Source organism: Carettochelys insculpta, chromosome 2 (genome assembly GCF_033958435.1).
Source record: "Carettochelys insculpta isolate YL-2023 chromosome 2, ASM3395843v1, whole genome shotgun sequence".
In the NCBI taxonomy this organism is placed as follows: Eukaryota; Metazoa; Chordata; order Testudines; family Carettochelyidae; genus Carettochelys; species Carettochelys insculpta.
The window spans coordinates 8,148,693-8,289,272 of record NC_134138.1 but is presented as its reverse complement, the minus strand read 5'-3'; the positions used below and the strand labels follow the sequence as shown (position 1 = coordinate 8,289,272).

At 51.4% G+C, this 140,580-nt stretch overlaps 5 protein-coding genes and 1 long non-coding RNA gene across 10 annotated transcripts in view; 4 read left to right on the top strand and 2 right to left on the bottom strand.

Annotated features, from left to right (window-relative positions):
• Positions 1-28,685: 28,685 nt before the first annotated feature.
• PSCA (prostate stem cell antigen) lies at positions 28,686-36,010 on the top strand. Its single transcript, XM_074985600.1, has 3 exons — positions 28,686-28,737; positions 32,987-33,094; positions 35,796-36,010. The coding sequence occupies exons 1-3, from the start codon at positions 28,686-28,688 to the stop codon at positions 36,008-36,010; spliced, it is 375 nt and encodes a 124-aa protein (XP_074841701.1).
• An 18,500-nt stretch (positions 36,011-54,510) lies between these two features.
• LOC142008409 (ly6/PLAUR domain-containing protein 2-like) lies at positions 54,511-63,034 on the top strand. 2 transcript variants are annotated; one of them, XM_074985599.1, is made up of 3 exons: positions 54,511-54,562; positions 60,836-60,955; positions 62,743-63,034. In XM_074985599.1, exons 1-3 carry the CDS (start codon positions 54,511-54,513, stop codon positions 62,946-62,948), a joined length of 378 nt encoding a protein of 125 aa, XP_074841700.1. In that variant the 3' UTR covers positions 62,949-63,034. The 2 variants fall into 2 exon arrangements, 1 of the variants encoding a protein (XP_074841700.1); XR_012644132.1 differs by lacking the exons at positions 54,511-54,562; positions 60,836-60,955 and adding an exon at positions 61,937-62,040 and having other exon boundaries at positions 62,743-62,848.
• Positions 63,035-68,107: 5,073 nt separating this feature from the next.
• Positions 68,108-82,705, top strand: THEM6 (thioesterase superfamily member 6). 4 transcript variants are annotated; one of them, XR_012644129.1, is made up of 4 exons: positions 68,108-68,737; positions 75,336-75,645; positions 81,362-81,444; positions 82,681-82,705. XR_012644129.1 is itself a non-coding variant. In XM_074985598.1 (2 exons), the coding sequence occupies exons 1-2, from the start codon at positions 68,234-68,236 to the stop codon at positions 75,447-75,449; spliced, it is 618 nt and encodes a 205-aa protein (XP_074841699.1). In that variant the 5' UTR covers positions 68,108-68,233; the 3' UTR covers positions 75,450-76,419. The 4 variants fall into 4 exon arrangements, 1 of the variants encoding a protein (XP_074841699.1); XR_012644128.1 differs by lacking the exon at positions 82,681-82,705 and adding an exon at positions 81,916-82,061; XR_012644130.1 differs by lacking the exon at positions 82,681-82,705 and having other exon boundaries at positions 81,362-81,855.
• Positions 82,706-83,349: 644 nt separating this feature from the next.
• LOC142008408 (uncharacterized) lies at positions 83,350-87,414 on the top strand. The gene is made up of 3 exons (XR_012644131.1): positions 83,350-84,094; positions 84,256-84,348; positions 87,029-87,414. It is a non-coding gene; the product is annotated as an uncharacterized LOC142008408 (long non-coding RNA).
• Positions 87,415-90,151: 2,737 nt separating this feature from the next.
• Positions 90,152-92,921, bottom strand: LOC142009667 (ly6/PLAUR domain-containing protein 2-like). The gene is made up of 3 exons (XM_074988043.1): positions 92,864-92,921; positions 91,701-91,820; positions 90,152-90,363 (listed from the first exon to the last, which is right to left on the bottom strand). Exons 1-3 carry the CDS (start codon positions 92,919-92,921, stop codon positions 90,152-90,154), a joined length of 390 nt encoding a protein of 129 aa, XP_074844144.1.
• Positions 92,922-125,364: 32,443 nt separating this feature from the next.
• The window catches only part of LOC142008405 (lymphocyte antigen 6E-like), a 15,982-nt gene continuing 766 nt past the window's right edge, over positions 125,365-140,580 (bottom strand). Inside the window, exons 2-3 of the mRNA XM_074985597.1 lie at positions 127,827-127,946; positions 125,365-126,246 (exon numbers count right to left, since the gene is read on the bottom strand). Coding sequence (XP_074841698.1) covers positions 126,041-126,246; positions 127,827-127,946 — 326 coding nt within the window. The 3' untranslated portion in view covers positions 125,365-126,040. The remainder of the gene's footprint in view (positions 126,247-127,826; positions 127,947-140,580) is intronic.

Genomic DNA, 140,580 nt, shown 5'->3' with positions numbered 1-140,580 from the left:
TGTTGCCAAAAGGCAGTTTTGGGTGACAAAACCTTGTAAGGTAGACAAAGCCTTAGTTGTCTCTTTTCTAAACTGACCAGTCCCAGTTTTTTAATGTGTCCTTAAATGAAAGTCATTCCACACTTCTAATCTCTGGGTTTGTTTGTTTGTTTTTTGTTTGCCCTTCTTGTGAATGTCAAGCTCAGCAGCTCCCCAGCTCACTTTAAAGGCAACAAACAACTTTATTCTCTTGAGCTGCGTCTACACGTGCACGCTACTTCGAAGTAGCGGCACCAACTTCGAAATAGCGCCCGTCGCGTCTACACGTGTCGGGCACTATTTCGAAGTCAACTTCGACGTTAGGCGGCGAGATGTCGAAGTCGCTAACCTCATGAGGAGATAGGAATAGCGCCCTACTTCGACGTTCAACGTCGAAGTAGGGACCGTGTAGACGATCCGCGTCCCGCAACGTCGAAATTGCTGGGTCCTCCATGGCGGCCATCAGCTGGGGGGTTGAGAGATGCTCTCTCTCCAGCCCCTGCGGGGCTCTATGGTCACCGTGGGCAGCAGCCCTTAGCCCAGGGCTTCTGGCTGCTTCTGCGGCAGCTGGGGATCTATGCTGCAGGCACAGGGTCTGCAACCAGTTCTCAGCTCTGTGTATCTTGTGTTGTTTAGTGCAACTGTGTCTGGGAGGGGCCCTTTAAGGGAGCGGCTGGCTGTTGAATCCTCCCTGTGACCCTGTCTGCAGCTGTGCCTGGCATCCCTATTTCGATGTGTGCTACTTTGACGTGTAGACGTTCCCTCGCTGCGCCTATTTCGATGTTGGGCTGAGAAACGTCGAAGTTGAACATCGACGTTGCCGGCCCTGGAGGACGTGTAGACGTTATTAATCGAAATAGCCTATTTCGATGTTGCTACATCGAAATAAGCTATTTCGATGTTGGCTGCACGTGTAGACGTAGCCTTGCAGATTTGCATTGCTCTTTTCCTAGCTTGTGTTTTTCCTTGAATAAGGCTTTCCCGGAAGCCACTTCTTGCTATGGATGAAAGCTATAACTCTGAGCCAGAGCCTCAGCTTGTGTAAATCAACCCAGGTGATGAGACTGGGGGCTGATTTACACCTCTTCATGCCCCACAGGCCTCTTTCTGCTCTTGTTCACACTGGAGAAGGGATAATTTGAAAATGTCAACAGAAAGTGTCATCAGCAGGCTTAAAAATGTGTCACAGCTCCATGGTTGATTGAAAGGCAAAACCAAAACAAAATCCAGGAAGTCGTCCCTGAATTTTGAATGAAAATTGCCATAGAAAATTTGCAATTATGAAATATTTAGACTAGCTGCACCAACATCTCTCCAACATTGTTGGGGTGGCTGCAGTGAGGTGGACGCGGCTGCCATTTAGAAGTTATTATCATAAGGTGTTAATGCTGATTGCTTTAGCACCCACAAGCTCCATCCAGAATCAGCGCCACAAGTTATTTTTTACAGACTGCAACTGTAAAATTGCTGCTTCTAGAGCAACTTCAGGACATGCTACATGAATAGACCACACTGAGATGTTACAAGAAGACAGAAGGAAATCTAACACCTAAATCCCCAGAACCTGAAGCTAAGAATCCAAAAAGAGTCAAAAAGTGATTGTATATTCCTGTGGATAAAAAGAATATGCAGAGTGATCACGATTAATGCCAACAGACACTTTGGAAGGGATTTTAAATCTTTGGGCCTTAAAGCCAGACATCAAGAGGAGAGGTCATGTGAAGGACAGATTTCTCCACAACTGCTGTAAATGATCAATTCTTACACCTTAAGAACATAAGAACGGCCATTCTGGGTCAGACCAAAGGTCCACCCAGCCCAGTGTCCTGTCTTCCCACAATGGCGAATGCCAGGTGCCCCAGAGGGAATGAACAAAACAGGAAAACATGAGTAATCCCTTCCCCGTTGCCCATTCCCAGTTTCTGGAAAACAAGCTAGGGACACTTCACAGCATGGTTTTGCATCCCTGTCAAACCTGGCTAATAGTCATTGATGAACTTATTCTTCATGAACTTATCCAGCTCAGCCCAAAAACTAAACAGTCAGAACGTGAAGCTTGAAGTAGAAGTGGTCCATGTAGGTGTGACCTTAAACAGCACACTGAGTTACCATGCCCACCCGAGGAAGAGAGCTGTTACAATTAAGACACGCAACAATCATCTTAGCAAACTGCTGGGTTCATCATCAAATGTTTATGCCCCAGCCCTGTGGGCATCAGCTCTTGTCAACTGGTATTCTGTGATGAGGCACTGGGCACTGGTATTGAGTTGGCTGCCCCACATCAAACTGGTGGGTACATCATCTCTAACCCCTTGTGTCCGACTCTGTTCCCAAGGCTCCCAGTTCTGAGCAGTACCACTGTCCTTCTATCAGTGAAGAGGTTGCCACTGGCAAGTTACTAAAGAAAGTTCGTGCCAACCCAATCCAGCTGCTCCAGAATAACCTTGATAAACTGCCAGCCACGGGTTTGCCATCGTGTTGCCCATTATGGTCTCATCCACCATGCCAGGATGTTCATGTGAAAACACTCTGGAAAGAGGAATGGATCGCTCTTACAACTCCCAACCAGCACCTTGCCACCAACCACACACTCTGCCTGCCTGGTTTTGATCTGCCTCATCACCAACGGTCCCTGTTCAACAGGTTCCATGCCTGGTAAGGTCTCTGTGCAGACAACCAGTGTTGCTGGAACTGTTGTGACAGCTCTTTGTGCAGCACAGACAATGACACACACTGTTTATGAACTCCTGCTGACCAGGTTCAGCAGAGGTCAAGAATTGCATCACACCACTGACAATGCCCTAGCTTGGCTGGACGACTATGCACCTGTTACATCAATAACAATGCACGGTGCCGTGTGCTGTGACGCTTCCTTTGTAGTATCTAGTTCTGGCGGTTGTCAGAGCTGGGAAACAAGCCAGCTGGACAGATCCACTCTGGCAACCGCTCTATTCCTAACTAGAACGGTAACATACAAAAACCTGTGGCAGAACACTTCAATCTCCCAGGATTCTCAGTAACAGATTTAAAAGTAGCAGTCCTACAATAAAAAAATTTCAAAAATAAAATGGAGAGAGAAATCTGAGCTGCAATTCATTTGCAAATTTGACTCCATGAACCAAAGATTAAACAGAGACTGGGAGTGGCTGGCCCCTTACAAAAGCCATTTCTCTGCTCTGGATGTTAACACCTCCACATTAGAATCTGACAATGGGCCACATCCCCTCTGACATAAGAACATAATAACGGCCATACTGGGTCAGACCAAAGGTCCATCCAGCCCAGTATCCTGTCTGCCGACAGTGGCCAGTGCCAGGTGCCCCAGAGGAGGTGAACCGAAGACAATGATCAAGCGATTTGTCTCCTGCCATCTGTTTCCGGCCTTTGACTAAAGGCTAGGGGCACCATACTTTACCCTTGGCTAACAGCCATTTATGGACCTAACCTCCAAAAATTTATCAAGCTCTATTTTAAACTCTGTTAGAGTGCTGGCCTTCACAGCCTCCTCCAGCAAGGAGTTCCACAGGTTGACTCTGCGCTGTGTGAAGAAAAATTTTCTTTTATTAGTTTTTAACCTATTACCCATTAATTTCATTTGGTGTCCCCTAGTTCTTATATTATGGGAACAAGTAAATAACTCTTCTGTATTCACTGACTGATCTGACTTGTTTTTTTCTCCTCTCTTGATGCATACTACTGACAATGGGCAATTTCCACCCTGACTGAATAGACCTTGTCAGCTCTGGCCCTCCCTTTTCCTGGGACCCCCCTCTTTAAATACTCCTCAGAACCACCCCCAACTCATGCATCTGAGGAAGCGGTCTTTGCCCACGAAAGCTGATGCTCCAAAATAGCTGTTAGCCCATAAGATGCCACAGGACTTCTTGTTGTTCTCGCGGTACAGATGGAAATTCCCAAGTCACCACGTCGTTGTGGAGCACAGCGTTCATGCAGACACTTCAGTGTAAGCGTTGACTTCAAATGTGGGTTTCAACGGAGGCAGGTGCTTATGGCCCTGATCCAGCAAACACCTCTTGGGGCAGGGGCAGTGCCACTCCTGGGCCCCAGACGGTATGAGGCCTGCTTGCCCTTGCTGGGGTTCAGGCTTCTAGACTCTAGTCTCCTCACTCTTCTACAACCTCTTCTTCCACTCCCGCCCCACTCCCTACTGAGGGGAGGGTTTTAAAAGGCCCATGGCAGCCTCAAGTGGGGCCTCGTTGGTTTAGAGCTGCCTCTTCCCTGCTCTACCCTCTCTGCCTGTGATGGCACCTGATTAGCCAGGGCTGTTTCTGCTTTTCAGAGCTGCCTCTCTCCCCTCGTAAGCTAGGCCTCATACTATGTACACCTCACAGACAGCACATCCCACTGACTTTCAGGGAGCTGCTAATGTGGTTAAAATTAAGGATGTAAGAAGGGCCATCCTGGGGCGGGGGAGGGCCTAGGTCAAACCCTCCCCAGTGCCTCAGGCAACCCCTCGCACCACAAGCCCGGCCCCTTCCCTGCTTTGCCCCCACCTGGCCGCCTGCCCCCAGCCCCAACCAGCCTGGCTGGGGATTACCTGGGGCACGGGATGGCAACAGTGGCAGAGGACAGCAGCAGGGTGTGGGTCGCCTCCCCCAGAACACACACACACACACACACACACACACACACACACACGGGGCAAGCAGCAGCCCGCTCTGCTCTACCATGGCTTCCCAGGTTCTCCACAGCAGCGGGGAGCAGAGGCTGCTTCACGCAGCCACAGAGAAGTGGGGCTCAGTGGGCCTGGAAACCACAGTGGAGCAGAGCGGGCTGCTGCTTGCCCTGCGTGGTGAGTGTGGAGGAGAGGGCAGAGTGAAGGGGGGTGACTCCCTGCTGTTGCCTGCCCCTGCCACCCACACCCTTCGCCACGCTCCCATCCACAGGACAGCTGGAGAGGCCACTGGGAGTCCCTCAAAAGCAAGGGCCCTGCAGCGACCGCCCCACCTTGGTCTCTGGCTGGGACAGTTCTGGACGTTTGTGCATGTTTTTGGCAGCAAAGCCTAAAAACCTGACCTCCCATCACTGAACAGGAGCTGTGCCATTGACTTCAATAGACTCAAGGCCTAGGTGCTCGATAGAGGTCTGGGAACTAACCAGAAATGATATTAAATAAACCTTACAGCTCCTCAAAAAGCTTCCTGGCGACTTTGTCCACATGCACGAGTACAAGGAGATAAAATCTCTCTGGCTGTTAAAGGGCTGTTTGCTTATGATCAACATTTGCAGCTGGCTTCACGCTGAAACCTCCTCTGCGGTGGAGGAAAACAAACAAAGGGACAGATCTTAATCATGTGCTTCGACTAAAATTACAATTTCCCTTATTTGTTTCCTTTTTTTTTTCTACACAGCAGAGAGAAAGTGCCAGCTCCATGTGCTGTTACGATAAATCACAGGTCGGCAAGAGCTGGCGAAGCATTTACAAGAAGTGTTTAATAGAGAATTTTCTCAAAGACAGTGTAATCACCAACCGGCTCGGGAAATCTTAATAAAAGCCCACAGATTCCCAGTGAGATTTACAAAAACAAGTGGTGTGCGACATCTGGGCTTGTGATCCAAACCAGGGTCTCACCTGTCTGTGTGTCAAACGTCTGGGCCAGTGCACAGGCATCCCAGAGCCAGGCAGGACAGAACCAGTTTGATGACGCAGAAATAAAGAATATCAATCAATGCCAGCGCCTGGGTGAGGCTTGGTTGAAGCCCTACTTTGAGGGGCCAGCTTGAATGGAGTCAAATTTGGAGCCAACTCCTCCATTGGTATTAATTGGTGTAACTCCTCTGAAGTCATGGATTGAAGAATGAACATAAAATTGCGCACTTGCCTAAGGGTGTGTCTACACAGCAAAGTTATTTCGGAATAACAGCTGCTACTCCAAAATAACTTTGCGAACATCTACACAGCAAACCTGCTATTGTGAAATAATTTCAAAATAGCAGATGGCTTATTTCACATTCTGTAAACCTCATTCTATGATATTTCAGAATTTGGGCTGTGTAGACAGGGAAGAAGGGCTATTCTGAAATAAACTATTACAGAATAGCTTATGCCAAAACAATGCTGGTGTGTACAAATAGCCCCCGAGTGCTCCCAGGGGCAGTAACCTGAAATAGGCTCTATTGTTTGTAGACACGGTATTTTAAATAATTTTTGCTTTTTACAGGGCTTCTCTATAGTGTGGATGCATTATTTCAGAATACCTTATTTTGGAAGAATAACCCCAGAAAAAGGTGCTCTGGAGTAACTCCGTAGTGTAGACACACCCTAAGTGATTTGCAGAATAGGTAGACACCTTAAGAGTTACTAGGAAACCAATGACCCAGATTACTGCCAGGGCCACCGTTTTCTGGAAAACATCAGTCCATAAGAAGTAAAATGCCTCTGATCATTAAAAAAGAGTGTTAACCTAGTGTCCTAGTCAAGTTCATCCTCCCATCTGTCTGAAATTCCCTGATAGTTTTAATAGATACGCTGTACTTCCTTTTCTTCCATTATGTCACACCCTCATCTCCGTAGCACATGTGTGTGAGCCATTGGTCAAGTGGAACCCGAACCAAAGCCCAGTGGAACTTTTTGATTCACTTCAGTGGCTCTAGATCAGGCTGTTGGAGCATAGGTTGGCAGCAAGTGAAGTATTAGAACAGACAGAATCGGGTACATGCAAAAGAGATGGTACCAAGACACATCTATTTGAGGTTGTTATTTACTTCATGTTACAGAACCATAGGGTTAGAATGGACCAGGAGGGTCATCTAGTCTCATTCCCTGACAAAGTACAGGATTTGTTGTGTCTAGGTAGATGGTTATCCAGTGGAAGGAGCTTTCATGACTATGGAATCTTGGACTAAGCTGTCAGTTGATGGATCTCATCTTCTACGATCCTGTTGATGAGCAACTAAACCAATTCTTGATTGGCAGAGCCGATTACAAATGTCACATAAAAAGCCACCCACTGCAAGTGCTGTATGTTCTTTTTGGATGCTACACTATCCCTGCAGTGCCTGGATACGCTGACTCTCAAGGCAATTAAGAGCCTGCACAGTGGGTTGCCACCAGGACAGTCTGTCCTGAACTAGACTTTCCAGATCATTGGGAGATACATTGGCCTTTAAGGTGTCTTCAGAGCACTTATACTGACCACCGAAAGAGCACTTTCCATGAGCAAGCTGGCCATCGAAGACCACCTTTGGTACCCGTGTATCATCCATCCTCATAACACGACCAATCCAACGAAACTGTCTGTTCACAAGCGTTGCTCCCATGCTCAGGACACTCCACAGCTTAAGAACCTCCTTGTTACGAGTTTTGTCCCACCAGTTCACATGAGTGATCATCCTCAGACAGCAACGAAGGGTCCTGTGGCACCTTATAGACTAACAGAAAAGTTTTGAGCATGAGCTTTCGCAAGCACAGACTCACTTCTTCAGATGCTGGTCTGGGAAATCTGCAGGGCCAGGTATAAATAAGCCAGAGCAACGGTGAACACCAAGGGAGGGGAAGCTGCTTCTGTATTTACCCAGCCATTCGCAGTCTTTGTTTAAGCCAGAGCTGAGGGCGTCGAATTTGCAGATGAATTGTAGCTCAGAAATTTCTCTTTGGAGTCTGGTCCTGAAATTTCTTTGCAGTAGGATAGCTACTTTTAAGTCTGCTACTGTGTGGCCTGGGAGATTGAAGTGCTCTCCTATGGGTTTTTGTATATTGCCATTTCTGATATCTGATTTGTGTTCATTTATTCTTTTACATAGAGACTCTCTAGTTTGTCCGATGTATATAGCAGAGGGGCATTGCTGGCACATGATGGCATAAATTATATTGGTAGATGTGCAGCTGAATGAACCCACGATGGTGTGGCTGATCTGGTTAGGTCCTGTAATGGTGTTGCTGGTGTAGATATGTGGGCAGAGCTGGCAACGAGGTTTGTTGCATGGATGGGTCCCTGAGTTAGAGTGACTAACATCCTCAGACAGTGCACATGGAACTGATACAGTTTCAAAACATGATGGCAATATATTGTCCATGACTCTGAGCCTTGCAGAAGGATATTCAAGACAACTGCCTGATACACTGCTACCTGGGTATGGAGTTTAATACCATGGTCATTCCACAGGCGTTTGGTCAGTTTTCCAAAGGCAGCGCTGGCTTTGGCTAATCGAGCAGGTACGTCATGATCCGTGGTTATACTAGAGGACAGTACACTTCCAGGGTAGCGGAATTTGTCAACCACCTTAAGGATGGTACCAACAGCAGTGATCGCTGGAGTGCCGGGCTCTTTCCAAACGGGCTCAGACATAACTTCTGTCTTTGTGAGGCTCACTGTGAGTCCAAAGCAGTGAGCAGAAGTAACAGAGCGAACAAAAAGCTGCTGTACATCCTTCACTGAATGAGCCAGCAATGCAGAGTCATCAGCAAATAGAAGGTCATGGATAGCTGCAGTAACCACTTTAGTGTGAGCCTTAAGTATGACAAAGAGTTGATAGACCCTTACTCGTTTTCATGCCAACAATTACTCACCAGAGCTCATCATGGTATATGTGGGAACATTAATCATCCCTGATATGCTCCTCAGTCAGGCTGCAATGCATCCAGGGGTCATTGTGTAGCCAGGAAGAGTCTCTATGCTTTTGTAAAGCCATTTTAGTAGCTGTTATCTTCCCTCTGTCTCAGGTTCTCAGGTGGCCTCCCCAATTAGTTGGCTGTGGCTGACGGATCACTGCTCATTTTGTGTGAGTGATTGTAGTCTGTAACTTTCTCCAAGAGCAAACATGAGAAGGAGCAGTGTCTCCGGAGGTGAACACTTAATCTTCACGCAGCCTGGTGCTTTGGTGAACACGCTGATGCTAACGATGCTACCTTTCCTTTCCAAAATATCTGTAGGGACAGTTCTTTGGTGGGAAATCCACCTGGAGGAGATAGCTTTGATTAGACATATTTATACTCCCTGGATCTGTGGGTTTCTGCCTGGAGGAGTCAACTCAGCTTTTCATCCTTCAGAGGTAAATCCATTCTGTGCTGGGCAGGCTATTGTCAGGCACTTTTTTTAATGAGACCTTCCTCAGAAAGGCCAAACTGAAGGCAGGTCTTGCCTATGCTCTGCGGCCATTAAAGATTAAAACTGCCGCAGTGGCATGCAAGTTCCTGTTATCCAAAGCTCAAAAGTACGGCATGCGCTCTGGAAAGGTATGAAATTTGTAATTATAGTACAGAAAAAAAATACTAAATATCTGCTGTTATGGGAAGACTGCATAGATCTATCTAGCCATTTATACACACGACCACCAAACCAACCATCCAGCCGTCCCTATGGATATCCCACCACACATACAGACAGATAACTCTACTGATGTCTGTCTAGCTGTCGATCTGTCTGTCTATCCATCCATCAATCTATATATAAACAGAGACATCTATCTATCTATCTATCGTGAAAAGCTTTTTTTAATTTTTCAGCTCCCCTCAAAATGCTTGAGGTGGAGAGATTCAGTTTTTTCAGTGAAAATACCCCTAAAATCAGAAAAAAAAGAAATGTTTCATTTTCTTTGAACTGTTCCATGGAAAATAAAATCCATTTCCCAACCATCTTCCTGCTATTCGAGCACTTCCGCCAGGATAAAGCGGACACAGAATCAGATTCCTCACTTTGCGGTCAGCCAGGACTGCTCAGTATTTTCAGTGGAAGGAGCTGACTCTTTAAGGCTGTGTTGTGGTGGGAGAGCTGGATGAATAAAGCAGCTTTGCACTAACTCCAGCTGATCACGGGAAAGCAAGTTTCTAGCATTCTCAGCAGTGTCCCCCTGCGTCTCTCCCTTGTTGAAGCTTCACTATTTGGGGGCCAAATTTTGCTGTCATTATTCCTGGTGAATTATGGCTATTTGCATTGCTGCTAATGCCCAAAAGTGCCCTCAGTGGAATTGTGCTTCTAGAAAAATGTGTATTGTGTATTGTGCTTCTGGAAAAATGCAATTCGTGCCCCAAAGAGTTTGCAACCTAAACAAGCTATGGGTAGAAAGAGAGGAGACTAGCCCAGCACTGGTCACGCAGCAGGGCAGGGGAAGAGCTGGAATTAACGTCCAAGTCTCCTGATTGTCAGGCCAGGGCATTTTCCACTACAGCAGATGCCTAAAAAGGAGCTTACTACAAGTAACCCAACAGCTGTCCAGGGGGCAGTGTGGTCTAGTGGATGAGCAATGGATGGGAAGTCAGTTGACCAAGATGCTGTTCCTGGATCTCTCACAGCATTTTTCTGTGCCTCAGTTTTCCCATCAGTAAAATGGAGCTAATGCTCCTGGGCTCCTTTGTAAATCACTTTGAGCTCTACAGATGAGAAGCTCTATGCAAGTGCCATGTGGTTTTGTTTTTAAAAGATGGCAAACTCTGACCTAGATCCAGGTTTCCATCACCGTCAAGGTTCACAGGTGTTCAAAAGTGGGGTTTTCAGTCAGCCACCATCATCACAAAGAGAAAGCACTGTGCAAGAGGTTACTGCCTGCCTTTGGGCTATTATTCTGTATAGTACAGCACCACCTAGAGGCACCACCTGAACTGTGACGTATAGTCATGGCCAAGAGGTACCAGGCTATCAGAATCTGGCCGTAGTTAACAATATAAAATGAGCACTCTGAGTCAAATGTCACTGGGCAGGCAGCAGAAGGGTCTATAAATATCGATGTAATTCACCATGCAAAAGAAGTTGGAAGGTAACCTGGGATCCACCAAACCTCTGGAGTCTGCTGTCTAGATCCACCCAGAATAAGACCTATAATCCCTGACCATATCTGATTAATTTGTCCAATGAATCCTTTCATCTTCTCTCAAAGAGCAGTTTCTTTTTCCGTTGCAAAGCCTTTCCAGAGATGGTTTGGGCCGCATGGATCAGCTGATCACAGAGACCATCAGTCTCCATTTGTTAATAGGACACGCTTTGCCAACAAGAACATGGCTGGGTTGAACACAAGTTGAAATCAACCATCTCATTGATGTTGCTGTCCTTTTTCCAGTCCAGGATATTAAGACTCATCCATAATTCCTAGTACAGCAACCACCATGATATCAGAGAGTAGTAGGCATCCTTCAGTCTGCATAGACTATGGATCGTGCCCTTTAAAGTTTCAATTGAGGACTTCATTTACAGCATCTATTGTGACTATGAAGACCCACACGAGAGTGACAGTCCTTGCTGCATCTCTTGCAGATGTAGTGGGTGTCTGGCAAGTCCTTATTGTGCTTTCTGTGCGCTTGCTTCTCCTCTGCTAGCTGTCTGATCTTCATCTCGCCCTTCTGAAGGCCCTTGTGTAACCCCTGCCTCCATCTGCTGCGGTCATCTGCTAGTTCTTCCCAGTTGTGCGGCTCGATGTCTACCTCTCTGAGGTCTCTCTTGCAGACATCTTTGTAGTGCAACTGGGGGCGTCCGGGAGGTCTTTTGCCAGAGGCTAGCTCACCATACAGGATGTCTTTTGGAATCCTTCCATCATTCATCCTGTGGACGTGGCCAAGCCAGCAGAGTCGACGCTGCCTGAGGAGGGTGTGCATGAGAGACAATATAAATATATACATCAAAAACAGGGAGCATGGTGGTGAACATCTGATATTATTATTCTTACAAGAGTCAAATAATTTCCATTGAAACTTTTTTTTCCAACAGAAAATGTCATTTTGACCAGAAGAAATATTTCCACGCAAAATATTGGTGTGGGACAAAATGTTCGCTTTCTTGGAAAAAAAAATCAAAGTAATGAAAACAATTAATAAAAGAGTGTGACATTATTGGATTCTGATATGAACATGCAAAAATATTTTTGCAACCACCGTTATATGTTTTCACCAAATCTTGTGCAAAGCGGGCCAAGTGAGTTGTCTATTGAAAGCATGTGATTTGCTGATTCTGTTATATTATTCCGGTGCATGTATCTTTTTTTGTATTTGAAGCTATGAGCAGTGGCCCTGTACTTACATTTCAAATATTTGCTTCAGGGAGACGTCAACAGGAGCTTTAACCACCTATTACCAGTCTGAAGAAGTGGGTCTTATCCACAAAAGCTAGTAAATAAAATTATCAGTCTGGAAGGTGCTACAGGACTGCTTGTTTTTGGTGAAGCACTAACAGGACTACCTCTCTATTGTGAAAAGGCTGCTAGGCAAGTGCATTGGAGTATTTGCTGACAACGGGCTTTAGTAGGTGCTAATCCACACTGGAGGAACTTTGATGTGACCTTTCAGACCACCAGGTAAGCAATGAGGGAGTTAAACATGGGTAGGTGACTTGCTCATGTGACAAACTCCATTTTGGGACATGGGCAAGGTTCTAAACAAGGGCCCTAGAGGTTCTTTCATTTGTCTTCACTCCAGCTCATCGCTTCGGGAATACCTTTGCTATGAATTGAACCTAAAAGAACTGAGAGCCTATGCAAACAAAGTGGTTGCAAAACTCCAGAGACTTATAAGGCAGCAGATCAATCCATCTCTGCTACGAGCCTGCACCAAGAACTTTGCATTGCTATATGAAATGTGGTTCCTTTTACCCTCCAATTGACAATTTTACTCTCGAGTTTTTCTTGCTGTTTTATCAATAAACAAAATCTGCCAGATCAGACCCAACCCCCGCTGCTCTAGAAATGGGTGATGAAATGCACCACTAGCTCTACTTTACTAGGGACACCCTGCTGGTTAGAACACTGGCCCAAGAGCCCAAATTTCTGGAGTCTATTCTCAGGTCAGCTACTATGTGACCTTGGGCCAGTCATCTCTGACTGGCACCTTTATAAGAGGGACTTGTCACAGAGGCACATTGCCCAGGCTGCTAAATCACCTTGACACCCCAGGTACCCGGTCTGAATTCCTCCCTTCTGCTGCTTTCCCCATCATGAAAGCTCAAAAAGATTCAAAAGCTCCGTTCCTGTCTCCTCCTGCCAACAACAAGAGTCGCTCCTCTTGCAGGGATCCCCCGCACAGAATTTTTTACAACCAATCGAGCTCAGCAATTAGCAAAATGACAAAAAAATGTCAGATGCATTTGTGATGCGCTGGAGTCGCTGGGATTTTGAATAAACAATCTTGCCACTGTGGACTTCTCCTACTCAGTAAACTACCTGGGTACCAGTGGTGGGGTAACAGCGCCACCTTCTGGAGAACTTCCAGAACCTGCAGTGCTCTGAAATCAGTCTAGCTCACTGCTGGTCACCAGCCACAGATAGCATTAAATGGTGGTGATACATTGACTTCCTGTTTTCCAGCCAGAGCCATTGTGATATAGTGGAGAATTCTCCTCCCAGGCTGGTCAGTCTGGCTAGAGAAAGCATGTGCACAGAGAGCAAAGGGTTCCTGGTTGGGAATGTCCGTCTCTCCCTTGACCCTTGTAGGAACACTCAAGGTCAAACCAGTTTCTTGCTCAATGCGCCCCATCCTTCTGAGGCTGCACTCAGTACTCTATCCTTTAATTTTATCCTGCTCATTAGGGCAGACCCATCTTGTCAGATCCTGGAGGGTCTCTCTAGGTTGAGTTGACCAAAAAGTGTTTTCTAAAGCGAAACGCAGGACAGAATCCAAATTTCACAAACTGTCCTCATCTTTACAAAGATCTGAGCCTACCTCCAGCTTTGGCTCCAAATTCCAGACGCGGTTCTCAAAGTCTGAGTGAGTTCAGCCCTGCAAGCAGGAGTAGGTCCTACCAGACTCAACAGGCATTGCAGTGGTAGATGCCAGCTCTGCATTTTGTCTTCTAAGCCACAAAACAGCAATCCTGGATGTGTGGAGAGTTCCTGGAACCACTGGATGACACTGTTTATCACCCAAGGCAGCTCACGCATGCTTTCCTTCAGCCACAAGAGTGTGCTAATACTAGAAAACTCCAAAATGATTAACAAAGGAAGTTACAGAATGAAAACAAAAACGCAGTCCAGAAGCACTTTAAAGATCATAGCCAAACCAGAACAGACTCAATATTTAAGGCACAGGGAATGAAAAATAGTACTCAAGGTGACAAATCAGAAAAATATGGTCAAGGTGAGCAAATCAGAGAGCAGAGGGGCAGACGGGGAGGGGAAAGTCAAGAATTAGATAAAGCCAAGTATGCCTAAGAGCCCCTATCATGACCTAGAAAATTCCCATCCCAGTACAACCCACATGTTAATCTGTCGAATTTGAATATGAGAGAGAGTTTAGCAGCCTCTCTTTCCAAACTGTTGTGCAAATTCCTCTTCTGTTCTGTTCTGTTCTGGCTATGATCTGAAGAAGTGGGTCTGTCCCACGAAAGCTCATCACCTAATAAATTATTTTGTTAGTCTTTAAAGTGCTACTGGACTGCTTTTTTGTTTTGATAGTATATAAACTCGAACAGCTCCCTCTCTGTTACAGTTATGGAATGGCGTGCCTTCCTTTTAACTCTTTTTATACCGAACCAATCCCTGCAGGAATTGCATGCCTCCTGTGTAACCCAGCCAAAGATTTCTTGCTGGGTGGTGCGGCAGGGAAACCATTTGGTTTTAACTTTTTTTGTTCATCACAATGAATGCACTGGAGGATAAAATAATGTCATGCTTGCATGACTGTCAAGCAGGACCAATAATCCTCACTAATAATGAGAGATAGCCGGGCATGACAAGCGAACAGTTCAATAGCCAGAGCTTAGCATCTGACCTTGCTCTCCTTAAAGGAAGGTGTAAGAATAGTATAGTAACTTGCTATAGTGACAGCTAGTAATAAGACATGGACTCATGGAATGGCATAGGAATAGTGTAGTAACTTGATAGCAGAACAAGGAGCAATAGTCTGAAGTTATAAAATAGAGGTGTAGGTTGGATATTAGGAAAAACTACTTCACCAGGCGGGTGGTGAAGCACTGGAATGCGCTGCCTAGGGAGGTGGTGGATTCTCCATCCCTAGAGGTTTTTAATTCCCAGCTTGACAAAGCCCTGGCTGGGATGACTTAGATGGGGTTGATCCTGCTTGAAGCAGGGGGCTGGACTCGATGCCCTGCTGAGGTCCCTTCCAGCCTTAGGATTCTATGATTCTATGAACTTGCTATATTGACAGCTAGTAGTAAGACATGGAATCATGGAATTGTAAGACTGGAAGGGACCTCAAGACATCAGTTGATTTCATATAGCCTGTTATACAGCCTCCCACAGTGGCTTCAGCGCCAGATGTTCAGAGAAGGCTGAAGATCCCCCAGTGCACCTAGTTCATTGTGGGACATTGCACCTAGAGGCCTGAGCGGGGGAATTTTGCAAATACCCAGCGGTGGAGCTGTTTGGGAGGATTATTTCATTGACTGGGGTGTTATCATGGCTCTAAGGAAAAGGTGTAAAACCCTCAAGTAGCACTTATAATAAGGGCATGTCTACACTTACTGGGAGATTGTCCTGGTTTGCGTCAATCTTTTAGGGTTCATTTTCACTCACCTAGTGGGGACACATGAAATCGAACTATCAGGGCTCGACAGTTGACCCCTGTACTCTTCAAAATTACGAGGAGTAAGGGACGTTGATGGGAAAGTTTCTCCCATAGACCTCCTGCAGTGTTAATGTTCCGAATTTGAATATAAATGTCAGTTCATCCACTTCCCTTTCTACAAAGGAGCGATAATTTCTTTTCAGTAACACACATACCTTGAGGTCATTGACAGAATGCCCCATTCCATTAAAATGTTGACTAACTGGTTTGTGGATCTGGAGTGTTTTGATGTCTGTTTTGTGCCCGTTGACCCTTAACATTAACACATGGTTTAAATCGTGATGAGAACTTTCTGAGTCACTATAGGAGCTCGTCTGCATACTTAACTCAATCTAATTCTTGATCTTCCCCCCCACCCCTCCACTCTCTGATTTGCTCACCTTGATTATCTTTTTCTGATTTGCCCTCCTTGCTTACTGTTTTTGGTTCTCGGTGTGTTAAATATTGAATCTGTTCGGGTCTGGCTATGGTCTGAAGAAGTGGGTCTGTCCCACGAAAGCTCACCTAATAAACCATTTTGCTAGTCTTTAAAGTACTGCTTGACTGCTTTTTGTTTTGATAGTGTATAGACTAGCACGGCTTCCTCTCTGTTACTGGTAAAGATCCAGTGTGTCTTCTGGTCTAAAGAAAAAGAAATTCCCTGGGTACAGACTGCTAGGCTTGGCAGTGATGTGAGAACACCAGACATATCTGAATGTGACATGATCTGACGTGTAGGCAGCTCAAACTTCCCCTTTCCAGGTCCAGGAGCCAATCAGAACCCTGAAATTTGCATGTAGAACTTAATCCAAAATTCCCCTTAGCGATTTTTCTGCACTACAACAAAACCAGGCTGTCCCTGGAGTGAGGCATCTCTTGCTGCTGCATCTCCAGACCACCAGCCTTGGAATGTTAAGCAGGTTTCTTTCGTTGTTACAGACCCGCATTACCCCAAATTTCCTGGCACCAAGGCTCGCCCAATCCCTCCTGTGACATCTTCTGCAGTGGAATCCCATCTCATTGTAACCATTGACATCACGCCGTGAAACAAACCACCAAACTACATGTAAAGGGTCTATGGAAAATAAACCGCATCTTCAATACAAAAGAATAAGGGTATATGTCTATTAAGGTTTTGTAGTGACAACAAAAACCACAAACAGCAAAGCCTGCGTGATTTGCAGTTCTTCCTGGAGCTCCATGAGACAGAGACGGTTGTATATCATGCACAGTTAAGCAGCCTTGTGATTTTAAAATACAGGGAGGAATGAGCAATGTACACACATATTCACATGTGTATGGCTTCCTGTTAGTGCTCCCTGCCGGCATCTAAAACAGTGCATGTTTGCCATCTTCTGGAACTGAGTGGGAACTGCACATATATGCAAAGTTCCAAAAGGACCAATGTTCCCTGTAAGCTGCGCCCTTGGGTGCCCACCCAGGAGAGATGCAAGTGCCGACCAGCTGATTAGCTGAGTTCCCACAGTGGCCAGTGTGTGTTTCTATTGGTGGTGCACATCCACACATGCCTCAGTGCACATAACAAAATTTATTCTGCCCATGGCTGAAAACAATTAGAGGGAACACTGGAGAGGAATAACTCATGCCACAAAGGTGCAAAAAGACCTAGGCTTTCACAGTACCCCCAGAATGGCCACAGGAAAGCGGATAACCCATCCCACCCAGTTGCTTATAGAGCTCATAGAATCATAAAATCACAGAACACAAGAACTGGAAGGGATCTCGAGAGGTCTTTGAGTCCCAGTCCCCTGCCCTCATGGCAGGACCATCTAGACCATCCCTTAAATATCTACAATGATGAAGATTCCACAACCTCCCTAGGCAATGTATTCCAGTGTTCAACTACCCTAAGTGGTAGGAAGTTTTTCTTAATGTCCAAACTAAACTTCCCTTGCTGCAGTTTTTAAGACCATTGCTATCCTCAGCAGCCAAGAAGAACAATTTTTCTCCCTCCTCCTTGTAACCCTCTTCTAGGCACTGGAAAACTGCTATCATGTCCCCTGTAAGTCTTCTCTTGTCTAAAATAAACAAGCCCAGTTCTTTCTGTCTTCCCTCATAGCTCATGTTCTCTAGACCTTTAATCATTCTTGTTGCTCTTCTCTGGACCTTCTTCAATTTCTCCACCTCTTTCTTGACAGGTGGTGCCTAAAACCGGACACAATACGCCAGTTGAGGCCTACACAGCACAGTACAGAGTGGAAGAATGACTTCTCGTATCTTGTTTACAAGACACCTGTTAATGCATCCTAAAATCATGTTTGCTTTTTTTGCAACAGCATCACACTGTTGACCCATACTTAGTTTGTGGTCCACTTTGACTCCTACCTAGATCCCTTTCTGCAGTTCTCCTTGCTAGACAGTCGCTTCCTGTTCTATATGGCTACGTCTACACGTGCACCCTACATCGAAGTAGCTTATTTCGATGTTGCGACATCGAAATAGGCTATTTCGATGAATAACGTCTACACGTCCTCCAGGGCCGGCAACGTCGATGTTCAACTTCGACGTTGCGCAGCCCAACATCGAAATAGGCACAGCGAGGGAACGTCTACACGCCAAAGTAGCACACATCGAAATAAGGGAGCCAGGCACAGCTGCAGACAGGGTCACGGGGCGGACTCAACAGCAAGTCGCTCCCTTAAAGGGCCCCTCCCAGACACACTTTCATTAAACAGTGCAAGATACACAGAGCCAACAACTAGTTGCAGACCCTGTATATGCAGCACGGACCCCCAGCTGCAGCAGCAGCAGCCAGAAGCCCTGGGCTAAGGGCTGCTGCCCACGGTGACCACAGAGCCCCGCAAGGGCTGGAGAGAGAGTATCTCTCAACCCCCCAGCTGATGGCTGCCATGGAGGACCCCGCTATTTCGATGTTGCGGGACGCGGATCGTCTACACGTCCCTACTTCGATGTTGAACGTCGAAGTAGGGCGCTATTCCCATCCCCTCATGGGGTTAGCGACTTCGACGTCTCGCCGCCTAACGTCGATTTCAACTTCGAAATAGCGCCCAACACGTGTAGACGTGACGGGCGCTATTTTGAAGTTACTGCCGCTACTTCGAAGTAGCGTGCACGTGTAGACGCAGCCTATGAGTGAAACTAATTGTTCCTCCCTAAGTGCAGCACTTTGCATTTGTCCTTATTGAATTTCATCTTATTTACCTCAGACCATTTCTCCAGTTTGTCCAGATGATTCATGACCTTATCCTCCAAAGCAGTTACTTTGCTAAAGCCCTTCCCATTTCATCTGCCCTACTACTTTATAGCCATGCCAGGATAGTTATGCCACTGCCTGCTCCCACCATCTGCACCCTGCCCCAGGTAATCTTCTCTGCTGTCATCCAAAGGATGGTTGGGACAACTGCCACGGGGCCTCCAAAAACATTAGGCCTGGGGTGCCCCCCCCCACACCTTTCGCTATGGTTAGGAGGGCTCTGTTGTAAACCTTCCAGAAGTAGTAATAATGATGCTCTGCTCTCTGATCCCTGTGGTTGCTAGACTGGAGCCTTCAGTTGTGTGCTTCCTTCAGATTCTGCACAAATGATCCCTGGGCTGGTTCTGCCTCCGGCTGCCGCAGGGGAGGGAGGAGGAGGTGTGGGGGAGGAATGATGGGCCTTTGGTCCATGCTCAGCTCCATACGCCCCATACCAGGAGGGAGCTGCGAGACTGTGTTGGATTTTCTGTCTCCAATCCAGAGACAGTCCCGGGAATGAGAAATTCGGACACCCGCCTGAGGCCCCCACTTTGGGGTGGTGCCCACAGACCAGTGCTCTTGGCTGGTGCACTGGTCCTGGGAGCATTGTATTCATCACTTCCACTCCACAGCTCCCCAGGGATCATAGCATCATAGAATCATAGAATATTAGGAGTGGAAGGGACCTTGAGAGGTCATCGAGTCCAGCCCCCTGCCCTCATGGCAGGACCAGGTACTGTCTAGACCATCCCTGGTAGACATTTATCTAACCTGTTCTTAAATATCTCCAGAGATGGAGATTCCACAACCTCCCCAGGCAATTTATTCCAGTGTTTGACCACCCTGACAGTTAGGAACTTTTTCCTAATGTCCAACCTAAACCTCCCTTGCTGCAGGATAAGCCCATTGTTTCTTGTTCTATCTTCAGAGGCTAAGGAGAACAACTTTTCTCCCTCCTCCTTATGACACCCTTTTAGATACCTGAAAATCACTATCATGTCCCCCACTCAATCTTCTCTTTTCCAAACTAAACAAGCCCAGTTCTTTCAGCCTTTCTTCATAGGTCATGTTCTCTAGTCTTTGATCATTCTTGTTGCTCTTTTCTGGACCCTTTCCAATTTCTCCACATCTTTCTCAAAATGCGGTGCCCAGAACTGGACACAATACTCCAACTGAGACCTAACCAGCGCAGAGTAGAGCGGGAGAATGACTTCTCATGTCTTGTTCACAACACACCTGTTAATGCATCCCAGAATCATGTTTTCTTTTTTTGCAACAGCATCACACTGTTGACTCATATTTAGTTTGTGGTCCACTATAACCCCTAGATCTCTTTCTGCCATACTCCTTCCTAGGCAGTCGCTTCCCATTCTGTATGTGTGAATCTGTTTTTCCTTCCTAAGTGGAGCACTTTGCATTTGTCTTTATTAAACTTCATCCTGCTTACCTCAGACCATTTCTCCAATGCCCCTGCTCAGGTCCCTGTGCTCCCAAGAGAGATCATGGACTATGTCTACACTAGCCCCAGAACTTTGAAAGGGGCATGATAATGAACTTAAATGAAAGATGTTAATGAGGTGCCCTCATGAATATGCAGCACCTCATTAGCATAATGGCTGCCACGGCTCTTCAAAAATGCCGTTTTTGATCGTGCATGGCTCATCCACACAGGGTCCTTTTCAAAAGGACCCCGCAGGCTTCAAAATCCTCTTATTCCCCTTATTCCTATTTGGTTGTAGGGATAAGGGGATTTCGAAGAGCGCAGGGTCCTTTCAAAGAGAACCCCGTGTAGACAAGACATGCACAATTGAAAGCAATATTCATGGAGCGCCTCATTAGCATCTTTCAGTTAGGTTTGTTATCATGCACCTTTTGAAGTTCTGGGGTTAGTGTAGACGTAGCCATGGAGTCATAGTGGCTCGTTCTCTGAAAACATCCACACAACAGAGACAGCTGGTGCAGGGACTCTAAGGGGTACACCAGCCAAGTGCCCCTGTTCCACCCCTTCTCTGCCCACACCACACCCCTCCCTTGTGCATGCCCCTTACCCAACCCTTCTCTTCCTGTGGAAGCACTGTGCTACTGCTAATGGGTGCCATCATTGCCCTGCCCCCCCCCCCGCCTTTGGGTAGTACAACCTAGAAGTTGTACTTTGGGATGCACAACTGTGGAGTTAGGGGGTGAGAGTGGCCCCATACTCATCCAAAGCGGCACATCGCTCACGGTGAGTGTGGGGGGAGGGGACACAGGGGGTGCATGTGGCCTCCCGTGCACCCCCAACACATCACCCATGCTTCAGAATGTGCAGAAAAGCAAACCGAAATGCCCAGGGCAGGGCAGGCTGAAAGAGGAAGAGTGGAACAAGCAATCACACAGCCCCTTCATTTGCATTCCGCATCTCTGGCTCCCAATCAGCACCTAGATCCAGCCCAGGGTGAAGTTATTTAAACAGCTCTGCTCGCTAAACAACATGCTCTTCTAACCCCAAAGAATGAGCCACACTGACAGGTCAATATTTGGGTGGATCTTTACGCAGCGGAGCTATTTTGCAATACTGAGGTATCCCAAAATATGCACCTGGTATTTCAACTATTTTTCAAAATACCAGGTGCGCTATTTTGGCATCCCTCTACCCCTCATTGTGGGAGGAGTACAGGGTGCCTTGAAATCGGGCAGTAGTTGGTCTACACAGTGCCAAATCCCAAAATAGCCTGTTTTGAAACTGACTCAAAATAATCTATGCAATTTGTGTAGTGCAAATTGCGTATCTTATTTCAAGTTAAGGGCACAGCATCCACATAGTGTCTAAAACAAAAGGGCTGCTAGAAATTATAAAGAGAAAGAAGGAGAAAGTTAAATGATGAAGAACTCAGATACGTACAGAGAATCCAAGTCTGTGTATCAGAGCCTTAGCAACATTGGTGAGTTTGCTAACTTGAAAGTCCCTCTGGAGGACATTCACAGCTCAGAGGGGCCATTCAGTCCTCTGTTCAGAGCTTCAGTTTGTAGAACCTTTGCTCCAGGGAGAGGAAGCAGGCGTGAAGACAAAATGGAGATGATGCAGTTGTCTTTTATATTCTTCTTGCTATGGGGTTGTGCTTCCTTTCTCCCCAACACCAGCGTCACAGCACATGGCCATAGAGATTTGCTCATAGCCCTGCCCTGACATGCCTTGCTGAGTCAGAAGGTTTGCCCTCAGGCTCCTTCCCAAGAGTTCATTGAACTGCTGATGACCCTTGATGGACCAAGAAACAAGTTAGACAGTGCTAATTGGCAGCCTGTCTCAGCTTGTCACCCAGAAACACAGCACACGCTTAGAGATACAGACATACCCTGCGTGTCTTTAACTCATACTGTAAAGGTGACACACACATATTAATTAATAAGATTATCATACTCTGCAAATTACAATAAAAAGCTTGATTATCTGTTCTGGACTCCCAGAAACCCGAAGGGATGGTCTCTATTGAAAGCATCTCAACATAATGAATCTCCTATGTCTACCCACTTGTTTCATAGAATCGTAGGGCTGGAAGGGACCTCAGGAGGTCATCTAGTCCAGCCCCCTGCTTCAAGCAGAATCAACCCCAACTAAGTCATCCCAGCAAGGACCTCATCAAGCCAGGATTTAAAAATCTCAAGGGATGGAGCATTCCAGTGCTTCTCCACCCTCCTGGTGAAGTAGTTTTCCTAATACCTAACCTACACCTCTCCCTCTTCAACTTCAGACCATCGCTCCTTGTTCTGTCATCTGACACCACTGAGAACAGTTTCTCTCCATCGTCTTTAGAGCTCCCCTTCAGGAAGTTGAAGGCTGCTATTAAATCACCCCTCAGTCTTCTCTTCTGTAAACTAAACTGGCCTAAATCCCTCAGCCTCTCCTCATAGGTCTTATGCTCCAGCCCCTTAATGATTTTTGTTGCCATCCGCTGAACCTGCTCCAGTACATCCACATCCCTTTTATACTGGGGGGCCCAAAACTGGACACAGTATTCCAGATGTGGCCTCACCAGTGCCAAATAGAGGGGAACAACCACTTCTGTAGATCTGCTCGAAATGCTCCTCCTAATGCACCCTAGTATGCTGTTAGCCTTCTTGGCTACAAGGGCACACTGTTTACTCGTATCCAGCCTTTCATCCACCACAACCCCTAGGTTCCTTTCCGCTTTACTGCTGCTGATCCAGTCGGTCCCCAGCCTATAACAAAGCTTGGGATTCTTCTGCCCCAGGTGCAGGACTCTGCACTTCTCCTTGTTGAACTGCATCAGATTTCTTTTGACCCAGTTCTCCAATTTATCCAGGTCACTCTGGATTTTCTCTCGACCCCCCAGTGAAGGTGGTTCTTGGCTCTATGAGTCATGGTGGAAGGTGGTTCTGACCTCTATGGGGCATGAGGGTGACGGGGGTCACAGTGGGGTCTCCATAGGACTCAGGTGGCCGGTTCCTGCCCCTTTTGCTCCCTCACTACTGGTACAGGTTTCCAGGGAACTGGGTTCTGAACAGCTGGCCCTATCCCTGGGGACTTTTTGAACTATTGGGGTTGGAGTCTCAGATGAAACAAGGGGCTGGACATAGAACATTCATTGTATTGAGATGCTTTCAATAGAGACCATCTCTCTGGGTTTCTGGGGATCTCAGCCCACCCTCTGAAAGAGGAAAATATTATCTCTCTCTTCAGCTTTCAGTTTTATCCTGCCACACGTCACTGGTGCATCTGAGCCCCTTCCCTGCAAAATCAACAGCAAGAGAGAAGTCCCTAGATTCTCTCACATGGCTCCCTTTTCAGGGTAAAACCTCTCGGGATGTTACTTGTCATGGTGCACACATGGGAAACTGAGTCACAGAGAGCAGATGAGTGACTTGCCCAACATCACATAGAAAGTCTGGGGCAGAGCAGAGAACTGAGAGTAAGTTGTCATGTCCTGGATAACGCCCCTACCCACTGGACCATTCCCCTTGTTCTCTGAACTGTCTCCAGTAGTACCATTGGTGACGCATACAGTATAGGTCTGGTTTCCTGGACCAGCTGGGATGCGTGTGGCAGGGATCCTGCATCCCATTCAATTCTGGAATTCTGTTTTGGTCTCTCCATAGGGCAATCGCGAGCTGCTCTGTGGGGATTCTGACACCTGGCTGCGTGCCCCCAAGCAGATGGCTACTGTGGTCTCAATCTCCAAGCTTTTGCTTTACACTGCAGGTGATCAATGCTTCCACCCATGCCCATGGAAACAGCATTGTCAGAAGCTGCTTTCAGCATAGCACGTGTTCCCCTCCACCCACCTGTCACGCAGAATGCAGGAATGCTTTTCCGTTGACTTCAGTAGATCCCAACCAGTTAAAATTTTTACCACCACACACTAAATTTCTCTATGCGTTCTTATACCATTTTATTAGAAAAAGCTCTGAAAGTAAATCCCCGCTCCCAAAGGCTACCTGGTGCAAAAGAGCTGTGCTTTGAAGTTTGAGAAATGAGCACTAAAGAAGGCAGGAAACTGCAGGAAGCTGAATTTGGAAACCAGTCGGTTTCTTTTCACTCTGATCTCAATTTGAAAAAACAAAAACCACACACACAAATGGCACAAGGAATGGAAGAACTGGTTAGATCAAATCACTAAAGTGAGCGTGCAACCTGGGGGTTGGAATAACAATGAACTAAGGTTCACCAACAAAGGGGAAAGTGTGTCTTAAGAACTCTGAATTGTCCGAGGATCTCATGTGACTCCAGCTCTGAGAAGGAATCTATCCCCTGGGTGGGTACCCTCAGAGCCTAGTTCTGCTCTGAATCCATTGAGAGCGTCAAGTCTCTATGAACATGGAAGGATTCAAACAAGCAAGAGCCTCAGCTATTGTTCTGGAGGCATTTGTGTCCTTCTCCTGATGTCAGAGCGTCTCCCCAACAGACCACCCCTTTAAGTGATGAACAGAAAGCAGAGGCAGTAATATACCCAAGGCCCAACACATGAACTGTGGCAGAGCCATGAACAGAACCCAGCTGTCTCTTCAGTACCAGCCCGGACTCCTGTCTGCTACCTGTGCGCTGCCGTGGTACACCAGCCAAAAGCACAGCTCAGCTCAGGGGAGACCCAACCCGCCCTTGGAGGACCAGCGTCCCACAGCCCGGACTGCTCATTAGCTGTACCAAGCCTGGCACAACTGGGCTCAGCACGTCCAAGTGGCTTGCTCCATACATAGGTTCTGGGATCTCACTCTCTGCTTTTCCATGCGCTTATTGAAGGGCCAGGAAAATGCACTGACTGCATACTGCAGTGGGAAGTTCTGTCCGGGGGATGAGAGGGTCCTAATCTGACAACGCTGATGAATTCCCTGAAAGCACAGGCGTTCTTAATACAGCCAAGGGCCAAAGAAAACTGAGACACAGAGAGAGGCTGGGGGAGGGCCTTGGCTGTATTAAGAATGTCTGTGCTTTCAGGGAGTACCTGTACAGATTTAAACAGAAGTTCACTTCCACACCAGTCTTCTGGTATATTTAGTTCTATAGGTGGTTGCTAATTTCTAGTGTTAAATATGAGCTTTCTGTCTCTTGGCTCAGCTTTCCCCCAGTAAGCCACCATGCCACATCACAGAATCATAGAAGATTAGCGTTGGAAGAGACCTCAGGAGGTCAACAAGTTCAACCCCTGCTCAAAGCAGGACCAATCCCAACCAAATCATCCCAGCCAGGGCTTGGTGAAGGAGGGACTTAAAGGCCTCTAGGGATGGAGATTCCACCGCCTCTCTAGGTAGTGCATTCCAGTGCGTCACCAGCCTCCTCGGAAAACAGTTTTTCCTAATATCCAACCTACACCTCCCCCCCTCCGACATGAGACCTTTGTTCTTTGTCCTTGCCCTCCATGGAGACAGAAACGCCCATCAAAATCACTGGGTGGCTCAGTGTAACAAACTGAGGGCCCACGCTGCTGCGTGAACACCACTGTGATAGCACAAATTTGGACTCAGGGCAACTTCCCTGCAGGAGGTTCTGTACATGTAGGGGATGGTTAATCCCTTTCTTTGGGGCCCTTCTAAAAGGCTCCTCACAGCCCCTTCTTCCCTCTCCTGGGTTGGGGGAAGGGTTGCTGAGGATCAGTCTAGCAGCGCTGCTGGAGCTGTTCCTGTGAATGCAGAGAGCGCTTTGGTGTGATCAACAGGGATATAACTAGAGATATGCATTTCCTAGAGCTGGAAATGAAGGTCAGCTAGTCCAGTCCTCTGCCAGCAGGACCAAGTGTCATCCTGACATTTATTTGCCTCAATCCCTAAATAGCCTCCTGAGGGGTTGAACTCAACCCCTGGGTTTAGCAGGCTAATGCTCAAACCACTGAGCTATCCCCCACCTGCTAACAACTCTATTCACATTTCCTAGAGCTGGAAAGGACCTCAGGAGGTCATGAAGTCCAGTCTGATATGCCAGAATTTTTTTTCTTTTTACTCTATTTGCTCCAAAGGGCCTTGGCCTCACAACCCTGTGTTTAAGAGGCCAGTGCTCAAACCACTGAGCTATCCCTCCCACTGGCTGATTAAAGCCGATTCTGGGTACAAAGTGAGACCTGATGCTGTCCATTCCCAACAACTTGTTAGTTTGTCCCCACTGATTCTCAAATGTTGGTCACCCTCTTGGTCTCACCCCCAATGGCTATGCCCTAGTCCATCCCACCTGGCCTCAGCAGACATGACATGTGAGTGTCCTTGCCAGGGTGTCCTCCAGACACACAGGACCAAGGAATCAGACCCCAGCTTGGAGTTCGTGCATTTCTGCTCATTCAGCCTCTCCCTGATGACAATGGGGTCTTCTGTGACATGATGTCCACCCCACACAAGTACTGAGCTGGGTAATGTGGAGCAGGAGGAGCCAGTTAACCTGAGATGCTGCCCCTGGAAGGGAGCCATGGATTGACAGGGCCTAGTGGTCTTCACCCAGCCAACCTGTGGAACTCCTCACCAGAGGATGTTGTAAGGACCAAGTCTTTAACGGGGTTCAAAAAAAGAGCTAGGTAAGTTCCTGGAGGTTAGGTCCATCAGTACTTATTAGCCAAGATGGGTAGGAATAGTGTTGCAAGTCTCTGTTTGTCAGGTCTGGGAACAGATGACAGTGGAGGGATTACCTGTTCTGCCACTCCCTCTGGGGCACCTGGCATTGGCCAGTCAGAAGACAGGATCCTGGGTTAGATGGACCTGTGGCCTTATCCAGTATGGCTGTTCTTATGCTCTTGTTGCAGAGGAAGAAGTAAGCTAGGTGAGAGGAGGAAGGGGAACTGAAGGGAGAAGATCTGCAACCGCTGCTCAGAGGGAAAGAGACTTGGATTGGGAGAAGAAGGAGCACCCAATAAGAGCAGGAGGCTCTCCAGTGGTGAAAGCGAGAGGTAAGTGAGATAGAGAGGCGGGGTAGCGAGGAGCCCAGGGAAACAAGAGCAGAGTCTGAGATGAGTAGACCTGGATTGCTAGTCAGAGTCCCTGGGCTGGGCCCGGCTTCCCGTCCCTGGCTGGGAGAAAGTGGCACCGGACCTAGACTTGGAAGAGAAGACAGCCTGAGATGGCAGCCAGGCAGCTTGGTGGGATTTTGTTACCCAGGAGGAAGAGGGTTAGAGAGTGACCTGGCCAGAGGGCCGAGATGTGACAGGGCACACCCTAGAGGGGGTGGGGTCCCAGCAGGGTGCCAGGGAGGGCAAGTGCTAATTCCCAGGCCTGCCCCATGGAAGTGCCTCAAGAGGGAGTGGAGCCATCTTCACACCTCTCTCCAGCCTCTCCCCAGCTCCTGCTCCAGGTGTGCCCAGGGCCTTCTGCGTCGCCTGGCCTTCTCCAGCCTCCAATTCTGCATCAAGGGTCTCACTTCCTCCAGGCACTGATGGCTGCAAATATGCAAGTTCCCCATCCCCACCAAAGGGCCAGGAACCTGGACTCCCAGCCGTGGTCCAGTGGAGTAAGCACAGAAGGACTGTGTGCTGTGGGTCAGAGATAAATCTGCCATTGTGACTTCAGACCAGCTGTCCCTGCTTCAGGTCTTCCCTTCTCAAACTTAAACTGGGTCTGGACCAGGGTTCTGTAAGCTGAGCATTCAGGTGGCCACCCAGGAGAGAGTCAGGTGCTGTGCAGTTGATTAGCAGAGCACCCACACAGCCTGGTAGCATTTGTTTCTATGGGTGGTGCACATAACAAAATTTATTGCACCCATGGATGGAAAGGAAAAATAGAGGAAACCGCGGTCTGGACCCTCCCTTCCTCTCTTGTTCAGTAGCAGGCATTTTTTCCGTCCTCCCTGTTGGCTGCTAGTGAGGTTGGGGACTTTGTCAGCCTGTTTAATTGTCCAAGTGTCCTGAGCACTGTATCACCTTCTCAATCGAATCCCCATCCCCGCCCATTTCATAGTCAGAGGCCTAGAGGGTCTCCTGCCTTTCTTCACGACAGGAGACACCTTGCCTCATAGGTGAAGTTCACCTGTTCTCTGCGATTGGACATTGGCTGCACAGTGTTAAACCAGAGATTTGGGGAATTACTTTGCACATGTGAAATTTCATTCCCTGCTACTGTCCCCCAAAGAGCCAGGGAGGCAGCTTGGACGGTGCACATGGACACAGAGAGGGAGGCAGGAGGGGCTGGGGCAACCTGGGAGAACAGCTTAGAGAAAGAGCCTGTGATTAACTGAAAGCCGATGCTCTTGGTTAGGATGGGTGTAACCTTCAGGGAGGATCAGTCACATGCCAGCAGCAAAAACCTCACCTGCCCAGGGAAGGGGGTCACAAAAAGGTCACCCTGGTTTGCAGGTGTTTTGCTTTACGAAGGTGCCACCACTTGCCCTGGTGTGTTGGAGGAGGAGGAAATGAGCGAAGGGACAAAGGCAGGGAGGCAGAGGAGGGGCACTGATGGCAACTATTGGGATTGTGACTCAGAGAACCAGCTGGTCCTGAAATCAGCGAAACCTCCCAGCCCCTTGCAGCTGACTGATAACTGTTCCTGGCTATAAAGCACCCCCGGTGGAGGTGTTCCGTATTCCTGGGCACGGCTCAGCCTCTGAAGATGAAGGCTTTTCTGGTCATCCTGCTGGCTGCCGTCCTGTGCTCAGAGCCAGGTAAGAGAACCAGGAGATTTCCCCATCTCCCAGCCCAGACCCTGACCACAAAGATAAAGTGCTATGGGGACATCTGGAGAGAGGTTTACGGTGTGTCTGCAGTTTAAGACATCCTGAAGTCTCCAGTCCCCACTCTCACTATGGTTCATTGGCTGCTCCTGCACCACTTCAGGGCTGATCACTTAATGATCACCTGTTCTATTCCTTCCCTCTGGGCGACCTGGCATTGGTGGCTGTTGGAAGACAGGACACAGGACTAGATGGACCTTTGCTCTGACCCTGTATGAAGTTCTCCCAGGAAACAGACCTGAACATCTGAGGATAAAGGTCGTTTTCCAATTCCTTGATGGGAGTTAATCAGCTTGGGATGCAAAACGATTGCTCGTAGCCAGACGTGTTCAAACTATCTACATGAACACCCCCATTGCCATGGTCTCCGAATGGCCCGCTACTGTTCTGATCCTTCTTTTTATGCCTTTCCCTGGCCTCCTACTTCCGGGGGTTCCAGCTTTCTGGCAGGTTTTCTTTCTGCTTGGAGCGGAGTCTCTTTGGAAACCAGTGAGATGCCTCAGGGCCCTAGGGATAGGGAGTTCAGAGGAGAGCAACAGAATGAATGGGGAAGGCTTGTCTAAGTCATCAGCAGCATAAGCTGCGCCTTTGGGCAGCCAGCCGGGAGAATATCAAATGCCATCCAGCCGACTAGCAGAGCGCCCACAGCTGCAAGCAGCTGGCAGCATGTTTCTCCTAGTGGCGCACATCCACACATGCTTCGCTGCATGTAACAAAATTTATTCTGCATGTGGATGGAAAAATGGGAACATTGGTCAGAACCAAAGGGAGGGGGGAATGGCCCCCTGAGATGTGCGAGAAAAGAACAGGGTAAAGAGGGCACAAGAGGGGATGGCTAAGAGTACGGAGGTGGCAGAAGAAAGGGAACATATAGGCAGAATAGCTGGAGAAATTCCCCTGCCAGAGTGCTGGGCTGGGGAGCAGCATCCCAAGGAAATGGATGGTAAGCAAATTCCTGGGGACTTTTCTAAGCATTTGGAATAATTCAGTAGGGAAGGTTCAATAGGAACCATCCTGCCTTTCCGGGGGATGGACTGGGTGATCAATCAGAGCAATGGCTGCTACAGCTCCGCGCTATGGGCCGAGTTGTGTGGGACAGCAGGGAGGGACAAGGGCGTCTGAGAACGCAGAGGCTGTCTTTGGTTTATTCATTTGTACAGCTGCTAGAGCATTGGCACCCTCCTGCGGGAGCCGCTCTGTGCTCCAGCCACTTTGTCAGGGAATATCAGCATCGTCCCATGCACCCTGTCTGGGATGTTGCTCCAGATCTGGGATCTCTGATCCCTTTCTTATGAGCCTGGGACCATGTGGTTAGATCAGCTTCCTCCAGGTCCTCTCCTTGGTCCTGGGTATAACTGACACCCTCCGCCAAAGCCCTCACCACGCACACGCTTACAGAAAACCCATTTCTGGTTCTGAAGCTGGAGAAGGCCATTTGGCACAGGGGGTGGGGTTGGGAATTCCCACCTCCCATCCCATGGGGGAAGCTGCACCCAAGGGGGCACGGACCCTCCCTCCCAGGGAAGACTACACGAGCGATGGCTGAATCAGTGCATCTCCCCCAGCATCCAGGGTATGCCCCTGTGTCACAGAGTGTGGGAGGGGGTCCCCAGGCCCTGCACCCCATCTGCAGGCAGGGAGAACTCAGCAGGGAGAACAGAAGATTTATTAGGCAACAGGGGCACAGACGTAGAACAGACGTGCTGGCACAGAAACAGAAGCCGTGGGTACAATCTGTTTTGGGGAGAGGGGCCCAGAGGGCACCCCCAAGCCAGGGCCCTGGCCCTCCTTCCTCCATCCCCAGCCAGACAAGACTGAACAGCCCAGTTCCCATTCAAACAGGCCAGCCCCCTCCTCCTTCTTTTGCTTTGTTTCCGAGGGAAGAAAGGTGTCACCTGGCTGCCCAGGTTACAAAGAGCCTGGAGGGCCATTGAATGTGTGTGAGAGGTCATCACACCAGAACTCCCCTCACTACTGTGCACTGATGCTGGGCCTAGGGAGACTGAGGCACCCACCTCGGGTTGCTACAGGACAGTAGGAAACCCATGCAGCGTAACCAGGGGAATAAAACCCTCACGCACCCCACTTCACCACACCCTGCTAGCCAGCCTCTCACTGGGAGCAGGAAGAAATGCCCCTGTGATTCCCCTCCACTGGTGAGTGTGCTGGGCAACCAGAGCCAAGGTTGGGAGGGAAAGCTGCAGAACTGAACTGGGAAGGATGGGCTGGTGGTGAGGGTGCTGGACCTGCTCTTTTCCACATACCCTGGAGCTCATTGGGATAAAGCCCCAAGAGTCTGTGCCTATGGGCTGGATCAGGGTTGGATTTCGGTGGGGTGCCAGGCTGGGGGGGTGATGCGTTGGTTGCTGGCGACCGAAGGGAAAAGGGAGCATCTGAAGTTATTCAGGTATTCCCTGCATGCATTCACTCTTCACTAACCTCCAGAAGGTCCTGGGCCTTGGTAGAACCTTGCAGATTTGCAGAGAGCTGCAGTGTCCTGGAGCCTCCTTGAATGTGGTCACCACAACCTCACCCGGGCAGGGTGTCACCTGTCAGTCAGGGAGATGGGCCACAAACACACTGCAAATGACGTATTCGAAAGGTTGACAAATCGGGGTGCAGGGGGGCATTTAGTCTAGAGCCAACCCCGGTAAGAGGACACTCCATCCAGCTGGCACCCCAGAGAGGGTAAAGCACAAACGTTCATTGAAAGGTTCTCAGGTCAAACAAACCTGCTGTGCTGCCGGCCACTGCAGGTGCAGGAGAGCAGGACACGCATGCGGTGGTGCCAGGACAATCAGGAAACTCGTGTTTCACACCAGGATAGTGCTTTAGGCGTTCAAAAGCTCTGCACAGACATTGCTTATCTCCCAACGCTGGGGTGCAGCCGCGTGATTGCAGCCAGCACGGTGCTGAACAGCCAGGGACAATGCACCTGCCGTGCTCCCCACAATGCATGTGGGGCCGACAGCTGCCACAAGCCCGGGGGCAAGAGGGGACGAGCGCCAAGCTCCCATCCCCTCTTGAAGGGGTGGGGCCAAGGGTGGAAGGGCAGCCCCACCCCACGCTTCCTTACAGCTGTGCTGTTTCAAAGGGGCCCAGGGCAACATCCCCTGTTGGCATGCCTGGTTCTTGGGACAATGTTGGCTTGGCAATGAAAGGGTTACACACCATCCATCTCCTGCTTTCACCTATGGGGTGAGGTCACTGCAGTGCCTTAGGCTGGGTAACAAACAGACAACTGCGCCCTTTGCAGAACTGTCTCCCTTCTGTGGGTTTCTTGGGGCCCGGACTGCTGTTGGACGGATCAGAGCTTGGAATGGTGATTGTCCACGCTTGCGGCATTGCCTTTGTTCCAAGACGCATGGTGCTGTACAAGCGTATCTCATTGCATCCGACTCCCCTAGGGCTTTGACACATTCCCAGGAGTATCAATGCTTTAAGTTGGTCCCGGACCATTCTACTGCTGAGATTCCTTTCCAGAGGGAGCTGAAGTATGGAGTCTGTGCAGTTTGCCAAGGGTCACAAGTCACAGCCCTGTCGCGAACAACGGGATCAATTCCTTCCTTTTGGGCATTCCCCCATCCATCCTTGTTAAATTCATCATTGCCGTGCAGCTGCTATTGACTACCTGAGCTCCCAGGGGCACCCATCAGGCGTGGAACACCATGCTCGCGGGTGTTAGGAAGAAATGGTCCATGCTTTCATGTACCAATAATAATAATGAGCATTAATAAACTGGTCTCTGCCTGAAAGTTCTTCTTGAAAACACATTGAGGAAAAATGCCCCAATCCTGCCAAAACTTGTCCATTTCCCACCCTAGGCCTACGCCTGAATATCTAGGCTGTGTCCACCCAAGTACTCAGCCTCCCTGTAAGCTGAGTACCTGAACGGATTGAGGTACCACCTCGCCAATTAACAGAGTGCCACAGCTGCCCACAGCCGGCAGAGTGTGTTTCTATTAGTGGTGCACATCCCCACGTACCTCGGTGCACATAATAAAATTTATTCTGCGTGTGGATGGAAAAAAAATAGTGGGAACGTTGGTGTGACGGGTGGTGAAGATGAAGGAGGGGTCTTTTAAGTCTCGCTTTCCTCTGGAATCCCCCCCTCTGCTCGTGAGCGTGCCCAAGGCTCTCTGCACTGCATGAACTTCTAACCCCTCTCTCCCACTGGCAGGTGTCTCTTTGACTTGCTACACGTGCCAGGCACAGCTCAGCAACTCCAAATGTCAGACGCAGACGTCGTGCGCCAATGGCTCTCAAGCGTGCAAGACGGAAGTGATCAGTAAGGCCACGTCCCAGTTTGGTTTCGGAGGCGGAAGGGGTTAACACAGCCCCACCCCCACATGTGCAAGGCCCCACTTCCATGGTAGCCTGTCCCAGATCCCCACCTCTGGGCGTCACCGCCAGGTCTCGTAAAGGCACGGCATGCGACTGGAAGAGAAATGCTAGCGGGGAATGGGTGGGCATAACAGGCCTGTCAGTTAAATCAGACAAGGGCCAGCACAATGTTAAGAGCCAGTTTTAGGGCTGACAGTGCCTGAAACTGCCACTTGTTCCCCCACACCCGGAACGAGAGGGGCCGATATATTCATACGGCACGAGACACCCATCTCCGCCTGGCTGGAAGCCTCTAAAGCATCGGCAGCTTTAGAAATTACCTGTTGGCATATAGGTACACCCTCCCCTTCACTTCACCCTTCCCCCAAGGCCCCTCCCCACCTCTTCTCGCCCCCTCCCCAGTTCCACCCCCTCCCCTGAACACACCGGCTACGTCTACACGTGCACCCAACTTCGAAATAGCTTATTTCGATGTTGCGACATCGAAATAGGCTATTTCGATGAGTAACGTCTACACGTCCTCCAGGGCTGGCAACGTCGATGTTCAACTTCGACGTTGCTCAGCCCAACATCGAAATAGGCACAGCGAGGGAACGTCTACACAGCAAAGTAGCACACATCGAAATAAGGGAGCCAGGCACAGCTGCAGACAGGGTCACGGGGCGGACTCAAAAGCAAGCCGCTCCCTTAAAGGGCCCCTCCCAGACACACTTTCATTAAACAGTGCAAGATACACAGAGCCAACAACTAGTTGCAGACCCTGTATATGCAGCACGGACCCCCAGCTGCAGCAGCAGCAGCCAGAAGCCCTGGGCTAAGGGCTGCTGCCCACGGTGACCACAGAGCCCCGCAAGGGCTGGAGAGAGAGTATCTCTCAACCCCCCAGCTGATGGCCGCCATGGAGGACCCCGCTATTTCGATGTTGCGGGACGCGGATCGTCTACATGTCCCTACTTCGATGTTGAACGTCGAAGTAGGGCGCTATTCCCATCCGCTCATGGGGTTAGCGACTTCGACGTCTCGCCGCCTAACGTCGATTTCAACTTCGAAATAGCGCCCAACACGTGTAGACGTGACGGGCGCTATTTCGAAGTTACTGCCGCTACTTCGAAGTAGCGTGCACGTGTAGACGCAGCCACCATGTCCTGGCTTCTCTCCCCTCCCTGCAAGAACTTCCTGAACCCAGAGAACCTGATGGCGGCAGGTGGACAGTGCAGGGAGGAACAGGAGGTGATGATCTATGGGGCCCGCCAGCACCAGGGATGTGGGGTGGGGAGCTGCTAGGGGGGTTCAGCACCCACAGATTATTCTCCCTGTGGGTGCTCCAGTCCCGCAGCACCCATGGAGTTGGCGCCTGTGTGTTGGAGGAACATTAAAAGAACCTGTTACCTCTTTGTCTCATGCAGAACTTGCTGAGGTTAGCCAGGAAGGCTGCAGGGATAGGGGCTCGACCAGGGACGCAGGGAGCCAAGGCTCCTGGGAGCTGTATTACCGGCTCTTCCATGAACTCGGCAGGCCAACTTCAAAACTGAGGACTTTGAGCGAAGGAGGCTTTGGCCCCACCCACAGCTGGTCCCCCTTTTGCCCCTCGTGCCCCCACAGTTTTGTGCCACCCCACCCCCCACGCATTGCCTCTGCACAAGAGGCACTAGCAAGGCTGGTGCAGGGCACATAGGCCTGTCTAACCCCCCGCCACACACTTCGCTCACATCTTGCAGGGAGGTGGATCATTTACACCCGGGAGCAACATTCCCTGTAAGCTGAGAGCATGGGCAGCCACCTAGGAGGGACTCAGGTGCTGCCCAGCTGATTGGCTGCGCACCCACAACCGGCAGCGTGTGTCTCTCTGGGCAGTGTACATGTGCACATAACAAAATTTATCTGGCACAAAAAATTAGCGAGACCATTGTCCCCAGGGACACAAGTTAGCTCGAGTAAGTTTGAGGGAAGACGCAGGGTCAGCGTATCAGCGAGGTAGCCAAGTCAGTTTGTATCTTCAGAAACAACAAGTCGTCCTGTGGCACCTTATAGACCAACAGATGTTTTGGAGCTCCATCTTTCGTGGGCAAAGACCCCCTTTGTCAGCTGTATAAGGTGCCACAGGACTTCTGAGTGTCAGCGTAGACATTGTTCACATCGAGAGAAAGCATCTGCTGCCACTGTAGCTAACCTGCCTTCTGAGAGGTGCTGGCCGGGCTGAGGGAAGGATTAGCCCATCACTCAAGCACTGTCTACACCAGGGCAGAGGTCGGTAGAGCCCTCACAGACACCCCACAGCAGCAGCTGCTGGCTCCCTCCAGGCATTGCAATAGGGTGCCTGGGAGCTGCTGGACAAGTCTGGTTTGGCCCAGCTCCATCTCAGAGCAGAGGCGTTGCAGCCCCACGCACCAGGGTGCAGTGCCACTCACTCCAATTAGGCCCGATGCCTCGTTTGTCGTCATGGAGGGGACGGCTTGGCCAACCCCCAGTAGTGGTGCAACGTTGTACACTGGGGCACAACAGCATGCAGGGTGACCCTGGCAGGCTTGCTCCTAGGGCATACACAGGGCACAGATTGGCATGGGGGGGGTGCAGCGACAAGCTACTCACCCCGACCCTTTCTTCAACCCCCCTCCCCCACTGACCTCCTCTTGTCTCCCGTCTAGGTGCCGTGGGCTTTGTCAATGTCATCACCAAGGAGTGCACTACCTCGTGTGAGGCAAGCTTCCAGGACTTCACCGTGGGCACGCGCAACGTGTCCTGCTGCAGCACTGACTTGTGCAACCAAAGCCGGGCAGGCAGTGTGGGCAGCAGCTACGCCACCCTGGCAGCAGGACTCACAGCCAGCGTCCTCAGCCTCCTTCTGAGGGACAGGCTGTGAGGTGTGGGGAGGGACCCTTCGGCCTGACTCAGCCCTGGCACTTCTCCGCTGCAGCTGGCAGGCTCACCCTGGCCCCCCGTCCCACACCCCGCTCTCTCACGCACTTAGAGCTGGCTGCAGATGCTTCTCTGATTAGAGTTTTTGTTCCTGCTACTAATTGCGAATAAGACACTCCATATTTATGTGTGTGCACACGCGTGTGTTTATGTGTACCTATGCAAGTGTTTGTGTGTGCAGATGGGTAAGTGTTTGTGTGTTTACACAAGTGCGTTTGTGTGTGCGCGTTGGGCCTGAGAGAGAGAGATACGCTGCTCGGCTGATACGTCAATGACGCCGTCAAGCACCCACCCATGTAAAAGCATTAGAGTTCATGTGCCGGAAACAGGGCTTTTGGCAGCCTGGCGTGCTTTGCCGCGGTTGTCTGGAGCATGTCCGTTAGATGAGATACCCTTTACGGCAGAAGAGCCAAGCAGAAGGTTCGATCTGTACATACCGAGGATGCTGCCTTCCAGCTGCGGCTGTCGTACAAATATTGAGTCATCCCAGTAAGGGAAGGGAAGCCTTGACGTGGTTGGGAGACCCAGTTCTGTGTGCACAGTTTCTAATCAGCTCCGTCACATCCAGGAAATACAGAGCTGAGCTTCCCAGCAACCTGTCAACCTTGATCTCCTGTTAACTCCTTCCCTGCTGCTCTCCTTGTCCCACCCAGGCCGTGTCCCAGAGAGATTTTCCCCTACAGCCACCCCAGTGCTCCTCTGCACTTGTTTCATTGTAGACTCATAGAATCCTAGGGTTGGAAGAAGCCCCAGGAGGTCATCTGCCAGTCAGGTTCTACAATTCTGTAATTGATCGAGTCCAGCCTCCTGCCGAATGCATAGAGAGGTGATGGATTCTCCACCCCTTGAGGTTTTTAAGCCCCAGCTTGACAAGGTCCCAGCTGGGATGACTCAGTGGAGGTTGATCCTGCTTGAAGCAGGGGGCTGGACTCGATGACCTCCTGAGGCCCCTTCTTAGCCCTGTAATTCTATGATTCTATGGTTCTAGGGTCAACCCCAACTAAATCATCCCAGCCAGGGTTTTGTCAAGTCGGGACTTCAAAACCTCTAGGGATGGAGATTCCACCACCTCTCTAGGTAACGCGTTCCAGGGCCTCACCACCCTCCTCGGGAAATAGTTTGTCCTAATATCCAACCTAGACCTCCTGCTCTGTAACTTGTGACCATTGCTCCTCCTTCTGCCATCCCTCACTACTGAGAACAGCCTCTCTCCATCCTCCTTAGCTCTTCCTCACCCACCTTTCAGGAAGTTGAAGGCTGCTAGCAGGTCACCCCTCACTCTTCTGTAAACTAAATAAGTCCATCTCCTTCAGCCTCTCCTCGTAAGTCATGTGCTCCAGCCTTCTAATAATTTTGGTGGCCCTCCAGGGGACCCTCTCCAATGCATCATCCTTGCTATATTGGGGGACCTAGAACTGGATGCAGTGCTCCAGATGTGGCTTCACCAGTGCCAAATAAAGGGGAAATAAAGGAGAATATCGTCTGCTGCAGCTGTTCTGCATGTCTGTAGCACCCTCTAATTCCATTCTCCCTTTTGGGCTTTCATTCTCTCTCTGGTACATGCTCTAGGCCAGAGACCGGAACAAGCCCTGCCACGTGGCTGGTGGGGTGTTTCCCTTAGATTCATACACCCTACAGGGAAGAGTGGAGACATTAAGCAACCCAGGGCATGTTTTCCTCCCAGCTGCTTGATTTCTGAGACCCGTGTGCTCACACACACACACATGCCCTGTACTGTTGACCGGCTGCAAGGGGAGAAGGCCGAGCAAGAGAATCACTAGCAGAACCCAGAGAAGGGACACTAAAGAGATTCCTCTCACCTGGCTCTGCCTCCGTGAGGTTTCGTGGTACCACTCTGGAGCAGAGAAAGGATCTCAGTGAGGGTCATCGCAATATATTCCCCTTCTCAGGACTGGTCGCAGGATTTCTGGAGCTTCCTCCCTCCTTCCCAGGAACGTCTTCCTCAGCACATCCATATGAGCTCTTTGCTGCCTGGGAGCTCCCATTCAGACCCTGCTGTCTCTTGCCTTCCCTCTCACGCCTGAGGCCCTCTGAGTTTAAAAGGAACATTGCAATCTCTGACACGGGTCCACCCTCCCTGACACAACCTGGTGGCTGGCTCACACCAAGTGCAGGCAGCTAGCTCAGAGGACCATGGCTGGGTTGCAAGCTGTGCAGTGCAAGGAGGAGGAAGGTTGGAGGCCAGCTGGCTGGTTGCACAGATGTGGGGAGGGGGTCCCAGCTCTATATCGGCTTATATTAGAAGTCCCTGGCCAAGGCAGGCAGTTGCTTAGCACATTGGCATAGGCAAGGGGGCAGCAAGCTAGGCCAGGTACAGATGGGGAGTGCATTGTGAACAGTCAGGGGTCACACAGTTATCAGGGTTATTAAACCCACATATGATAAGGAATCAGCCAACCACTAGCTGACTGGCTAGGAAGAGACTTCTCCTGTGGAGCACAGTCTTCTATCGCTACCTCCGCTGAAGTAGCTGGGGGTGGCAGGATGCTACAGTGGATGGACACCCAAGCTGACCCCATGTAGACTCCAGCTCAGTACAGTGTTCAAGCAACGGAGGTTCACGTAGTTAGGAACGACCAGCACTAACGCTCATAACTATTAGCCCAGCGCATGCTGAACTAATCAGGTCCATACAGTAGGACAGAGCTGGGCCTAGGACCCTGATCTCCTGCCTGCTCAGCCTGAGCCTGAGCCACAGGACCACCCATCCCCTCTACTGCAAACCTGTGACGCATGTCGAGTCATGGAATTTTAGACCTGGAAGGGACCTTGAGAGCTCATCAAGCCCAGTCCCCTGCCCTCCAACCTGCTCTTAAACATCTCCAGCGAGGGAGATCCCACAACCTCCCCAGGCAATTTATTCCAGTGTTTGACCACCCTGACAGTTAGGAGCTTTTTCCTAATGTCCAACCTGAACCTCCCTCGCTGCAGTTTTAGCCCCTTGCTTCTTGTCTAAATCCATTACATGCAGCTGCTCCTGTCTCAGGGCTGCTACAACAAAGGGGACAGCCCACAGTTGTCTTCTCGAGGGCTTGCACATTATGGCTGAGGAGCATTTACTCTTCACTGTCCCCAGCCTCTGCCTCCACCCACGAGTGGGATGTAAGGACCTTGTTTACCACGCAGCTCATCTGTAGCCATGGAGACCTCCTGTAGCAAGGCCGCACATGGGAGCCAGCTCTGCTTATTTGCTTCGGCTGTACTGTGCTAGCGAGATGGGCCAGAGTCCTGGTCAGGGTTCCCTCTAATTTCTTCTACCCGTGAGCAGAATAAATTTTGACAAATGCACCAAGGCATGTTCAGGTGTGCACCACTCATAGAAACACAAGTTGTCGGCTGTGGGTGCTCTGCTAATCAGCTGGGTGGCACCTAAATCTCTCCTGGACAGCCGCCCAAGTGCTCAGCTTACAGGGAATGCTGGTCCTGGGCAATAGTAAATAGGCAGCAAAGAGGAGTGAGAGAGAAAAGAGGACACCCAGGATAGATAGGTTGTTCGTCAGCAAATGTCTCCATCAGGCACGTCTCCACTATCACGTATGTCAGCAGAACTTATATTGATGATGGGTGGGAAAAAACATCCCCTCCCCACCCCAGGGGGTCATGAATGAATGCCTGTAAAGGTTTAAACCCAGAGGTGGTGGGTTCTCTGTTGGCAAGCTGACAGGTGAGCCCATGCGAAGAGAGAGGGGGATTTCTGAATTGAAGCAGTTACCTGCTGAGAGGGTCTTGCTTTTCTGTGGCCAGAGCAGTGAGACACAGAGCTAGTTTAAGTCTGAACCAGGCTTGGAGTATTCAGTAACTGTCCAAGCCTCAAGGAGACCTGGACACAGGTGCATGTAAGCAGGAAGGAACTGCTTAGCCAGATGCCAGCCGGTGATTGTTTATTTCAGGCTTGGTGCGGGACTTCTCAAACTGGCTGATGTTCCCCATGCACACTGTAACTTCTAATCTGAATATCAAGAAGTAATTCTGAGTGCTTTAATCTTTCTTTCTTTTTTTCCCAGTTGTTCTGTAACACCTAGAAACCAAGTATGCTTTGTTGCATAGATCTTTTGGTTTTGTTAATAAATCAGCTTTTTAAGGAAAAGATTTGATGCCAGTGTCCTAAAGAAGGGTTTGTGTAGGTACGTGTCTGAGACTGAAAGGTTAGCTACCAGAGACTGCAATTTAATGTCTTCCTCTTTCTTTTCAAGCTCTCTCCTAAGGGAGGGTTAAAATCTTGGGGTTACCCCACAGGAAAACATCCCCAGTGTGTCTTCCTGTGTTCCAATGAGGGGTTTTTTCACTTGGGCTGTGCCTACACTTGCATTCCTCTTTTGAAAAAGCTATGCAAATGAGGTAAATTGAAAATGCAAACGAGGTGCAGATTTGCCTACCTGGCACCTCTTTTGCATATCCTTATTTCAAAATAGCTTCTTTCAAAAGAAGAAAACTGGTGTAGACGCTGCTCTTTCAAAAGTAAACCCGATCTTCGAAAGAATCCTTCTTCCCTTTCTTTATGAGAAAGATTCTTTCAAAGATGGGGTTTCCTTTCAAAAGAGCAGTGTCTACACTGGTTTTCTTCTTCTGAAAGACGCTATTTCAAAATAAGAATATGCAAATGAGGTGCCAGATATGCAAATCTGCATCTCATCTGCATTTTCAATTTACCTCATTTGCATACCTCTTTCAAAACAGGAATGCAAGTGTAGACACAGACTTGGGTGGCAGCTACCTCCCAGGGTCAGGGAATCTGTGACCTTGGGCAGTTTTGAAGCAGAAGGCTTTAGCGACACAGTATTTTTAAGGTCTCCCCATCTTCTGCACTTGGAGTGTCAGAGTGGGGAACAACCTTGACACGGGGACATAAGTTTCTCTAGCATAAGTGGTAGCCTGCACAGTGCTGTGTCAGTGGGAGATGCTCTCCTGCCACTCGCTGGAGACAATTTAATTACATCGACAGGAGAGCGCTCTCCCGCCAGCCTCAGGAACTTAAAGCACAGCTGTGCCTCTGTAAGTTCCCTCGTATACAGCTGGCCCCAGTCATGCATTGCATTATGGGCCCCTGGCTGCTGGGTGAGCCCTGGAACAGAGCCCAATGGGACTCTCCTGCCTCTGTTGCTCCTAGATGTTCTACTGTTCCTCTACTAGCCAGCCTCGGCTTAGGTTAAAGGATCGGAGAATACAGGGCAGCCCCTCCCCTCGGCCTTCTCTTGGAGCATCCAGCACAGAGCTGTAAAGCTGAGATGATTTTATTTGCCCTTTAAGTATTTCCAAGGAGTCACCTTTTAATGGGTGCGGGAGCCACTGGGTCAAGAGCCCCTCCCCAGAGCCTGTTACCGGCTAAGGACCACATCCTGCGGAGTGAGTGCTCCAAGTCGGTGGCTGATGACAGGCAGCATCTCCCTGGCAATGGCATCCTCACGGGTCCCCCGACGGCTCCGACTGCCACTGCTGTAGCGGGGCGTATGTCTGCCTCATGGTGAAAATGAGTCCTTGTTTCAGGACCAGTTATGGCTCTACAGGCCATGGGCCATCACTGGTGTCCAGAGGGCTAATCAGGTGGTGGCTCTCAGAACCCGCCAAGCTGACAGCCACGCATACTTCTCCATAGCACCCACACAGGGCCTCAAGAAAAGGTGGGATCTACGTGGAGGAAGCCGGTAGCATCCTCTGTGATGGGGTGAACAAACCTTTCACATCAGGCCCCTCTTCTCGTCTCTGCAATTAGCAGCCCCCCCCCCCCCCCACACACACACAAAACTACCCATCTAACGTCATTCAAACTGGCAGCAATTGCAGTTATGTTCATATAAAAAAAACAACTGGCATGTGTAGGTCAGTAGGTAGGTAGGTAGTCCGTCGTGTCCAACGATGATCTCTTGAGCTTGCACAAACTCATTGGTTGTGGACTCGCATGTGGCTGAGGAGTCCAAGCTTTGGACAGCATGGGCGTTCACAGTGGGGTCAAGGGAAATGTCCTGGCTCTGTTGGTGCGGCTGCTGCTGTTGCTTTCTTCCTCTCACGAGCATCAATGAGGTGTACGTGTCGCTGCTCTTCAAAGTTGTCATACGCGTGTCGTACGAGAGCACGCCAGCCTGTTCGATCTTTGCATGCTGCTCTAGCTGATCTGGTTTTAAACCAGCATGAGCAACGTTGGCACGTGTAAGAAAATAAGAGCTTAACATGTAAAAACTTTATTCATCGGAATAGAAATGGGAATAAACCGGCATAAAAACAGCAACACGTTTCAACATTTTTCATGAGATGGATGAGCCTGAGACTCAGCAGCGGATCGTGTTGTGCCCCCTTAGGAAATTTCACAGCCCCCCCATGGGGCCCACCCCCCACTTTGCACACCCCTTTTCTGTGACACATTTACAACCTGGGGGAAACAAAGCAGTGTAGGCGGGGCTCTTTCATAAATAAACCACATCTTCAAAAGAACCCTTCTTCTTGAAACAAAATCGGAAGAATAAAGAATCGCTTCTGAAAAGCGATTATGTAAATGAAGCATGAGATATGTAAATCAGTGCCTCCTTCTGGAATAGTTTATTTTAAAATAAAGCTGCTGCGTAGACATAGCCGTTCACATTTGAGCCCCTGGTGGCACTGCTTCCAGGGGCTCTAATCTGAAATAGGCTCTATGGTGTGTGGACACACTATTTCCGAATAAGGTTTGCTTATTTTGGTGCTTCCCTGGAGTGTGGACACATTATTCCAGAATATCCTATTTTGGAATAATAACTCTGGAATAAACTATTCCAGAATTACTCTGCAGTGTAGATATGCCCTTAAGGAGCTCAGTCTGTCTAGCTTATCAAAGAGATACTTTTTTTTTTGGCCCTGTTACACTTCTAGCCTCCACAACATGCCCTGATAACAAACGCCACGGATTGATTGTAAGTGGTGTGAAAACTGCCTCCTTCTGGTGGTATGAAACCTGCTGCTTATTAGTGTCCTTGGGTGACTCCAGGATGGTGTGTTATGTGAAAGAGTAAATAATACTTTTACTCTGCGCCAGTCATGATTTTATTGGCTTCTTAATATCCCCGCCCCCCCAGTTACAGAATCATAGAACTGTAGGGCTAGACGGGGTCTCTGAAGGACAGCTAGTCCAGCCCTCTGCACCGAGGCAGGACCCAATAAAACTAGACCATCCTGGACAACGTTTGTCTAACCTGTCCTTGAAACTCTCCAGGGACGGGGACTCCACAACCTCCCTTGGAAGCCAGGGCCAGGGCTTAATTGTCTCTATAGTGGGGAAAAACAGCGTCTAACTGTAGAGGTGCAAGTTAGGGGGTTTGCCCCCTCCAGGGTGGGGAAGGCCACAACAACTCACTACAGTTGCCTGTTCAGAGTGGAGCAGCGTCGCTACGGGCCTCAGTTCCCCTTTTCCTGGGCTGAGAGGGCAGGCAGCAAGGAAGCACCTCACCCTAGGGCAGGGCAGGGCATCTGGCAAACCAACAAGTCAGCGTGGGTCTGGAGAGGCTCAAGGTTGGTGCTCCAAAGGGAGGGGTAGGGGGCATAGGCCCACCTGTTCCACTGCACCCCAGCCCAGGGCCTTAACAGCAGCCATCCTTAGCTGCCGGTCAGGCTGCAACATACTGACATGGGCTGTGGTGGGGCGTCCCCCAGGGCTACTTCCAACCTGCACCTCCATTGGTGCGGGGTCCCACTCAGGGTCATCCGGGAGGTCAGGCAGGTCCATGGCCTCTGCATAGGTGGTGGACAGCAGCTCCAGAGACTCGGGCAGGTCAGGGTCTTCCCGGCAGCGAGCCCACAGCAGGTCAGAGGGCACAGGTAGATCGGGGCCCTCAGGCTCGGACGTGCCTCTGAGGTCAGGACAGGGCAGCCAGCTGACTAGCCTGGCACAGGCTATTCGGCACTTGCTCGCAGGAGCCCCATCGTGGCCTTCTGTTCAGCTCAGAGGCTGCCCTTTTAATGAGCTCTGTGACTCTGGCACTTCCTGCCTTGAGTGTCAATCTCTGGGGGGCGGGGGGTAAGGGTGCTCTGGCTCCATCCACCCAGGCCCCTGGGAGGTTTCCTCTGCTTTCTGGGGCAGGGGAAAGACACAAGCCCTCGCTACACTAACCTAAATCCTTGCTACAGCTTAAGTCCTTCACCTCTGGGCCAACCTTCAGTGGACCTGCCACACAACTGATCACCACCCTCTTTGTAATAGTCCTCCACTGCTTTGAAGACTCTGTTTCCCATCTGTCTTTTCTCAAGGCCAGTCATCTCTTTTGCAAGCTGGACGGTCTCAGTCTTTTTAATCCCTCCTCTTACGGAAGTTGTTCCACACCCCTGATCTTTTTGGTGGCTCTTCTTTGCACTCTCCCCCATCCTAACTGCTCAGCATGAAATGCTTCTATTACAGTTCACGCGAATGGGAGAGAAACCCTCTGGGAGCGTCTACACTAGACGGCTACTTCGAAGTAGCTGGCACAATGTCAAAATAGGACTCATTGTGTCTACACGCGCCGTGTGCTATTTTGACGTTGAAATCGATGTTAGGCGGCGAGACGTTGAAATTGCTATTCCTACCCGAAGATGGGAATAGCACCCTACTTCGACGTTCAGTGTCGAAGCAGGGCATGTGTCGATGATCCGCATCCTGCTACGTTGAAATAGTGGGATCCTCCATGGCAGCCATCAGCTGAGGGGTTGAGAGACGCCCTGTCCAGCCCCCGCAGGGCTCTATGGTTGCCGCGTGCAGCAGACCTTAGCCCAGGGCTTCTGGCTGCTGCTGCTGCTGCTGCTGCACCTGGGGGTCCATGCTGCATGCACAGGGTCTGCAACCGGTTGTTGGCTCTGTGGATCTCGTGCTGTGCAGGCCGAGTGTGTCTGGGAGGGGCCCTTTAAGGGAGCAGCTTGGGGCTTTGCTGGCCCCTTATTTAGACGGGGAGCACTTGTGTGTGTGGATGCTCCACATTTCCTTCTGGGGCAGCTCCTTTTGATGTTCTCCATCGCTGCTTCGACGTTGAACATCGATGGCACCAACCCTGGAGGACGTGTAGATGACACTCATTGAAGTAGTCTATTTCGATGTCCTTACTTCGAAATAGGCTACTTCGACATAGTGTGCTAGTGTAGATGAAGCCTCTGTGTATCTATGCAAATACAACTTGCTCCTGCTTTGCTAAATGTGTTAGATATTCTGCAGATGGAGCAGTATTTTGCTTATTGTAACTAACTTAATTTGTGACCCAACACCAGCTATGTTTGTATTATAAGCAGGGAGAGTTGCAATACGGTTAATAATGTTTGTAATTTTAAGGGAATACAGAAAAGAAGGAAGGTGCTAAATTGTTCCAAAGCAAAGGGCTTATGGTTAGCAGCCTGAGCTTTGCAAACACAGAGGCTCAGCTTTCAAAGGCCTACGGGGTGGCTGAAAGGCTATTCTGGTTAGGAGGTGAGAATGGTTTCTCTTGTCTGGACTAGTCTGACATGTTTCTACCCCAGTATTTTAAGACCAGTGCTAAAAATGCACCGTTAGGTGCCTCTTTTCTTACGCCATTTGTGTTGGAGCAGTGTCTCTTCCCCTCTGCTTGCCAAGAGTTGAAAGCACTGGGAGCTGAAGTTATTTGAGGCTGCTGTGCAGAAATCACAGCCAAGAGGTCGATGGCAACGAGTGGTGATTGACAACCAGCAGGGAGGTGGAAGCAAGATGCAACAAGTGGCAAGAGGCCCCCAGAGCGATGGTGGCACTACAACTGGGCAGCTGTGGAGAGGGGTGATGAGCAGCCAGCAGGGTGGCAGCAGAGAGTGGATGGCGAGTGACCAGCAGAGTGAGCACGCTGCTTCTTTACCTCCCCTGTCCCACTCGGGATGGGAGTTGAGCCCTGGGTCTGTCCAGACCAAGGGCAGCAACTGCGATGGGGTGGAGAAAAGGCTTGGGCATGTGAAGGGGACTTTTGGGTTGCTGCACTTAAAAACCTGAGAGGAAGAGGACACTGCCCAACTGACTTGGGGTGGGGCTTTTACTGGTGGTTTTGGTGATGAACTCTGTGGTGTTTTCCCAAATTAATGAGAAGTTCCTTCCCTCCCTCTTCTTAAAAATTGCTTTTCCACAGTAAATCTCCGTGCTGGCGAGTGCGGAAGTGTCATCTCTCCAGGATGCCCTGGGAGGGTGTGTGAATTTCTCTGGTCACTGGGTGGGAGCTCCAGCCAGTTCTGCATTGCACGGATGGTGCGGAATCCCCCGAGACTGAACCCGGCCCTGGCAGCTGCTGGCTCCACCTGGCTGGAGGGTTATATAATATATCTTTTTGAGCTGGAACGACTAGGACTGCACTCAGCATTCCAGGTGTGGGCGTTCCATGGCTTTATATAAGGGCATGAGGATTAATATTGCTGTCTGATTGTTTTCCCAGGCTGTCAAACTGGTCCGCTCTCATTCAGTTGATGTGGAAATTACCTGTTAAAATTACATCTAAAAAAATCTGCCAAACCTAACCCAAATTATATTTGTATAGCTCCCCCACGTGGACACATTTATTACAGAATAAGAGTAGCTTATTTCAGGCCTCCTTGATCACCAACTACCGGATTTTTTTGTCGCTCCTTCCCACAAAGTTATCAAATCAGGTGTAGATTTAAAGGTGCCTTCCAATAAAATTTATTGGCTGTTTTTCCAACAAAACCAGCAGAGCGTCCAGGTTCCCAAGGGAGTTCTGTCAACAGTGAGTTGCCAGAACGCAGCACTTCTGTCGACACCTGTATCCCACTCCCCACGAGGAATAACGTCTCTGTTGACAGAGATTTTTCGACAAAAAGGTAGGCTGGATGTTCCAGGAAGCCTTCTGTCAACAGAAAGGGCTTCCCAGACACCGGGCAACCCTGTCTGCTGTGTTTCCGGATGGCTGTTTTGCTGATAGAGTCTGTCTGCTATCTGTCAACAGAAGTTTTGTTGGAAGATATCTTTCAGCAACGTTGCCTCATCGATCAATAAAGAAGGCTAGAATAGATTTTGCCCCCTCAAAAGGGTTTCATTTTCTCCCTCTACCTTTGAGGAGTTTGCAGAGAACTTGTAGTATGACATCAAAAAAAGGAAAGAGAATGAAGGTTGAACAAAGGGGAGAGGAAGAGAGGTTTTTTAGTACAATTTCACTGCAACATTAATGTGAATGATCTACTCTTGAGTGACTTCAGGAATATTTAGCCTGTCACAAGAGAGTTATGGACATGCTGCAGAATAACTAACTTGTCATCACAAAGTCCTGGGTCCACACTTACTTTCTACCACCTGCTGTGTTGTGCAGACCTCTGAGGGCACATAACGTGGCTTGTAGATGTGCAATAAGCTTTGCCATGCTATGTAGGCTTTTGCAGCGTGTTGAAGAAATACCTGTCTGTCCTTTCTGGGCACCATGGGCAGCCATGAGGCTGAGCTTGCACACATTTAACTCCAATGACTAATGAACCTGTTGGAGAAAGGAAGGCTTGGTTAAAATTGGACGCTTAGGTTAATACAAGGATCACTGACCCTTTCTGTCCCTCAACACCCACAAAGGAGCTTCTAGAAAAAATGGGAGGGGATGACATTCCGAAACATAAATGAAAGCAGCGAAACCCAATGCTTGCTTTCAAACAAGCCAACCACCACCTCAACAGGAATTCTTCATAAATCAGCAAGACGAATCCATTTGCCTCAACACTGGTGGTGAAAGGGCAGAGCCGCTCATGGAAATTCACAGACTCAGGGGCGGCCAACAAGAGCTGTTTCCCTGCCCTTTCTGAGCCATGAGCAATGAATGCCTCGTGATTGTTAAACCTGGTGGCTCACAGGGTTAGGGACAGTTCTCAAACTGGGTGTGTTTAATGAGGGTGATGGTAATCGGCTTATGAGTCACAAACGTTCAGCATCTGGAAGCCGCATCTTCCTCATTGCCCTCTGGTCAGAGTGTTCCAGTGAGGGACACCCTAATACTGTCTCCTCCTCTCCCTGACGGCTGGGAGAACCTCGCGGGGCAGGCCCATATCGCTGCAATGAGCCCCGTGAGCTCCCTCACCCCCAACGCCGGGAGAAGGCCTAAACTAAACTCACCTGCCATTTCCTTCCACGTGCTTCAGACATGAGAGACATGTTTTGCTGCCTTATCCTTCTCCGGGGGTCTTCCCCCACTTCCCCTGGGATTCCCTCATAGCCATACGCTCAGGCCTGGGTCCCCTCACTGGCTACATCTCTACCACCCGCAGCAGTGAGCCATGGAGCCCGGGTCACCAGGCTGGCTGGGCTCCCGCTAGGGTGCTCAAAGCAGCTGAACTCTGGCTTGAGCCCCCAGCGCCCACACAGCTAGCCTCAGAGCCATACTGCAAGCCTGAGTCTGTCAATGCCGGGACTCGCTGCTGTGGGCTGCCAAGCACCGTGGGTATCTCCCAGCATTGCACCACTGTTGCTGGAGGGTGGAAGGAGATGGGTCACTCCACTGCTGACATTCAAAGAGATAGGGGGCAAGTGGGGCTCACTGGGGTTCCAAGAAGCCGTCTTGTTTATGACATAGCCCAGCGTGTGCAGTTCATGCCAGGAAGAAGTGGGGTTGTGCATACGGTCCTCCACGCTGCGGGGGGGCGGGGGGGGGTTCCATATACCTTTGGGTCTGCGCTCAATGGGCCTGAGCTCTGGGGCAAGTGCTGTAAGCTGAGTCTTCCCAGAGCTGACCTCAGTTCTGTTGCTCTGCAATGAGGCATAGCCCTGCTGGTGCGTGTGCTGGAAGAGGCTTGAGAGTCTGGTGGATAGAAAGCTGGCTGGCTCAGCAGGTGATGATCAGTGGCTCTCTGGCTGGCTGGCGTCTGGTATCGAGCAGGGTACCTCAAGGGTTGGTTCTGGGGCCAGTTTGGTTCAACATCTCTATTCATGGCCTGGATGAAGGGATGGATTGCACCCTTAGCAAATCTGTGGACAGCAGTAAACTAGAGGAGGAGGTTGGGGCTCCAGACCCCTCTGAAATGCTGGCTCTTGGGGTAGCTGCCCCTTTTGCCCCCACTCTTGGCAAGCCTGTATTTCTATTGGTGGTGCACATTTGCACATACCTGGGTACGCATAAAATTTATTCTGCACAAGGATGAAAAATATTCAAGGGAACTGACCCTTCTGGAAAACTACAGACCCCCAACAGTTTGCAGATCACAGAGTGAAAACCACTGTTCTAGATAGGACCCTGGCTATTGGGACCAGTGTCCTTGCTAGCCCTCCAACTGTACCAGGACACTCTACCCAGGTTCTGTGGCTGCGCTGTCGCAGATGCGCTATCAACAACAACCCATGTCAGGATACAAACACACCTCACCCTGAGCCACGTGTGAATGGGGAGCTTGGGGTAAGTTCCCTCTGTGCTGGCTAAAGTCCTTTGGGTAGCCTGCCACGGCTTTAAACAGAACTGAAGTGGTTTCTTGGCCTCCGGGGAATTATCGTCTCGGCTACGCTAGTGTTGCTCCCAAAACCACCCACCCAGCCTGCCTGGTGAGTGTCACAGAGCTACAACAGGCTGAGAGTGGCTTGCCGCCATCTTGTTTACCCACATTCCGGCTGACTGAACTGACTTGATTTCTCCACTCTTGATGTTCGCAACTCCACATGACCTGCCGATAATGGGCCACATCCACCCTGACTGAACAGACCTTGTCAGCTCGGGTCCTTCCCTTGACTGAGACTCCTTCTTTAAATCCTCCTCTGAAATCCCCCCGCTCAGGCATCTGACGAGGTGGGTCTTTGCTCAAGAAAGCTTATGCTCCAAAATAGCTGTTGGTTTATAAGGCGCCCCAGGACTTCTTCTTGTTCTTGTTGATTATGGCTACATGCAATTGTTATGCCTCACAGCAGAAAGACTGGTGGTGGTCATGCTTACAGGAAGGGGTTTCTACCCTGGGGCAGAAGGACTCTGGGAAAGATTTGTGATCATGGTGGAGGATCAATCAGACATGAGCTCCCCATGCTGGAGTGTGTCCAGGAGAGCTAATGCGATCCTTGGATGCACAAACAAGGGAATCTCCAATAGGAACAAAGAGGTTATTTCAGCATTGTATTTGGCCCTGGCGTGACCACTGCTGGACTCCTGTGTCCAGTGCTGGCACTCACAATGCAAGAAAGATGTTGAAAAACTGCAGGCTTCAGAGCAGAGCCACGAGAAAAAGGAAAGGATTCGAAAACCTGCCTTACAGCGAGGGACTCAGAGAAATCAGTCCATTTAGCTGAACAAGGAAAAGGTGCTGGATAACTTGATTACAGTCTCAGTTCCTATATAGGGAACAATTATTTAATAATGCGCTTTTGTAGCCAGTTCAGGCTCCTGGAGGGGTTCCCCGCCTTCCGGGTCAGTGGGCAGCCACTCCGCCCCATTGCCACAGGTGCCAAACAACCCCCAAGTCACTAGTTTGGGGGTCCCCACCTTGCCTCAGGTGGGTGAAAGGCAACAGTTCAAAGCCCGGCCTTACTTCAGGCAGGCGCTAGGAAAAATTAGTTCTTGTCAGGGCCTAGCCCTAGGTCAGGGCAACAGCAAATCCACAGTCTTAGAGTTCCCTGGCCCTAGCTCAGGGCAGGTTGGCAAACATCCACAAAGGATCTCACGCCTTGGTTCAAGGTGGGGCAAGCCCAGGCCCTGGTGCAGGGCAGGGCAACAAAAACAACAGCCTATGAACAGCCAGGCCCTATCTCAGGGTGGGGCAGCAAGCAAAGAGTTCAGGATGCTGCCTTACTCAGGAGAGCCCCAGCCCTAGCTTAGGGCAGAGCAACCAACCCAGTTCCCACAGTTCACCCAGTTCCATGATGGGCACACACACTTTGCCTGAGCTGGCAGAGAGCGGGAGACGGCCACCCAGCAGATGGATGGCAGGCGGGACGTGGGCCCACCCACTCCACCATGTCCTGGCCCAGAGGCCCTGATCAGACCAGCACGGTCTGCGGCACGGGTTAGTGGGGAATCCAGACAGCAACACAGCAACCCAAGGCCCTTTGACGGTCCTCTTACCCCTAGTCTCCTCCCTGGCACACACCCCATGTCCAGGGAACTTCTCAAGGCTCTCAGGGTTCCAGGTCTGCCTGGGGTCCGATCCAAGCCTGCGAGGCCTATGGGTTCTTCCACTGCCTCAGGCTGGCTTGAGGTGCCGGTTGAGGCTGGTCCATAGGTTGGTCCAACAGGTCTTCTACAGGCCAATTCTGCTGGGGTCCATGGGCTGCCAGGACTGGCAGGGGCCCAGGTGGTCCAATCCAGGCCAAGACCTCACCCAGCTGGTCCTTAGCCTCCCAGGCTGGGAGCCCAGAACCATCCTCTGGCCCCTCTGGAGGCTCAGCCCCAACTGAGTCCTCAGCCCGGGCTTTTTATGTTCCAACGCTACTGTACACATGTGAAATTTGGACCACATAAAAGCATCAGTTGAAGGCACTTCAACAATATAATCAATGCTGCCTCTGGAGAATCCTAAATATCTCTTGGGAGGACAGGTGCACAAACACTAGCGGCCTGGAAGAGTCGAACATGACCAGCACTGAAGCCGTTATCATTCACAAACAACTTTGTTGGACTGGTCACATGGTTGGGATGTCTGATCAGCACCTCCCAAAACAGATTCTGTTTTCTGAACTGGAGGAAGACCGGAGGAGTGCTGGGTAACAGCGGAAGTGATATAAGGAGGTGCTGAAGGCACATATGAAAAAATGCAGCTTGGGTGTTGACACTTGGAAGAACCTTGCCCAGGACCATCCCCAGCAGAGAGCAGTAATCTGTGAAAGGGTGATGCAAGTTAAAAAAATATAGAGAGATACACATCTCATAGAGCTGGAAAGGACATCACGAAGTCCAATCCCCTGCATTCTTGGGAGGACCAAGCACCACCCCTTCCCATCCCTAAATGGCCTCCTCAAGGGCTGAGCTCATAACCCTGGCTTTAGCAAACCAGTGCTCAAACCACTGAGCTGTCCCACTGTAGTACAGACAAGGAGAGATGGAGAAAAAGAAAAGAGTGGCAAAAACTGTCCCACCCCACTCCAACGGCTACCAACACCTGCCCTTTCTGTAATAAGATTTGCATTTCCAGAATCAGGCTCATTAGCCATCAATGGACTCCCAAAGAGGAGGGTGACATGAAGGCATCCTCATTATTGAGTGACCACCAAGAGAGACTGAGTGTAGGAGGTGAGGGCCTGCAGGAGACCTTAAAAATACCTAGCTCCTATAGGTTCTGTCCAGTCCCTCTGGGGTACCTGGCATTGGCCACTGTTGGAGAACAAGATACTGAGCTAGAAGGCCCATTGGTCTCTGACCCAGTATGGCCAGTCACTGTTAAGTTTGGGAGAGCCAGAGGTTGAGGTTTGGTGAACATCTCGCTGGGCGTGGGACAAGGTAAAGAACAGAGAAGCAGGACGGAGCTGGACAGTCGCAGAACAAGCTACGGGAAGGCAACAGCCCATCTCTGGCAGTAGAGGGGTTAAGACTGGGGAGTTCAGAATGGAAGCCCATTGAAGGTTGCTGAGAAGAATGATTGGTCCAGCCCCTTTGCTGATTCTCCTCAACTCCAGAGCAGTGGCAGGGCTGAATAGAGAGACCTATTTATACAAGACAAAGGGGCCATTGTCTCCTCCTCCCAGAGAGTGGCTGGGTGCAGCTGTATGCCAGGACAACACCTCCAGTGCTAATTAAAGCTAGCACAACCTGCTAGCTGGGCCAGTAGCCAGTGGGCAGGGTTGGCACCATGCCTAGTGATGATGAAGGCCTCCCACCTAGCTGAGCCACCTGCCCCACACACCCAGCTTTTGCTCCCTCACGTGCAAACATCTTCAGTGAGCAGAGAGGGAGGGTGGAGAACACCACGTCCCAACACAACACACCCAGCTGTTCTGAAGATCTGGCTCCCATGGCAACTGCAGCCCATCCCAGGACGGCAGCTCTTTAATCCTTCTTTCCTCGTGATTAAAAACGGAACCGATTCCTGGTGCGACAGGCTAATCTGGACGAGACTGGCAGGTAAAACTGGAAGTCCCTGAAACTGGAGGCTGCTGGGACCCCGTCAGTCTATTCCACAACCGTTTTCCGGCCCTATGGATAGCGTCATCTTTAAACCTCCTTTTGTTGCTGTGGACTCGGAAAAGCCAGGGTGATTCTGGGCCACGGTGCAGCCAGAGTTCCCTGTAAGCCAAGTGCTTGGGCGGCCGCCCAGGAGAGATTCAGGTGCCTCCCAGCTGATTAGCAGAGCGCCCACTGCTGGCAGCGTGTGGTTTTTTTTCTTTTTTGTACGGGCAGTGCACATTCCCACGTGCCTCAGTGCACCTAACAAAATTTATTCTGCTCTTGGATGGAAAAAATTAAAGGGACCCCTGGGTGCAGCCCCTCCTCCCCACTGCTTCTGGGTGAAGATGCCAGAAACCCAGCACATCTCCCACATCTTAGCAAATCCCAGGAGACTTGCCTGAGGCAGATCCCAAGTAGTTCCCACCTAAGCTTAAACTACCCACCAGCTGTTGCCCTAATGCTGTTCCTCCAGACCTAGCAGGAGGCGCAGAGCTAGTGTAGACAGGCCCTGGATTTTCCTCACCACTGTTTATTACTGAGGCTTGCTCAGAGCCTCAGCTGGGCCCCACCGCATGAGCACTCACCCCAGGCAAGGAAGGAAGTGGGAGGGGCTGGTTTCTTGATAAGGCATCCGCAAAGGAGGAAGGACAGGCCAGTGGTCCAGGCCCCAGAATGGGAATGAGGACACCTGAGCTTCATCCTCAGGGAAGTCACTATGTCTCAATCCCTCTCGCTACAGAGCAGCAGGCAGCCCGGCCTCGGGGAGCTCCCAGGCTGAATAAGCAAGCCCGGGAGGGTAGGCAAGGAGCAGCAGTGGCCTCCTATACTGAAGGGAAACTGAGGCACAAAAAGGCAAAGCAGCCTGCCCAAGGGCTCACAGGAAGTCTGTGGCAGAGCATGAATCCCCCACGTCCCAACCCCGCAGGCTGACAGTAGAACTGGCCATGCTGTGGGACTTGCTCTTTTCAAACCCAGAGAGGCTTCAGGCCCTGCTACCCAGAGCTTCTAAAGCGGGTGTCCCCCGCAGGAGCCCCTAGAGGGGAAAGCAAAAAGGAGCACAAGACGCTGGCATGAAGAGTCACTCCAGTGAAAGAGGATGAGCCGTAGGGACCCCTCTTCCTCTCATCTGACGGGGAGGGTACAACACCCACCTGCCCCAAACCACAGCAATGATCCCTGACCATAACCCTGCTGGGCTGCAAACTTCCCAGCCCAGCCCGGCGGAGCTCAGCATGTGTACCTGGCAAAGGGGGTGGGGTAGAAGGGGCGGGCCCCACTGCCGTGAGCTCACTCCAGGAACTTGTTCCACGGAAGCTCTGGCAAAGGCTTTAATCAGAGCCAGATGGGAGGGGAAATTCCCTGCAAAGGGAAAGTGTGGAGAGTGCCAGGGGAGAAGCTTTTGTTCTTCTTAGCCACCCACGCCGAGAGTCTGCTGGGGATGAAGGCGCTCCTGGCTGCTCTGCTGGCTGGCCTGGTCTCCCTGGAACTAGGTAAGATTGCAGGGGCTTCACCCGGAGTGCAGCGATTTATCTGGGATAGCCCTGGTGAGCGCCAAACTAAGGGAATGGAGAAACATCTCCTTTACCGTAAAATGACTATTCTTCCCCACACAGGGGAACGACCCTGCTAGGTGACATAGGATCTTCCTGCAACCCAGACTCAACACATGATCTCATAGGTACCGTGGCACATTAGAAGTCGGTACCAACACAGAAACACCTCTACTGACGGATGAGGACAGCAGGGGTGACTCTCGTTGCATGTTTACTGTAAGATCACCCTTATTGAGAACATCTTCCTAGCCAAGTAAGTCTCCACTGGGGCCCTCTGCACCATGGAGTCTGGCATTAGAATCAGAAGCACTGAGGTTATCAGTATTAATTTAGCTATGACCACTCAAGAGAACAGCAACAGAGAGGTGGCCGCATTAGTCTGTATTCTAACAAAACACACCAGCAGTCACGGAGCACTTTAAAGACTAACAAAATAATTTATTAGGTGATGAGCTTTCATGGGGCAGACCCACTTCCTCAGATGCTGGAGTCGTTGTGGAGAGTTCTCTGAAAACATCCCCTCACTGAGCTGCAGCAGTCAAAAGGCAAACCGAATGTTAGGAATCATTGACAAGGGATAGGGAATAAGACAGAGACTATCTCATTGTCTCTGTATAAAGCCATGGTATGCCCACATCTTGAATACCGTGTGTATAGCTGTGGGGAGGGATGCCTCAGTGGTTAGAGCATTGCCCTAGTAAACCCAGAGTTATGAGCTCAGTCACTGAAGGGGCCTTGCAAGGGTCTGGGGCATCATCATCGATAACTGTGGGCTCAGCGCCCGTTGGTGTCTGATGCCTCTCTCACTATTTCCTTCCATCCTTCCCTATCCAGTGCAGAGTGGCTTAGTTCTGTAGACTAGCTCCTCACCAATCTACTACATCATCTATCCAGTCTCTGTGGGGTCTGCCTCTCCTATTCAAACAGTCCATTATGCTGAATACCAGGGTCTTGATTTTTTCGTTCATCGTTCATTCCACAAATATGCCCAAACAGTTGCAGCTTCTGTTTTATAACCTTCTGCAGCAGGTTCTCTTTCGGCTGCATCTTCCTGTATAATTCCCCATTAGTGACCTTCTGCATCCATCCTATTCTCAGAATCTTTCTATAACAACTCCTTTCGAACGCCAATGTTCTGCTTTTTGAATCTTTCGTTATCACCCGTCTCACATCCGTACCACATGCTGCTGAATACACACATTTTCAAGACGCCCAGCTTCGTTCCTACACTCATCACTTTGCTCTTCCAGATCTTATCCATCGTCTGGGACAGGTTAGATTTAAAAAACATAAAGTCCATCAGGAACGGTGGTAGGTCCTGCTGTGAGTGCAGGGAACTGGAGTTGATGACCTCTCATGGTCCCTTCCAGCTCTATGGGATACGCACATCTTCATGTTTCAAGGTGTGGTCACCTCATCTCAAAGAACCTGTGTTGGAAAAGGTTCAGAAAAGGGCAACAAAAATTGTTTGGAGCGGGCACCACATCAAGAGAGATTAATAAGACTGGGTCCTTTCATCTTAGAAAAGAGGAGACTAAGGGGGGGTGTGATAGAGGTCTATAAAATCAGGACAGGTGTGGAAAAAGTGGTAAGGAAAAGTTATTTACTTGTTCCCATAACATAAGGACTAGGGGTCACCAAATGAAATTAATGAGTAGCAGGTTTAAAACTAGCAAAAGGAAACTTTTCTCTATGCAGCGCACGGTTGGCCTGTGGAACTCCTCACCAGAGGGGGTTCTGAAGACAAGAACTTTAACGGGGTACAAAAAGGAACTAGATACAGTCATGGAGGTTAGATGCATCAAAGGCTAGTAGCCAGGCTGGGCAGGAATGGTGTCCCTGCCCTCTGTTTGCCGGAGCCTGGGAATGGGTGATGGGGAGGACTCACTTGACGATCACCCGCTCTGTCCACTCCCTCCAGGGCACCTGGCATTGGCCTCTGTCAGAAGACAGGACACTGGGCCAGATGGATGGACCTTTGGTCTGACCCAGTGTGGCCGTTGTCACATTCCTAAGTACTGAGGGGTTGGAGGCTGGGAAAAGGTCCTGGTGTCACCTCTAATACCTGGTGATCAGCTAGTGCTGAGGTGTCCACACCCAATCTGGGCTGAGAACTGCCTTGGGCTGAAGGCGTGAACTGATTTAAAACTATGCTGGGCTTTGGGTCTCTTCTTACTAGGGGCCAGGGCAGGCAGTCCTTGCCCTTACCTTACCCATGGGCTGGATGGCCCAGGGGAGGCACTGGGGGTTGATTTGGATTTGACAAACAATCCCGCAAAGAAGAAGAAGGCTTTGGGGATGGGAAATAAGGAGGTCACATTCCTGGCCTAGGAATTAGGCACAGTAAGGGAGATCTCTCCTGCCCTGCCCTGCACCTGTGCTAAACAGGTGGCAAACACATCCACCTCTGGGTCCCCTTTGCACTCCCTCCACATTGGTTAAAGAACTACCAAGGTACTAGGGCCAGGGAGAGCGGGAACCGGTGTGCAGCAGAACAGGGAGGGCAACAACCCTGGGACACATGGGGAAGGAGACCAGGGAATTGCAGGCTGACATCTGACCCGGCACCAGCATGCTCCATCCAGCCAACCAGCTTGGTCTATCTGCAACAGGAGCGTGATGGTGGCAGTCCATATATCTTGGTTGGCCAGAGGATGGGGAGGGATCTAGCTGGATCCAGGACTGTTGATGCTAGCACCGATTTAACCAAGGGGATTCAGCTTTTAAGCCAATCTCTGGCTAAGGGGGTTTGGAAGAGACTTTTACAGGAGAGATGATCCTACATGTGCCTCCCCTGGTGTTTCCTGAACCTTTCCCCCAAGCACGTGGTGCTGGCTACTGTCAGAGACATGACTCCATGTTCCTTATGTGTGATCCAGTCCAGTGCCCCCTGTGTTCCTGTTACACAGCACCGAAAGCTGGGCTGAAATTAACAGTCTGCTGGTGAGTAGGGTTCACTCCCCATCTCTGCTGTAACTTTACTTATACTCCAGGAGTCTTTCAAGAGTTAACCGCATAGAGATTTCCCTGTTGTGTGCTGCCTAGCCCTTCATTGCTTCCCTCTGCTGAGGCAAACCCAGCCCTTTGCTGACTTTCTGTATGTACCATGGGCCAGCTCATGAGCTCTGTTTGCTCCACCAGAGTGACACCGATTTAGATCATCTGAGGCTCCTGCCCCATATTTCTGGTTACAGTCCCCTTCCCAGTAATTAAATCCACGTGCTATTCCACTATTTCCCCTGGGTCTACTCCGGCCCTGAATTCAATGGGGCTGCAAAGACCAGTTTCCACCCAGAGACAGGTCAGTAGCAAGGTCCCCCATTTTACAGATGGAAAGACTGAGGCACAGAGACTGGAACGTGACTTGCCCAAGACTGCAGTAAGACAGGGCATGGCTGGGCACAGAACCACCCTTGAATCACACTCTGGTGTGCTACTCACTGCTCAGTAGTCCAGACAGCAGTACAGCCCTTTGTTTGCCATTGTTCTGCTTCTCCATGGACTTCTTCCCCACTGCTAGATTCTTCCTTAGTATAATAACCCCTCCTGTGTGCTTCTTTGGCTCCATCCCCTGGCCTCTCTCTAAGGCAATCAGTCCTTTTGCTCCTCTGGGAAGGATCCATTTGACAAGAAATGTGGGAGCCTGAGTCCCTTCTTCTTTAACCTGGTGTAAATCAGAAGTAAGTCTATTGACATCAGTGGAGTTACCTAAGTGGAAAAATGGCATGAGAGCAGATTCAGGTCCAACACTGGCTGAGGCCCTGATCCCGCATGCTTACAAACAACAGGAAGGAAGGAAGGACCCTTTATTTTGCAAGTCACCATGGCTACATCTATGCTTAAGATAAAAAAGGCCACATGAGCATCTCAGAGCCAATGCCACCTGACTCAGGCTCACAAGACTCACACCCAGACCTAAAATTATCTGCATAGATCAGTATTCCTGCTAAATGTTTCCATCCATGTGCAGAATAATTTTTATTAGGTGCACACGTGTGGATGTGAACCACCAGGAAAAACACATGCTGTTGTCCCTAGCCAGCTGTGGGTGCTCTGCTAATCAGCTGGGCAGCAGCTGAATTTCTCCTGTGCGGTCACCCAAGTGCTCAGCTTACAGGGAACACCGGTGTAGACATTCCTGCGTGGGTGGGAACTGAGGCTGCAAAACCCAGAGGAGGGAATGGATCTCAGAGCCCAAGACCTAGCCCAAGGGAGAACACCCACCCTGCAGGTATTAGCCCCATGCCACAAGCATATGTCTGCACTGCAGTGCAGTTGGACCATGCCAGCCAACTCAGCTCACAGGGATCAGGCAAAGGAGTACAATAGCTCCCCCTCCTTCTGCCCCTCTGCTCTCTGATTGGCTCACCTTGATAATAACTTTTCTGATTTGTCAACCTTGATTACTGTTTTTGGTTCTCTGTGCCTTAATATGGAGTCTGTTCTGGTCTGTCTATGGGCTGAAGAAGTGGGTCTGTCCCACGAAAGCTCATCACCTAATACATTATTTTGTTAGTCTTTCAAGTGCTACTGGACTGCTTTTTTGCTTTGATTTTACATTCAATGGCCAATTGAATTAGGCCAGCTAATTGCATCACAGCTCCTTTTAAAATTCCAGCCAAAATGACTGCCTAGGCAGCAGACTACAGTAGTCCCAAGTTATGCAAGGGTTGCATTCCTGCACACCCTTGCATAACTCGGATTTCGTGTAAGTGGGGTCATGGGGGTAGCTGGGAACCAGGTGGCAGCCTGGCTCCTGGCTCCCTTGAGCTTGCGGGAGCCAGGAACGGCTTCTGCCCTGCTTCCCCCAGCTGGGGGAGCTGGAGGCTTTCAATATGCACATAACCTGCATTAATGTGAGTTAAGTGCAAATCGAAATCGTGCACACCAGGGGATTACTGTATAGGAGAGTTGTCCACCCAAAGCCCCTGGTTGCAGGTGGGAGTTGAACTTCTCTAATCCAGAACGCTCTTGTCCAGCAACATCCATAATCTCGCATGATTTTAGTTAGTTGGAGGACAACTCATCATGGGTGTGGCCAAGCTTCCCACGGTCCCATAAAGTTTGTGTACAGCCACCAGTCCTGGCTCTCAGTGTTCTGTGCTGTTATTTAGCTCTAATTTACCCCTACATGTCTTGTAAGAGCCCAGTAAGCAGTGAAAGTGTTGGTAATGTGCTAGACCACATCGACTTCTCGTGGTCTGGCAAATTCTCTCATCCGGCACTGGTCAGGTCCAGAGGGCACCAGCCCAGAGAAGTTCAATCTGTATTATTAGAAACAAAAGTAATTTCTTCCTCCATTTTCACCAGGAGGGGGCAGTAGAAACATTTGTTCCTGTTTTTTAACAGTAGACTTTTAGTGAAGAAATCAGACTGCTATGTCAAAAGGCTTGACTGTGCAAATAGGTGGGACTCCTACAAGGAAGTAATGATGGTTGCCAGGAAGGCGGTTCACAACACATCCTTGCAATTTTCAAGTTACCGAACCCAAACTAGGAGACTGTGATCTAAGGCCTTACAAAATACAGGAATAACAATAATTAAAGAGCCAGCTACAGGGGGTCCTCGATACACGTCGAGGATCGGAACCACAAAGTTGCGACTGAAAGCGAAACGACATATAATCAGGAGTTTTCCCCTCTAAGAAATAGTGTGAACAGAGGGGGAAAGGAACTGTAAAAGGGTAAATGTTGTCTGTGTGACCATTTAAACCTAACGCATCTCTAACTGACGTAACCAGACATTCACAGCATTTTAAGCAGCATTTAAAGAAATGATCCTATCCCAACAATACATTTTTAAACCACTTTTATCCTATGTGAAGTACGAAACAGAGGATGCTGGGAGGATACGCTAATTTTCCATTTTCTAAATGACATAAGTGAGAGGAATTTTTACATCGTGCACCTCAAAATTTCCATGAGGTCAGTGTGACACAATTTATATCAGAGGGACTAATTTCGAGGACTGACTACAGCTTGGTCTTTTAGCTCTGAAGACCTGGATTCATACGCAGCAACACGCGACTGGTTAGCATTGACCTTGAACCTCTGACTTACAACTGCAACCTACCCTGGGGAGAAGGCACGGGGCGGGGGGATCTTGTGAACTACACCCCCAGGTAGCAGAGCTGCAGGTTCTCCTAGCACAGCCAGACTCTGCACCAGCTCAGATCTGTTCTGAGACATGACATTTTATTCCTCTCGGCAGCCCAGTCCTTGCAATGCTACACCTGCAAAGAACCGACAGATGTCTCTGCATGCACCACCGTCAGCAACTGCTCCGAGAAAGCCACTGCCTGCAAGACAACGGTGCTTTCTGTAGACTCCGGTAAGTCTCATCCAATCACTGCAGATTAACATGGCCAAGGAAAAGCATCTCTTACGTAGCTCGGTTGTAGATTCTCCTGCACCGGCTTGTCTCTTATGCTACCTAGTTTGGGATCGTTCCTACGTGCAGTGGAGAAGTCCCAGTCTCAACTTACAGATGGAAAAAAGTCTATTTAATTCTGCCCTGGTGGTAATTCACCAGGATCTGGATGCTTTCTGCTTCATCAATGATCAACTGTATCTCTTCTCTGTCTTGTGGAGATCTGGACTCCCATTCCTTCAGAGAAGTTTTGCCGGGTGCCAATCGTTTACAAAGGAGAATAACAACATGCCACTGGTAATTTTACAGTAGCATCACTCGACTCTTGCACGCTTTGAACTGATAGTCTGGACGCTGTCACTGTTGGAGAAACTGCTCTATGGCTCGTATGGGGGTGCCCGGCGGGACCGACAGTCACCGTGGGCCCCAGGGCAAGGTGGGAAGGGGGCCTGGCTCCATACCCCTGGAGGAGGTGGGGTCAAAGGCAGCAGAGGCAGAGCCTAAGGCAGTCAGACCTTAGCGCTGGGCCCACAGGTGCTGGAACTAGCGGTGTTGCAGGGGAGGTGCTGCAGCACCCCCTGGTTTGACGTGCTTTCCTTTCCATAAAGTGTTTCCAGGCTGGTTTGACCCCTCTCAATGCCTCCGCTATACAAACTGTCCCCCTGGTTGGACTCTCTCCCCCAGGCACACAGAGCAACGGAGCTGCACTGCCACAGCCTTTCAAAGGGTCCTGGAACTCCAGCCGCAGCCACTTCCGAAGTAGCAGCAGAAGCGATGGGAACTCCAAGCCCCTTTAAAACACCGGGCCCCTGAGCCACTGCCCCCTTTGCCTCCCCCCAGGCTCCCTTCATCATCAGGCCTGTCCCTGCTTCACGTGTCCATCTAAGCTGCACATCCCACTGCGCTGTGCGGTGATTTTACCCTTAATTTACCCTGTCCCCAGGTCAGGCTCGAGAGGACAGAAACGCCAGCGGACGCCTGGCTCTGAACTCCATACCACTTCGGCAAAGCTGCTGTGTCTTCACACGCACGGCATCTAGTGCATTGTGGGTACCACTCGGTTACAGATGCAGGTTGAAACCCTTTCATCCGGCAGGACCGTGGATGTTGCTGGACCAGAGAGCTCCAGCTGTGCAGGGCTGGAGCGGAGCCCAACTGGCAGCAGGGAGGCCTACCGGCTTCCCGCTCTGGAGAGACCCGGGGGCAGCCATGGGACAGGGAGCCAGGTCAGGTAGCCCCAGTACATGAAGCCTGGCTAGAATTGGGGAGCCCTATTGAGGGGATCCTGCCCGCCCCATAGCCACAGTGACCCCAGCCAGGTCCAGGGGACCCTGTAACCTCATAGCAGGGAGCTGGCTAGAGCAAGGAACCCTGACAGTAGCCCTGCAGCAGTGGGGAACCTGACCAGTGTGGGGGAGCCTGACAGCCCTGTGGGAGAGCGCTGCAAGAGCTGGCTCCCTGCTCCAGGCAGCCTGGGGTCCTGACTTCCCCTCGTCCAGCAAATCTCCTCGTTCGGGACCACTCAGGTACCGAGAGTGCTGGGTGAGGGAGGCACAATCTGTACTAAAACCAATGAGAACTTTTTCTCACAGGCACTAAGGCTCCTTTGAATGGATTTTGCTTCCCCTTTTAAGGCCCCTTTCTACTTCCAAGACTGTGCACGGTGGCTTTAGCATAAAGGAGAAATGGCCCCGATATCCATAAACCTCCTTTCATCATTTCCCTCTCCTCTAATCCACCCTTTGTAGGTTACCCCTTTTTCGGGAACATGACCGTGTCCAAATCCTGTGCTGAAACGTGCATGCCCTCTGACCCTGATGGGATTGGGGAGAGTCACCCCGACTCGTGCTGTTCCACCGACTTGTGCAACACCAGCAACACACCAGCTCTGAGAGCCAACACCCTGGGGCTCACAGCCGCTGCCCTCTGGACCCTCGTTAGGGTCCCAGCGTAGCGTAGCCGGGCTACTAAACCCCCCAGCCAAGCTGCCCAATGCGTGGGAGTTTTACACACTAAAGAAACTTCGTCAATGAATGTCGGGAATTTAATGGACCATTGGAGATCAAACCCAGCCAGCTTTGAACCCCCTGCAATGCTCTGCTCTGCTCCCAGCTGTTCTTCAGCATTCCCAACATCCTGCTGCTTTCCCGCTGCCAGGGATGGGCGTGGAAGAGACATAGCTGCTGCGGTTGAGTGACAGAGGGACTGCAGGGAGCACTGTTCTGAACTGGGTCTCTGGGGGTGAGGAGACAGGAGCAGGACAGGGCTGTGGCCGGCAGGTCAAAGAACTGCACAGATTCACCAGCTGATCCATCCAGGAGAGTCGTGCAGGGCAGGCGTCATTTCAGCAGGAGAAAATCCGAGAAGCCCCTGACTCTTACCTGTTTTCTCCTGCCAGGTATCCTGCATTTAACCCCAACCGCGCCGCGTGTGATTTCTCCTGAGCACTGCACACACCCGTCTTTCTGTACCGTAACTACCTTAATGAGGCTCAGGAGCAGGAACTAGGGGTGTGGGACACCAGGCTGCAGCATGCCCAGGCTCCCAGAAGCTGGCTCCATGCACCAGGGGCTCTGCTGCCAGCCCCCGCTTCTGTGGTCCTGGTTTGAGCCCTTCACAGCAGGGGCCTCTGCTGACAGCCCCAGGCCCGGCATCCCAGCTTCTGCCCCATATGCTAGGGCCTTGCTCCCATCCTCAGCTGGGACAGAAATAAGGGGGCTCAGCTCCCCCACTTTTGATAATGCTCCAGCACTACCGTAACGGAGTGATTCCCTGTTCTGGGGGGACTTTAATTCCCACTTCCTGTCATTTTTTTTTAAACGTACGAGGCCTGGTTTCAAATCCCACTTAGGACAACAAGCAAAAGCAGCATTCATCTGGGTTCCCCGTTGCACAGCTCGAGAGAGGCCTAGAGCTGGAAGAGCAGGTCGGGCAGATCAGGAATAAGGGGCAATACCAGAGCTGCAGGTGCTCCCAGTACAGACCCCGTCTGTGCTTTGCCTGATGTGAACTGATGGTCTGAGCCCTTCCCTTTCTAGTGCACTAAAATCCAGGCAAGTTCCAAACTGGCTTCAAAGAGCCCCTCCCCCACCCGACTCCACCCCCGAAAAATAAAAGGCAATAGCATTTACTGGGCCAGATCCAGTCTTTCTAGCCCAATGTGCCCTGTGCTGAGGATCCGGCCCTCCGCTTCCTTTCAACTGCTGAGGATATTTGCCCCACGCCTGCCGTAAAACTAGAGCCGCAGGAATTAACCAGGTCTGAACCGATCCAGTTCAGAACCTGGTTGATTCCTCGCTCTCTCCTCTGGTAGCGGGTGGCAGGATTTCAACTTTGTTGTCATGACAAATCTTTGTCTGGTGCCCCCCCCCCCCCCCAAATCAACAAGACGACGGGCGTGGGGCTATTCCACCCATTGCAAGAGAGAAAACCGGCTACTGGCATGAACTTTGCCATCCCGGCTGCCCCCACCACCCTCTCCTGAAGGATGTGCTGGCCAGACTGGGCCAAAGAGAAGATTCCCAATGACAGGGGCAATGCTACCAGCTTCTGCCACCTTCTGACCACCAGCTGGGATGCCAGACTAAGTCTCTGCCCTCCCTGTCCCTGGGCGCTCTTTTAACTTCTCCACCTTACGTCTTCTCATTTGTCTCCTTCGCTGTTTTCCTGCCGCATTATAAGAGGCTAGCTTAGCCAGCTGAGCCGGCCTATTTTGCAGCACCTATGTAAGCCCAAGGCTGAAAGCTACAGCTAAAAGCACTGCCCCAACCAGCCCAATGCTGGCATGCATTTGTCAGGTCTCAGTGCAGCTGATCAGTTTGCAAGTGACAGCTACCAATAGCAGATGTCCCTCAGCGGGAGCAGCATCTGGGGCAGATGTAATTAATACACCGCTTCCAGGACTAACCTGTCACTTCGGGGATGGAGTACATCAGCCAATCACCCTGTCCCCCAAAGCACAGGGCCCAGATTCACCACTAGGGATGGCTTTGGCCATCAGAGACAGAAACTACACTCCAAAGAGGGAGCTGTGTTTGCCTGGAGCTTCAAAAAAAAAAACCCAAGCAGTCTTGGAGCACCTTAAAGACTAACTATTTATTTGTTAGGCAATGAGCTTTCATGGGACAGACCCACATCATCACTGTCTCTCTTTGCTGTTCTTTTCTCTCCCCTTCTGTGTGTGTTTGTCTCCGAGGAAGTGGTGGAATTGGATTTTAACAACAGCTCCCAGCCTGTCTCTTTCCCCCGCCAAAGGGCATCTTGAATAGACTGTCTGACTAAACGACTGTCCGACAAAAGGCGTTTTCCTTCTCAAGGCTCCCTACCACAAAAGCAAAAGAGAACAAGGAATAGCGGTTAAATTAAACCTGGCTTAATGCTTTACCCATCAAAAACATTAACTTTTTCCTTCTCTTCTGTATCTCTGTTTCTTTCTGCACACCCAGCCTTGTTGGACACTCATGGGGTTAAGACAAACTTTCCACCTGTCTTAATACAGCAGTCCAGACTCCACACCAGGGCTCCCTTCATACTCCTAGCCAATCCGAGGGGAAGACTCGCTCAGAGAGCTCAGACTCTGGGAAAACCCTGGAAAGATACCAGAGGTGTCATCTGTACCCTGCAACCTGCCTCTGGACATGGGCAGTGGGTGAGCCCCAAAGCTTGGGGGCACCAGATGCCCCCCCATATTTAAAAGTAGCTATCTTACAGCAAAAAATTTTAAAACCAAACTCCAAAGAGAAACTGCTGAGCTGCATTTCATCTGCAAATTTGACATCCTCAGCTCAGGATTAAACAAAGACTGAATGGCTGGCTAAATACAAAAGCAGTCTCTCCTCTCTTGGTGTTTACACCTCCAGATCAACTGCTGGTAGTAGGCCTCACCGTCCCTGACTGAGTTAACCTCGTTATCTTCAGCCTTGCTCTGGCCTGCCTATTTATACCTGCCTCTGCAAATTTCCACTACCTGCATCTGACAAAATGAGTCTTTGCCCACAAAAGCTTATGCTCATCCATTCCTGTGAGTCGATATGGTGCCACAGGACCCCCCATTGCATCTGGAGTATTGTGTCCAGTTTTAGGTCCCCAGTATAGAAAGGATGTGGATGTGCTGGAGCAGGTTCAGCAGAGGGCAATGAAAATGATTAAGGGGCTGGAGTACATGACCTATGAGGAGAGGCTGAGGGATTTAGGCATATTTAGTTTGCAGAAGAGAAGACTGAGAGGTGATTTTATAGCAGACTTCAACTTCCTCAAGGGGAGCTCTAAAGAGGATGGAGAGAAACTGTTCTCAGTGGTGTCAGATGGCAGAACAACGAGCAATGGTCTGAAGTTACAGAAGGAGAGATGTTGGTTGGATACTAGGAAAAACTACTTCACCAGGAGGGAGGTGAAGCACTGGAATGCGTTGCCTAGACAGGTGGTTGAATCTCCATCCCTAGAGGTTTTTAAGTCCCAGCTTGACATAGTCATGGCTGGGATGACTTAGTTGGGGTTGATCCTGCTTGAAGCAGGGGGCTGGACTTGATGATTTCTTGAGGTCCCTTCCAGCTCTGTGATTCTATGATCCAGAATATTTGACCATCCAGCAACCTCCCGGTCCAGGGCCTGCTGGATATGAAAGAGTTTACTATAGGTGAGTTGGTAGATACGGATACAGATACATGCCCTTTCAGAACAAAAAGCAGTCAAGTAGCACTTTAAAGATTAGCCAAATAGTTTATTAGGTAAGCTTTCGTGGAACAGACCCACTTCTTCAGACCATAGCCAGACCAGAACAGACTCAATATTTGAGGCACAGAGAACCAAAAACAGTAAGCAAGGAGGACAAATCAGAAAAAGATAATCAAGGTGAGCAAATCAGAGAATGGAGGGGGGAGAGGTCAAGAAGTAGATTAAACCAAGTATGCAGATGAGCCCCAACAGTGACTCAGAAATTTCCCATCCTGGTTTAAACCACGTGTTAATGTGCCGAATTTGAATATAAAAGCCAGCTCGGCTGTTTCTCTTTGCAGAACAGTGCGAAAGTTCTTTTTCAGTAACTCACATACCTTGAGGTCATTGACAGAATGCCCCCATTCCATTAAAATGCTGACTAACTGGTTTGTGGATCTGGAGTGTTTTGATGTCTGTTTTGTGCCCATTAACCCTTTATCTAAGGGAGTTAGAAGTCTGTCCAATATACAAAGCATCTGGGCATTGTTGGCACATGATGGTATATATGATGTGTCCTCTTTCGTATATTGTAACTCTACCCAACACCGACCCCCCACCACACCAACACAATGGGGCCGCTGCCCCCCAAGCCACCAGCACGTGGCCCTAGGGTGCCAGCGTGGCTGTGGCTGACCCAGAAGTTCCAGAGAGGTGGCCGGTGGCGTGGCTGCCCAGCCCCCAGCCTGCCTACTTGGGCCTCTGCCCCCCACAAGGGCAGGCCAAGGGAGGAGGCTGCCTGGAGCCTCCAGGAGAGCAAGGCGGGGGGAGGCGTTGTGGGGAGGCATTGCCTGCCCTGCCCCTGGAGATCAGCAAGGAGAGAGGGAAGGGACAGGACTGGCTTCTGCGGATGGCTGGGAGTGGAGCTGGGCGGAAGGCAGCGCTGCAGTAACGGGGGGCGGGGTGCCGAGGCTGGAAGCTTTCGGGCAGCAAAGAGCACAGCCGCACAGCTGCAGCAGCCGCTCCCGGGGGCCAGGCGCTAGGAATCACCTGCAAACAAACCCGAGCGGGACCGGGCTTGTCAGCTGGCCCTGGGCACAAGGAGGGAGGCAGCCGCCAGCTGAGCGGGGTGGTGGGGGCTCGGTGCAGCTCTGCTGGGAGCAGCAGAAGAGGCCACGGGAGAAGTCTACTGGGGAGGGTTCACTGGCACTGAAGCTGAACGGGCGCACCCAAGCGCCGCTGCTGGCCTGGAGCCCGGCCCTGGACTCCTCTACTCAGTGCAGACGCGGGGCTGGCCTGGTGCCTGCCTTTGCCGGGCCCGGGGAGCTCCCGCCAACCGCACCCCTCTTGCGTCTCTCCAGCCACCCCCGGAAAGCAACACTTCCCCCTCCCACAGGCAGCGCATTAGGCTGCAGCGCGCGCTCATGCGCGTGCGGCAGTGCAGCAGGGGCGGCGCGCGCGCGCGGGGACAGGGCCCGGATCCCTGAGCGGTGCACGCGGCCTGGCGCTGCACCGGCCCCGGGCGCAGACTCCCGGCGCTGGAGGCCGGCCCCGTGGCATCGGGCCCCGGCCCCAACTCCCGCCGCGATGCTGCTGGCGGCGGTGGCGGCCGGCGCCGCGCTGTTCTGCCTGCTGGACGCCTGGTACCTGCTGCGCCTGCCGCTGGCCCTGCTGCACGCGCGGTGGCTGCAGCCCCGCCTGCGGGACCCGCTGCGGGAGCAGAGCTGGCCCGGCCTGGTGCTGCCCTCCGACCTGGACTGGCTGCTGCACATGAACAACGCGCGCTACCTGCGCGAGGCCGACCTGGCGCGCTGCGCCCACCTGGCCCGCTGCGGCCTCCTGGGGGCCCTGCGCGCCCTGGGGGGCCGGGCCGTGCTGGCCGCCTCCTGCGCCCGCCACCGCCGCCCGCTGCGCCTCTTCCAGCGCTTCGCCGTGCGCACCCGCCTGCTGGGCTGGGACGCCCGCGCCTTCTACCTGGAGCAGCGCTTCGTCTGCGCCCGCGACGGCTTCGTCTGCGCCCTGCTGCTCTGCCGCCTGCACGTGGCGGGCTGCGCGCCCGGGCGGCTGGTGCAGCACGTGTGCCAGAGGCAGGTAAGGCCCGGAGGGGCCCGACAGACGAGGCCCAGGCCGGGTAGAGAGTAAGAGAGCAACTCCGGCCCAGGAGCAGCGGGCACCCGCTGGCAGGCCGCCTCGTCTGCACCCCCACAGTGATCACACCCCTATACGCTACACTGCTGCCTAGGGCACCCTCTCAGCAGGTGCCCCAGAATTAGTGGGGCCCTGGGTAGCTGTGTGCTGCGTATGTGGGACGCCTGGCATGGGGCAGCAGAGCCGGGACCCCAAGGGTAGGGCAGAGCCTGGACAGTAGCAGGGATCATGGGTGTGGAACCAGCGGCAACTGGGATCCCCCATGAAATTAGGGGGTGCTGCAGCACCCTCCAGTTCCCACACTTGTCGTCTTCCCCTGTTCCTGCCCCGAATGCTGCCTTCACCCCATGGAACAGCAGCTCCTCATTTCACCCTCCACCTCTGTGTAAGGCCCCGTAAACTGCAGGACAAGTATAATGCCCTGAGTGTGGGAAGGAGAAGTATTTATTTCCAGGGGCGGCTGGAGAGAAATAAGAGGGGTGCAACTGGCAGGAGCTCCCCGGGCCCTGCGGGGCCTGCAAAGGCAGGCACCAAGCAAGGCACATGTCTGCACTTAGTAGAGGAGTCCAGGGCCAGGTTCCAGGGCAGCAGCAAGTCTTGGAAGCACCTGTTCAGCTTCAGTGCCAGTGAACCCTCCCCAGCAGACTTCTCCTGTGGCCTCTTCTGCTGCTCGCAGCAAAGCTGCACTGAGCCCTCACCACCTCGCTCAGCTGGCGGCTGCTTCCCTCCTTGTGCCCACTGCCACCTGACAAGCCCCAAGTGGCAACTGGGTCCTGCTTTGGTTTGTTCCCAGGTGATTCCTCCCTGACACGGTGCAGCTCCTGGCTCTGGCTGCTCTGGCCCTTCCTGGGCTTCCACCTGGTTTCTGGCTACTTTACGACCTGAGTGCCTGTTTGCTGTAGCCCTCTGGTTTGGAGCTACAATTGCACATCCTCTGTCCTTTTCACACTCTGCACCCCTGGAACGCGGTCCTTCCTCTGCCTTGGTGCCAGGCTCTCCTCGCTCAGCGGGGGTTACGTTATTTATTGTTTGCAGTGGCACCTGGGACACCTAGTTGTGGATGAGGACCCCCTGCACAAGGTGCCGCACATACAGAACACAAAGACAGCAGTGTCTGCAACCCACTCTTGGCCCGTTCATTCAGAAAAGCCAGTTTTGCAAATAATCCTCCCCTGTCGAAATAATGCCCTTGATTTGTAGCCCTTCTGCAAGAAGTTGCCTGCCAGCCCCTAGCACACTGGGTTAATCAGTTGCCGCCTCCTTCCTTAGGTTTTATTGTTCTGACCAAGGATCCTTTGTGAGCTGAGATTGATTACAGCCCTATAGGTGCTCACAGTGCTGTAAGGACCCAGGGCCATGTGTGCAGTGTAAAAGCCCCATCCTTCCAAGCTTTATTCGGTGAACATGTGTGTGTCCCTCTTCTCTCCAGGCAGACTGGTGTAAATGAGGGACGTAAAATCTTGCTTGATTAGTTAACCAGGTAAAGAGGGGGATGCCCCACCCCGTACTGTGGCTGGACTAGAGCACCCCTGCCTGCAGCGCTGCTGGGCTGGCCATGGGGGAGGGCTGTTCCAGGTGGGCTGGAGGTCCAGCCCGCACTGATTAACTGTAACCAGTAAACCTCATCTGTTTAGGGCTTACTGCTTAACTGGATAACCATTTCTGTCCCCTGTGTAAATTCCATTACCTTCAGACTAGCTTGGTCGCTTGCATACTTACATAGTGGATAAAAAATGCACTAACCAGCGTGATTGCTTGGTAGCTTTCTTGCACTGGCTTTGCACAGGAGTTAATGAGAATGCATCCTGCATGGCCAGGGAGAATCAGACCTTTTATCAATACAACCTCCTAGCACTGAGATGTCACAGCATGGGTGCGTCTACACTAGCTGGCTACTTCGAAGTAGCTGGCACAACGTCGAAAGAGCACGTGTCGCATCTACATGGGCCGTGAGGTGTTTCGATGCTGAAAGCGACGTTAGGTGGCGAGACGTTGAAATTGCTGTTTCCATCCGAAGATGGGAATAGCACCCTACTTCGACGTTCAGCATCGAAGTAAGGTGTGTGTAGACGATCCACATCCCGCTACGTCGAAATAGTGGGGTCCTCCATGGTGGCCATCAACTGAGGGATTGAGAGACGCTCTGTCCAGCCCCTGCAGGGCTCTATGGTTGCCGCGTGCAGCAGGCCTTAGCCCAGGGCTTCTGGCTGCTGCTGCTGCTGCACCTGCTGCAGCTGAGGGTCCATGCTGTGTGCACGGGCTCTGCAACTGGTTGTCGGCTCTGTGGATCTTGTGCTGTGCAGGCCAAGTGTGTTTGGGAGGGGCCCTTTAAGGGAGCAGCTTGCGGCTTTGCTGGCCCCTTATTTCGACGGGGAGCACTTGTGTGTGTGGACACTCTGCATTTCCTTCCGGGGCAGCTCCTTTCAACATTCTCCATCGCTACTTCGACATTGAACGTCGATGACGCCAGCCCTGGAGGACGTGTAGGCGATACACGTCGAAGTAGTCTATTTCGATGTCCTTATATCAAAATTGGCTACTTCAACATAGTGTGCTAGTGTAGACGTAGCCCCTGTGAATCATGACTTGCAACAGGCTGCAGCAGCATTAGGTTGTAAGCACTGGTTACAGCCACTGGTTGTAAGCAAGGATCCCAGCCCACTTTTTCCAGGTCTGTACGTTGTAGCTGTGAACTGAGTCTGTTCCTTTGGCAGTACTTCTTTGAGTCGGGATTTGGCTTCACAGCAACATGTGCTTTGGCCTCTGGGCATCAAAGCAAGAACACCTCATCCAGGACAGTGCGAGATCGGTATCAGTAGGTAGTCCCTCGTGTCTGACGATGACATCTTGAACTTGCACAAGTTCATCGGTTGTGGACTCGCATGTGGCTGAGGAGTCCAAGCTTTGAACGGCATGGGCGTTCACAGTGGGGGCAAGGGAAATGTTCTGACTCTGTTGGTGCGGCTGCTGCTGTTGCTTTCTTCCTCTCACGAGCATCAATGAGGCGTACGCGTTGCTGCTCTTCAAAGCTGTCATACACGTGTCGTACGAGAGCACGCCAGCCTGTTCGATCTTTGCATGCTGCTCTAGCTGATCTGGTTTTAAACCAGCATGAGCAACGTTGGCCTTCACGCAGTCTTTATATCTCTTGCGAGGCCTACCCTGATTCCTTGTGCCCTGGGAGAGTTCAGCTCCATTAATCTGATCATCGGCCTGACAATTCCCGTGCAGTCTGTGACAATGTCCAGGACCCGCGCTCCAGAGGAAAGTGCAAGAAGCCCTGCAGCTGGACATTGTGTGACAGCCTATCCCTAGGAAAACCCTCTCCTAACCACTAGCATTTAGAGGTTGGGTTCTAGTCATGCCAAAGAATTGCCAGGGTTTCAAAAATAGTTCCTGTTGCAGCGCTTCCTGTTCTCATTGGTTAACGCTGTTGTGAATCTTGCAATGGTCTGTTGCAGCCAGAGGCGGGGAAAGTACCCAAAAAGTGACTTCAGTAAAAGTACGGCTCCTGGTGGGGGGAGGAGATGCTTAAGTACAAGTCACCGGTGTCCCTGTTGAAAACTACTTGCGTAAAAGGACGCACAGGCTTGTGTGCATACCGTACAGCTTCCTTGTACTCAAGTACTCAGAAGTGAAAGCAGCTGCACTGTTACTCAAGTAACTTTTGGGGTACTTTTTCCACCTCTGGAGTTGCAGCGGTGAGTTCCACCGAGCAATTGGGTGGTGTCTGGAACCATCTCGGTCCCAGTGAAGGCCTGAAGCCTTCCCTGGACACTCTGCTCCTCATGGCCTCGGCCTGTTTCTGTTTTAAGTGCAGCCATGGGTTTGCCTGGTTCCCGAAAGCCAGAACAGCTCTATAAGGAGCATGGGAGACGTTCTCTGCCTGAGGGAAATTGCCTGATTTTCTCTTCCAGTCTCCTTGCACTCTTCACTTCCTTGTGGCAGGAGGGGAGACTGTCCCCCAGTTTCTCTCTTGTTGCCCTGTGTGAAGAGCTGTCCTGCCACGCCCACATCTCGCTCTTGGGGAAGATGCAGTGCTGAAGCAGAAGCTTATCAAATACGGGCTTGGCTCCTGTATGTAACCCTAGAGGCACTGAGACCACTGATAAGGGGGAGTGAAGTCTCTGCTCTACAGCATTGGCTCAGAACCAGTGGGCTTTAGGTCACGTGGTAGAGCACGGGGTTTAGCCTCTAAGGTCGCAGGTTCAATCCCTCCTGCCAATGACCTGGGTGCATTGGCCTTATGCGTAGACCAGAGATGGAGGAAAGCCTGGGGAGCAGACCGTATTGCATGACCTGGCCTGGCCTGACCCTTGAGAGAAGGGTTGGGAGAAAAGTCCTTGAGCTTTCCCTCCTGGAGAGTTCCTCAGGTTGTCCCAACTTGAGGCTCACTCTGTCCCCATGGGAATGAGCAAGTGGGTCACCCTCCCACTCCCAGAGCTGGGGGTATTGGGGAGGGATGGAGAGCTGCTGGCTTCTTATGGGCTTCTGCACTGTAGCCCTATGTCTCTGCTCATGCATCAAGGGTCATTCCAATGGAGCTGCAGTGTTACTTTAGCTTTCCCTCCGGCCCCGTCCTCCTTTCCTGAGGGCTTCCACAGAACATCTAATGTAGCTTCAGGAGGCATTACCTTCCCTTAGAACAGCAGACCATGCCATGGCCCCTACCTTTCATGGAGCTCAGCCCCTTCCACACGTCTGCCTCGTCCTCTGCCCTGCCTGGGAACGGCTGCATATGCCCTCAGCCTTCTCCGTGCAGCCTTAAGCATGGTCACACTGGGTCAGACCGAAGGCCCATCTAGCCCAGTAGCCTGTTTGCCCATGGCGGTCAGTGCCAGGTGCCTCAGAGGGAATGATAAGACCGGGAAATTGAGTGATCTCTCCCCTTCTGACAAACAAAAGGCTGGGGACACCATCCCTGCCAATAGCCAAGGGTGGAACCATCCGCTATGAATTTATCTAGCTCTTTTTTGAACCCTCAAAACGAAAAAGCAGACTTTCAAGTGCTACTGGACTGCTTTTTTGTTTTGATAGTATATAGACTAGCACGGCTTTCTCTCTGTTACTTTTTTGAACCCTGTTATAGCTCGGCCTTTGCAGCATCCGCTGGCGAGAAGTTCCATAGGTGAACTGTGGATTGTGTGAAGAAACACTGTAGGACGTTGCCTAATGCTTTGGGCAGGTCGAGCCAATCAACAGCGCTCCAGCTGCCATGGGGCTTCGCAGCACATCTGGGACCTCAGTCCTTGCCTCTGCACGTCATTTCAGGGAGGTAACAGAGGATGGATCCGTCCATGGCTATTAGCCAGAATGGACAGGGGGGTGGTCTCCCTAGCCTCTGTTGGCCAGAAGCTGGGAATGGGCGACAGGGGCTGGATCCTGTGATGGAAAAGTGGAGGACTTCCGGGGTCCCCTGAGATGCATGTGTTCTGTATTGTGGTGGATTTTTTTTTCTTTCTCTGGTGCCTCAACCCAGCAGTTTCTCCAGAGCTCTGCAAGCAACGGGGAAGCTGACCAATGGACTGACTATATAGGAGAAGGAGGCAGTCCTATGCAAAGTGCCGCCCAGGTGCACACAGTGAATAAAAGAGAGGAAGAATTCCTCACAAGCTGCGTCTACACGGGTATACTACATCGAAATAGCTTATTTCGAAGTAGCGAAATCGAAATAAGCTATTTCGATGAATACCGTCTACACGTCCTCCAGGGCTGGTGCCGTCAACGTTGAACGTCAACGTTGGGCAGCAGTACATCGAAGTAGGCGCCTCAGGGGAGTGTCTACACACCAAAGTGGCCCACGTCGAAATAAGGGTGCCAGGAACAGCTGCAGACAGGGTCACAGGGCAGACTAGCACTTCCGGGGCAACAGCAAGCCGCTCCCTTAAAGGGCCCCTCCCAGACACACTTGCACTAAACAGCACAAGATCCACAGAGTCGACAACTGGTTGCAGACCCTGTGCATGCAGCATGGATCCCCAGCTGCAGCAGCAGCAGCCAGAAGCCCTGGGCTAAGGGCTGCTGCACACGGTGGCCATAGAGCCCCGCTCCCCTTCCACTCCGTTATGATGTTTCCTCCAAAATTTTGGCTATGAGCAGATGGGAATAAGGGGACTTCAAAGTAGCCGGGGTCCTTTCGAAAAGGAGCCCCGTCTGGACGAGCCGCGTGGCGGTGAGCTGCGTCAATTTTGAAGTGCCATGGCCGCCTGCATGCTAATGAGGCACTGAATATGTATTTCGGCGCTTCATTAGTAAACTTCGAAATGGCCATTTGCATGGCCATTTCGAAGTTTTTGGCTAGTGTAGACACGGCCCATGAGTGCAGGGCAGGGAACTAGGTGGCCTCTTGAGGTCCCTTCCAGACCTGCCGTTCTAGGGTAGCCAAAATTTTGGAGGAAACTTCATAACGGAGTGGAAGGGGAGCGGTAAATGCAGCTGAGCTGGAAATGGTTTGGGGATCAGCTGGGTTGCATGGGATGCTGGCAGGGAATGTGTAAAACCTGGACTTTGGGCCAATCTACCTGGCTTGTCTTTTCTCCAGGTGGACTCCCCAGAACTTCCAGAGGAGGTGCACCTCTGGATCCGCTGCAACGAAGCCAGCAGCCAGAAGCTGAGAGCTGAAAGCAGCCTGGGAATGAATAGCAAAGACGAGTAACCAGGTGTTCCCTGCCCCTCACTGTCCAGCCTGGAAAAGACCCGGGTTCCAGGTGGCCCAAGTGCAGGATGGCTGCGGGTGCCCTTGTCGACAGAGGCCTGCCCAAGCTGCAGTGGATAAGAAACTGACTTGGATCTCCATCAGCTGGCATCCAGATGAGCCAAACAACTGGCGAAGAGAGGACCCCCAACACCCTGTGAGTCAGTGAAGGCCTCTCTGGCCAAAGAGTCTGAACACTATGGGGTGATACTAGAGCCCCAGCACAGGATCTCTGGGCATTACCCAGCGCAATGGGGAGTGGCACCTTTGGCTCCTGAGGAAGGAAATGGAAACATCCCTCTGCACCGGCTGAGACACCAATGCCTCCTCTGTACATATAATCCCTTGCAGGGGCCCCACTAACCCTGCCAGCAGATAGAGCCCAGGACTACTAGGTGAAATCCTGCTGGTGTGGTGCGAAAGAGACCTGCCCCCCCCACATCCCTGGTGTGCCAGGCTTATGCCTGCAGGTGCCCAGGCCCAATGGCAGTGTTAAAAATACCAGGGCTCAAGGACAGTCATGTTCCTTTACTATCAGCCCTGTCCTAGGGTTTGTCTGCAGAGAAATACGTCAGTGCAGTGGTGGGGAGGCTAGCGTGGCATTAGTTAGTGCAGTAGATAAGGCTTCATCTCATGCGTATGTTGTCCCCATCCCTAGACAGAAGGAATGTGCTCACCAGGCTGAGGCTGAGCGTATTTGGGAGAAGTGGCTTAGGAGGGGGTGGGCAACCTGCAGCCCACTGAGGCTCTACTTGTGGCCCAAGGATGCCCCTGGTTTCCCACCTCCCCCGCGCACCAGGTCACCGGAGCCCCACGCTTTCTTATTCCTCCCCTTCCTCCCAAGAGCTGGAATGCTGCAAACCAGCTGTCAGCGCATTCCAGCTCAGGGAGGGAGCGGGAGTAGAGCACAAATCAGCTGATTTGCATGCTCCAAAAGCTCTGGGTGGGAGGGAGGGAGAGAAGCAGGTAAGTGCAGGGCCCTGATGCAAAAAAGATGTAGGGAGGGCAGACGGGGAGCCACAGGTGGAACCCCAGCGGGCCACAGGCTGCTGCAGCCCACACAGAGGAGGGCCACTCATACAGTGTAGACACTGCTGTACATCAAACCCATATATGCCACTGGGTGCAGTACCACCTTTTTGAATGCATCAGGACAGCTCTTGGCTAGGTCAGCCCCTCTCTCTGCGTCCTGGATTACTCGTCTGTGAACTGGAGACGCCACTTACCTGCCCCCCACTGGGCAGGCATGAGAACTAATTTTTCTGATTTGTCAACTTCGGTTACTATTTTGGTTCTCTGTGCCTTAAATATTGAGTCTGTTCTGGTACGGCTCTGGGCTGAAGAAGTGGGTCTGTCCCAAGAAAGCTCATCACCTAATAAATGATTTTGTGAGTCTTTAAAGTGCTACTGGACTGCTTTTTTGTTTGGATAGAATACAGACTAACACGGCTCCTTCTCTGTTACTAATTCACTGCTGTTTCTAAAGTGCTTTGAAGAGGAGAAGCACGTTTCGTGTGCTAATGGAAGACCTGCCGCTGCTTTTCTTCCCTCTCTAGCTGCTAGGGGCTGGTGGGTCTTCTAGGACAGAAGGTCAAAGAGTGCCGGTTCCAGTGATAGCTAAGAGCTGTTCTGAGGCATTCGAAAAAGTGGTACTGCGCTCACATGGGTCTGAGGCACAGTCAAGTCTATGCCAGACTTTAGGGTGTGTCAGAATTACCTTAGCTAGTGGCACACCTTGAAGTCCTAGTCAGGAAGAAGCCCGTGAATAGCTGGTGGATTGTAACTCTCCTCTGGCAGCAGCATAAACAGGATTCGGACAGGGTAGAGGATATGAAGCTAACTACATCACAGTCTCCCTTTATTGGTATGTGCTGTTGGAGCTGCAGAGAAAACACATACCCCTGGTCCAGCAGAGACATGGGCCTGGTGTTGCTTTAAAGCAGGACCCAGGGATCCCAGGTGCCTTTTGACTGTATAACTAAATTGGGTAACCTTCTTTCTGATTGTTGGGTATTTGTATTTCTATTTGGAGCCCCTCTCGTTATGTCCTCTGCTTTGTAAGTGGAAGACTTCTGAATATGATGCTACTGTTTCCCTCTAATGAACTCTTCCACCAGTACTGTATTGAAAGGCCAGGTTTTGAATATGTACAAATTCACTGCTCAGCTACACCTAAAATTACAATATGGAATGAAAAACTTGGAACTGGACATGGGAAGAAGGGAGGGGAAAAAATGATGGAAACTTTTGTGAAATTCCTTTTTTTTAAAAAAAAAACAAAAAACCTTTTTGACTATTTTGCCGCCTGCCCCAGTGTCCTGTAAGAAATCAAACCTGAACTTAGCATAACTTATAACATGGGGGGAGGGATAGCTCAGTGGTCTGAGCATTGGCCTGCTAAACCCAGGCTTGTGAACTCAATCCTTGAGGAGGCCATTTGGGGGTTGGGGCAAATAGATGTCAGGGATGGTGCTTGGTCATGCTAAGAGGGCAGGGGACTGGACTAGATGAGATGACCTCCTGAGGTCACTTCCAGTTCTAGGAGATGTGTATCTCCAATTATAATTTAATAATATCTGTCCAAACACTAAATGTGCTTGTGTGGGGTTTGCTGAGAAAATGAGCATATGAGAGGGCAGGGAAGCGCAAGCCCTGGCAGGTGCAGAGCCTTGGAAAGGGGTGGGGTAGTGGTGTTCAATTTTCTGGCATTAGAATACCGCATAGTGGTTTGCCAACAATCTCAGAGAGGTAGCAGTGTTAGAACCAAGCAGTGCTGTAGCACCTTAAAGACAAACTTTTGTTGATTAGGTATGAGTTTGTGGCACAAAAGTGCATTAGCAACTTAAAGACATTTTATTAGGTAACATGCATTTGTGGCACCAAAGCTCATACCTAGTCAACAAAAAGTTTGTCTTCAAGGTGCTACAGGACTGCTTGGTTTAACCATAGTAGTCTTGGTGCTTGGGATTTCTCTGGCTCTGAAGACACCAGCAGCAGTTCCTTATTGCTTACGCGATGTGAATCTTGTCTGATCTCCGATGGTTGGGGATCAGTGTTATATGCAAACCGCAGTGGGAAGGTGCTGCGTTCATTCCAACAAAAGGTGTAATATGGGTCTGAGACAGAAAGTGGCTATCCAAATGCAAAGCACCAACATCATCAGCAGGGATAAGTTTTCAGCACCATGGGATCCTTTCTTGAGCCAAATGGGCAGCTTTTGGAGCAGAAGATTTCAAACTGGGAGTTGATCCCCTCTGATGGTCGGGAGGTTATTACATGTGGGAAAGAGGGTCCGGAAAGGAGGAAGAAAGCATGAGCTGTCAGCCTCCATCCCAAACCCTGCTTCCTACCCTCCCTCCGCATTTGTAATTATGTTCAATATATTTTAAAGTCTTTTTATTTTCTAAAGGGGAGCCTCACTCAGAGGCTTGCTGTGGAAAAGGGATCCTCAGTACAAAAGTTTGAGAACCACTGATTTGGAGGTAGTAGGTTGTTATCCCCTGTGTCAGAGATTCCCAACCTGTGGGTCTGGACCCAAACATGGGTGGTGATTAGATTTGTTAAGGGTCATCAGCAGCTTGGAGCTGCATGCAGCTCTTAAAGAAGCCATTTGCAGCTCCTTAACCCTGCGGCATCCAGCCGCTCTCGCTATCAATAGAGAAGCAATTACGCATTACAAAGACAGCTTCTCCACTTTTGATATTTGTAGCCATCCCAGGCAAGCCACTTAATAGACTCTTGCAGTAATTTTGCCCCTGCCCCTCCCTTTCCCCTTTTTGCCCCCTTCAGTTCTACGTACTTGACTGGTCAGTTTTCATTTTTTTGTTTGTATCTCCCCCAGCCCCTGAGTGTGAGTCACTCACCCAGACCCGGGAGCCTCTTAGTGTGAGCCTGCCAGCCCTGGGAGCCTCTGAGTGTGACCCTCCCAACCCCCAAGTGTGACCCCCCCCCAGCCCTGGGAGCCTCTGAGTGTGACCCTCCAAGCCCCCAAGTGTGACCTCCCCAGCCCCAGGAGCTTCTGAGTGTGACCCTCCCAGCCCCCAAGTGTGACACCTCCCCAGCCCTGGGAGCCTCTGAGTGTGACCCTCCGAGCCCCCAAGTGTGACCTCCCCAGCCCCAGGAGCTTCTGAGTGTGACCCTCCCAGCCCCCAAGTGTGACACCTCCCCAGCCCTGGGAGCCTCTGAGTGTGACTCCCTTCCGTCCCTCTAGCCTCTGAGTGTGGGGTTTAAACTAGGGGAGCAGTTTGGGGGATGAGGGTCTTTCCCCCACCCCAAGTCAGATCAACTATAATAACACTGTATTTATTATAGTTATTTATTTTATTATTAATATATTTTCCCTTTTTCTGTGACATAACTGCTATGAATGTGCAAACATGAGGGGCCCAATTTTATATTCTTGCCTCAGGCGCAAAATTAGCTAGTCACAGCTCGGCTCTCTCCAGTTATGAATTGCTGTGGGTCACCAAGAGCAACAAGAAGTCCTGAGGCACCTTATAGGCTAACATATTTTGGTGTATAAGCTTTCGTGGGCAATGACCCGTTTCGCCAGATGCGTTTCCACTCAGTACGACTGAATGCAGTGCCTGGCACGGTGACAAGGAGCAGAGAGGCAGCCGTGTTAGTCTGCGTTGTCGAGAACAACGAGAAGTCTTTTGGCAACTTACAGACCAGTAGGTATTTTGGAGCATGAGCTCTCGTGGGCAAAGACCTGCTCGGTCAGATGACAAATCACACAGCTGATGCAGCGGGTCTTTGCCCACAAAAGCTTATACTCCAAAATATGTGTTAGTGTATAGGGTGTGTGGCAGGGTCAGTCTCATTCCTAGGCCCCGTGTCCTCTATTCAGTCCACTGGCCCCACCGTATGAGCCTCCTTACTCTTGCAGGGGCAGTCTGGGGGGGACCCTGGTCCCTACCCGCTCATTCCAGCCCAGGGACCCTGGATGGCCACTACCAGTGAGGGCCGACTCCCTTCACCCTGGCCCCTGCAGCTGCTCTCCCTGGGCTGCTTCCCCAGGTGACTCCCCCTGGTACCTCCTTCCACTACTGGTAGCCATGGCAGTAAGTCCCCTCCTTTGTTTGGCTCCTCTGGCTGACCAGTTCCTCACAGTCTCTGGTGGAGCTCCAGGCCCCCTGCATTGGGGCATTCCAGCCCCCCAGTTGCTGAGGCTCCTCTCCTGTGGTCGCTAGTGTTCCTCTAAGTCTCCTTCCTTCTCCTCACTCACCTTCCAAACTCTCCTTCACCACCCTCCCCTTGCCTGCATGGAGAAGCCCTGAGCAGGATCAGCTGGCCCGGCCCTAATTGACTTAGAGCAGCCTACTCCTCAGGTGCCCCCACTTTGACTGTCAGCTCCATCTCTGCTCTGTTTTTACTCATGTCTCTCCTCTCCTGGCCCCACCCTGCCACAGGTGCCACAGGACTTCTTGTTGTTCTTGAATATACAGACTAACAGGGCTCCCTCTCTGATACTTGGGTCACCAAGTCTTCCCAAATTGTCCGAAGGGTGAAGAGTGGGAACCGCTGCTCCACAAGAGGTTGCCCGTCCCATCCCAGCCTTCCCGAGTCAGGGCAGGTAGACCTCAGGCTAAAGCGCAGACCTAAGCCATGCAAGTGAGGATTTACTTCCTACCTCTGCTACGGCTGCTCTTGGTGATGGTTATTCATGCCGAATTCCAGCTCCTTATCTGCAAAATGAGGACAATGCTCCTTTCTCGATATCGCAGGAGTGTTGTGCAGTGAAATCTGTTATTGATTAGGAAGGGCCCAGGAGCTCCGGGGACGAGGTTATCCAGGTCTGTTAATCTGCCCATTTGGGCTGTTGCCTTTCCGTCAGCCCACAACACACGAAAGTGTTATGCTTCCTCTTGCAGGGTCTGAAATGGATTGTTTGCCATTGTGATTCTGGCGTAGCTGGCCTTCCCCCAGCAGGAACTGGTGATAAGCAGTAATCCCGGTAAGCTGGGCATTTGGGCAGCCACGTGGAAGAGATGCAGATGCCACCCAGCTGATTAGCAGAGCACTCACAGCTGACAGTGTGTATTTCTGTTGGTGGTGTACATCTGTATGTGCCTCAGTGCACATAACAAAATTTATTCCACCCTATGGGAAATTTGAGGCAATGCTGGTAACCCCCTAGAAATGTCGCTCATCAGAATTTCCACTGCTGTGTAGAATGGGGGGGAGGGAGAAAAGTACATTCTTCTCTCATCTGCTACCCTCTGATGGCAGCCCTGAAGACAGAGAAGGGAGTGGGCATTGTTAGTGAAAGGTGGTGGTTCCCTTTTGGCTGTGCCCGTAGAAACCCTGGTGTCAAGTAGAAGGGAGCAAAGGTATCTCCCTGGTCACAGCCAGGACAAAAGGATGTTATGTCGTAAAGGTGCCGCTAGAGGGGCGTCTTCATCTTTGGCAGCTTCTTCCTCCACAGCTGAGCCACCCAAGGCATAGCTCATAAGAACATGAGAACGGCCATACTGGGTCAGACCAAAGGTCCATCCAGCCCAGTATCCTGTCTGCCGACAGTAGCCAGTGCCAGGTGCCCCAGAGGAGGTGAACCGAAGACAATGATCAAGCGATTTGTCTCCTGCCATCTGTCTCCAGCCTTTGACTAAAGGCTGGTCACCATCCCTTACCCCTTGCTAATAGCCATCTATGGACCTAACCTCCAAACAACATCGAGCTCTTTTTCAAACTCTGTTAGAGTGCTGGCCTTCACAGCGTCCTCTGGCAAGGAGTTCCACAGGTTGACTGTGCGCTGTGCTCACCTGCCTCTCCTGTGCACCCTGACCCTGGCACGTGGCTGGAGCTCTGGGGATGTGAGGAGCATTAACTGGTGAGCCAGGAGGGCTCTGGGATAAGCAAGCATTCAGCCTGATGGTGCTTCACCAGCCAGCTTAACAGGCCTGGGTCTAGTGGTTGGAGCACAAGCCTGGAGTCTGTTTCAGACCCAGTTCTCTAGAGGGCCCGAGACCACATTCATCACTGCAGTATCTGAGCATCTGTCAAGAGTTCTGCAGTTGCCCATATCTGGATGTGCATTTTCGAGTTTCAGTGCTGCGTTTGTTCTGAAACCGTAGGCGCCATGACCACACATTTCGCTCTGCAGCTTCCCCTTCCCCCAGCTCAAACCAAGGTCTGGCTGCGGTTATGGCTGGGAAGTGGAACGAGATGGACATCCCACCGTTTTCCACAGGGTGGAAAGGGAGGGGCACCGAGAGGAGGGACGACACCCATCAGTCTCAGCACCGGGGGCAGTGAGCTCAGGGAACAGCCATGCTGCAGAGTGACCGATGCGGGCAGCTGCCCTGCAGCAGGAACACGGTGGCCACGTGGAGATGGGGCTCTCCACCCTGCTGCCCACCAGCCAGGTAAGTGCCCCCTCCTGGCCCTCAGCAGCCGCATTAGCTGCTCCCAGGACCATCCCTCCCTTCTCCAGCCCCCAGGGCCAAGAAACCTGGCCTGGAATTCCCCCATCGCCACCACCAGTTCCCAAGATTATTGCCCTCCCATTGCTGGGGCCATGAGCCCCCCCAACCCTCCCCAACTTCAAAAACATCTGCCTGGCCCCAGCCCTGTACACCCCTGCTTTGCCTGGCCCCAGCACCCTATGCCCCTGCTCTGCCTGGCCCCAGCATGAGCTCAGCAGCCTGGCCCCAGCTCCCTACGCCCCAGCTCTGCCTGGCCCCAGCATGAGCTCAGCAGCCTGGCCCCAGCTCCGTACACAACTGCTTTGCCTGGCCCCAGCTCCATACACCCCTGCTCTGCCTGGCCCCAGCATGAGCTCAATAGCCTGGCCCCAGCTCCATACACCCCTGCTCTGCCTGGCCCCAGCATGAGCTCAATAGCCTGGCCCCAGCTCCATACACCCCCGCTTTGCCTGGCCCCAGCTCCATACACCCCTGCTCTGCCTGGCCCCAGCATGAGCTCAATAGCCTGGCCCCAGCCCCCACAAGCTTATGCTGCCGCCCAGCACTGTCCCCCGGCATCCTGACCTCGTGCCAGAGCCACTGCAGCCCAGTTCCCTACCCCACATCAATCACACACACACCCCTCCCCTAGTCTCACGCCTTGGCCAGTGCAGTGATTTAGAACTCACCCCCAGAACATCCTTGTGGATGAAAGTTAAATCAGCTCCCCTCAAGCAGGCACGTCGTGTTCGGTTTCCATATGGAGCAGGGTCTTCGATCCGGAGTCGGAACTAGAACGCAACGAGCTGCTTTTCCCAGGCCTGTCCTCCCAGCCTTGGCTTTGGAGGCCAAGAAATTTGCTTTCCCTGCACCTCAAGGCATCTCAGAGGAAAGCCGCTAGGAGGGCATTCCTCCAAAGAGACAGCGGGACTGCCTCGTGCCGCCAGCGATTGCAACTTGGCGTTCCACACCCTCCCAATCCACAAGCCTTTGCATTGGTAACGCCGTGACCGCCAAAGGAAGAAACCCTGATCCAACTTAACGCAACAAAAAGGATGGTAATTCTGTCCGGTTTGTGCAGGGCATTGGCGGTTCCCATCAGCCTGTCACGGGGTCTCTGAGCGCTACCGTGACCCTGGGGATAACGCTGCCAGCCCGAAGGGCGTTCTGCAGGTAACGCCTTTGTGACTGGGCAGAAAGGTAAGAGATAGTCACACTGCTCCGGGGCGACTCAGTAAGTGCCCACGGCGAAGGCGCCGGCCTTGTGTGTGCTCCAGCTGAGCACCCAGGGGGAAAAAAATGAGCAGGTGGCTGCCAGCTCTCTCTCTCTCCCCACCTCACTAAGCATCTTCTGCCCACAGATTGACTTCCGTCCAGGGCCTGCTTCCCATGACGCTCAGCAGTGTTGCTGCTAGCAGGAGGGTCTGGCCCCAAAGGGAGGAGCAGGGACTGGGGTCAGTGGCACTGGATGTGATTTTACGATGGATGTAATGGAGAGCCCAGGGTCCCCGCCTCACCCCCCTTACTCTTGTCCATCGCCCACCCCCACCTCCTAGGAGCAGGGCCATGGCTCTGGAGGGAGCGGGGAGAAATGCAGACAGGTGTGAGTGGCCCAAAACTAGGAGCCCGCATACGGGGACGGGAGCAGCGCCATGAACAGAGCCCCCAGCACGGTGCTGGTTAAACTGAGCTCCGGTGCGTGAGGCAGGAGCAGACCCCTGGGTGCAGGGCTGGTGATAGCCAGGGCCCCACATGCAGGGCTGGCAACAGCTCCCCAGGAGCAGGACGTGCAGAGAGGACCCCCCATGCAGAGCTGAGAATACAGCCCCAAGGGTGGCCCTGCATGTGGGACAAGGAGCAGAGCCCAAGGTGCAGGTCTAGCAGCAGCCGGGACCCTGCCTGTGGGGCTGGGAACTGAGCCACGAGCCTGGGTCCTTCAGACAGGAGCCCTGGCACAGATCAGGAGTGGAGCCCAGGCCTGGGCCAACAGCACCAGGACCTTCGGTATGGGGTGGTGGGTGGAACCCTGCACAAAAGCTGGAGGTACTGCAGCACCCCCACACTACTAGTTCCTGTGCCCATGGGCCTGCTCTGGAGACAGGGCGGGAAGAGGCAGGACGGTGCGGGAACTCAGGAAGAGGGTTTGGGTGGTGGCAGGACCTGGCGCAGAGCAAGGATGGGAAGAAGTGGGATGGGGTGGGAGCATGGGGGAAGGGGCCACATGAGGCCTGGGGAAGAGCGGGTAATTGAGCCCCCCTTCTGCACACACACACACACATGCACACGGGCCTGGAGGAAGCTGGTACCTCTGGCCTGCAGGTCTCTGAGGGAGCAAACCCCAAGGAAGTACTGGATTTATTTAGCAAAGCCAAGAACAAACCACCAGCCCTACTGGGTCAGACCATTGGCCCATCTAGCCCAGCATCCTGTTTCTGACCGTGTCTGGTGCCAGCTACCTCAGAAGGCCTGGACAGAACAGGGCAATTACTGAGTGGTCCAACCCCTGTCCTGCAGTCCCAGCTTCTGGAGTTGGAGGCTGAGGGGCACTCAGAGTGTGGGCTGGTGTCTCTGACCCTCTTGGCTAGTAGCCATGGCTGGGTCTCCTCCCATTTAGTGCAGTCAAGGCCATAGCGCCAGGAACACTGGAAGCTTGCCTTGTGTACGTGATGTCTGAGGGCAGACTGTTCAGCCCAGCGGTTCCCAACCTTTTCAAGATGGGGACCCATTCTGACAATTCAGGAAGACCTTGTGACCCAAGGCAATTCAAAACCAGAGGGGGCAGAAGAGGTTGTCCCCTGGGAAAATCACACCTTTCCACCCCCAGCTTAACCCCCTCTCAGCCCCGCCCCCCGCCACCTCTCCCAGCTTAAACCCCTCTCAGCTAGGGCTGCCAGAGTTTTGAAAAATTGGTGTGTGACCGGCATCCCCACCTGTGGGATCCCCAGCCAGGGCTGCCTGTCCCTCATAAAATGTCCCAAAAACCATGGCAGGGACCCAGGCAGCCTGCAGCTAGGAGCCAGCGGAGGGACTGAGCCCTGACTGGCAGCACCAGCCATGGGGTCCCCGGCCAGGGTGGGAGGGGAACCCCTGCAGCCCCGTGTCTTGAAGTCAGCTGGGGCACGGAGCCCTGGCCAGCAGCACTAGTCACAAGATCCCCAGCTGGGGTGCAGGGGACCCTGTAGCAGCTCACTGAGAGACAGCTGAAGTGTAGATCCCTGACCAGCCCCCTCTCCGCCTCGTCCACAGGCTTAAAGCTGTCTTAGCCACCCCAGACCCCACCACCACCTCACGGGAGTTCCCAGGTGCCGCTGCTGACCCCCCACTGCTCCTTTGTTGGGCCGCCTCCTTCTCTGCACGGCTCCCCCCAGCACTCCAACTCTCTTCCCTCACCCACAGCGGGGTAGTTCCCTTCTTGCAGGCTTAGACGGGACTCAGTTTAATGGCTTTCAGGGCAGGATCCCTCCTGCCAGCTGTTAAACCAATTCAGCTGAGTTCCATCTCAGCACCGCAGGGCAGGGACTGGGAACTGAGGAGAAGTCGCGTGGCTGGAAATGGCTCCTTAAAAGCCCATCTAGCAACCCTTAGAAAATCCAGTTGTAGAACCTAGAGGCACTGAGACCTCATCTGGGGTGAGTGAAGTCTCTGCTCTACAGCCTCAGCTGAGAGCCAGCTGGCCTTTAACTCATGTGGAAGAGTGCAGGGCTTTAGACTGTCTGCTTGCAGGTTCTATCCCTGGGGCTGGCAAACTGGGTCTGTCAGTGTTACACAGTCATGACCCATATTTGGGCCCTGACCCATAGGCTGGGAATCCCTGGTTTAGATGGAGCATTGGTGAAAACACCCTGACTGGGATGTAACAAACTGAGCTGGAAAAGCCTGTCTCCTTGCAAGATTTCTATGGGCTTCAGAGTTTCTTAGGTCCAGCCATAAAGGAGAGGAGAAAAGCCTCTTCACTCAGAGCTTTAAATATGACTGTGGACAGTAAATCACTCACAATGGATTGGCAAAGGGGGTGGGTGGGATGGATCTAGTCTAGGCGATGAGAGTTAGAAAGACTTAACTCTAGGAAGGCCCTGAGATACCCCAGGGGTGGGTGCAGTGAGAAAGAAAACCAACGTCTGTCTGTCGAACCAGGGTGAAAAACAGAGTGGAGGAACCAGCAATCTCTGATTATGAAACCAGAAGGGACACGGCTCACCTCATCCAGAGGGGCTGAGACTGAGGGGGGCACAGAATATAATCTAGAGGTGCGGGACAAGGAATGAGAAGCCGCCATCCAGTGCACTCCAGTCACCTGGCTCTAAAGGCAGAAAGGAGAAGGGCAGCTGCTGGCTTGATGATTGTGATATAAGAAACTCAGTATATACCAGCTGCTACCTCTACGACTAGCACCTTTGATTCTGAGATAATAGATTTCTCTGTTGACCTTTTTCATGACATGATAATAATGTCATCCCCTAAATCTATGAACGTGGTGAAATTCTTATTTGAACTCCGTGAAATGACCTTATAAAATGATAATCGGGCTCCTGAGGTATTTGTTTTTCTATTCTCCATGACACAGTCAATTTGCAGCGTTCCAGGGAGTGTCTGTCTTGTGTAACAACCACTGCCAGGTAAAGACAAATTACCAGGATACTAATCATCCCTCCCAGAAAAAGCACAGAGCTATGCTTTGAAAACTAGGGTTGGTAGGTGTGGGGGAAGCTGTTTTTCAGATAACGGAAAGGTGTATTCAACGAAGATGTCATAAGAGAAAGGGCTAACATGTCCCTGCACTAAGCGGTTGGACACTGGAGAAAGGTTCCTAACTGTCAGAGTGGCTAAGCCCTGGAATAAGTTGCCTAAGGAGGTTGTGGAATCTCCGTTGCGAGAGATTTTTAAGAACAGGTTGGATCAACATCTAACCGGGATGATCTGTGAGGGCAGGGCCTGGACTCGATGACCTCTCGAGGTCCCTTCTGGTTCTAATGTTCTATGATTCTGTGAAATGCCCATAGACGCTTTCTAAAAATCACAAATCATCTGGTAGCCAGGAACCTTTCCCCATATACACACTCCTTCCTTTTGTTCTTGTGAGGCTACAGAACATGTGGTGGTGGGGCATTTGTCCTGTTTGCAAGTCTTGAAGAAAGAAGACACCAGGGCTGAAAACCTGAGGAGATCTGGGTTCTAAATCTGCCTCTGCCAGTAACCACCCATGTGATCTTGTGTCTGTGCCTCAGTTTCTCCAGCTATCTTACAGGGAGATCAGTAGTTACTCCGCCTTGGGCAGAGCTTTGAGACCTGCTAAATATTACAATGATGTTGAAAATGCTGCTGAGGGGACCATTAATTGGATAATGCATCGTGAGAAGGCCGGATGCCTTTACCTTGCCTCAGTGTGAATATGCACATTCCTGAGCCAGTGTATCATGAGTGTGACATACTGAGCTCGCCATGAGTCTCATTTACTCTGGCTAAGGTTGCCAACCCTCCCATTCGCATCAGGACTCTCCTGGAACTTTCTCTCTCGCAGGCTATTGAAGCCAGTCTGGGAGATTTTCAGCCACTAAAAGTCAGGGTGGCACCATGGCACTATCAAGTAGGCTCACTGCCTGCCCTGGCCCCAGGTCACTCCTAGAAGCAGCTGACATGTCTCCGTAGCAGTAGCGGAGAGGTGGGAATCCTCCATGCGCTGCCCCGGCTCGGCAGCTCCCATTGGCCACAAACCTCCAGCTTTTGGGAGTAACCTGGACTTGAAGCGAGCTTACTGACAAACTTCTGCCTTTCACTATCTTTTCTCTTCAGGTTCTCCACCTGCCTCCAGCCCCTGGTCTCTGAGCACCTACCTTTGGGTTGTCTTTTGCAAGGGAAGGCCAAGTTCAGCCCTGATATGGTTACATCCCCAAAGCAATCAGCCCTGAATTTCTTCACAGATCAAGCAATCCAAGCTCTGTCAATCACCTTCCTGCATCATTTAGGCTCCCCTGTGTCTGAAGCCCCCCATCACCTCTGCATCCCTTGCCTTGCCATGATGACCCTGCCCACATGAGTGCTTCCAGTCTGAGCTTTGAAAATTTCCCTGTGATCCCTTCCGAGTCCCCAGCTGTGCAGCCACAAAGACACGAATTACCCCTTTGCTGTGATCTTCCAGCCTGATAACCTCTTTGCCGCCCCTTGCTCCATTCTCTCCCGGGCTAGCGACTGGGATTGCCCAGGAAGTTCCAGCGTGGGGAGAGGGGGCCTGAGATGTAACGGAATCACCTCTGTCATTGAAAGGGCGAGATTTGCAAAAGGAGTGTCTGGTATGCTAAGGGCAGAGTGCAATAAAGACACACCCAGGCAAGTCAGCCTTTGCTGTGATATCAGAGCCATGGCAGGTGATTATGGTGTCCAGTACATCTGGGGTTTTAGAAAAGGGGAAAAAACAAAATCCAAACCCAACATGATACCTCCAAGGCTCCAGTAAGTCCATTATGGACTTCCCAGTTGCTGATCTTACGCAGAAGGCACTTATCTACTCCATTGAAGGGGAGCAATAAAACAGCTTCAGAAGAAGAATCCTCCAACAAAGGAAAGCTGAACAATAAATCCCTTGAATGATTACCGCTGACTAAAAATACATTAGTGTTCCTTATAAACAGACACACAAAAGACCAGAATTTACTGCACTTAGATTATTGGTACACCAAGGTTCAGAGCATCTGAGCTAGATCAAAGCCCACCCTTACTCTTCCTGGACACAGAATGACGTCTACACAAGAGCTCTGGTGCCTGGAACTGGGTCCCTGCATGGAGTGAATTCACTGGGTCCCTGCACAGGGGTGAATTTCACCCCAGACTGGTTGTTTAGCAAGGATGTATGTCGAACCAGGACATGTGAAATAGTAATTGGCGAGGCCTGTTGGTCACAAGGGCCATGTACTTAACTGAGATTAAGTCTTGAGTAACTTGGATGTCCTGTGGAATTTTCCGCAACTAATTGACATGACAAAGACATTCCAGTACAGATTAGCGTGTAATTTAATGCAGCCAAGAGCTGGTGGCAGAAGGGTGAGGAGATATCAGGCTGGGCGTTCCTGAGTCAGTCCCCCCTTATCTGGGGGGGGGGCAGGAATGCAGAGGTAACATCCTTCCAAGGGGCCACTGTGTCAAAGAAAACAAAGAGGCATCTTCCTAGGAGTGTCCAAGGCCACCCATTGGCATGGTCAGCCGGGAGGGGCTTTCCCTCTTGTTGGGTGGTTCTTCAGGTGAAGGCTTCACTGGTCCCACCCCTCACAGCCCAGTCCGGAGGAGAAGACAGAGAAAAGTGGCTGAAACCCCCATCAACGCATAGCTGGTTTCTATGCGGACCACCCCGTCCAGGTTGCATAGCTCAGTGGTGCAGCAGAAGGTGGGGCGAGTACTGCCGATTTCATCAACATCGGACGGGATGCACTTCTGGGCACACTCCCTGACGACAACTGAGTCACCCACAAAGGGGTAAACTGCAACATTGCAAAGCAAGACAGAGGGAAAGGGCATTAAAGGGAGGGTCTCTGGTCCTTAAGGGAGCACAGGGCAGCCATGCCTCTGGATCACAACTGCAGTTCCAAAAGGGTTCAGGAGGTGGACCAGCTGGGAGCTAGCCATCAAACCTGCTGATCTCCTAAGTAAAGAAAGCCCTAACACATTCCTAGGGCTCTCTGTCTGCTTGCTTGGGAGCCAACCCCTCTCTGTGGGTGTCCTGCAGGTCTCCTTCTGGCTCAGTGAATCTACGTGGGTAGTCGCAAGCTCAGCAGGGATACCTTGGTTTTACCTAAACCTGGGTCCATTGTGAGTCATCTGTCACCCTGCAGATGCCAGAAGACACCCTCTCTCTTTGCTGTTCATCCCCCGTGCAGCCAGTGCCCCTCTCGAAAGGGCAATCTGAAGAGCTGGTGACCCATCTCCTCTCTCTGGCTATTGGCTGATGCAGACCTTGTCTTCAGAGGTAGAGAGAGCATCCTGGAGTCAAGGGACCCAGGTAAGGCACCAAACAGCCCAGGGGTTCAGGCACAAGGCACCCACCTGGGAGGTAGGAGACAGGCACCTATCTACCACTCTTTCATTGTCCGCCATGGAAGAGTTTCAACAGGAGAGGCTGAGGCTGTCCCATTGCTCAGTGGCTAGAGTGGTCGTCCAGGTCAGGGAGAATCCCCATTCAAATCCATCCTCCCCTGCTGGAAGGGAAGGGGCTTGAACTGGGGTCGCTGATGTTCCAGGCGCATGCTCGACCCACTGGCAGACCTCTTGCTTCTTCCTGCGAGTGCGGAAGTGGCGGCTGGCTCCTATTCGCGGATCACGAGCAGATAGGTCCTGCCCTGCACCTGATGCCGAGAGCCCCGCAGGGCTTCGCAAACCCCCTCTCATCAGCCTCTCCCATTGGCTTCTGGAGTCTGCCCACCAAAGGGGCTGGGTTCTTCTGAATTGTAGTCTAAGGCTCCCTTCCACTGGGCAGCAGCCAATGTCCCTAACTCAGGCTTCGTGGCTCACACGACTGTTCCTGCAATTTACTGGGGACTAGACATTACCAGTCGTGATGCTGACCCTACCGACACCTAAGTCCTTTTGTGGCTCTGGACCTAAGTGCCTTGCCCGAGGTGGGTCCAGCTGAGTCAGTGGCAGAGCCAAAACTTGGCTCTACAGCTCCCAAGTGCCAGTGTTGCAGCCTGGGTCCATCGTTAGCAATCACAGGAGAAATCTAGTTCCCTGCTGTTCCATCCCTGGGGCTGGGACTAGAGGGACATTCTTCCCTTCCCAAAATTAGAGCACTGGCTTCTCCCTCTGGGAGCCTCTTCCTTACCTTCCTCCAGGGAGTACAGCATGGTCTTGCACATGGTGAAGTCCTTGGAGCAGTTGGTGATGGTCAGACAGTGGGAGGCGCTCGTTGGCTCCACGCATGTGTAACATTGCAAGGCGTGGGCTGCAAAGAGGAGCAAAAGGGGGTTGCCTTTGCAGGGACCTACAGGCGCTGTCTTCCCCCTTCTACGTCACCCCTGTTAGGGGAACTGCCACCCCCAAAGGCAGTTACCATCAGAATGTGGTGCCATAGCAGAGGGCGGTTCCCCATACTTCCTGGCTGATGCATGGTGTGATGTGTGAGACCTCCAGACTAGTGATCAGCTGCCCCCAGGCACTCAGGTGGTGTGGGTAATGCACTCCTTGGAGGGCATCATTTCAAGGAGGTTTGTCTCTTGGCTTCGTAACAATTCCCTGGTAGGACCCATCTCACACAGTTATCAGCCAGCTAACCAGATCCAGAACAACAGATGGGCTGAACTGATTGACTCAAACATCATTCCTCTGGTGGGCTGGTCACTCCTACAGCCCAGTTCTGATTTACGCTGGCGTCCCCATGCTGTTACCTTTTACAATACCAGAGTGGGTGGGTTCAGACAGCAGGAGCTCACAGAAATAGTGAGACAGTATTGACCAGCTGTGGTCTCAGCATACCAGGTACCCATCAGCTGTCACATTTTTTGTGTCCTCATGTCAAGCCAAGCGCAGGCATATCACTGCAGAGCTCTTACGACAATAGGCAATAAGAAAATAGCCATTTATCCTATACTGGCATTATACTTACATTGTTACCTATTGTCTGTCTTCTGCATTGTAAATTCTCAAAGCAGATGCTTGGGGCTTATCTTATAAAGTACTGAGTAAAGAGTCACCACCAGGGTTCCCTCTTAAGTTTGGGCGACCTCCCAGGAGACATTCAGGTGCTGCCCAGCTGATTAGCAGAGCACCCACAGCTAACAGCGTGTATTTCTATAGATGGTGCACATCTGCCCATGCCTGGGTGCACAGAACAAAGTTTAATCCACACATGGTTGTCACTGATCACAGGAGGAGTTTAGGACCTAAATCCCTTTGAGAGTCTGGACTTAAAAATGAATAATAGGGTGTCTTTTCTGACAAGCCAGTCCCTCCAGCCTCATCACCGGAGGCATTTTTCTGCTGACTTACCTTCATCTGATTGACGTGACTTTGAGGTGCCCAGGGCTATGTGCAGTAGGAATGGCATGTGGTAGGGAGAGACCCCCTCATCTCCTTGCTCTGTGACTTATTTTTCCCAGGGGCAAAATAGCCGTGTTAATTCAAAGTGAAGGTTGCATGCTGGTATTTGTCCCTTTTCAAATGCTGAGCTGAGCCAAATTCAAAAGACTGAACACCATGAAATGCCCAATATCAGAGGGGCAGCCATGTTAGTCTGTAGTCGCAAAAACAATGAGAAGTAATGTGGCATCTTATAGACTAGTAGATTTTTTGCAGCATAAGCTTTCGTGGGCAAAGACCTGCTTTGCCCACCAAAGCTAATGCTTCAAAATATCTATTAGTCTATAAGGTGCCACAGGACTTTACCTTGTTTTTGCAGTAGGAGGGAGACAGCCCCAGTTGTCTGTATCTGCAAAAAAACAGCAAGGAGCAATGTTCCCTATAAGCTGAGTGCTTGGGTGGCCACCAAGGGGAGATTCAGGTGCCACCCAGCTGGTTAGCAGAGTGCCCACAGCCAGCAGAGTGTGTGTTTCTGTTGGTGGTGCCCATCCACAGGTTTTGGTGCACATAACAAAATTTATTCCAACGATGAAAAAAGTTAGAGGGAACCCTGGCGAGGAGCCTTGGCGAGGGAACCCTGGTGAGGACTGACAGATGGATTTGAACATAAGCTTGCATGGGCTTTGAATGAACCTGTTACTCTCTGCGGTGCCCCAGGACTCCGCGTTGTGTTTGAGAAATGCCCACACGACACCGGCGCTGCCACCTTTCAACCATGCCCCAATATGTCCCATTAACACGCCTGTCTTCACACTGCAGTGCCACCCAGAGAGTGAAATGTACAATCGCTTCCACCCTCTTTTGGCAACCTGCTCATCCTACCCCAGCTGATTCCCTCTAAGGACAAGAGAGAGAAAGTGGGGTTTCCCAGTGTTCAGAAATCTGAGTTGAGCTCAGCTGAGCATTCTGCAAGGGGGTGATGTTCCACCAAGCAACCTGAAGGACGATTTTTGCCATGGAATTTCCTGGCTTTTTTAACCAGCAAAAAATATGTCGTTGGTAGGATTTAGTTGTCATTTTGGAAGTTGTATGAAGCACGTGGCTTGAGTTGCATATGGAGTGAGCCAGCCCTGCCCATCACCTGCCGAGCCCAACCAGTCCTGCTTGAGCACAAAGCCCCACACACATCGACTGAGCTCTCCACTCCACTGTGACCCCTTTCCTACAGCTCTGCCTACCCCATTGCCAACAGAAATTGAACTGTCCTAAAGGATTAGTATACAAACATCTTTAGCTTGGTTACACCTCCCCCCTCATTCTGTAACCTGACTCACATGTAGGCTATGTCTACACAAGAAGCATCTGTCGACAGAAGTTACTGTTGACACGGAAATTTCAACAGAATTTCTGTCAACAGATTGCATCTACGTACAACTTGCTCTGTCAACAGAGAACTGCCAGACTGCACTGCCCTCTCGTGCAAAAAAGCGGAATGGCAGCTCTGCAAAGAGGGCTGCCCGGCAACTGGAAGCCCTCTCTGTGGACAGAAGTATCTGTGCTGCAGTCCTGTCGACAGTATTCTGTCGAGAGATTGTTGTGTCTCAAATTTTTGAGGGATGCTACTGTCGAGGCAAATGCAGAGGTCTGTTGAGTATCTGTCAACAGAACGCTTTAAGTGTGTGGACGCTCCCCAAGTTGTGTCGACAGAAGTTCCCTTCTGTCGACAAAAGTCTCTAGTGTAGACCCAGCCGTAGTATCTGGAGCAAATCACAATTTTGTGACCATGGTGTTCCTCCTCGTGTTTCACAATGGTTGGAGGCTTCCCCTCCAGCCAGGAGATGCTCAATCCCCGTCTCTGCCCACCTCCATCCTGCCCCTGCACTGCCTCTGCTCCCACAAAGCACATCCCATCCCTCCTGGAGCTTCCTGAACACCACAAATCAGCTCAGCTGTTTGCAGTGCTCCAGAAGTTCTGGGAGGATGGGGGTGGATTTGTCAGCACGGCCACCTGAGTGAGAGGTGCAGGGGTGAGGAGACAGAAGTGTGGAGCTGGGCTGCCAGTGGATGCTGAGCACACACTAATTTTCATTCATGGGTGCTCTAGGGCTGGAGTACCCACAGAGTCAATGTCTATGGTTGGAGGGCGGGATTTGAGGCAGGGCCGGCACGAGAAAGCCCAGCCAGGTGTCCGTTCCAAAACACTGACAGTTTTATGGTTGCGAGAAAGCTCCTCTGACCCCTCTCCAGTAGATGTAGCCCACCTCTGAGGAGCAGCGAGATCTCAGGGTTTATCGTGTTTCATCTGGTCATCCGTGAGCCCTCCAACTTCCTGATTCACATTCTTCCCACTTCTGCCATCACTTTCCTATTGTCCCTGTAGGAATTGTTCAGGCACAGCCCAATCAGAGACAACTATCACAGGTCCTGGACACCAGTTTCAGAGGCAGAACGAATCTCCTCTCGTCCACTGTCCAGCGTACAGGAGAAGTATGGCCCAGCTCATTTCTGCCTGTGGGACTCAGCACCACGTCCATCCATCACAGCCTCTTAAGTCAGCAGTTAGAGGCCGCCAATTGGGCAAAATAGGATGCCACCCCAACCTCTGTTCTCCACCCAAATCAGCAGCCCTCATGCCATGGTGTACTCCTCACTCTCCCCCAAACTTCTGCAACCTCCTAATCCAGGAATCACTTCGAATCCACAGGTGGCCAGCCTTGGCACAGCACCTCCTGGAGGGTGGTGAAGCACTGGAATGCATTAACTAGAGAGGTGGTGGAACCTCCATCCCTAGAGGTTTTGAAGTCCCAGCTTGACAGTGCCCTGGCTGGGATGATTTAGTTGGGGTTGATCCTGCTTTGGGCAGGGGGCTGGACTAGATGACCTCCTGAGGTCCATTCCAGTCCTAGGATTCTATGATTCTATATTTTATTTTCCCTCAACTAGCAAAATCCAGATTTTTACCAATCCAAGTTTTGTCTAACACCTGTCCTCATTTCTTGCCCCCACCCCTCACAGCCACAACCCCCTCCCTCTCCTTCTGTCCTCCTCCCACCAAAAAGTCTTCTGTTGCCAGCTCCTCCCTTCCTGACACAACAAAAATTGAGGTTAGACCAGCGGCTGACGAGTCTGCTGCATTCACCATAAACCTTTCCATAAAACAAAAAAACTTTATATTATATCCGAGGGAACTTGTAGCCCTCTATGCAAGTCACTAAGTCTTCAGTGAACAGCTGTGCAAAGGTTTGGGCTTGAAACGTCAGTGCCCGGTGTTCACCGAGGCAGTGAATATTTCTTCAAACCACCCAAGCAAACTGAAAGTATCCGCCTGGAATCCTCCCGTGTCTGTCGGATGTCCTGGCAGAGGCCCCCTGTAATCTTTCCAGATACAACAGCTACGCAAGTGAAGACATGAACGTGTTCTTAAAGACCACTCACAGGGTGGGTGCCCCTAAGGCTTAGTGGGTGCCAGGCACCACCATGGTGAAAATTGACTGAGGCTCTTTTGAGATGTATCACTGCACTGGTCTGATCTCTAGCTCTGTGCAACCCGCCCCACAGAAACAGCCTACGCATCCCCGGAAAGTTTTTGAAAAAAAAAACAAAACAACCTATTGGAGGGGGCTCATGTCTCTCAGATCTCCAGGAAACCTGACTCAATGGAGCTCAGATTTGAGCCACCACCCCTCCTTTTCCCTTCCAGGAGGCACAGACCATTTCAAGCAAATTTATGCAAAAGTATCTAGTTTTTAAAGTACTTAGGCATCGTCCTTGAAACAGGAGGACTAGAGGGACCCTGGCCCGGAAGGACTTCTCTGCACCTTCCCCTGTACTGCAGGAAGTGCTGGAAGGCGGGAATCTCTGAATGAGATCTCCCCAGGGAGACAATACAACCTGCGACAATAGCTCTGAGGCACGTGCGGTGCTCCATTCGCCTCTGTGGGTGTTACCACCTGCCCTCCGGAGTGCTTTGGAACCTGTGAGGTGAATGAGGTATGTCTGTTCTCAGCTCCCCACCCAAAGGGGCAGGACGTCCCTGATCCTGGGCCACGGAAGAGCTCCCAAAAAGCAAGCCCCCTCCCCCAGTATCCAGGTCACATGATGGGGGCAGGGACAAGGGTCCATCCCCTGTAGATAGGTACATGCCCCCCGCTCCCCGGTATACACACAGGGGCAGTGAGTGCGACTCAGATGGCCACCATGTCCCAGCTCATATGGGCAGGGGAGGAGGTGGGGTTCGATGCACCTAGAGGGGCAAGAGCCACTTACTCAGATCTGGGCACACGCATGTTAGAGCTTAATGTGAGGCTGACGGGGGGGCCTGTCCCATTCTCCCCCAGTTCCCTGCCACTCACCCCCTTGTCCTCATCCCCATGTCCCCACACCCACTCCAGACCTCAAACTCTCCCCCCTCCCCTTCCACCAGGCCCTGTCGAGCCCCTTCCTCGTTATCCACCTCCTCTGACTGAATCCCCGTAACTCTCTTCTCCCTCAGCCCCTAGTTCTCCTCACCCAGGAAGCACTTGCAGGAGTCATTTCCCACCCCCCCCCCCAATACTTGGATTACATCCCCAGCTAACACCCCACGGAGCCGGGATGGGCACAGTGAGAGCCACAATGAGGGGACAGTCAGCGAAGAGGAAGCGGGAGACAAGAGGGGACACACAGTTAGGGGAGGAGGAACATAAATGGGAGAGGGGACACACCAAGGGGGGCCCAGGAGAGGGGCCATCATGGGGGGGTATCAGGGAAAATGCATCGCACTTTAGCCAGACTGGGGGTAGCAAAGGGAGGGATGACTCAGGAAGGAGGAAGACCTAAGCTCTCAATAACAAGAGAAATAGGGGGGCTTGGAGAGCGAGGTGGGGGATGCTCACCCTCACCCTGAGACAGCACTGAGAGGATCCATGCCCCTGAGTGGGGCGCAGAGGGAAACTCAGTATGACTTCTCTGAGCAGAAGGAGAGGGAACCCTACTCCTCTCCTCCCCCTGAGCCTGTAGGGAGAGCCTGTTGGGGGTGGGGATGAAGGAGATAACATGGCGGCTCTTGTGAGTCTGGGTAAGAACAAACAGTCACGTCCGGCCATCAGCAGGATGGCCCTGGCCGCTGCACAGACGCCGCACAACTTCCCCTGCCAGGAAGATGTCCCTGCTCGAGGCATTCCTGCTCTCTGGAGTCCTGAGGGCCTCTTGTCTCCCAGGCTTGAGCTGGGCCATCACGTCCCCGACTCTCACACTGACCAGCCCTCGCAACAGACGGCCATTTGTCCTTGTGCCTCATGAGAAGGCCCCGGCAGTTCGAGGGGAACTGGCTGCCTCCGAGGAGGGCAGTGAACAGGGATGGTCTCACTTCTCGTCTCACCCTGCCTTGCACAAGGTTCACAAATAACAAGCAGTCCTGTAGCACCTTAAAGACTAACAAATGTATTAGGTAATGAGCTTTCGTGGATAAGACCCAAGCCTTCTGATTACTGGAGAAGACACTTTGAATCCAGGGTTCATAGAGCAGTGAAAGAGGGGTGTTTCCTAGGTGAGGGCAAATGAGAGGATCACTGGTGAATGCCCCATGGTAGCCATGGTGCCCTCTTGAGCGGTCAGCCTAGCAAGGCCTCCCTCTCAAACGAGGGGCTGACCTGAAGGGGAGCTGGATGGTGTCAACTCCTTGCATGGGCTCGGAAGAAGCTTCTACCCCACCCACCCGTTTTGTGAGGGCCAGGCACAACAACAGTCCCTGACTGATAGGGACTGTTATCTCCTAGCCCACTCCAGTGGCATGAGAGACCCTACAGGAAGCTGGCAAGAAGAACAGATTGCCTCAGCACCCACGGCCAGTGACGTGCAATGGAATCATGTGAGGCCATCCTGGTAACCACCCTGAGGCCTGGGCGTAGTTAGAGGGGGAGTTGCCCCCTCCAGCTGCCAGTCTAGGGCAGTCACAGAATTCCCACGTGCACACACACACTCCACTGTTGGTCTGACTGAAGCTATCCCCCTACTCCCCCAGACACAGAACTCAAACTATGCCAAGGCTGAGGCCTCCCCTTCTGGGGGATGGCTTCGAGGCACCACTTGTGGGAATCAGTCCTGTAGGACTGTCGACTGCATGCCCATACTTTCCACCTTTAAGCGCCAAGGTGTCTATGAACCACATTGCTGGAGAAGACAGCTGCAAGCAGAGTGAAGAAAGAAAGGTGGAGATGCCTGGGTTTGTGTCAGGAGGGAACACGGGCAGGTGGGAAAAAGATAAAACAACAAACCTTCTAAAAGAATGACTATTCTCAGCAAAGGCACAGACAAGAGAGGATTGAAGAAATCACTCATAAAGCTCAGCAGTATCTAGTTTTTAAGCTGCCATAAGACTCCTCCTGGTTTTATCAGTGGAGAGACACCCTTTCACCACTGCGGAAAGTATAGCTCCTAGGCTAAATATCCCAGTCCAAAAAATGCTCACACAATGCTCTGAAACATCTAGTGGGCTCCAAGGAGCATCTCTGTCACATCAAGCACCATCCATGACTTCACTGCTAGGTTCCCAGGCATCCCAGGGACAGATTTTCCTCCAGTGAAAGTCAATTAAATTTAGTCTGTGGTGTCCCTTCATTCATCCCACACCAAAGCCAGGGCTTGGTCAACGCAGCTGACTCTTACCTAGCTCCACACTCGCAATGGCAGCCAGCAGAACAGACAGAAGCCCCTTCATCTTGGGTAGCTCCACACAACTAGAAGCTCCTCTGGGTGGGTTTTTCCTTTTGCTGTTTCTGACCTTGGTTTTTGTTTTTTTTTTACCCCAATGATCCAGCTGTACCGGAAAAGCGAGTCTGAGTCACAAGGGATTAAATCTCTAATGCAGAGCCCCTCCTCCTGCTTTGCCATACATGGTGGGTTTTTTAAAAAGATTTTTGAGGCTGCTTAGGGAAGACAAGAAGACTTTGAATGGGGAGCAATAATTATGTCCCTGTTCTTTGCCACAAGGGGTGATCCCCATTCACAGCCTGGTTCTTCACACAAAGGGAGTATTATCTAATCCCAGACATCTCCGATTTACTACCTGCCTTGTTGACATTTCTCCTCTTCTTTTCCAGTTAGTGGCATCTGCGCAGATTTTTGTAAAGACAAGCTGGGACTATTAAGAGGCGGTGGCTGCAGATGGGGGCCACACGGGTTTAAACTTTGAGCGATTTTCCTTATCTGTTTTACCCTTGAGAAGAGGCAGACCATGTGAGATCGCTGTGGGGCGTGGGGGAGACAGAGATGGTAAACACTGGTTAAATTCCAACCCTCCTCTTTGCTGAGACTCTAAAATACTCGCAAAGGGCCTTACCACAGAATTTGTACCTACTACTATCTGTAGCTAGAATGCTGCCACAGATCTCGGCTCTCGGGCATCTGATGGTCCAGTTTATGAGGGTAAAAACTGCCTCCATGGGGTTGGAGATCGGCGTGAGAGATGCATTTGAAAAACGACAACCCAAAATCTCCTTTGGCATGGGGAGGGCAGTAGAGTGGGCACCCATCCAACGTGAAGGTAGCTTGAGTCACTGCTGATTGTAGAGCTGCCCAGTGCCACGGATTCCCCAAACATGACAGGTAACGCGTCCCTGTGGCGGACAAGATGACCATGGCGCAGGGTGGAGCTGGCCAGGCCAAGCACCTGATGAGAGGGGGAGCTGTGCCTTCTGGGCTCAAGTTGGTGGGGCACTGGGGGATGCAAGGCCCAGTCTGAGGCTGATTATTAGCCCCAGAGTGGACGTAGGGGCCTGGACCATCCCTTCTGCCTGCTTCCCACTGCCTCAGCCCTGGGGCCCGTTGCCCTTGGGGGAGGGGTCACGGCCAGCCCCACGGAGAAGTAGGCTTTGCCCTGCCTGTCTGGAGGCAGCAGTCCCACCTCCTCAGTGGGGCTGGGAGGGGCCAGCGTGGGGCTTTAGCTCCCAGAGAGTGTGGGGAAGGGGAGGAAGGCTCCTGAATCTTCCTCCCTCTGCCCCCAACCCCACAGGTGCGCCCACAGCTGGGGTTGGGGGCAGAGCTGGTTGTGACAGGCCTCAGCTCTCCAAGAGTGGCTGCAAGGGGTCTCTGCTCTTCCCCAGCCTGGCAAGTGACATGTGCCAGCCAGCGACCCATGCATGGTCCACTCAGTGTCCTACCCTTAAGCACACGTTAAGACATCCCCCGAGACAGGAGTTTGCAGCCTGAGGCTCCAGGGTCACATGTGGCTCTTTAAGGAGTCATTTGAGGCTCTGGTCACTGGAAAGACCTTTCACTGCCACTGCTGGAACAACAGCTCGTGTCTCCAGCCTGGCCCATGCTTGACTCATCCTCGTTGTTGGTCTGTTCCTAGTCCTGAGATTTCAGCAGGTTCTTCTGCAACAAAGCCCACAGAGGCTCCACGCTTTCCTTCTCACAGAACATATATTGTATCACATTGGTTGTTCCTGGGCCTGGCTCTCCTCATGTCTTGTGGAGAAGATCTGGGATCCTGGAGGGCTTCCTCTTATCCAGTGGGGATAAAAGGGGGCGAGGGATCAACCAGGCTCTGTGACAGAGATCTGAGGCGTTGATCTTCTAAGCGGTTCACCAAGCCCCAGGTTCACAAAGTGCAACCGAACATACAGTCCAATGTCCCCACAAAGGAAGGGGTCTGGCAGCCCCCACTCTCTTTCCTGTTCATGGCTCAGAGCTTATCATGTTTCTCCCCTCTCTTCCTCCCCAGCGGAGGGAAATGGGGTCTGGTCCCCCACACCCATGAAATTTTAATATGCCTGGAGGGAGACCTGAGGACCAAAAAAGAAGTCATGTTTGGGAAAACCTGGATGGCTGGTGACCCTCCTCACAACTCCCTGCACTTGCCTTGAGATCCCCCGTTGGACTGGGAGAGTCAGTTTGAGAAAGGCTGCACTTGGAGATTTCCCAGTGACCCAGAGGTGGCTTGTATGGGAGCCTGGGCCCTCCCTCTGCGCTGGGCATATGGCCACACGCCTCCCCCAAGATCCCCCAGATAGTACAGCAAAGGTTTCTGTAGCCGTAGGCAAAGGCTGGTGCCTGCTCTGAGGCCTGAGGCAGCTGCTGGTGGCAGAATCTCTCCTGCAGCCAGGACTCCTGTTGCACCATCTTCAGCATCTCCCCAGGTCAGTCTCTTTTTCGCTGTTGTCTCTGCCCTTTTGGAGTTCTCTGGCTCGTGAGGTGGTACATCAGCATGAAGGTGCATCCCCTGGCCAAGCAGGGGAGGATGAGACTCCAGCCGGCTCAGCTCACTGGGGCAGTCAGTCCACTTCTCATGCCCAAGACTATGGAAATCTACTCTGTTCCCCAGTCCGTCAGGGGGTTGGGCTTATGGCCTCTTCGCCCTTTCTGGGGTGTTGTCCCTGGATGGCTCTCCAGCAGCCTCCTGACCTGAGTGCCTTTCTCCCCTGCCTGCTCACTCCTCTTTAACCACCCTGCCCATCTGTGATCCTCCCAGCTGCTGTCAGCCTGATAATCAGCAATGCCTAGCAATGCCTGGATTAATCCTTTGGTTTCTGAGCTTGCGCGTGGGAAAATACACCCCGCGGCAGGCTCCCTTTGAAAGTCCTCCTCCAGCTGGAGCCACTGCTTCAGGGGTGGGATCCCAGCAGCCCAGGCCTGATTTCTAACCCCTCTTGGCCTAGTGTGAGTCCGTACACTCCCTCAGATCCACCTGAAATGGCACTGCCTCTGCAGAGGCTCAGGCATCAGGTGATAGGGCGGGATGGAGTGGAGTTGGCACATCACCTTGGTCATGATGTTCTCCTGTCTCAAGAGAACAAGGACACGTCAGAGACTTGGATGCCCCCAGGAATCAAGCAGGATTAACAGCACCTGGCACCCTTCTTCTCTAGTGACCTCCATTACCAAAATTCCCCCACCTCACTGCAGGAGAAGCTCCTTCCTCCATCCCTCCTTCTCCCTGTGACAGCTGTTCCTGGGCAGGTTGTTTTGGCAGATTTCTCTGTCTGGGTGTGGGGACTGTGTTCTTTCATTCCCATTGGGTTAGATCCCTGGTCCAACACAGTAACACAGAGTGGGAGAAATATCCTCGGTACTTGGGGTAGCGGGTGGGGAGGGCGGTTGATCCTAAACTGAGTAGAGGAAGGAGAGACAGACTCATCCTCCAGCTGGGGTCAATGGGAGAGAGCCATTTCTTTAGGGGCCTCGTTGCCTTTTTTCTGTTCAAATCATTTTCTTGAGGTCCATTTCCCAGCTGAGTTTCCTCACCTGTAGCATAGCAAGTACCAGAGACGTCACTGTATTAGTCTGCACCTTCAAAAACAACAAGTCCTGTGGCTTCTTATAGACTAACATATTCTGGAGCAGAAGCTTTCGTGGGCAAAGACCCGCTTCATCAGATGCACGACGTGTCAGAGCAGTAATTTGTGGAGTCACTAAATCCCCTCCCTGACCAGCTGGCCGATGTCCCTGGCTGCGTCAGTGATGTACGGTCACAGCTAAGCCACCAAGTTCCCTAGTTTGGGGAACTGTGCAGAGTTCTAATGCAAGGGAAGGGGGCGGGGGGCTCCATCAGCATTCTGCTGTCAGCTCCCAATCCCCCCTGGGCCAGGAGTCTCTCTCCCTCAAGTCCCTCTGCAGGAGACGCTGGGGGAGAGGAGATGGAGCTACACACTCATCTTCTTCTGCCCCCAAAGGATCCTGGAGCAGACAGAGAACATGAGAACATGCACCCCCACCTGCTCCCCAAGGCCAGGCATGAGCCTGGCTGGAGAAGGCCTTGGAACATGATCCCCTTAAAGGTCTCCACTGAACCAGAAGATGAAATTGCCTCAATTCTATTTAATTCCCTGCTCTACTCTGTCTTCCCAAGGGGAACACTGCCACCCACAGCCCCTGCAGCTGCAGCTCCTACAGCCCGTTGGAAATAGCTTGCCTAGACCTAGAGTCAGGGAGCTGGGTTCAGAGGTCACTTACGTGACACTCTGGGAAGATGATGGTGAATCAGAATGGGAATCTGCAGCTCCTTACGGCCTGGGCTCTCGCCTGGGACACTGACGCAGAAGTCGAGGTGTTGTGGGGGGAGCAGGCAGGTTGGGATCCATGGGCGAGAGCTCGTGCTGTGCAAATGAGCCCACTCCCACCCACGGGGCTGGGGCATGATGTTCAGGTTGGATGATCAGATCAGTTGACCCTGGCACTTGAGATGGGATCATCACAGTGTGTTTGTCTCTCTGGACTGGGACACTGGTCAGTTTCTGGGCTGGTCCCATCTGTCCTGAATTTCTGATTCTTGAACTGGTTCATTTATCAGGATGGAGACAGACCCCTTGCCCCTCCCAACCCCGCCCAGGCACAGAAGTCCTTGCTCAGAGGAAGAGACTGACTGAGATCGACTCTCTCCCCGTCCTCTTCCCTGATTCTCAGTGCAAGCAGGAGAGAAGAGCTGATTCCCGTCAGGCCCTCTGGATCTCTAGGAAGGAGTTTGTGCCTCTTCCCTGAGCACCACCTCCTGGATCTCAGGGGCAGTGAAGAGGGAGTTTGGGCTGGGGTGGGTGGTGTCAGCCTCTCGCTCCCAAAGCCAGACAGGGCCTGGACTTGAAGTTCTTTCCCCTGCCCCTGAAGGAGGAAGGGAACCATAGAGCTCTGCACTGACTGCCCTGGCCGAGGACGGCCCCTGGGGTGCAGGCTAGGAGGACAGCTTGGAAAATGGATTTCCAGTCTCTCCTTTCCAGTCCCCCAGCACTGAGGTGAAACTGCCCTTGTCCCTCCTAACCATGCTCACCTCCAGGCTGTATCACAGCCCAGCAGTGTCCAGGGACTCTGCCAACAGGTCCCCCACATGGCCTGCAAAGGGAAGGCAGCCATGGGTCACAGCCAGAAAAACTTCTCCTCCCTGTCGATAGCCCCTGCTCGGCCAATCAGCAGTGAGACTCTGAGAAGCGGGAGGTTGAGAGGTCTCAGCAGGCATCCCAAGGGAGGGCCCAGGTGAGCATCTGAAGGGATCAGCCTCAGAGCAGTAGTTCAGCCCCATCTCCCTAGGAGAGCCCCTCAACAGCTGTAAGGGGGGCACACAGACTGATTAGAATAAAGTGCTCTCCAGTGAGCTACAGACCAACAAATGCTCATAGTCATCATTCAGCAAAGCTGTGTCTACACGTGCACAAAACGTCGAAATAAGTGGCCCTCTTTCGAAAGAACGGGAGGAGCATCCGTGCGCATAACACCATCTTTCGAAAGGGAATTGAAGGAACGGGGCACAGATGTCGAAATCCGAACCCCGATCCTGATCAGGAAGATCGTCCCCTTTCGAAAAACTAAATCGAAAGAGTACGCGTGTAGACACTCCACATGCCACTTTTTCGAAACACGGGTCCTCCATGGCACTGGTCAGCCAGAGCACGGGGCCTCTCCAACCGGCAGTAGCAGGGCTCTATGATCCCTGCGTCCGGCCACCTTAAAGCAGCACGCATGAACATAGGAAACCCATGGCAGGAAGCTGAGAGCGTGCTAGGAGCAGCCCCATGCTCCCAGCATCACAACCACGGCCAGCAGCCAGCCCCCATATGAGCCCCATGACCCCCTCTGCGTGCTCCTGCAGGGCTCCCAGGGTTCGGTGGGGGGTGGGGAGAAGAAAAAAGGGCTCCCTCCTGGATGGAACAGGAGCTGTGGGACCTCCTGGGCCTGTGGAAGGAGTAGGAGGTCCTCCATGAGATGGGGGTGCAGCTGCACAATGCCACAGCCATCGGCCACCTGGCTCAGGGCCTCCTCAGCAGGGGCCACCTGGAGCGTACCGCAGAATAGGTATGCTTAAAGGTGAAGGAGCTGTGGCAGGGCTATGCCTGGGCCAGGGACCAGGCCGGCAACTCCGGGGTGGCCCCAGCCACCTGTCCCTACGTCCAGTGGCTCCGGGGCATCCTGGGGCCCGGGGACAGCTCAATGAACAATCAATGAGCAATCCATGTGAATTAACAAACAATCTGGAAGTTACAAAGTTTCTGTGCGCAGTCTACAGAACATTTTATCTACAAACGACAAGCCCTTTGAAGAGTGCAGTCCCCAACATCGATGTATAAAGTGATCTGTCTGTAATACACTGATGTGTAGAGCAGTGATGTCTCATCTGGGATCCTGATGTAATCTTCGCACGGACGTGATCGTTCGTGTTATCTCTACAGAGTCAAAGCAAGTGGGCAATGCAGGATCAGAGCAGAAGATAGTGAAAGAATTGGGTCAGTTGCCCTTTAATTGTAATGCAACTACCCTCCTGGCAGGGTCCCTTCCTGGAATGAGACTGCCTAGGGAGCTGTTTACACCAACTGGGATGCCCTCCCGAGAGGCAGGGGCTTACCAGACTCCATTTGGAACAGTGGCTTTTAGCAAATATCATGGCCTACTTCAAAAATTTTATCCTATACCCCATACAGATCTACAACAGATGTGGCTCCTTCCCAGAATAACGGCACACTGATGACGGGCGGCCGACATGCGTCCCTGTCTCCCTCTCCCAGAAGGCATTGGAAATAATAGCCCCCAAATTCCTCTGTTCTGGGTAACAAAGGGGCTGAGAGAACCCTGGTACCCAACTTAAAGCCCATCTCATCCCACAGCAGTGAGAATAGAGGGTGAGTGGCTTGGAATGAGTCACTGGGAAAAGCAGCTGAAGCCAAGCCTACGAGAGATGTGGTGGGAGACCACAAAATGGGATCTCCTGCACAGAACATTGACATGTGCTGTTCTTCCTCAAATCCTGCGGGGCTTTGCATGCAGAAAACAGCGTCTGTGTCAGTCTGCAGCAAAACCCTCTTTGCTCTTAGGGCTTTGTTGTTGGGCTGATGAATCTCTCTCCCAACCACGAGCAACTGTGGCCCCTTGAGGACCCAGCAGTTAGCTGAGTTTTGAGACTTTGCAGAGCGGTCTCCATTAGAATGAGTCGGGTCTGATCTGGGGAGATTTCGATTACACAGGATGTGCACAAAGGCTTGTTTCCCTGAATGCAGTAGAAACAAAGAGCAGCTGGAAGTTTCTTTGCTCAGAAATCTTAAGTGGTGTCAGTCACTATCTCTACCATCAAAGGCTGCAGGGGTGGGCAGCCCGGTGTTTACTCTTCTACCCTGCACTTGAGCAGCCCCGCCTGTGTTACCCAGATTTTACTTGTATTGTTACTTGAGCTAGTGTTGAGCTAGTCCAATCAATGCTAACTCAGCTATGCCTAGGCTTGCTTCAATCACAGCTCAATGTAGATGCACTCACAGGTATGTCTACAGAGCTGCTGGGAAGTTAATTCCCTACTGGGGTAGAGGTGCACCTTCAAACTCTGCTTGAGGAAGCAGACTGGTTGGCAGGTCGGTTGAGCCACTGAAATACGCAGCCATGGGAATAAATTGAGGCAGCCAACTCCTAAGTAGCCCTGTATCAAGCTAAATATGTCAACTGTGTGACACCGTTGAAAAAAAGCAGCCATCACTCTGGGCTGCATTAACAGGGGTGTTGTGAGCAAGACGAGAGGTAATTCTTCTGCGCTGATTAGGCTTCAGCTGGAGTCTTGTGTCCAGTGCTGGGCACCACAGTTCAAGAAAGATGCAGAGAAATTACAGAAGGTCCAGAGAAGAACAAGAAAAAGGATTAATGTTCTAGAAAATGTGACCTCTGATGGACCATTGAAAGAACTGGGTTTCTTTAGTTTGGAAAAGAGAAGGCTGAGAAGAGACTTGATAACAGCTTTCAGGTACCAAAAAGTTCTTAAAAGGAGGAGGGAGAAAAAATTTTCCCCTTAGCTTCTGAGGATAGGATAAGAAGCAATCAGCTTAAATTGCAGCAAAGGAGGTTTAGGTTGGACATGAGGAAAAACTTCCTACCTGTGAGGGTGGTTAAGCACTGGAATAAATTGTTTACGGTGGCTGTGGAATCTCCATCATTAGAGATGTTTAAGGGCAGGTTAGACAGATGTCTGATCCTGCAGCAAGTACAGGGGACTGGACTCAATGACCTCTCAAGGTCCTTTAGTGTTCTATGACTCTCTAATTCTGTATGCTCTTCTCCTGGGTGGGTTTCCTTTTGCTGTTTCTGTGGAAGGCCTATCGGTCTGGAGTCTAACCACCAATGTTCCTCTTAATTGTTTCTACCCATGTGTAGAATAAATTTTGTTATGTGCAACAAGGCATGTGTGAATGTGCACCACCAGTAGATAAAACCCCTAGCTTTGGGTGCTCTGCTAATCAGCTGGGTGGCACCTGAATCTCTCTTGGCAGCTGCCCAAGTGTCCACCTTACAGGGAACACTGCTGATAAGCGGTGCTTTGTATTACACGGTGGTAATGGTACCTAAATAAACATCTGCATTTGCTGTTCTTCTTCCAGTTTCTTGGGACTCCCCTGCAGAAAACATACAATAATAAAATACAAATAGATTTATGGGTCAGATCCTCATGAAACTCTTTGCTCTTAGACCTCCCTCGCTTACCTCCTTCCCAGTGAGTGCACTCTTCTCCCAAAGGGCAGGCGAATTTGGAAAGACTGGGTTTGCAGACCTCCCCCACTCACACCCCCAACTGATATAAAATATAATACATCTCCTGGTGTCTGTGCTGTACAGGTCACACCTACTGGGGATCTGGCCCAGGAGTTTTCAGTACAGGGTAAAATTGAATCAACCAACCAGCACAGAAGGCACGAGGTTCTTCCAGTAATTCTGCCCTTCACAGCAGTTCACCAGATAGCCTGGCACCTGGCCATCACCCCAGCATTGGCAACACAAATTGTATTCATCATGGCATCAGACCGGACATGTTAATGGACTTATCCCCTGTCCATGCCACGTGCACTATCTCCATGATCACTATTTGTCCTCCTGCTCTCCTTCCATTCTGCACTGCTTTATATCACTGGAGATCAGGAAATAGGAAGGAAGATCAGTGTAGATGGGATCGAACAAGAGAATTTCATGTATCTGGGAAGCAACATAACATATGATCTAGGCTGTAAGAAGGAAATAGCGACTAGAATAGCTAAAGAAAGAGCCAGTTGGAAGGCGTTGGATAAGATCTAGAAAAGCAAAGTGATGAACTTAGGAAAAAAGCAGAGCATCTTGAAAAAGTGTGTATTCAGCAGCATATTGTAGAGATGTGAGACGGGGTGATAGTGAAAGATTCAAAAGGTTCCTCTCAAAAGTTCGAGAGGAGTTGTTATAAAAAGATCCTGAGAACAGGATGGATAAAGAAGGTCACCAGTGAGGAATTATATAGGAAGGTACGGCGCATCCTTGGAATATCATGGAAGGACAGAGTGACCAACACCACCATCCTCGAGCAAGCTGGAATCCCAGCCATGCACACCCTCCTCAGGCAGCGTCGGCTCTGCTGGCTTGGCCACATCCACAGGATGAATGATGGAAGGATTCCAAAAGACTTCCTGTATGGTGAGCTAGCCTCTGGCAAAAGACCTCCCGGATGCCCCCAGTTGCACTACAGAGATGTCTGCAAGAGAGACCTCAGAGAGGTAGACATCGGGCTGGACAACTGGGAAGAACTAGCAGACGACCGCAGCAGATGGAGGCAGGGGTTACACAAGGGCCTTCAGAAGGGCGAGATGAGGATCAGACAGCTAGCAGAGGAGAAGCGAGCGCACAGAAAGCACACTAAGGACTTGCCAGACACCCACCACATCTGCAAGAGATGCAGCAAGGACTGTCACTCTCGTGTGGGTCTTCATAGTCACAGCAGACACTGTAAATGAAGGCCTCAATTGAAACTATAAAGGGCGCGATCCATCGTCTATGCAGACTGAAGGATGCCTACTACTACTACAGCCAAAAGAGTAAAGTCCTGAGAGGAGTACAAAGTCATTCTCAAGCTGCTGTAAACTACATCAGGGCCTTGATCAATGGAGGGCAATGGGCCCAGGAGCTGACAAGGGTTAGCTGGTGGTTCCTTCTAACGCATGTAGATTTGCCGAGCACTTCCCAAGCACGGCTCATCTTCAAACCCTGCACCCTCCTCTTTCCAGTGAGGACCCAGTGTTGGTCACTCTGTCCTTCCATGATATTCCAAGGATGTGCCTGAGGCAGCGCAAGTGGAAGACGTTCAGCCTCTTTTCCTGGCGGGCATACAGAGTCCAAGTCTCGCTGCTATAAAGGAGGGTGCTGAGGATGCAGGCTCTGTAGACTTGCATTTTGGTGTGAGTGTACAGCTTGTTGTTATTCCACACTCTCTTGCTGAGTCTGGGCAGAGTTGTGGCCACTTTTCCAATCCTCCTATTTAGCTCAGTGTCCAACGACAGGGTGTCAGTGATGGTGGACCCGAGGTAAACGAACAAGTGGACAGCCTCTAACGTATAGTTGTCAATGCTGATTGATGGGGATTCAGCAACATCCTGACCAAGTACGTTTGTCTTCTTTAGGCTGATGGTAAGCCCAAAGTCCTTGCACACTTTGGAGAACTGATCCAGCAGTTTTTGAAGCTGGTCTTCTGTGTGAGACAATATAGCAGCATCGTCTGCGAACAGCATGTCTCTGATGAGGACTTCTCGCACCTTAGACTTAGCTTTCAGCCTTGCAAGGTTAAACAGTTTCCCATCAGATCTTGTGTGCAGCAAGATGCCCTCTGTTGAAGATCCAAAGGCATGCTTCAGGAGGAGTGCGAAGAAGATCCCGAACAATGTCGGAGCAAGCACACATCCTTGTTTGACGCCGCTCCTGATTCTGAAAGCATCCGATAATGTGCTGTCATATTGGATGGTTCCTCTCATGATATTAGGAAAAGCTCTTTCCCCAGGAGGGTGGTGAAGCACTGGAATGTGTTACCGAGAGACGTCATGGAATCTCCATCCCTAAAGGTTTTTAAGTCTCAGCTTGATAAAGCCCTGGCTGGGATGATTTAGTTAGGATTGGTCCTGCTTTGAGCAAGAGGCTGGACTCAATGACTTTCTGAGGTCCCTTCCAACTCTGAGATTCTATGAAATAAAGGAACCTCCCCTAGATAACACTGCTTAACTCGCCCCAGCCATCCAGATTGAATTCAAAACATGACCGCAAGGCAGCATAACACAGCTGAGTCCCTATATTTGCAACCCTGAGAACGTGAGAGAAAACAGTCTGGTCTGCTGAGCAATTTGGTGACAGGATCCAAGATGACACTTGGTTGAAAGGGCCCAGTGTTAACCCCAGTGGTATGCATTGCAAAGCGGAGGTGTAACATCTCCTTGGGCAACTTCTTCCATGTAGAACCCCACCAAGTTACAGTCCGGTCCTGACAAAGGTGACAACGGCAAAAATGGCTGTTATCAATGCTGGGTAGCCGAGTTTCAAGCTGGCCACTCCATTGCACAAATCTTCCTGGCACCAGAGAAAAGAAGACTGGCGCATGGCAATAGCTTGAACAACAGTAAAGAACGGGCAGGATGGGGAACATCTCTTCTCCAGGAGATAGTCAGGAGCAGAGCTATCTAAACAAGAGAAAGAAAAAAGGGAAAATCAGCTTTTAAAAGTTCCCAAGTGTCTCCTTAAAAACTCAGCTGGGTTGCTGTGTTAGCTGGTCTCTGCAAAAATGAGGAGTCCTGTGGCATCCGAGAGGCTAACAGATTTAGAAGGGCGTAAGTTTTCATGAGTAAAACTCATTTCCTCAGATGAGTAGTCTCAGAGAGGTAGCCGTGTCAGTCTGTATCTTCACAAAACAAAGCAAGCAGTCCTGGAGCACCTTAAAGACTAACAATATTATTTCTTAAGTAACAAGCTTTTGTGGCACAGACACACTACTTCAGAGTGCAGATCAAGTCAGTGCGGATGTGTCTCTGCGCCAAAGGATAAATGGACACAGCTCGGACATCAGAAAATGTAACACATATAAACCTCTAGGGCTATGTCCACATTGCAGCCCTTTTCCAGCAGAGCCAAAAGCTATGCTGTGTGCAAGGAATGCATCCATTTATCCAAAAGCCACATATCCCGTATGCCAAAAGCAATTTCGGAAAAATTTCGCATTCCTCACGAACCTCGTTCTACGAGGCAGGAGGCATGGCCCGAAAGAGGAGGTTTTTCTGAAATTTTTCACCGTGTAGATGCAACGAATATCAGAAAAGCCTCTTTCGACAGCAAAGTGGAGAAAGATACACAAATGGCCGTGTGGAATCTGCATATCTTTTTCTGACATTTCTTTGTAGGCTAGACATACTAGGGAAACACTTTAACCTCACCAGACATTCAGTAATGGATTTTAAAGTAGCCATCCTTCCACAAACGAACTTTAAACCCTGATTATGAAGGGATACAGCTGAACTGGATACATTTGCAAACTCAATACAATCAATGAAGGATTGAATAAAGCTCTCTTAACTGGTTGACACCCTACAAGGGCAGCTTCTCCTCTCTTGGTAGTCAGATCTCCATAACAATTGCTGCGAATGAAACACATCCCTCCTGACTTGATTAGACTCATTAACATTGGTCCTACACTTGACAAGTATTTCTTTTCTTGTTCATATCTCTAGTCCTGACTCTGTAATTTCCGCTCCAACACTTCTGATTAAGTGGGTTTTACCCATGAAAGCTTATTCCCTAATAAATCTGTTCGTCTCTAAGGTGTCGTAGGACTCCTTGTTGTTCTTAAAGATTGCATCTGTCAGTGCTGAATTTATTCTAAATCCCACCGGGATTATAATGCCCAGAGGATTCATCCATGTGTTTCTATTTAAATAGCACATGGAAACACCTCACGCTTGGCATTTCCTGGACAGAAAGAGGAGGAATTGCCCACAACTATCTCTTGAGATCTCTTAGAGGGAAAATAATAAATCCACTGAGGAGGAACCTCTTCTGCTCCTGCCAGGGTCTGCATTTTAGTCCAACATTTTGCAAGAAATGGCACTGAAGGCAGCTAATACCTGATCTTCATCCATCCCCAGGAGAAGACCATTGATCATTACAGTCTCTGCGCTGTATCCAGCTCCAGACCCAGACGGAGAAGGGCCCAGGAGACCTAAAGCGGCTGGATGCTGTGAGAGGTGTCTTACCACAACCTTTTCCACAGCTTTACCCCGAAAGAGAAGACTTCGATAGGTTGAGGGACTAGTGCTTCCTTTGAAACACAAGGAAGCCTGCCCTCACTGACAGTGGCACTGATCGTCCCTACAGCCAAGTATCCTGGTCTTCATCTACCAGGAAAGGCATAGATCCACAATACAGACTGTGGGATAAAGTTCTATCACACCTCTAGTACCTCCAGGAGTATCACAAGATGGATCTCTAACAGCGACAGTGAGGTCCTTGCTCACCCAGGGCCTTGGTCTCCCACCAGTTCATCCCTCATCTGATTAGTCTCACCTACAAAGTTACAAGAAATAGCCTCAAAAGGGTATGCTTGGCCCCTGGTGAAAATTAGAGCAGCCTCAGGGCTGCTCCAACTTACACTCTGCTTCCCATGGCTTCTGGGAAGTGGGAAATGGCCATAATGCAGAGCATGCTGGACAGGAACCCAATCTCATGCCCTGCACTTGGGACATGAAGCAGGACAGCCACATATGCCACTTGTGCACCAGCACATGGGGGAGTCTTAAGGGGACGATTTCCACCCACATTCTTCTCTTCTTCCCCTTAATCACTAAGCAAGGCTCTGATCTTGCAATGGGATCCACAGGAACTTAGGGGTCTGCCTGCACTGATCCTCCCCAGCCGATGGTCCTGAGCACCACTAACAATGGGACTCACTTCGAATAAATGTCGTGCAGAAACGATCAGCCGTTGAGCAATTCACAGGATTGGAGCACGTGTCATCAGTGGCGCACACGTGGAAATGCAGTGAGTGAGGTGTGAAAAGGAGGTAACATGGCATTTCCAAAAGTTACAGAAACAGTTTCTTCTAGGTTGATTGGCTGGGAAATCAGCCTTCTTCTCCCAATGAAAAGCCATTAATACTCAATCGTGATCAGCCAGAATCAAGCAACCAGCAGCAGGAATGTCACAGACAAGGATCAGACCCACTAGCAGCCACACACAACACACAGGCGGGCCATCTCCTCAGCAGATGTGAATCGGCGTTTCACCGTCAGGAGAGCCAAACCGATTTAAACCCAAGAACGTAAGAGAGACATAGGTGGTGTGGTGACAGCCTTTTGCACCAGGTTGCATTTCACCCATGAAAAACAAAAGGAACTGGTAACATTACTGAGATGCGCAAAGAAAAGCAGGCAAGCAAGACGAATTAGAGAAGAAAATAGGGATAATAAGTTGCAAAGGATAGAAAACTGGAGAGGGTTCTGAAAGGAGCTACTAGGATGATTCAGGATCCAAAAACCTGCCTTTATAATGAAAGGGTTAAGAATGCAGATGATCCATTTAGTTTAGTTTAGAACAACATAGGTGGCTGGAGCAGTTGCTTCAACTGGCAGAAAAAGGATTAAAAGATCCAATTAATGGAAAGTGAACCCAGGCTGGAGATTGACCCCAAAGAAGGCATTGTTTTTTAGCAGGGAGGGTTGCCAATCATTGAAATACATTTCCGAGGGATGTGGTGAATTCCCTGTCACTTGGAGTCTTTAAATCAAGGCTAGATGCTGTTTTACAGGTCTGCTCTCACTCAAACAGAAGTTATGCAGTCCCAGAGGGGCAGCCGTGTTAGTCTGTATCTTCGCAAAACAAAGCAAGCAGTCCTGTAGCACCTTAAAGACTAAAAAAATTATTTCCGAGGGGATGAGCTTTCACTGGAAAGACTGGAAAGACCCAATGAAAGTCCTGAGCTCAGTTCTGCTCCAGAATCTGAAGCAGTGGGTCTTTCCCACGAAAGCTCATTACCTAATAAATAAAATTGTTAGTCTTAAGGAAGTTATTCAGAAATTCCTGGAGATAATGATTCTGATCACCTCTATCAAGCACTTTGTGCGCTACTGATGAACAATGCCAGATAAGAGGCAGGAAATTATTACTATTATTTCTGGGTCCAAATTCTTCATCCTATATTAACACGAGAAGTCAAATCAAATGATCATAACGGTCTTTTTTGGCCTTAAAATCTATTAAACCCTTTCATTTCCATTGATTTTTCAGATACTTTAATGGACAAAGGGCAAAAGAAACCAGTAGGGGTTTTTATAAAAAAGATTAACATTTCTATGGCGGGGGGTTACAGAATGAGTCTGGAGAAGACAGACAGAACACAGGAGCAAGGAGTAAACTCCCAACACCCTAATTACCATCCTTCCTTCAAAGGTAGTGGTGTAGACAAGCCCTGTGTCTTTCCTGAAATGTGGTGCCCGGAGCTGGAAGATAAATGATTTCTCCAGCCCTTCCTTTTCTTTGGCAGTCCGTGTTCTGGGAATAGAGGTTCAAGAGGAGTCCTGTTCTCAGAGGCAGTGGGGAGTTTGGTTTGGAGGGGTTGGTTCAAAGAGGGGTGTGATCCTGTTTGGGCAGGAAGGAGACCCAATTCAATTTAAGAGTTTGGGTCGGGGAAGAGATATGGGTCTGGTCTGGTGTGTGAGGGTCATTCTAGGGATGCCTGGCCTGACCTTCTTGGGGCCAAATGTCACCCCTCTCTACCTGCAGGGAAGTACAAGCCAAACTAGTGTGAACAATAATGCTGTGATGAAACCAATGAAAGTTTTCCATATGTTTTATTTTTAAACTTTTAAACCATTTGAAATCTGCCCCAGTTTCTTACACAAATGTAATCCCAGCCCTGGTCTCACCTGAGAGAAATACCAACGGTGAGAGAGCTTGAAAGTGCTTTCGAGTGCGAGCAGCCTGTGGCTGGTGGTTTGGCTGCTATGGCTTAGCCGAGTTGGTTTTACCCAGGGCGTTTTATCTTGATTCTGGCTTTTATTATGTATTTGATATGCACAAAGGCCGCTGCCTCCATCTGCTACCTAACCTTGTAAATGTAAATGAAACCAGTGCAGCTGTGAACTGCTTCAAAGACAACTTCCATGTCGAGCGCCTCTTTTGTTACTATCATTCGTTCCCGGGGCAGGAACATCAACTATCTTTGGCACCGGGCCCACAAAGGGTTAATCTGGCCTTGACCCCTTTGCAAACTCCTTTTAAAAGATAAGGCAGCTGCCAGGGTTTCATAAGTGAGTCACATTCAGCCTTTTTGCTGGCAAGGCATTTTTATCCATGCCGCCTGTAATTTATTCTTAGCAAAATATCACATGCCAGCCGCATGCAGGACGCACTGTGATGTGTTCCTTATTCATCTTGTCATCAGGTGCTGAACAGGGCACAAGGTGAGGACTTCAGGTTTATTACAATGCTCCACATCGCTCATGTAGAGGGGTTGTGTTACTCTCACATCCACAAGTCACAGGGCAGTTAATTTGGGAGAGGCTGTCGGGGTAACTGTTGTGCATTTGTTTATTAAAAATATCTGTGCAGGCTGAGCTAAAATGTGTTCGGACTTTGTTTTTGGACCGAGGCAGCTCAGATGGACCGAACAGGCCCGGTAACACTGGCTTCACTCTGCACCTTCTCCCATTATGGGCAGGCACTCAACTCCTAGACATGGAAGGCCGAGGTTACCCCTGCAGAAGCTGCATCCTCTGGCACATCTGTGACCTCCCCTTAGGGTTTTTTGCTCTCCAGTTGTGGCTACCCCCAGGGACCTGGTAAGGGCGCCTTGCCCAAACGACGGCACAGACTGGGGACTATTTCTAACCCACCATGGCTCTTGGGGGCAGCAAAGGATACAAACAAGGCTTGCCCTGCCCAGTCTGCGTCCAGGTCATGTCCTGTGAGGTACAAAATCACTGAATGCAGAATCCTGAACGCACAAATCAGCACCGCTGGCAGTGTGTGCTACGTACCCTGACACGCATCCCAGGACAGCTGCGTCCAAAAAGGGACGCTCTTGGGAAAACCTGGGCGGGTGGCAGCGCTAACTCACGGCGTGCTGACCCATATGTCTGCAGACAAGCTAAATATAAACCTTGGAAACAGCCTATCCTCCCTGCTCTAACTGAACGGCTGGGCAGCCGGCCAAGCAACCACCAGCGTTTTCTAGGGCTCTAACCCCAGAGTCCTTCCCCAAACCCAACGGACTTTCTCATCCCATCTCCTGGCTTCAAAACGCTGTACAGACAGTAACTTGGCCTGAATCACAGGCTTCCCTACGAGGTATAATTGAAGACCATTATCTCTGAGCAGATTAAATGATTTGTCCAAGGTGCCAAAGGAAATCTGGGGCAGAGAATTGGACACTGCTCTCTTGAATCCCCAGCTCTGTGATTCAAATGGCAGACTGGCCCCGTGGCAGCCAGCAGCTCCCCTCCACCCCTGCCCCCCCATCCCATTGTCCAACATTTTTAATTATCCTGGTTATATCGGAGAATTTGGGGGCCACTGTTTAGAGAGTGTGTCTGCGTCTGTCTGTCTGTCTGTGCTACATTTGTTCGCGAACTCTTAAACTGTAAGACCTACAACCGCAAATTTGGTGCACGGCTTCCACTTAACGCTAGCTTAAACTCGGCCGTGCCCAGACAGGGGAAGCGTGTGAAATCCCGGGATTTCCCAGGCCGTGGGAAGGGAGGGACACACTTCAGACTCAGCACTGGGGCAGTGTTGACAGGAACAGAGGTTCTGCAGTGACCACTGGGGGCACAGGGGCCATGTGGAGAGGGGGCTCCTGACCTTGCTTCCCTCGGGCCAGTTAAGTCCCTCCCCCAGCAGCCCCCCTGCTGCTCCCCGCACAAATACTGGGGGCGGGAAACCAGGACGGTCCCCCCAAGCTCTTCCTGGGCTGCACACAGGAGCCTTGGCCCCCCGCACCTCCAGCTGCAGCCCGGACGTTGTCCACCCTCCCCCCAGAACTCCTGCTGTGGGGGGCTGAGGCCACAGCTCCACACCCCCTCCTCCAGGTCACAGCTCAATCCCAACCTCCCCCCACCGAGTCCAGCCTTTCCCTCTCCCCGCTCAGCTCCCTGCAGCTGGGGCAAAGGTCCCCCAATGGATCCGGGGCTGTAGCAAGGGATGCACCTGGCCCCAGCCTCCCTGGCCCGGCCTTGGGAGTTCAGACCACAGCCCAGCTGGGGATGGGGCCAGGACTGGCCCCTTTGCCCCTGGGAGTTCAGACCACGGTGGGGCCAGGTTCAGCCCCAACAAGGTGAGCTGGGGAAACGGCTCTGGAAAGGACAAGGGACTGCCCCCAGCTCTGGGAGGGGAATGCTGAGGGGGGTCATGGAGGCCAGTCCCAGCTCCAGGGAGAAGGGGTGCCATGGGGCAGGGGAGTTTGCAGGGGCTGGCCCTACCTCACCCACCCAGGCAGCCCAACCCAGCCCCCAACAGCCCCCTGCGCTTCCCCCCAGCTCACCTTGGGGCAGGCCCAGTGTCTTGGGCCAACCCAAGCCCCCTTGGTATCTCCTGTCCCTGCTCCACAGAGTTGGGGCTGCCCCCGCCTCAAAACCAACCCCACCCTCCTGGAGCAGAGGGCGGGTCCCCCAGGTAACCCCAGAGCAGGGCCCAGTGCCTTGGCCCAGCCCTACAGACCCCTCACCCAGCGCTCAGGCTGGGGCTGCCCCCCATGCTCACCCCAGGGCAGGGCCCAGCACTGTCCCCCACAGACTGTACCCTCTGCCCTGAGCCCTCCACCCTTGGTCTGAGCCCTGCCCAACAAAATCCCTGCTGTGATGTTTCCGTTCCCACCCCCAGCCATGACTCACCCCCACACACTGAACTCAGACCCAGCGTTGCAAGCAAACAAGAATGAGGAACAGAGAAACTGAATAGATCACTCTCAGGCGTTTATTATCACAAACTTCTCTCCTTCATTTTCCAAAAATACAATCATTTCCATTAACCACATCTTTCCCAGAAACAGAGAGGAGGAAAAACACTACTTGACTCACGCATGAGCAACCCCAGGTAAATTTGCTACTATATAATAAACTAATATACAGATATGATATTTAGAGTAATATTTTACTGTCATATAAAAGCTGAAATTACATTAAGCCTCCCAACTGTGTCAGAATAAAGTATTTTTAACATGGCCTTTCCTTTCCAAAAGTTCGTGGAAATTGGTGTGTAGCTGCAAAACAGAAACTGCATTTTTGGATGGAAAACTGATCCCTTGAAACATGCCCCCACCTCTGCCTATCATGTGGGATTGCCTTTTATTCCTCTAGTACCCAACAGCCATGGGACACACCAGGAATGATGAACACATCTTCTCCACTTCGCACCCCTATGACTCTAGGCTGCATTTCATGTTAGAACTGGGAAAACAGCCTTCTGCTTCTGCTATAAAGAAGAGCTCTGTGCCGCTCCAGAGTCCCTCTCTTCTCCTCGACAGAAAATTGGTTCAACAAAAGGCATTACAATCTGATGAAGCGGGTCTTGCCCATGAAAGTTTATGCTCCAAAATATCTGTTAGTCTATAAGGTGCCACAGGACTTCTTGTTGTTTTTGCAGATACAGACTAAGAGGGCTACACCTCTGATAAGAAGTGGGTCTGTCCCACGAAAGCTCATCACCTAATACATTATGTTGTTAGTCTTTAAAGTGCTACTGGACTGCTTTTTTATTACCACCTTGTCTCGCTAATGGCCACTAGATGGCAGGAGATTCTAGGGCCTGATTCACAGCTGCCCTTAGACCAGTGGTTCCCAAACTCTTCCGCATCACCCCCCCGCTGTTGATTTTTCAGAAACCCTCACATCCCCCACCTCTTCTTTACCATCTTCCAACCCCCCGTCAACACGAAATTCAATTTGTAATTTCAAACACACACAAAATCTTGACATAAAAATGTTATTTAAAATTAAAAATAACCACAAATCATTTTTCTTGGCCCTTTGTGGTTGCCTGGTGCAGCCCCAGCTGGCCAGCTGCCTGAGCCCCGTGCCAGCCACCAGCCCTGCCCGCTCCAGCCACCCGCCTGCCTGAGATCTGCACTGCCAGAGCTGCCCACCTGACCCCCATGCTGCTGGGGCCAGCCACCTGCTTGCCCGCCAGCCGCCAGGGCCAACTGACCACCTGCCTGCCGGCCACATTAGTCCCATGCTGCCAGGACCAGCCGCCCACCCAGCAGCCACCCATCCCAGCTGCAGGCCAGCTGCCTGAGCCGCCTGCTCAAGCCCCCCACTGCCAGGGCCAGCCACCCACCCACCATCCCGAGCAGCCTGAGCCCCATGCTGCTGGGGCCAGCTACCCGCCCACCATCCTGAGCCCCACAAGTCCCACAAGCTGGCCGGCCGCCCAAGCCCTGCAAGCCGCCCATCCAAGCCCCTCCCCTGCCTGCCTACAAAGCCAGGCACCCCCAGCCCCCATCTAACCCCATCTTCCTCCTCCCACCCCCCCAACCCACACTCACTCTCATTTGCTGGAGGCAGCCAGCTCCACATGGGTCTTTGCCAGCTGCCTGCTTTTTACAGCGGCTGCACCAGGTCACCCACATGAAATGGCAGGGGCTGAGAGCCAGAAGCAAAGCCGCCTCTTTTTTCAGGTGGGGGGGTGAACAATGGAGGAGAGCTGGGTTGCCTCACAACCCCCTGGAATTTCTTCATGTCCCCCGCCCCCGAGGGGCACACTCCCCAGTTTGGGAAACCATGCCTTATAAAGCCATTTGCCTAAAGTACAAAGCGAGTGTAACATGCTGCCATAGTTATCTGGTATCCTTGGACACCCACTTTACATGGGGATGAATGATTACAGGCCATGCAGGGATTACAGACCTTCTCTCAGGTATTCTTGTCACTGCATTTTATTTTTAAAATCGCTTTTGACCTCATTTTCTCTCTGGGGCCACACCATCCAAACCAGCTGCCTGGGGCTTAGATAGGAGACCTTGTTTGCTTCTTGGTGCCTGGTGAGTTTACAGCTACAGCTCAGGGATGGAACAGAAAGCCCACTGCTTTGCTGCAGCCACTACTGGGGGGCAGGGGGAGACAGAAATACCATGGCTAACTTCAGGTTTCATTTGGCATGCCTCTAGCACCTTGCATCGCAAAGAATGCCTTGAAAATGGACAACATCCCCTGGCTCGCCATAAGGTTGGTAAATCAACCCGGAGCAAAGACATTAGTCTTTTAAGAACATAATATCAGAAGTGGGTCAGACCAAAGGCCAAGGCCGGGTGTCCCAAAAGGAATGAACAGAACAGGTGATCATCAAGCAATCTATTCCCCGTCACCTGTTCCCAGCCTCTGACAAAGACAGGCTAGAGACACGCTGGTAAGCAGCATGGCCGTAATTGTTCTGGCTGTCATCCCATCCCATAAAGGTAATATTAGACATTTTATATGCAATAAAATGTCTCCCCTTCTCCTTGCAATAATTCAACAACAGCTGAAAGTATTCTATCCAAACTTTGCAAAGGGGACATGCCAGCAGACAGCCACCATGGAAAATTCGAGCCCCCAAAATGAAAAGGTTGGCAAATAGCACATGCAAACAGCGTAACGGAACAGAAACACGTGTGATCTTGTGGCGGTACCAGCAACCTTTAAACCACGTCACCAACCAAGAAATGCAGCCGCTTCTGGGTGGTCAGCCAGCTCTGCTGAGTCTCCTGCTAATTCCTGTTTGCCTTAAAGCTCTGGCTCCTGAAGTCAAGTAAAGATGAGATTACTTCAGCCTTAAAGCAACTTTCCAGCCCATGTGGCTGTGGAAAAAGCATCCAAATGTGACCCCAATGCACCCTACAGGCTCCAAAAGTGGAAGGCAAATAAAGAATCTCAAATTAATTATTTTTACATCAACTTCCACTTTTAAAGCCAGTCTCCTGATTTTCAGAGAGCCTGACTCATGAAATTTGCACATTGGGGGTGAGCAAAACTGGAAGCAACCACTATCCCTCGTTCCTTTCTCTGTTAGCTGTTTGGAGTCTTTTACACAGCGAGAGGCCTCTGCTCGGCCATCCGTAAGAAGGGGCAGGAGCTGTTGTTCTCAGGGAGAAGAGGGAAGGTTAACTCTAGATGGTCTGACTACAGCTGCTGTCAGACTTTGCTTAGGCAGGGTTGGCATTGATTTCCACCTGCCTTAACGATCACAGGCTTGCAACAGAGTCACAAAGCGTGGCATAGATTTGGCTCACTCAGCTAGCAGGCAAAAAGCACAAAGGAAAATAACACAGGTGGGAGAAGGTGGCAGCAGTCCCTGGCTCAGCGCAGGAATTAGCTGACACTGATGGAGGTGGTGATGGCTCAGGCTGATCAGGCCATTCAGGAACTGAATTGACAAGGTCCAACACTGTCTTGGTGGGTACTGGAGCTCACGAGATGCCTTGAAGGTGACATTCGCTATTTCCATTCACCCCATCATGCAGCGATTTCCCTTCATAAAAGTCTGTCTCCAACCATTACCGATTTACCCAAACAATGTCACTTAACCCAATGAGCTGGACTTTTGTTTCACTGGACGGCTCAGGGAACAGGGCTCTGCTCAACCAGCAGCGTGGTCTGCATGGGGAAACTGAGGCAGAGTGCTCAAATGACTTGCCCAAAACCACCCAGGGAGTCTGGGGTAGAGCCAGGAACTGAACCCAGAAATTCTGAGTCCCACACCAGAGATTTAACCACAAAATTAGCCTCACTCCTCCCAGGTGAGCCTCCACTCTGCAGGTGCCCCTTCCGCATACCACTTTGTGACCAGTCAGGAAAGACAGGGGTGAGTTAGAATTCCCAGGCAATCACCTTCAGTGAGCTGGAATTCAGTCTGAGAGCACAATGCAGCAGCTTAAGAGTTAAAAAACATGGCTGCCATTTTGTAATTTTTTTAACAATCCAATAGTGGAAACTTAGGAAATTAATTTACAGTAAATTTACCACAGACCTATGCAGCGCAGCCAGTTAGAAGCTGGACAGTGTTGGCTCTGTAACGTTTGTCCACAAACACAATGGATATAAAACCCTCTGGGCTTTTGTCTGTCTCATCGTGGGTGCATAGAGGAAGCCCTATGCGGTGTACTGTTCTCTCCCTACCCTCACACCCTCAGCTACATCCTGTTTGGGAGGACATGCCGCTGGCACTCTGCAAAACAGCATCTTCCACGTGACGTGAGCACCAACAGAGGCAGGGCCGCGTGTTCTGCAAATGGCATCCTCCTGGCACCGGGTCACATCGGCAGGGGTGGTCCATCCACCCAAGGGGATGTCCTATATTCTGGGCTGGCCTCAGTGGCCAGTTTACAGCAACCCCACCTTTTGAAAGGACAGCAGTGCGCAGAACAGCTGAACTCTGCCCCCTGAGCTGACACCAGCCTCTGCTTATCCCTTCTCTGCTCCTTTCACACCCAGGGCCTGAGCCTGAAGTCCCTCACTCAGTCAAGGATCAGCCCTGCAACTTTGTAAGATGCCAGGGGTGTTGGATCAAGAGGTGGCACAGGACAGCTGCTCTTTATGACAAGCCAGGGCCCAGTTTGTCTGATGAAGGACCCACCATCGGATCACTGGCTGCCCTAGGTAGCTGATTAATAAACAAGCACTTGGACCTAATTAAGGTTACCCTTGCTTAGAGGGCAGTTCCTAAGGGAGATGGGAGGGACCCAGGTGCTGAGTTGGGCTATCTGGGGAACCTACCAGGATAGCAAGTATCTAAGAGAAGCTCAAGGCGCTGGGCACCTCTTAGACCAGGAGTGGGCAAGATACGGCCATGGGCTGGATCTGGCCGTCCCAGCTGCCGGTTTTGTCCCATGAGCCGTCCTGCTGGGATACGAGGCACACAGCAGGAAGCTGTCTGCTCCAGACTCCGGAGAAGGCTTTGCCCCCTGCCCCTAGCAAAATCTCTCAGCTCCCATTGGCCGGTTTCTGGCCAATAGAAGCGCAGAGATTTTGCTAGGGCAGGAGAGCTGTGGGCAGCGGCTGGAGCAGAGTCCCATGCCACAGGCAGGGAGCCTGCCTTCCAGGGCTGCTGGCCGGGAACTACCTAGGCAGAGACCTCCCAGTCACAGCCTGCCTCTGGAACCCAGCCCCAGGTCATCACCCAAACCCTCTGCACCCCCACCTGCCCCAAGTCACAACTCCCTACCAGACCCTGCACCCCCTCCTCCATTGACCCCCAGGCCAGAATCCTCTCCTGCACCCATCCTCCCACCCCAGCTCTGCACCCCAATAACCCGCCCCAGCTCATCAACCCCCTCCTTCACCCCAAACTCCCGCAGCCAACCCCCATTTTCTCCTGCATCCCAGTCCTCTACCCCGAGCTCCCTGCTGCACCCAATCTCCATCCCAGACCCCACGCCCCCTCCACAAAAACGCACCCCTTGGCCACTTACCAAACTCCTGGAGTGCTCCCCGCCCCCCCTTCAAAAATTATTGCCCTCTCCTGTCCCAGAAGACTGCAGGCAGCAGGCACCCCAGGAACCTGGCCTCAGCCAGTAGCCATCCAGTCACTGGCACAGATCACATGCCTTCCCTGGAGAAGAGTCAGAGTGGATCAAATCACCCGAACTACTGCCTCTGGTAGGGGCACAATGCCAGGGCAGAGATTGGCACCAACAAAACCCTGGTGGGAGAACCTGGGTAGAGGCGACCATAGGACACAGGTGGTGACATGGACGAAGATGATCCTTACTATCAGAGGGGGAGGGAATAGCTCACTGGTTAGAGCATTGGTCTTGTGCGCCCAGGGTTATGAGATCAACCCTTAAAGGGGCCTTCCGAGTGTCTGAGATTTAAAAATAATCTACCAGGAATGGTGATCAGCCCTGCTGTGAGTACAGGGAGCTGGACTTGATAACCTCTCAAGGTCCCTTCTGCTTCTATGATATAACCTTAGTACTATCAGGGTTGAAGTTTTGGTGATTGCCTATTAAGACATCATGCCCTCCACTAGGGGGTGCTCCTTTGCATCTAACTGGGGTTAGATTTGTAGGAGAAAACAAAGAACATGCCTGCCTGCATGGGACACTGTGGGTCCGACCAGAATGAAAACAGGTCACTTGCAGGGTACCCCATTAACACTCACTGACAATGGAAGGGAGGAATCAGTAGACACACAAATATCAAACATACAGGCCAATCTTCCCACACTGGTTGCTCCAGTCCCATAGCAGACATCTATGGCAGACCAGAATCATGCTTTATCCTCTCCAGCTCAGCCACTCAGATGGAATCCAAAAGGGTTTTTACAGAGTGAAACAACGCAAGGCAGCAAATGGTCTGTAGGAGAAGTTACAGCTCCCAAAGGTGGAAAGAAGAGGTGAAGAATAAACTTAGGTGTTAGTTCATCAGGGCCCACAGTAGAAGGCAGGTGTGGGAGGTAAAAGGGGGAAGATGAAAAGTGACAAGAGAAAGGCGCAGAAAAGCTGTCCCAAGCAGAAGTTGTGCAGTCCCCATGGCAGTGTTCCCTGTAAGCTTAGCACTTGGGCGGCTGCCCAGGAGAGATTCAGGTGCCACACAGATTATTAGAAAAGCGCCCACAGCCAGCAGCTTGTGTTATGTGGGTGGTGCACATCCGCACATACCTTGAAGCACATAAAATTTATTCTACACAAAGGTGAAAAAAAAATATAGCGGGAACCTCACCCGCAAGTTGATCTTCCACTCAGGGCACCTCACCCAGCATTTCTCCAGCAAGCAAACAGACACACACGACGTCTGGGCTCAAGCAAGAACAGAAACGTGTTTATTCAGGCGTGATGCACACACTCCTCATGGTGCATGCACTGCAGTCGTTTTACAGCCGAGGAGCGGAATAAGGGAAACTGCGTAAAGAAAAACAAACCCCTCCAGTTGGGGGAGTGGGGAATGTATTTGAAGTTTGCTTTTGGCTTTGGATCATGCCTTCCTAGTAGACAGGCGGGCACTGATCCCCAGCATGACACGTATGGGAAATGTCTCGGCAGACGCAAGAAGTATGAAGCATGTTTAAGCTTTGGTGGTGGTTTGGGATAAACATTTCCTAGTAAGCGCTGACGTTTTATTCATCTGCCTGATCAACTGGGCCTATGGGTATAAAACCAGGAGCCTGGCAACATAATCCACCATTTCCTGATGGTTGGAGAGTCCGAGGGGGCACATCCACAGCTGGGCTTCCCAGCACCCAAAAGCAAGAGAGGCAGCAATCCAGATCTGCTGAGAGACGCAGAGAGGCGCCCAGAGACAGCAGCAGGATTTCCAACAAGAGGGAAGGTACTGCCAAATTGGATTAGAAAGAAAGTTCGGAAGAAAGGGCACCATTGGTAACCCAGAAGAGCTTTGCACAGCGTGGGGTCTGGTGTCTCTCTGGAGAAGCCTGAGCAGGTTCTTCAGGGCACTGAATTCTTCTTTCCTGGCCAGATCACAGTGCGGCCCTGATATAAACGAGGCTGGCCAGGACAGCCATGGCCAGCACCGAGTAGCTGACTTTCACGCTGCTGGCCCCGCTGATGTTGCACAAGAAAGAATTGCAGCAGGACACAGAAGCGGCTAAAATCCCCAGGTTTATCCCGGCATTGGGGCAAACAGAGGCACACCCCTTGGAGATGCTCTGCCCGGAACGTGCACCTGAACCGAAACAACAGAAAAAGACAAGATTAAAATGTTGGCCATTTTGCAGCCAGTGACTGCCCAGCCTTTAGAAGTCTTTGTTGCTCTTCCATACCACGAAAACAGCACAAATCTGGTCTCTTCCTAGCTGTTATAGAGATGGGGTAACACAACCTGGGGGTTTTCCCTTCACGTTCCTGGCCAGAACTGGGGAACAACCGACAACCTCTGAGAATCCATTTGGGCTGAGCCCATTGCATGCTGGGAAGGGCTTTGGGGGTGTTCTGCAGGCTGCGGGGATAGGCCCGCAGCCCAGCCACGGCTAAGTCCTGTCTCCTGCTACTGAGCCTCAGGGCTTGAAAGAATAGCGAGGGCACAGCCCAGCTCATGCAGCAGCAGGCGAAAGCTGGAAGTCATGCACAGCAGTGCCAGGCTCAGAGGGTTTTATTCCCCAAAAGGCTTCCACCCGGCCTCCCTCTGCATACACACTACCCAGCCATGAGGGTTGGAGCATGCGAATTCTTCCACCGGTGGAACCTGGCACCAGCCTGTGAGCTCAAAACATCGCCTGGGGAGGGGAAAAGTAGGGCCAGATGGTGAAATCCAGGCCCATGATGTCAGTGACATTGGGCAACTGCAATGGCCTGTGACCTAACTGGGCGATATCCCTGCCCAACTCAACAGGCTGGGGCATCCACATCACAAGTAACATCACTGCGCCTCCCCCTTGTCCACTCGAGATCCAGAGGCGGGCAATGACATTTACACTGAGGCTGAGGGCAGTGCGGGGCACAAGGGGCACCACAGGGAGGCCTGAGGGCAGCCCAGTGACAAAGGCAGCCATCTTTGCCCCTCACGCACCACAGGGAAGAAAGCCCTCCACAGAATCCCGGGCAACGACACAAGCCTGCCAGAGCTGCAGGGGAGACACTGAGCACCACAGCTGCGGAGCAGAGGATCCATTCAGCCCCCTCTAGCTGTTCCCTCAGTCGGCTCGCGGCTGACAGCCACCGAGAGCTTCCTTCCCTTCCACTTCCACGGCAGCCCTTGCCGGGCTGCTGAGGGGCAGGTGGGGACATAGTCCTGGCCCTTGCCCATCTGAACAGCCACAGGACTGGACTATAAAGAGCCTCACTGCAGCACTTCAGCCAATGCTGCAGGAAGGCCCGAAGCAGGAGGAGTAGATACGGAGCTTCCCCTCCCTCCTCCAGAGGCAGAGAGAGAAGTCTGACAATGCCTGTGCTGCCCTCCCCTCACTGACGGTCCCTCTTAATTTTTTCAATCCATGGGCAGAATAAATTTTGTTATGTGCACCAAGGCCTGTCAGGATGTGCACCACTAGTAAAAACACATGCTGCCCCTGACGGTCTGCTAATCAGCGCGGCAGCCCCTCAATCTCCCCGGGGCAGCCGCCCAAGACCTCATCTTACAGGGAACAATGAGCGCAGGGGATCCCACTCTAGCAGGCTACGCCTACGTTCGGCTTCCAGGAGTGATTCTGTATCAGCTACATCGCATCCTTCCAGCAGGAGAAAGGAAACCCCAGGGATCCGGAGGGGGTTACCGAGAGACAACAGGTGGGACACGCCCAAACCTACCAATTCCGGCACCCAAATAGGTGGTCACACAGTAGTTTGCATCATCAGGGCAAACAGTTGGTCGCAGACATCCCCAGTTGGAGGAGGAATCGCTGCAGGCGAAGCACCACAGTGCGTAAGCTGGAAAAGGAAACACACCCACATGAGAGGCTTGCCGGGAGATGTTATTTGTTTCTAGTCCACGGCCCCCATCCTTATCCCCTCCTGCTCTGAGCACAGAAATGGATCGCCTCCTAATGTTCCCAGCCAGTATTTCAGGCCAAACTCCCCGAAGCCAGTGATGGGTTTATTTCGTGCTTTGACTGCAGTCAAAAGACACTGGGGGGTGGGATGATGCCATTTACACCTCTGCTGCCATTTACACCTCTGCAAAGCTCCCCCAGCACCCTCTGCAATAGCAATTGGAAAATACTTTCTCAGCATGGTCCCTTGCAAACCCATAACCCTACAAGCAAGATAACAGGGTTATAAGGAATAACCGGCAGGGACGTGTCAAAGAACTCAGTCGTGCTAAACCACACGAGTTTCCTTCTTTGTGAGGGTTACTAGCCTGGGGAAAGCAGCAGACCGGCTGCGTTTTGATTCTGGCATGGTCCTACATGATTGAGGATCCGATTCCATCACAGGTCACATATTCTGTGACTTTCTGGGGTCTCCAGGACGACTTCTGGAACAGGGATGAAGCAGCTCTCGGCCCAGGATCTGCCAGAACTCTGGGGCTGCTGAAACAGCCCCCAACCCCACCACTGCTCAGTAGTGACCCGCCCTGGGACCCCAGAGCAGCTGCTGGTGTTGGGTCAGCCGCAGAGGGGACTGCTGGAGCAGAAGTAAGGAGAGCCCTGCACATCCACAGCAATCTGCAGCTAGTGGAGCATCCCGACACTCTTTGGCTCTTCCTCCCCTCCACTGGCAGCCGGAGGTGCGGGGGCACCAGGACTGGCCCCTGCATTGCCAGCAGGGAAAGGGCGCAAAAGCTATGTCCTAAATCTCCCTGCAGAAGGGGCCCAGTGCTGGCCCTGCACGGCCCTCCTTTTCCCCTTCCCAGGATGAGCACTGACCGGCAAGGACTGCAGCTGAAGGACACTGGAGGGATTTTTCCCCAGGCCCTGCTTTCCTGCTGCCTGCCTCTTCCCTGCTAGACCCTGCCCATCCCCCTCGCTGGTCTGTGTCCCCTCCATTCCAGATTTGCTGTGCAGAGACAAGTATAACCCGGATCACAAAGTGCAAACGGGACGAGGAGTTGAGCCGGGCAGATGGCGATCAGATGTGGAGCCACATTTTTCTATCTGGCAGCCCTCTGTCTTCCTCTGTCTCCCTGAGGATATTGTTAGTAAAAGTCAAGGACAGGTAATGGGCTTCCGTGAATTTTTATCGTCTGAGGCCAGTCCCTGACTTTTACTGCAGAATCTTAATCTCATATATGATTTTCTCATAAGCAAAGTAGAGACAGATGCTCTAGAGGAAATGACTATGAGGTGGGAGCCCCGCTGCCTGAAAGCCTCAGTGATTATCAAACTGGGACGGCAAATCTTGTCTCACAACGGTCAGTACCGGCTCCAGGACTGTCTAATATTTTCATTAATGATTTGGGTAAGGGAGTGGGGAGGACACGTATCAAGGCTAGACACAAAGTTCCGCAGTTTGGAAGGAAAACTCAAACGGCACGGCCACACACGGGGAACAACTAGCGAGGTGGTAGCACTGCTGAGAAGGAGCCGGCAGTTCCAGTGGATCACAAATCCAACGTAAATCCACAGTGTGATACAGCTCCATAAAAGGCCGCAATGATTCAGGGGCAGAGGAACAGACATGTTGTATGTAAAACAGAGGAGAAACTGTTCATTTTTACTTGGCACTGGTGAAGCCTTTGCTGGAGTAATGTTGCCAGTTCTGGACACTAAAAACTGTGAACAGACTGAAGAGAGCCCAGAGGAGAGCAATGAAAATGGTAAGTTTAGAAAACCAGAAAGCATTAACAAAACTGGTCATGTTTAGTATTGAGAAAGGGAGAGGGATCAAAGTCTTCTAAAACAAAGATCTGCTATAAACACAATGGTGATCCATTGTTCTCCATGAGCACAGAGGGGTAGCTCCACCGTTAGAGCATTGGCCTTGTGAACTGAGGTTTGTAAGCTCAAGCCTTGAGAGGGCCTTTTAAGTTTCTGGAGCAGGTTAGATTTAAAAAAACGATCAACTGTGAGGGATCGTGACAGATCTTGCTATGTGTGCAGGGGATACGATGTCTCCAATAAAGGAGGACAGAAAATAACCAACTCACTCTGCAACAAGGTGGATTTAAGATAGACACTAGGAAAAAAACTTCCTAACTACAAGGGGAGGTAATTTTGGATCAGACTTCCAAAGGAAGTTGTAGAAGCCCAGTCACTGGAGGCTTTGAAGAACAGGCTGGATAAACACCTATCAAGGATGACCTAGATTTACTTTCTCCTGCCATGGCCCAGGAGCTGGATTTGATGACCGCTTGAGGGCTCATCCAGTCTGACTTGTTTTGATTCTATGACAGCAGCTAAAAGAGTGACCACATCTTCCTCGACCTCTGGTCCAAGGGATTTCAACAACCTTTTACAACCAACTCAGAGTGTTCTCTTCTACGCTGAGTGATACGGGCCTACAGTTTGGGGCTTAACATCCCAGGCTCAGTATCTTCTGATTATCACATTTGTAGGAGGTAGTCATGGCTTACATGCAAGAGAAGTGCTTCACCGAAAGGCACAAAAACCCCCAGCACACCTGAGCTAATGTGCCTGGAGAAAGCTGACCAGAGCTGCTCCAGTCTCTCTCTATATATATTTTAGAGTGTGTGTCTGACATCTGTCTGTCCGTTTGCTCAAGAACTCCTCTTAAACCAGAGAGCTACGACTACAAAATGTGGTCTGCAGCTTCCTCCCCCCACAGCTTAAACCAAGGTCAGGGTTTGGTTGGGCCTAGGAAGTGGGAAATGCCTGAAATCCCAGGGTTGTCCAGAATATGGATCGGGAGTGGGCATGCAGAGGAGGGTGGCAAAAGGGAGGGGCACAGACAGGAGGGAGGAAGTACTCAGGGTGGTCACTGGGAGGCCAGCAGGGCTGGAGCTCTGCCATCTTGCCTACCCAGACCCAGACCCTCCTCACGCTCCGTGGAGAGCCTGCAGGCTGCAAAGGGGGCTGCTGAAGAAGGGCACAGCACTCCCAGATTGCCTGCAGACTGAGGGTAGGAGCAGCTGGAGGGAGTCAGCCCTCGGAGCCTGGCCTCTCCCCAGACCGTCTAGAGGCCACAGGAGGCAACTGGAGGGGGGACAGCCCCCAGAACCTGCCCCCCAGATAGAGACAGCAGGGGGCCAGCAGGAGGTGGGCAGCCCCTGGGGCTAACCCCCCCACAAAATAAAAGCAGCCTGCAGGCTACAGGAGGGCTGTTGGAGGGCAGGGCCACCCCCAGAGTCTGGTTTCCCAGCTAGCCTGTGGAGCACGGGGAAGGGGGAATTCTGCTGGAGACTTGGGGCAGATTCAAGAGCCCCCCCTTCACCCCCACAGCCTGCGGACTGAATGGGGATCCCTGGAGCACAGGGGCAGCCCCCAGAGCCTTGTCCCTCTTCAATGCCCTACAGGCCCGAGGGGAGTGTCAGCAGATGGGAGGGGCAGCCCCCCGAGCCTGGTCCCCCAGACAGTCTGCAGCCTCCAGGGGGCACTGAAGGTGGGGGCGCAGCACCTGGAGACCCCTCCAAACAGGCTGAAGGATGGAGAGGGCCGTTGGAGGCTGGGGATATCCCCCAAAGTGCTGCCCCAGTCAAGACCAGTGCAGGGCCACAGGGGCACCTGGAGGCCAGAGTCAGCCCACAGAGCACTGCCTAGCCCTCAAGAGGCTGCAGGACGGGGTGGCCATCACCCCAAGCAAAAACCCCCCGGAGAAGCTGCAGGCCTGGGGGCTGCCCCCCCCCAACAGGCTGCAGGCCAGGAGCAGCAGCCAGAGGCCGGGACCAGCCCCCACCTGAGAAGCTCAGAGCCCCGGATCCCTCCCGCCCTGAAATTGCCTCTGGGTGGGGAGTGCAGCCCCCTCAGGAGCAGCTGCTGGCCGGGGAGTGCTGCCCTGGCCCCCTAAGGAGGAGCTGCTGCCGGAGCAGCACCACCCTCACCACCATGAGGGGCCCTGATAACCCTCCCTCCAGATCCCCTGTCCTGAGTCTCCAGCCCTAACTTCCACACCCCCTGCCCGCCTGGAGCCTCCAGCAACCCCCGGCCTACCCCTTGCCACTCCTCACCCCTGAACCTTCACTCCAGCCTCACTTCACTTCCTTTTGAAAAGGCCTGCCATTGGGAAGAAGCACGCATATTTTTCATTTACTTACATAAAGTTACTTCAGTTAAAAAGCCAAGCAACACCGGGTACATCTGCTAGTGTTGTGTGAGGACTAACTCACAACTTTGCAAGAGACAGGTGCCGATGGATGGTGGGCGGTTAATTGAGATATGAGCTCACACTGGCTCTGACAAACAAAGCGTGAACAGCATGAGGTGTGATGGGTGTCAGATGGAAGACTAAAGAATTAATCCTGACTTGCCAAATGAACTTAGTTATTATAGGTTGAACCTCTCTGGTCCAGCACCCTCGGGACCTGACAGAGCCGAACGAGAGGATTTGCCGAACCACAGGAGGTCAGAAAGGGGCAGCAGGATTACCAACACTTCCACTGCTTACTGGGCTCTTAGAAGATATTGAGGGCTAAATTACAGCTAAACAACAGCACAGAACACTGAGAGCCAGGACCGGTTGCTGGTAACAAATGTTATGGAATCATTAGGGCAAACTGGACAGGCAGTGACACATGAAAGTGACCAAGAGAAGAAAGGGATGAGTTAATCGAGAACTAGATCCAACTCCTTAAGCTCATGCCAAGAGCTTGATTCCACCTCCTCTATGTAACAATCCCTCTACCGCCACTGGTCACCTGAAGAGTTTGAATCCTGGCCTTCCAGCAGCACAACACACCAGTAGGAAAAGAACAAGTCCAATTCGAAGCAGTTGTGGCCCGTTACTAGAAGAGGAAGCAACACACCTTGTACAAGCACATGCTCCGCATCCGCTGGAGAGCGCACGCTTGTCTGATTCCAGTGGGAAAGCAAAATGGTCCTTAGTTGTTAAAGTTAGCAGGTGCCTAGCAAAGGTAGGAAGCAGCCACTTCTCCTCCAGTTCTCCCCATGTGCCCACCTAGCTGTCAGCAGGACGCAGTCAGATCTCAGCTTTGGCTAAAACACCCACTTGACTTAAACCCTTGTACTCTGTGTGGAGCATAGGTCATCTACAAGTCTCCTCCACTTCACTCTGTCTTGGATAAAACTTCTAGCTGACCCCAGGAGTAGCCCAACTGTTGTCCTTCAATCTCAGCAGATCTTCTCCATGTTGTCCAACATCCTCCTCTTTTGCGTTCTCCTTGTGGGTTCCATGGGAGAGCTTGACGGACTATGCTGGATGATGTTTGCTGAGAGTCCAGCCAAGCTGCCATCCCCACTTTCTTCTCTTGGGTAGAACATCAAGCAGTTCTTGTCCTGCTCTGTGCCAAAGCTCAAAGGATGTACCTCACACTTATGCATGTTTGTAGCTTTTGAAAACACACCCACTAACCCCTCAAAAGTCCAGTGACAGTTGGAGCATGATCAGATGACAGCTCCCCAGGACACATGGGTGCTTTTTAACGGATCTCTCATTTCTAAATACAGACTTTGGGTATGTCTTCAATATGCAGAAGATTGATCCACTAAGGGTCGATCTTCTGGGGTTCAATTTTATGTGCCTAGTGGGGACACACGAAATCAAACAGTCGGGGTTGAGAACTGACCCCAGTACTCCTCAGTCTCGCGAGGAGTAACACAGGCTGACAGAAGCATTTCTCCCATCAAGCTTCCCCAGTGAGGACAGCCAGATAAGTCGATTGTGAATCACCGTAGCTGGAATTGCCTATCTACGATCGACTTTAAGGTCTAGTGTAGACCTGGCCTTATTGTCCCAGCTGCACACAGACAATTATTACTGAGCATGCTGAGTGTATGATCTTTGAGCTCTACTTATGCAGCACCCAGCATAAGGCAGTCCTGGTTCATGACCAGGGCCCCCAGGATTGCAGTGTCAAAGCAGAAAAACATAAGACGCGTTGTTAAAAGAGATGAATTGCACTACAAGAATGGGCGGTCTGGAGAGGAATGCAACTAGAACAAGCCAAGACTGGTTTTCCAACAGCTCCGCCCTGATCACTCATATCGAGAATATATCATTCCAAGCACTGCATCATCGAGTCAAAATGTCACTGCTGGATCCTGAAAGAAGGGGCTGCCTTCCCAACAAGCCAGCAGAGCAGTTTAAACAGCGGCTACCTGGCAGGACTGCAGAGCCATGGGGCTGATTCGGGGCCCACACAAGTAACAGAAAAGCCTCCCGCAGCACAGCCTTGAATGCCAAGGTGCTCTGCAGAGCCTGTGAATCAACTAACTAGTCAGAAGGTTCAATTCTGACTCAGTGCAAATGGCATCACAGAGATCTGGCCCGTGTTGTCCCTCTGTGACTCTAAGGCACGTGATCCTAGTTCTGCTTGCATTTTTAATCTCCGGTGCCACAAATGTCACACGTGTCACTCCTGTGTACTCCTCTCCACTAGTCGAGTGCAGGTTCTTATATGGCCCCCGATTACCATAGTATGTGAGCACCTCAGAACCTTTCAATTACATGGCCTCAGAACACAGAGAGAAATGGAGACGCAGGGAGGCTAAGTAATTTGATCAAGGACATGCAGGAACTTTGTAGCAGAACAGGAATTTAAACTAGGGATGTTAGTGGTTAACGAGCTAACCAGTAAGCTGCACCCTAAATGGATGAGGCTTACCGGTTACAGTAAGCAGCCCATACTCAGAAGCCATGAGGAGCCCACCAAAGCGCAGGGCAGACTAAGCAGCCCTTGTCTGCAGTGCTCCAGCCCAGGAGTGTCACAGGCAGTGGCATTCCAGCCTGGCTGGAGCAGCCCCAGTCAGCAACAGCCCTGGGTCACCGCAGGTGGGTGCTCTCCAGCCCAGCCAGAGCAGCCCCATCTGCAGCAGGGAGCTGGAGCAGCCTCCCCTTTCTCCACCATCCCTGCATTTAATTGGTTAACTCGGTAAACTGGTTAACTAATTACATGGAATTTTACATCTCTCATTTAAACCAGGGCTCTCACCTCTTACCCAGCACCAGATCGGCCAGCCCACCTTTCCTTTCACTAATAAACACTGCGTGCTCACACTTGCACAATTCTGAGGACATGTGAGCCAAAATAGTATCCATCTCCACTCTCTCTCCCAGAGCAGTGCTGGCAAACATGGTGAAAAAGGAATGAAAATGATTTTTTTTCAGCGTTCCAAACACTCAAGTTGATCAGCTAGGCACAATTTACAACATGGCTGTATTACTGCCCACTATAGCAATTCCCAAGCTCAGGATTTTCGACAGATTTATAGGTGCATTTTTAAAAACGTCCTTTGATAGGCAACTGTTCAATTGCTAGGCAGCTAAACTGTCTTCCGCCCGCAACATCCCCTACCCAGCCCAATTATTATACTGTGTCTTAATTTAGATTGCGAACTCTTCAGGGCAGCAACTGCTTTTTAATGCGTTTGTACGCTGGCAAAATGAGCCCTGAATCATAACTGTGGCTTCTGCCACCTCTTTTAAGGCCCACGTTAAATAATGACTGAACGATTCACAGACTCATAAGGCCATTGTAAACACCTAGGCTGACCTCCTGCAGAACACAAACCGGAGAACTGCCACCCGAATAATTCTAGATCAGAGCTGTTAGAAAAACAGACAGGTTTTATTTAAAAATTGCCAGTGGTGGAGAATCCACTAAGACCCTGAGTAAACTGTTCTGGGGTTAATTACCCTCGCTGTTAAAAACATCTGCCCTGTTTCCAAACTGCATTCATCCACCTTCGATTTCCAGCCACTGGCCAATGTTACCAGGTTCTCTGCTAGACTGAAGGGCCTATTGTTAAGAAGAGTAAAACCTCGAGTTACACGGGAGTTACATTCCATGCAACCCCCGTATAACTCAAATTTCGCCTAAACCAGGGAGGGAGACCCCTCCCTCCTCCTCTGAGCCCGTGGGAGCCTGGCACCAGGCACAGCAGTGCATGGTCACTTTCCAGGCTTCCGCGCAGTCGGGAAGCTGGGTGCAGCAGTGCCTGGTCAGTTTCCCAGAGCTCCCTGCTGCTTGCAGGATCAGGAAAACTGAGCAGGTGCTGCTGTGCCTGGCGCCCAGCCCCCCAAGGCTGAGGGGCTTCTCTTCCTGGAGGCTCCAGGAGCCAGGCACTACTGCACCTGTCTCCTGGCTCCCTGGGAGCTCGCAGGAGGAGGGACGGGAAGGAGGGGGGAAGCCCCTCATCCCCAGGGAGCTGGGAGCCAGGCACAGCAGCGCCTGGTTAGTTTCCTGGTTCCCCTCTGCTTGCAGGTGCTGCTGTGTCTGGCTCCTGGCTCACAGGGGCTCAAGGGATTCCCCTGCCTCCTCCCAGCAGTGGCCTCCTCCTGGCTTCCCCCAGGAAATTAACACATATGTCAAAATCGTGTGAAGCGGGGCTTTACTGCACTACAGGTTGAACCTCTCTAATCCAGAACCCTCAGGACCTGACCAGTGCCAGACAAGAAAATTGCCAGACCACCAGAGGTCAATACGGTCTAGCACATCACCAACACTTCCACGGCTTGCAGGGCTCATAGAAGTTGTGGGGTAAATTTCAGCTAAATAACAGGGACAGAACACTGACAGCCAGGACTGGTGGCTGGAAACAAACTTTATGGGACCACAAGAAACTTCAGTGCAAAGGCTGCCCCAGAGAGAGGGGACTACCCCAGCCCTCTCTCAACGCAGCAGCTTGGGGCCAGGTGAGATGCCCCTTTCCACGGCCACTCCAGCACCAGCAAGCACAGCCAGGAGAGGGATGCATATCTCCCAGCTGGGGCAGGCCCAGGTTCCTCTCCCCAGGTGCTCCCCAGCCAGAATGAGGAGTAGCAGCAAACTGTGCACCTTCCCCTCGCTCCCTGGCAAAGAGGAATAACCAGCAGTGTCGCTACATGAAACAAGAAGGTTGGGGGAGAAGAAGGGCAGGAGGTCCTTCAGTACCCCGCTAAAGGGTGCCTGGGGGGTAGGAGGCTGGAAGCAGGACAGTCCCAGTCTGTGAGGGGGCAGATGAGCCCCCCTGCAAACTCTCTTCACTTGTGTGGTGATTCTGTCTCTTTTCTGTAAGGTTTTATGAGAAGCAATCCCATTCCAGACACATCCCATTGTCCTGGCACAACCAAACCCTGGCCTTGCTTTACGGCACGATAAGAGGAAGCAGTATACCAAATTCGGTGGTCCTGGCGCTTACGGTTCTTGAACAAAGAAACACAGAGACACTCTGAAAAGCATACAGTAGTAGATTTCTTCTGAGTCAGCACGTACACTGTGCTCCAGGCATCCCTGCACCTCTTCTGGAGTCTGCTGCCATAAGGCAGTTTTCTAACCCGCTTCCTCATGCTGTGGCTCATCTAGGAATGCTCTGCAATTTACCAGCATCCTTCTTGAATTGTGGGCACAGGATTAGAGCAGTGGTCACACCGGGGCCAAATACAAAGGCAAAAAGCACCTTTCTGCTCTTGCTCAAAATTCCCATTATGCCTTCAAGAAGGCCGTTAACTCCTTTGGTCACCCTTCCTGACTGAGCTAACCTTTTGTTATCCCCACCCTTGCTCTGGCTTATTTATACCCAGCCCTGCAGATTTCCATGACCAGCATCTGATGAAGTGAGTCTGTGCTCACGAAAGCTCATGTTCAAAACTTTTCTGTTAGTCTATAAGGTGCCACAGGACCCTTCGTTGCTGGCACAGATCCAGACTAACACGGCTACCCCTCCAATATTAGCGACCTGTGATCTTTGGTAATTACCAGCAAGGCCATCCCTACCAATATGCAAATTTTGCAGCTTCATGTCAGCTCTCCTGGCCAGCCCCACCCCCAACTGTGGGCTCTGTGTCAGCTCCTGCCCACTCACAGCTCAGCAGCAGGCAGCAGGTGACGGAAGCCTGCGGAGGAGGACTCAGGCAGAGTGATGGGTGGCCACACCATGAGACACCACTCCTCCTCAAGTCTTCCAGCCCGCCCAGAAGCTGCATGAGAGAGGCTACTGCCCTGCAGATAGTGCACCTGCACCCCACAGCCCACCCCCAGCAGAAGGGCCAGGATGTGTCTGCAGAGGCTGGGCTGCATAGGTCACAGTGTGTGTGTCTCTCTCACTCTCTCACACACCCCTGTTGAGACACTGACAACTCCCTCCTTGCAGTCAGTCCATGACACCTATCCGTCAGCCAGCTAAGCCAGATCTACCTACCCCGCCATTTATGTCAGGGAAAAATTATGCTGCTTATCAGTGTCAAAAAACACACCCTTGAGAGAGGTACATTACACTGCCTCAAGTGCTGGTGGGAACAGGGTTGTGATGCTTTCCCCCCAGCACAGCTACCATAGAATCCTAGGGCTGGAAGAGACCTCAGGCGGTCATTGAGTCCAGCCCCCTGCCCAAAAACAGGATCAACCCCAACTAAATCATCCCAGCCAGGACTTTGTCAAGACAGGGCTTAAAAACCTCTAGAAATGCAGATTCTACCACCTCTCTCAGCAACGCATTCCAGTGCTTCACCACCCTCCTGGGGAAAGAGTTTTTCCTAATATCCAACCTACACCTCCCCCACTGCAGCTTGAGATCATTGCTCCTTGTTCTGTTATCTGACACCACTGAGAACAGCCTCTCTCCATCCTCTTTAGACTCCCCCTTTCAAGAAGTTGAAGGCTGCTATCAAATCACCCCTCACTCTTTTCTTCTTTAAACTAAATTAAGCCCAAATCCCTCAGCCTCTTCTTGTAGGTCATGTGCTCCAGCCGCCTAATGATTTTCGTTTCCCTCCACTGGACCCTCTCCAATACATCCAGGTCATTTCCATACAAGGGGACCCAGAACTGGATGCCAAACTCCAGATGTGGCCTCACCACTGCCAAACAGATGGGAGTAAGAACTTCTCTAGATCTGCCGGAAATGCTCCTCTTAATGCACCCCAATACATCGTTAGCCTTCTTGGCTACAAGAGCGCACTGTTGGCTCATATCCAGCTTCTCATCCCCTGTAATCCACAGATCCTTTCCTGCTGCATTGCTGCTTAGCCAGTCAGTCCCCAGCCTGTAACGGACTGACTCAAGAGATGCTAGAGTGGGGCAGCTGCACGGGTACAGCTGTGCCAGCGTAAGCGGTCTCGCTAGACACAGCCTCAGTCAATGCGTGCCATGCACATTTTACATCTCGCTCTTTTTTTTAGTCAAAATGTCACCCCGTACCAAGTCAAACGCCAGCATAAGGATGTGACAGAGGAAAACCAGAAACAAAGGGCTCAGGGAAAAACATCTGAAAAGAGAAAACCCAGGGGAGGGGGAGGACCGATTTAAAGAGGCCAACGGCAGAATAAGGAGTCAGTGGATCTACAGAACAAAACCTCAGTGCTGCAAAAGGGAAACAACTGACACTCATCAAACAGAGGAACACTTTCTAGGGGAAGAAGCGTCAGGAAATGCCTTCGACAGGATGTGTGGAATCTGACCTTGCAACAAGCAGAGATCCGACAATAACACTGACCCAAAGCAGGCAATGGAAAGCTTGCCCAGCAACACCAAGCTCTTCCTGCCCACACCAGCACTGTCTGTGCCAGTACCGCGCTCCCTCCAGAGCCCACTACTTGGCAATTCCACACCACCTTATGTCGCTAGACAGCTCAGTGAGTCACCAGCTTAAGCACAGGAGCTCCTCAGGAAACATTCCTTGCATAGCAAAAGAAATATTTTTCCTATTGCTCTGGGGATAAAGCTACCAGCAACCACCCCCATTTGCCTGGCAAAAGGTATCTACTGTCCAGGGGAGAGCAGGTCTCTTTCAGACCCAGCTAAGTTTGATCCCATAGAGACTGGGACTTGTGAACTGGCCCTCTGCGTTCACCGGGGTAGTGCTTAGGTACTACAGGGTGGGGTACTAGTGAGTACCTAGAAAGGGCAGCTATGATCATCTTGAAAGCAGCCAGAAACCAAAGAATTGTAATTGGAAGCCCAGAAACAGGCAGCTGGATCTGGTCAGTTTCTTTAGGTTCTGGCTGTAGTTTACCAAGACATCCAGTGTAGGACTCAGGGGGACTTATTTATGTATTAATGTGAGAGAACAGGTAAAAAGGGGCTTAATATGTTCAGGTGGGTGATCCCAAAGCAACAGCATCTAGAAGAATATAAACGGGGAAATTGTGGATCGGCCAAAAAGCCATCGGTTATTAACGGAGACAGCTCTGCCTAGGTTTGTGGCCCAAAAGAAAAAACAAACACCACTCTCCAAACAGCTTTTGTCCTTGGAGGGCTCCCACCCAATTTTCAAAGGGCCCCAGACCTCCTTATCTTTTAAAACCAGAGGAGCTCAGGAAGAGCTGGAGAAGGAAAATTGTCCTCCATTATGAAATCAACCAGTGGCTCTCGCAATCGATGGCTGTGGACCTCACCTCCCTCCAACAGTCCTGGAATTCCATTACAGCATTGGAAGAAGGCAGGGCCTGATTCTGAGCTCGTCCACGCCCACTGGTTCAGCTTAGCTGAATCCAGGAGGTGACTCCTGATTTACTCCACTGTACCAACGAGCATACTCAAACCTTAATGTAGATCCCCTTGGCAACGTGGCTG

What these genes read in the sequence shown, in the direction of transcription:
- LOC142009667 (XM_074988043.1), bottom strand. Translation starts at nt 92,921, where the DNA reads ATGCCATTCCTACTGCACATAGCCCTGGGCACCTCAAAGTCACGTCAA. An exon ending in GTCACGTCAATCAGATGAAG is followed by an intron (nt 91,821 to 92,863) that starts GTAAGTCAGCAG and finishes TCCTCTTTGCAG; the next exon opens with CCCACGCCTTGCAATGTTAC. An exon ending in GCTGTACTCCCTGGAGGAAG is followed by an intron (nt 90,364 to 91,700) that starts GTAAGGAAGAGG and finishes GCAATGTTGCAG; the next exon opens with TTTACCCCTTTGTGGGTGAC.
- PSCA (XM_074985600.1), top strand. Translation starts at nt 28,686, where the DNA reads ATGAAGGCTTTTCTGGTCATCCTGCTGGCTGCCGTCCTGTGCTCAGAG. An exon ending in CGTCCTGTGCTCAGAGCCAG is followed by an intron (nt 28,738 to 32,986) that starts GTAAGAGAACCA and finishes TCCCACTGGCAG; the next exon opens with GTGTCTCTTTGACTTGCTAC. An exon ending in GTGCAAGACGGAAGTGATCA is followed by an intron (nt 33,095 to 35,795) that starts GTAAGGCCACGT and finishes TCTCCCGTCTAG; the next exon opens with GTGCCGTGGGCTTTGTCAAT.
- LOC142008409 (XM_074985599.1), top strand. Translation starts at nt 54,511, where the DNA reads ATGAAGGCGCTCCTGGCTGCTCTGCTGGCTGGCCTGGTCTCCCTGGAA. An exon ending in CCTGGTCTCCCTGGAACTAG is followed by an intron (nt 54,563 to 60,835) that starts GTAAGATTGCAG and finishes TCCTCTCGGCAG; the next exon opens with CCCAGTCCTTGCAATGCTAC. An exon ending in GGTGCTTTCTGTAGACTCCG is followed by an intron (nt 60,956 to 62,742) that starts GTAAGTCTCATC and finishes CACCCTTTGTAG; the next exon opens with GTTACCCCTTTTTCGGGAAC.
- THEM6 (XM_074985598.1), top strand. Translation starts at nt 68,234, where the DNA reads ATGCTGCTGGCGGCGGTGGCGGCCGGCGCCGCGCTGTTCTGCCTGCTG. An exon ending in AGCACGTGTGCCAGAGGCAG is followed by an intron (nt 68,738 to 75,335) that starts GTAAGGCCCGGA and finishes TCTTTTCTCCAG; the next exon opens with GTGGACTCCCCAGAACTTCC.